Source organism: Bacillus rossius, chromosome 1 (assembly GCF_032445375.1).
Source record: "Bacillus rossius redtenbacheri isolate Brsri chromosome 1, Brsri_v3, whole genome shotgun sequence".
Taxonomy (NCBI): domain Eukaryota; kingdom Metazoa; phylum Arthropoda; class Insecta; order Phasmatodea; family Bacillidae; genus Bacillus; species Bacillus rossius.
The window spans coordinates 95221694-95350238 of NC_086330.1; the positions used below are offsets into that span (position 1 = coordinate 95221694).

General features: G+C 36.8%; 1 protein-coding gene across 2 annotated transcripts; it reads right to left on the minus strand.

The window, feature by feature from the left end:
* Positions 1-12597: 12597 nt before the first annotated feature.
* On the minus strand, positions 12598-98831 carry LOC134540278 (G-protein-signaling modulator 2). Of its 2 annotated transcripts, none has more exons than XM_063382947.1 (13): positions 98616-98831; positions 85576-85808; positions 83885-84020; positions 80322-80464; positions 77007-77130; positions 71699-71814; positions 65598-65764; positions 59896-59993; positions 48210-48344; positions 43519-43632; positions 24096-24321; positions 18421-18629; positions 12598-16268 (listed from the first exon to the last, which is right to left on the minus strand). In XM_063382947.1, the coding sequence occupies exons 1-13, from the start codon at positions 98658-98660 to the stop codon at positions 16050-16052; spliced, it is 1965 nt and encodes a 654-aa protein (XP_063239017.1). In that variant the 5' UTR covers positions 98661-98831; the 3' UTR covers positions 12598-16049. The 2 variants fall into 2 exon arrangements, with proteins under 2 accessions (XP_063239017.1, XP_063239009.1); XM_063382939.1 differs by having other exon boundaries at positions 48171-48344.
* Positions 98832-128545: the final 29714 nt, after the last annotated feature.

The following is a 128545-nucleotide window of genomic DNA, read 5'->3' on the forward strand; positions in this document are numbered from 1 at the left end:
TGTGGTGCTCGAAATTTACAGTGTTTTTCACACGTGTCTTTTCTTTTCCAGTCGACTTGCACATTACAGAACTTGCACATCATGATGCCTTTTTCTTTACTGAACACGTAAAATCCTTTGTCGTCATATTCTTTAGCTCTTTTGAAAACACTCACAACTTTCGGCATTTTATACGTTTATCCACAGTGACCACGGTAATATGTAATAGACCAACATGCCACAAAAACTTTAACGGAAAACAATCATAGAATGTGGAAGAGATGCATATTTATTGCATCCACTCGGAAATAAAGAACTTAAACTTGACAGAAACACACTCGTGAAAATAAAATCATAGAACATTTTGACACTCGTAACTACCAACGCCATCTGTGATTTGTCCACCAGTAGCTAAAGTGATGATGTTTATTGTCACTCTCTACTCTTTGGGTGCTAGAGAAAAACAAAAGCAAAGATGGCGTCTCACATATCTAGGGTCAACGGGAAAAAGCACCTAAGTCAAAATTATAGATTTTTTTTTTTTTTTTTTTTTTTTTTTTTTTTTTTTTTTTTTTACACATTCATGGTGTACACAGTCAATCCTAGGTTCTGGCAAAAGCACATAAGTCAACTCTGTTTAACTTCTTGTTTGATTCATATGAACGGAATCACCCACAATAATTTTTCCGAGAGAGTAGCTGGGCAGAATAACCTAAGTCAAGTTAGTTAGTTTTGCCAAAATGAAGTCTAAATCATTCTGATTGGGAATAACAACTTAAGTCACATTTTGTGACATGTTATTTTTCCCCAATTTATTCTTCAATTTTCATTTGAAGATTATCATGTCCACAACAAACTATCTTTATCACAATAATGTTTTAATATATGACAATGAAGGGGGAACAGCTACCTGTTTAAAGGAATGGTTTTTTATCGATAGTGTTTATTACTTATGTGTTATGTAGCCTTATTTGACTATCATAGGGCATAGATGACGTAAAAGTTATTTGATATATGCTCTTATTTGTCTTGTTCATATTGTTTCCATAGCGCCAAATACCTAAAAATTGAGATCTAATATATATATATATTTTTTACTTTCAACCATTTAACATGTAACATTTATAATAAAATTCACTTTTTTAATTTGTGTAGTTAATTTATTTACTATAACTTATCATCGAAAATTCATATTTTTTTAACCTCATGAGAATTCAATGATTGTAGCTCTAAAGATGGCCAAAGTAGGTACTGTAATTATTTTTAATGTGGTTGGCTGCCCTGCAAAACAAAAACAGTGAAATGGCAGTATAATAAGAAAGTGTATGTTGATGGAAGAATAAACATTCTATAACGAGCAGTAGGGGCAAACTGCTTGTGCAATTAGCACTTAGTCGAACAGAAAATAATAGGGAATATGAACAACGTTCAGGTAAGTGGAACAATATGGAAACTATCATGTATGTCATTAGAATGATAAAACATTAAAAATAGTTCTTTAGCCTATGCACCTTTGTTGATATGTTTTAGAATCCCAAGAACACTCTGTGGCCATCCACAAAACCATTTCTTCTCAAGATGTTGTAAAAGTGTGTGCTGGTAAGTAAACACTATAAACTTAGTTCATCTCACTTAACAATATTCCAATGTGTAGATAGTATATTGTACAGGTACTTCTTATACGGACAGGCCTTGTTATTGGAATAAGTCTGTGAGGTTATACAAATTAATTAAAAACAAATATAGTCATGTGTGCTGTGTCATTCTGCTAGCTGCAGTTTATTAGTAAGATAAAAAAAGAGATGCCCATATGAAGCCACTGACTGCATGGCAATAACAGTAGCGCGCTAGTGTAGTAAGCAGATCAGGGTTTGGTTCCCATCACAACCTCAAATTTTTTTTTACTTTCTTGCTATTCATTTTAGAACAGTTATTCTACTTGAAGCTATGCATGGATTGATTTATAAAAGAAACTGGGACATTAAATTTAGGTTTTTGGAGAAAATATTTTAACATGCCTTTTATACTTATTACATTATTTTCACCTACAACTGTTTTCAAGATTTTCTATTTAGTAATTATTGTAATACAATTATAGCAGTTTTTTTTTTTTATGAAATTTGAGGCTGTGAAGTCTGCGTTTTTGTTGTTCTATATTTATTTAAGTTAATTTAAATAATGTTGTACGCTTCCTATGCTGTGTATCCATTACATCCATAAACTTGTAAATGTGGGGTTGCAGAGCTTAACTTTTTCTTTGCTTGGCTAAGGTCACAGATGGTTTTGTTAGTTATTATCATAAAATCACAACCAATTTTTATTTTAAAGCTGTTTTTTCTCTCCATATTTGTTATAATATTGAATCCTCCCCCCCCCCCCCCCCCTCAAATTTAAAAGAACTTCTTCTTATGAAACGGCAGGAGAATTACCAGGTATTAAAAAAAGGAATTTTTAAAACTGAATTTTTTAAAAATATGCCAAGGATACGTTTCATCAACCTAGTTAATTAAGGTAAAATAAGCACTTTCAAACTGAACTTTCGGAAAATATCCCTGTCTATTAAATGAATTAATCTTTACTAAATTATAGCATATTACTTCCAGTTAAGTTAGCAGTGAATTAGGGCAAGTTGATTGAGTATGTGTATATGTCTTTTATATATAATTTATTGTGTTTGTGTCAATACAATTTGCAAAATGTCAACACCAATTTCTTTTGTGTTTTCATTTTGAAAATAAATATATTACATTTAGTATGTTTCAGGGGATAATTCTGAGACCGGTGTTACATCTACTGTTCACACCTGCCTAGGCGTATACATGTCAAGAAGCATGGGAGGAGGAAGCATTGAAGAGCCAAGTACGTCATTCGGTTTATCACCTAATAAAAACCGATGTAACTTTTCTACAGGCAGCAGTGACGAACCAGCAGACTTATCCAGTGACAACAGTGATAGAGATCCTACATATTGTTTTCCAAGAAAAGAAGAGTCTGATAGTTTCGATGAATTACATAAAGATTGTGTCAAGAAATGTATGCATCTGGATAAGAACCAAAACCCAGTGAAAAGACCTAAACAATCACCACTCAAGTCAAGAAAGAAGAAAAGTGTCAGAAAAGAAAATATAAATTTAGGTGAAGAATATAGTACAGACAAAGGGAAAGTTATCAAAGCACGACAGATGAAGTCTTTGCCATCTTGCAGATCAAAATGCAAGGATAAAATAACTAATGCCAAGAGGAAGGAAATATTTACAGAATATTGGCAGATGGTAGCTACAATAAACGTGCTGCGTTCGTAGCTAGCATGATTGATGTAGAAGACAAAGCCACATCCCGACCAAGATTTACAGATCCTGATGAACAAAAATTCAGACTGAAGACATGCAAGGAAGTAGGTATTACCTTGTTGTAGATGGAATGAGAATAGCAGTATGTAGGGGATGCTTTCTCAAAACTCTCAATGAATCTGAAAATATCATCAAAGGCATAGCTTTGAAGAAAAGAGCATCAACTGGAGGCTTACAAACAAGAGATATGCGTGTTAAAATCCTCCTGCGAATAAGTATCCAGCTGAAAAGACCGAAGAAGTTGTTTCTCACGCAAAATCATTTCCTGCCTACGAGAGCCACTACACAAGGAAAGAATCATCGAAGCTGTATCTTCCACCTAACTTGACCTTACAAAATACCATGTACAAAGAAACTTCAGATGATCCTGTTGGCATCAAGTATTACAGCAACGTATTTCATAATATGAAGTTATCTTTTAAGAAACCAAAAGTCTATACTTTCCATGTTTGTGACAAGTTGAAAATGAAGATTACCATTGCTGGAACACAGGATGATAAAGATAAAGTCTGTCAAGCAAGGGATGAGCACCATGATGCTGCAGAAGCAGCTTATTCAGAAAAATGGAAAGACAAGGAACATGCAAAGTAAAATGCAAATACAAAATGTTTTTCATTTGATTTGCAGCAGTGCTTACCGACACTTGCTCTGGAAACCTCTGTAGAATTTTACAAGAGGCAGTTATGGACTTATATTTTAAGAATAATTCATGACAACGCAACTGGAGAGGCAACACACTACATGTGGCATGAAGCTATTTCTGGTCGTGGTGCTAATCAGATTGCATCGTGTTTGTTCAAACACATGAAAAGTTTGCCACCTACGATTACACACATAATTTTTTATTCAGATACCTGCGGTGGCCAAAACAAGAATTCTCATGTGGCTGCCATGTTTTCAGCATTTCTTGCTGGCGAAACAAAAGTTGAAGTAATCGACCACAAGTTTCTGGTTCTGGGACATAGTCACATGGAAGTGGATGTAGATCATGCTATCATCGAAAAAAAAGAAGAAAGTTAGTGTACAAATATATCATCCTCATGACTGGTATTAACTGGTTTGAGCCTGTAGTAATAAATCCAGTGTGGTTGAAATGGGACAGGGTGACTTTTTGGACTTCTCTGCACTTCTGAAAGGTCCTTTGGTGTTGAGACACAAAGATGCTACAAAAAAAACCCTTCAAATGGCATGAAGCAAATTGGCTACACTACTCAGTGCAAGAATTTGGGATAGTACAATCCAAGACCTCACTGAACAGAGAAGAAGTATTTCAGTCCTTACAGCTGCGAAGAGAGGCATACATGACATGAAATTGAAATCGTTGACCAACAGACCTGTGCCCATAAGTACACAGAAGAAAAGAGACTGTATGTTTTTGTTGGAACTGGTCCCTCCCATCTTTCATCAGTTCTACAGGGACTTGTCTACAGCAAATGTCTGTGATGTTGACCCAGATTTGAGTTGACATAGACCCAGATGCAATGTAAAAGGTGCACACATTGTGAAAGAAAACAGTGTAGTTTAAATTATAAGATTACATTAGAATTCAGAGCATAACAATTTAAGTCAAAATTTGTATTGGGCATTTTCACTTAAGTCATTGTTTACATGTATTTCTTTAGCAATAGATTTAATGTGAGTAAAGATGTATAAGTATTTATAAAATTAATTCATCTTACAGCGAAAATTACAGTTTTCTTAAGACTAGATGAAGTTAAACTTATTAAACACTGTCCGGTAAAATTGGAATTTTTGACATGTGCTTTTTCCCGCCGACACTAGATATAACCTCTTGGAATAATAAACGTTTTGTGCAGGTTCCAGAATGATTCAGTGATGTTTCGCGATAAAAAAGGTTAATTTCGCGCAAATATTGTGATTTCGTCATATTTCGTGAAAAACTATGGATTTTGCGCATCACAGCAAATTTTGTTAAAACGAAATGCAGTATATTAACGTCTTATCACTACCAAGTAAGGTTATTTTTTAAAATTTCGCTATTTTGTCATTAACGAAATTTGACTACCCCTACTTATCACAAACATGCTAATGGTGTAGGATCAAGCACAGCTCCTAGAACGCACTGGCATTACCAGTCCTTCCTGTATTGTCCTACAATATTTGTTATTAGTACAATCATTCAGTTAGATGACTGACAAACCTTGAGGGAAAATAACCAGTAAAAACATGGAATTTGTTATTGTTAGGAGTATGGTAACCCTGGTTTGATAACTTGGTGAGAGTTGAAATGAAAATACACATTTTTTAAAACACATATTTGTTAGGGATCATTCACCATATTTTGTATTCATCGAAACTGTAAATAATAAAAAAAAATTACATACATACAATTTGTTTAAGTAAATTATAATTAATTTAATTAAGGGTTTTCTGCTGTTAACAGTTGGAAAACTGCATACATTATAGACTGGATTTACATCAAATAAATCACACACTGGTTATTCTAGGCGTATCAGTACAAAAATATATAAAGAAAAATAATGTTAATCACTTGCAACACAAGTGTAAGAATGGCTGATTAATAATAAAATTACCACAACATATTTGTGTTATTCCATTAATAAACCATTTAAAGCACAAAATAATAGGGGAATAAATGCCATAAAATGCACAAATTTCAGTTAAACACAAAAGCGTAGAAAAATTAAAGCAGCTTCATAACATGGCAATATTTGATTCTTTAATCAGCAATAATCTAAAATTACCTGTGGCATTAATAAAAATCAATGTTAATATTTCTCATGTCAACATCAACATTATGGCAAACTTTGATACATTTCTATGTTATGATTGTTGTGTTTACCAATTTAATTTTGCTCATGGGAAAATACAACAAACAAGGAATTATTATAGAATACATAATACATATATTTATTGTCTTTCTACATCACTTCCTTACTTTGCTGGCACACCTCAAATAATTATTATTCAGGATACAGATTGTATACAGTATGTTAACCAAGCATAATTTAACAAAACTAGAAATTTAAACTTACCTATCCCATAAAACTGTGTTATTTTCACACAATTGACATGAAAAGTAATTTCAGTCTTGCTGCACTTCAGTTATAGTTGACTGTGACTCAGCTCCTAGTGTTCTGCTTGGAGCGTGTCTACACTTTGCAGACATTGCATTACACTGCCGTCAAAGTAGTTGGTTAAACCAGTGAGGTACAGTTTTTGAACTACCAAAAAAAAAAAAAAAAAGATTACAACTGCATTCCCATTGTGCATGCACACTGCAAGTATAAACAATTTCATAACCTGGGTTGTTTCCTGCTGACAACTACAAACTGGCGGCCAAGTACACTATGATATCCCTGCCAGAGTCACGTGACTCCTCCGAATAACTATTTCACACTGTCCATGACATATCTACAATGTTCTCAATAGTACAATGTTGCAAACATGAGCTTAGGAGCATTAGACTAATCTCTACGGAAGTTTAAATATGTCATGTAACAAACACATGCAGAAACATAGCTTTAACATTCTAATGTTAACTATTCTATGCAATTTCACAAAAATGAGTAATATTAAAACAATTGCAGTTTACTATATTACAGAGATAATATTGATATCATAATCCTACAGATAATTTCATAAATTTCATATGTTATAAACCTCTAGTTACTTCATCAACTATATTATAAATCTCTCTTTGGCAGGTGTAAATCCTACAATAAGAAAATAACACTAATACATATGAACATACTCAGTTGGCTTATTAATTTTCGTTAAGTATTTAACTCCAAGAAATGTGTAATATACATATATATACTATTTCAACTGTTTTCCCTGTCACACCACAATCCAGATCTCAGCAACTTGTCTCTGTCCATCAGCACAATCGCTAAAGGCAGACTGATATGAATAGTTCGACACAAAGCAGATACACAAAGATTCACCATCAAAATAGAAATGACTCTATTTACAAGCACAAGACACTGTAGCAACTTAAAAAATATCTCTTAAAAATCTTGCATGTCTGAAGTTTGATATGTACATTGCTCTCATTTCGATCATTGTGCCACTCGTGGGGGAAATGGCATATTTTTATTTCGTAATAAATAGTTTACTTGGCACATTTGAAACCTATCAAGGAAGTTCCGCTTCTTGGGGTTGGTTTGTACGGCAGCTGATACCTCAGTCTGCAGAATAGTTCGAAGCAACTTTCCTGCACTAACTTTGTCATCCCCTCAACACATCCTACATCTGCTAAACACATTCCAGCTTTTTTCTCTCAATTGATTAGTCAATTACTAATCCAACCGACCCAGACAGTAGTGGATCCTGCATACATACTCAAGAGTATCAATAGCTTTATGTTGCAGATACTAAAACACTCTGATAAAAAAATATGTATGGTGCAATATTTACCTTTAACCTAATTACTACAAATTAATAAAATCAGATACATAATAATTTAAAAACTAACATTAGTCTTGTCGCACCTAACTTGAACACAATGTAATTAGTTGTTCAACAGAGTGAAACAGCATGCGGACAGGCTTTTGTTGTCCACACTGATTACAGACCGTACAGCCACACCAGCACCTTCGCTCAGGAGTTCAGGTACACACTATTATCGCAGTTTGGAAGCCTAGTTCTGCAGCTGAGACGTCTGGAGTGTGGAACACCACACCTGGAGAAATGAAACTCAGCTCTGCTTTCATCACCATGATGTTCACATCTGTGTGTAAAGGCACCATGGCACATGCCTGGCCGAGACCTGCATGGAGTGCAAGCAAACAGCAGTCCCGCTCGCACCCAGTCTGCAGAGCAGGTACACACAGCAGCAAACATCATGCTGCGGATGTACCAGAGCCTGTTCTTGTCCTGTGTCCTCAGGCCCTTCCTGGGCACTCGTACCAGCAGGACAGTGCACGACAAGTAGCCTCATTGTCTGTCACTTCTGGGACTACCTCCACTCGCACAGCTTTCTTGATCTGAACGTTCGTTCGCCAGATGTCGCCCATTGAACACGCGTGGTTCATGATTGCCGACTGCATGGTGACCGGCCTGTTACCTGGCGCCCACGGCCACAACAGAAGTGTGGACACGCACTGCAGCAGCATGTGTGGATACCCCCAGATCTCTGCCTCTCAATACGGTCTGATAGCAGTGGTTACTGCCGCCCGTACCCAAGTCTGCATGTTTTGCAAGTACAGAGCTGCAAATGTTATACATAACAAGAGTGTGATGTATATTTCACACAATAATTCTGGTTGTATTAGCTTACATTGTTCTTGGTGTTGCAAATATAATGGCCAGGAGTGTATTAAGAGTCCAGGTGTTTTTTTTTTATTATTATTAATAATACTCTGGGTTTATGTATTGTAGCACCAGATGTTAATGATATTCTAAAAACATTTCATAAGATTAAACCAAATCTTTCTACCCAATATTTACCAATAAGTTCTTTGCACCTGCTCTTAATTTTTTGTATTTCATTAAACCACCATGTTAAAGATTCACTAAAAAAGGTACAAATTATTGAAGCTTGGCGACATCAAAGCCAAATCAAGAAGTTCTTTCAATTAGAAATCTGCAATGGTGAGTTCCGTAAAAACGTCACGTAAAATAAAGTACGTATTCATGGTTGCTACAGGACTAGAAAACCGGGAAATGTCAGGGAAATTAAAATGGTCAGGGAATTCTGGGAAATTTCAGGGAAAATTCTACGAATTCTGGAAATTTTAAAGTTGCTTATAATTCAAACAAAGGTTTGTTTTGATGTGCTCGTACCGCTACCGAACGATTCCACTAAAAGGCTGCTGCTTAAGGCACACAGCAACTGCAACTTTTTTTTAACTTGGTCTACGATTGTCCGTTGCAATAGGCTGTTACAACCACCCATCATAACTTCTGGCCAATCCAGGCACTCGTTTGTTCACTAGCGAACCCGGCCTTCATTTGTTCGTTGTTTGATCCTTTTTAATTTGCCCTTGAGACTTTGTGTTTTGTTCCGTTCCATGCAGTGAACTACAGAACGGGCATGGCGTCGTTTATCTTTTGAAGGCTATTTTCACGTGGAATAAGATGAGTAAAAAGCTTATTACGTGAATTTAAAGGCGTTTCAGGTGAAGTTAGTTTTTGATGCAATCATAAGAAAATAAAGTGCATTTTGATAAAGCAATACCAATTCTCATTTTGAAAACTACCAAGCTGATACGAAAACATGTGGGTTTTGTGTGCGGTTATGTTTTTGCATTTTTTCTATTTTTTTAATTACTTTTTCCCAACCGTTATAATCCGTGAGTTCTGTTGCGTGACACTTACATTGTGTATAGAAATATGCATAACTGAACATGTTTTTCCCCAGAAGCGTTAGTTAACATTGTAAGAATGTAAGAGTATTGCATGTTGTAATGCTGCTATTGTAATTCTCTAAGTAGGCCCGTTATATTGCTAGGTGTGAATTTGTAATAGTTTTTGTATTTGTGTAGTAATATTTTTTTAAGAATTCATAAACAATAATTTTTTAACCTAACCTGAAAATATTAAAGTACTTTTTTTTTAGCTTAGAGATGTCGAAGAAAACTACTTTTAAGGAGAATTGGCTCAAGTTTCAGCATATCAAACCCTCTGCTAAAAACATAAATTCTGCGTACTGCACTTTGTGCTACAAAAGTATTCAACTCAGCAACATGGGCCGAAGAGCTCTCACCAGCCATGTCAAAGGAAAAAAAAACATTCGCAATTCTGCCGTCAAAATAACACAATAAAAAAACCTTATTTTACCTCATGTTCAAATTTTTATATTACATTTAATCATATGCACGTTAATATTTATGGTATGTACTTCATAAGTCAGGGAATTTTTCTCTTAAATTTCTGGAAAACAGGGAAAAGTCAGGGAATTCTAAATTCTATTTCTGTAGCAACCATGGTATTGATAACTAAAGAATTAGTCGCTAGTAACTATAATGTAACTTTTACCAGCTTGCATTTCCCCTGAAGATGAAGCTGGCTGACATGATTGCATGCGTGCTGCTGCTCTCAATGCCTGAAGTTTCCGCTACCATCGCGACCTGTGTGTCAGCCACTTCGAGATACATTCAGTTATAACATACATGCGTGCATCTCCCGTTTCCCTCTGCAGGTCAACTCCGCTCCCTTGCTTCATGGGCAAAAACCTCCCTGGACAGTAAAAGTGCACAAGTGCAGGTGGACTTAATGGATTGGCAAGCAGCTGACAGAAGTAAACCCTTTTCCTGTTATTCTCAATTGAGATACAGTTGCTCTATGCTGGCTAACGTCAGCTTCCTACACAACCAACACTTAGAGCACTAGTCAGAGCACAGTTAATGCGGTCTGTTATTTTCCTCAAATTTCTACCCAAATATCACATTATACTTATTTACATATGTCACACTAACCAAGGCATTTTCAGCATTTGTCTGCAACATGAAATTCAAAAAGCTTAAATTCTTTGGCATGGCGTGCTTGATAGGGTTTCAGATCTATTACCTCCTGGGAGGTTAAGGCCTCAGGAACTTAATCCACTAATCGGGGATGGCCAGCAAGGGTTCAGAGTTGAAGTGTGTCAAATGCTTAACCTACTGGGGTGGAAATACTAAGCTAGACATACTGAAATACCACTTTGGTAAAGATGTAAAAGCTCAGTACAGTGTTTACAGCGTAACTGAACACAAATTCAAGTAAACCAGGTGGTGTTGCATCATCAATCATGTAACATTCACATAATACAGCAAATCCAACATAAAAACTTTTAAAATATTATCAATATGAAAAGCCTAATATTAAAGAAGTGACAGGTTCTCAGCGAATTAACCGGCGCCCAAAAACAGTAAATATAATCCCCCTACTGTATCACAGAAAGCATAAAAACTAATCCTTTTAAAACAACTTGGTACATATATATCCAGTGACACACATGTATTGTAACTTTACTTTAAGTTCCATATGACAAGTGAATGGTTGGTAAATCTTTGAAAATTGCAGGCAACACAACAAATGGCAGTCTCTCCTTCCTTCCCTTCACCGCCTCACATCTGCCTCACACTCTCACTACTAGCCCCCCAGATGGAATGATAACGCAAATATCAGGAAGTGGCCCACATAAACAAAATACTTTGTGTGCCTAGGATTTCCCCTCCCCCCTTGCCTTTTTTTGTCCTCTTTTCACTAGCAGACAGGGATGATCATTTCATATAAAAGTAGACCTGTAGAAAAATAACACAAGCTCAATATACTTTGAAAACTAATCAAAAAATAAACTGCCATGATTTAAAGTTGTCTTTCCTCTCTCTCATTCCTCCAGTGCTAACAGGCTGGTTTTTTCCATCACTCCCACCCCGTTCTCCAATAGGATGTTTTTTCCTTCATATGCTCTGCTGACATGCCTGGTCACGCTAGCCTTAGCACTTCCACCCCTAGTCAATTACTTTTTTCCCAGCCACAGATTTTCAAGCCAAACAACCCAATGCTCAATGACAATTTTAATTCCAGTATTTTGAGGAGTTCAGCTTTGCAAGATAAAGGGTCATTTATTAATTTCTCAAATGTTACCCAAGATTTGATGTCTGTTTTATAAATAATAATAAAAAATAAAAATAAAAAACTCAAGAAATTTCTGGGTCTCATACTTATCATACAACCAAAATATCATGTATTACTATACTCTTAACAGATCTCTGTTAACTCTGGTGTTCCATCCCTTACCTATTACAATACATTCATTACCTACTTGTAATTGTTGGTACGTTGCTACTCCAGTATAGTTTTTATTTTTTTTTTTAAATTGACATAATCTCTTGTGAACAAAATTTGCATTTTCCTCAAGCAATTTTTTATTGTTGTGCCTAAATAAAATACTGACCCGGCAAAAATAAGCTGTGTTTTGCATTACTATATATTGCTGCACCACAAGATGTCGGTAGAGTGCTGCTCCAGCATCTAGTGAACCGAGAAGCAACTGTGCTACCTAGGGGCTAGGTGATTTGTTTGTAGTCCAATTATGGTAAAAAGGGGCACCGATAAGTCATGTTAAACAAAATACACCATTTATTAGGGTATACTGTATCTTAAGTGCAACTTGAAATTGTGTGGAGGTTAACCTAAAACTGAGAACAGATTTTTAAAAACCGGAACTGAACCGAGAACCAGAAAAAAAGTAGAACCAACTCATCACTATATTAAAGCAACAAGATATTGTTTTAACGTGACAGTGTCAATAATATAAAACTAAGAAGATTCTGAAAGTAATGACAATCACAGAAAATCAGTCATTAAATCATGTTTTGCCTTATCAATAAACAATCATGAGGCAGAATGATGAAACACCTTCAAGGTAACAAAAAGTTACATAAAGTAACTACAAGGTACAATATATGTGTTTACAAACTTCACAAACAACATGCACTAAAGAGCATCCCACTCTTAGATTGCAGTATGGAAGTAAATGGGCGCATTCTCTCTCTCTCTAACACACGCCGATTGCCGTTAGCACTGTCCTTGTTTCTTCGTGCGTTGTTGCCAAATATCAAACGAAATTTAAAATTTTAATTTTTGGACCAAGCTTTTTTTCATATTGTATAGAATCAAAATACGCATCAGGCAATGCTTATTTTGAATACTTAACAATATTTTAACTGTCCGAAAAAATTAAAAAACATAACTTATACGCTGCGAACTGTTTTGAAGTATTCCGATATGTTTCACATCAAAAAAAGAAAACCTACATGTGTATTTCATTCAGATTTTTTTTATTAGTAAATTAATGCCTTAGGACGCCACCGAACAAATGTTAAGACAAAAACTGTACAGGTTTCACTTAAATAATTTTTTTAATATATTGAAATGCATTTTCTCACAAACTGACACATCAAAAGGTTGACCCGCGGAAAAATTTTTTTCTATTAAAGATAGATGGGGGACGAAAGCGAGAAAAATGTTCACAATGAATTGAATTAGTTTTTAAAAGCAGCTCCATCTCAATTGCTTCTACAGTTTCCGTGGAAATAGCTGTTAAAGATGTGTCTTATCAGTACAAGAGCGCGCGCTGCCGTCGTAAGAGGAAACAGGGTCGTGTGTTTAGATAAGTGGGGTTCTGTCCTACAAGCAATTTCAAATACATGGCTTCCTTAGTCAACAAAAAATATTATAATCGATTCTTGAACATAATATTTAAAATGTATGAAATAAATACGAAGGAATTTAATAGCGATCATGGTACAAAAATTTGAATTATTTTTCTATCCTTCTCACCAAGCATCTTATCAAACATTGTTTTAGACAAAGTTTTGGAAAATAATTATGATATTATTACAAACAATTTAAACAGATTTGATAAGGTGTCTTACTAAGGCAGTTACGTTTTTTTGTCCGGTGAAAATTTTTTTCAAACCCATGCAGTTATGGCTGGTCGTATCAAAAATGTATTTAGAAAACATTTTTCGGCATTAGGTAATCCTCATACGTTAAAACGGATTCGATATTATGGGAGTTGTTGCGATTTTTCTGTTTTTCAAAAAATCTTCCCCATTTCGAACCAATTGTTTGGATTTTTCCCATAACTTACTCGACCGAGAATTTCCATTACCGTATTTTATTTATCATTTTGGACATGACTTGTCCAAAAATACGGCATTTATCGGGCCCATGAAAATGTGATATACAGCAAAACCCCTTATTTGCACTTTTCATGGGGACAAAGTAAAAAAGTGTAAAAAGCGGGAAAGTGTAAATAAAGGGAAAAGTATAAAAAGGAGTACAGTTTACCTTATTTAGAATTTTTTTCCTTTTGTTTAATAGCACATACTACAATGCAGGTACAAACACACTAACAGCAAATTTTACTTTAGTATTTAATCAATTATTAATTTACCACATTTGACAAAAATAAAAAAAGAATGAAAGCCAAAATGTTTTTCTGATTACTTCCTAAAAAATAAATTTGAAATTTTCTTCTGCTTGCTTTTTTAGCTGTTCAAGGAGATTATTTGCCTCTCCAAATTATAAATACAGTTGCAACCGGCAGGGTTTATAACAAATACGGGCTACATACACATTGCTCACAGTAAAAAAATTTTTAAGAAAAGGCCGCAAATTGATGAATATTTACCGTCAATAGCGCGCCAAACGCGGAGAAAGGTCATTGTACTTGGTCAGCTGCTGTAACGACGCGGCGGCGCATGCGCACTCTATGCTCCGCCCAGACTCATGACGCCATCAGCCGCCAACCAATAGATGCGAGCTTAGCGGAAAAAAATATAAGCTCCACCTCCCGTGTACCAATTTTATCCAGTTCTAATACCAATTTATTGGTATACGCACCAGTTTTCTCGCTGCCGTGACATGTTCAAGTTTACGTTTATCATGATGTCTTGATACCAATAATTAATTATTTACGATCCCCAGAAATAAATGGTTAGTTTAAAAAATATGGCGTCAACTGTACAATACTTCCCAAATTATAAAAGACGTATAAAACAGTTACCAAGACACCGCTCATTTTATCTTGTGAAGTTTATGTCTCGTACCAGTATTTCGGCTAAGTTGTGACATAAATACAGTATCAGAACTTACAAGCAGCCATGTTTGTACATTCATGAGTTTACGTTTTTCCCTCGTGCATTTTAGATTGTCTCCTGCTATAATTACTCGTACTTTTACACGCCTAGGCTTAAATTATTACATGTTTAGAAATAAAAGCAACTTTTCATGTTATAAAATATGTATATTTTGCTATTTAAAATGTTCATTGCCTACTAGCTCCACGGTATTTTCTGGTTGTTTATGGTTGTTACGTGACGTAAATAGCGGGATTGATTCGATTTTTGAGACGTAATTCGCGGGAAAGTATTGTATTGGACTATATGGGAACCAAACGGGACCTGAAGAATATAGTGCAAATAACGGGAAAACGTAAATAACGGTAACGTAAATAAGGGGTTTCGCTGTATAAATGTATATAATTATATATATGGGATTTTTAGAACAGAAAAGAAAACTATAAGAAAATTTTGTCTACAATAGGTAGTTTTTATTTGAAATTTACATAAAAGTGGCATTATTACAAATTTGTGTGTGTAATAGTATAAAATATTATAAATTACGATATGATTTCTTAAAATGCTTCTTGTTCGATCCAAATTACAAAGACACGCATCTCCTGAAATTCGTAATGTGTTAGAGATTTGGCAACAGCGCGCGCCATAAGTCGTGTACTGCAATCTAAGAGTGGGACGGGCTATAGTTTCAGCAAAGTATCAGGTACATACCAAACTCAGAATACGTAGAATTAATAAAACTAAATGGTATTAAAAAACCACTTAAAACAAGGCATAGTTTCATTAAATTTCATTTTTGACTATTTACAATAAAAGTAAAGAGAGATGTTAAATTTTTAACCACAGAGCTGTATAGTGGATACTACACGAGTCAAACATTTATTTAGATATAAGCTTTTAAAAAAAATAATATAGTTCGTTCATGTTAAATTTAACAATTGTTGCTTGTAGATTCAGCAGAAGACTATTTTATACACTTAGTCCCATGCCATGCCAAAAAAGGCTCAGCTAAATTTCTTTTTAACTATCACGACTTGATAGTATTAGCCACGGACTACGAAGTTTCCCTGATAGCAAGTCCGTAGAGGATCAGTATCGTTCTGAACGCGAGAGTATTTCACCGAGTGTCGCGATCCAAGGAGCTTGGCGCGGACCACGGTAGTCACTTCTTCTTCTCCTTGCGGGCAGGGTGGTTGGTGCGGGCTTCCCCCAGGGGTGGGGCCGGCACGGTGGCACGCTGGTCTTCCATGCGGCCCGACTGCAGCCGCATGATGAGGGAGAAGAAGTCCTCGTCTGGCACCGTGGCGCCCCGTGCGGGTGTCCTGGGCTCGGGCCCCGCCTCCCCTGGCAGCGAGCTACGCTGGTCCTCCAGTCGCGACCCCTGCCAACACAACCAACCTCACCGTCACGCCCCTCAGTTTAACATACAGCTATGTAGGCTTACTCTGAAGTACACCAAACACGTGACGTAACATGGAAGACAGTTTCTGTGAATGAGGTTGTTCAGGGTGTTTTCAAATACTTGAACTAATTTCATGACTTTTCTAGAAACTTTTAGAAAAACTTTTATACAAATATAACCAAAATTAAAATTTTTTTAGTAATTGTGATAAGAAAGTTTTTAAAATTTGTAAACTTTTAAGTTAGAAAGCTAGAACCTTTACAGAGAAATTTCCACATGATTAAGTGTACAATCTCCAACTACATATTAACTTAACATGTGACAACATACAGAAGTGAGGCGTCCAAAATCAAAATGCAAGTAGCAAAAGGCTGTTAGAATATAAGTTTCATAACTTCTTGCACCACTGCTGTTTATGTATTTAGAAACTTTTACGTAACTTTTGTGACCTGTAGACATACATGATGTTGGATCCACAACTGCCATAACTGAAAGGGTAGAAAGGCCAGTTCTGTGTTCAAATGTACACTCCACACCACACGCCTGTTTGCATTCACTAATGGCTAGAGTCCCGATTATATGGTGAATCGCGATAAAACGAAATAACATCGAAAAACACATTAACGTGCCACAAAACACCGAGAAACATGTCAACACACGACAAAACAAGAAAATAGGCAACATTCAGTAGCTGTTATTATTTATTTAACATAAACTTCTGGTTTCCGTAGCATCATTATGGCTGGAATCAACTTGGCATGTTTTGAATTCCATTCTAGACCACTATAAAATGAAATACAGGTTACATGTACAATGTCCGTGCTTTGTTTTGATTCTTCACTTCATAGAGTCCATAGATACATACAATGCAAAGACGTGAAACCTAGATTAGGCGGAAAAAATCTCAGAGCATGTTCCAATAAGGATGGTATACTAGTACTTTGCGACACAAACATTACTCTAGCGTCTAGCCATCGAGTTTTCACACATTTTAAAATACATCTTTTTGAGTTGCTGTTTTTGTATTGAGTATTGTTGTATATTGCTGTTTCTTGTAAGTTATAAAATGCTGGTTTTATTTAGTTTTGTTAATAAACGATGGTTTTTATCTTTTACTAAAAATAAAACCGATAACACCGAAATCTCATATTTTTAAAACGAAATTGATCAAAAAATAACACCATAAAATCGGGACTCTACTAATGGCACCCAATAGAAGGAATGAGCTTCCAGACCATTGAAAATGTAACAAACGCTAGTGAAATTATTTCCACTTGTAACTAATACATTTTTCTGTAGCTACTCTATAAATTAAGTGTTCGTTAATGTGGCAGAATGTCCGACTTGCATTCAAAAGGTGTTGGGTTTCATCTCAGCAGTGGTTTTCTACTCCCACTTCAGGAAAATGCTGGAGCAGTACCTGAACATGTACCTTTACCATGCCCTGCCCTTTCTGGTGTTAGCCAGGGATTGGCTGTTCATCAGTACCTAAAGCTCGTATGAAAACAAAATAAAAGTTGCATTGATAACATCAAGCAAATTGGTTGCTCAATTAAAATCAGTGAAATTAATAAATATTAGGGGTGACTCAAAGTAAAAAAAATTCTAGTTGAGCCAAATTACAGCATTGAATGCTGTTAATACCAAAAAAATCCATTACTCTTTAATAAGCAGCTGAATTACATATTCATATTTAATTCCTCCATAAATTTGTTAGATATTTTAAAAATAAAGATATTTTAAAAAGGGTTAGTAAAAATTTATTTGGAATATTAATAAAAAAACTTAAGCAACATCTAAAAAGTAACAAAAAATGCATTGTATAATAGACAGGAGTCTTGACAATTCGGACTTGATGGGACAAGGCCCTGGCCAAATCACCAAAAATTTGGATTAAACAATATTTTCCCTATTTAAAATGCATGTAGTAATACAAGTTTTAGATGGGTAGAAGTATACAAAGCTATGTTTTTCTTGCTTTCATAAATTCTGTTTTTAGGATGTGTACACCAACTTCTTTTGTATGCAAAAAAAAAAGAGCAAATCTTGCTTTTTTTTTCCCAACCAGTCCAGTTGAACAGTGTGTCCGGACGAGCGGGACTATAGTGCATGATGACGGACGAAACAGTACCTGACACCTCATGAGCATCTCGAGGAAGGTGTCGTCGGGCGTGGTGTTGCCGTCGCTGAAGCCCCCCACGGACAGCCTCTGCAGCACCTGCGACTGGGCCGGGGGGTGGAGCCCCGGGAGGTGGGGCAGAGCCACCCGCTGCTCGTCCATTCTCTTGCTCTGCATGCCCGCTATGAGGTCGAGCAGGTCGTCCTGCTGCATGCCTGCGTCTGCCGGCAACACTCGTCTTTGCACGACCTTCCCACTCGCTCCCTACTATACCTCTAGATATTAACAATCAAGGGGTCTTCAAGAGTTTTAATGACTTCAGTTGTATACGAATATTAACAAATTTCCTTTTTACCCTAGAGATCAGAATAAACTATTATATTATTACCATATCTACCCGAAAATAATGCAAATCTCAATATAACATTATCCCAAACTTTTTGATGAGTTTATGAAAAATACTTTGCGGGAGTGGAAATCACAATTCAAATACACAGAAATTAAAACAATAAAAATAATAATTTACTAGCAGATTTATACCACATTTTTAGTTTTTCTTGAGCCACTTTTGGCCCGTAGAGTGATTTACATGGTCTTTTTTGACACAGCAAGCAGTAATTAGAGAAAAAATTAAGTTTTATGGCTGAAGTTGACAACCCATCAGTCAGAAAGCAAACAATGCTGCGCTATGGTGATGGGGACTGAGGGTTGTGAGGAGAGGAGAGGTTAGAAGCAGAAGGAAGAAGAAGGAACCCAGCGACAAACTCCATTTGAACTCTCTCCCCTCTCCCCATCCTTACCTGTCTCATCTGTCATGCCTGCTGATAACCTCCTCTCCTCGTCAAGATTTAGGAAGTTTTAAACAAGGGTAGACTAAAGTGGCATAAGTGACGCAGTTTACAGGCAGTGTGTGTAGTTTTTCAACTAAGCTGTTCCCATCACTTTTAAAACACATTCTTTCAGTGGAAAAATACAAGTTTGTGTTTATAATATACCTCCACTTTCAGTTTCGGTCAAAATCATCTCATTATTTCCAGGGTAAAAAATATTATACATATTATATTAAAAAATTAAACTTATGAAAATCCTCTTCTTCGCAATAGACAAAAAAAAGCAGGCAAAAAGAGTATACGTATAAACTACCTAGTAAGGATTTTTAAAAACTTGCATTTTGAATGTGCGAAACATTGCTTACTGCCAGAGTCCAAAATAAAAGAAAAAAAAAAATCCATGCAACACATTATATAAGACAGCATAGTAAAATTTAAGAACGTATTAAGTAATACAAATTAAAATACGGACTCTTTAAGGCTATTAAGGAGATGTACGAACTAATTCTCCTGAGGCAGAGATATGGTTCTAGTGGCCACAGTAGAAATGGCACGGCGCATCCCAGACGAGTGAAGCGGCAGCAACTGAACGTAGTCAGAGAAAGGAACTGGGGGAGGGGGGGAATGTGAGCGCCTTGAGTATACCCACCAACTCACAGCAACATCTGCCACATTTCCTACAGCCAGTAATGAGTCTGGTGCGATGCAAAGTGATCTGACCATTCACTCACCATGTCCCTCTTCCCACCCAAGATTACACTGGAACCACTTGGGTTCGAGCTCAGTGCTCATTAATTAATATGAGTCATGCTATGGGTTGGGAATACTATATTTAACCTATATCTCATTTTTAAACAGTAAAAAGATGAGCCATGAACTGAATTACAAAATTCCTGGAATATATTTCATCTAAGTATTTTGACCAGTGCTTACTAACATATTTTCTTGTATTTTAATCATTTCTGCAAGAACTGTGCCTACTTGACCAATGCAATAACACCAATTAGATAACTTAGCTTACGTTATAATGCTTAGTACTAAACATAAACATCATTCAGAAATTCTAAGAAGATATGTATTTGAATACGATTTACTGCAGCAAAAGCATATCCAGTTAAACACAGAAGAGAAACAAGCACAACTTAAAAAAAAATTTGGATGGCTTAGAATTTAAAAAAAAAAAAATCATTCTGCAGATCTTATGACTTGCTAAAATAGTTGTTAACGCTTGCAACAATAATATTAAATTATAAATGTCCAAAAAAATTATAGCCAGGATTCTCAAGGAGTCCCTGGCTTTGGTTTACTCAAGAGTATAAATTCAGTCATGGGCGTGGTTCTCCCTTGAAATTAAGAAGCCCCTCACTGAGGAGGCCCGCTTACGCTTGCAAAATCGTGACCGTGAAACAGGTTTGATAAACATAAATGTCAAAACAATGTTTTATGGAAAATTTTCTTAATATATTAAAGTTTTCTACATATCGCATGCATATTGGCAAAAATATGGGCAGTATGCAGCATACAAGCACCCTATCCAGAGATGACTTGTGTCTGTTAAAGCCCATTCACAAAACTTACAGGCCAAGCGGCCCCCTGCGAATTTCTGTGGCTCCCCTTGCAAATCCTACAGGTTTGCATCCTTGAACTCGGTCACAAATGAGCACGAGTCAAGTCAATCGTTGGGACTTAACTAATGACAATTTCCGTCCCACACGAGCACTGCTTGTCTGCAATTAAGGTCACCAAGTATCCTTTTGGGGTATACATTAATGCAGCTGAAGTATGCACCAACTAGTATCTTCTTACACATTTAGTAATGTATATTAAAAATAATTTTTCATGCTTATATGAGCTTAATATTACAACTTCTTGCGCAAAATGTACCAAATACAAATCCAAACTCTCCCTGCACACCTTTTGAAATACAAAACAATAAAGCACTTACTAAGGCGTGAGGACATGCTTGACAAAGACAGCACAGCTTTACCATGGCAGCCATCCACTGAAAACCAGTGCACTCCCGCCTCAAGTCTATTACATGCTCTCGCCTGTCGGGCCACGGCGCAGGCACGACCGTTATTTACAACACTGTACACAACTACCGTCTGCGCACGCGACACCAATTTACCGTGGTATCATGAATCTGTTCAGCCGGAGCTTGATAGCGTGCGTAAAGCTGGCAGATCAAATATTTATGCAGTCGATCACTTTCTCTCAGGGAGCCACATTCAACATGCTGAAGCATGCTTGGCATACTTCACTGAGACTGGTTTGTAGGGATGGGTTGAGTACACATTTTTATCGATTCCGATACCAGTACCGATTCCTAAATTTCGATTCTCGATTCCGAGTCATTCCAGTTTTCGATTCCTGGTAATTCTGGTCACATAATTAAAACTACTTAAGAATTGAATGCATTACATAATGATAATAACATGTATAAAGGATAATTATAAACTTAGGATGAAATGTTGAGGGTTGTTTTTTTTTTTTTTTTTAATTACCAGTGAAGAAGCATCTTCACATAAAGTTTGTTTGTTAGTAAGTACTAGGCTGTGCACAAAGAAGTTCAACATTTAGACAGGGTTATTTAACAGGCGATAACGCTGATAACATAACATCTTTGTTCAAAATGGGTTCAAAGGTAGCACTATTTTTTTCTGTGGTACCTTTTGACTTAGTTGGTGACAGTGCTGTAAACAAAAGTTTGTTTTTCTTCAAAGACTTATTTTTTCTGGTAGTAATGTGTGCCGGGATTTCAAATGCTTCATTAAATTGGTTGTAGATTTATAAGTACCGCTCCGTGAAATTTGCGCACTACCATGATTACAAATTGCATATTTGTCATTTTCACTATTGATGCGAAAATGTTCCCAAACTTTAGACATGTTGATACAATATCAGACCATTCGCATTGTAATTTGAAACGACAGTCGGCGAACATTTTTTTACTAACAAACTAGCAAAACACTTGAAAATAGTTTTAGCAAAACAATATTTGTGCCAAATAAATAGCATAAATACGAAACGATTCACAGTAACCTCAATAGCACGACGGTGAATTACGCCGTAATTCACCGTTGTGCTATTGAGGTTACTGTGAATCGTTTCGTATTTATGCTATTTATTTGGCACAAATATTGTTTTGCTAAAACTATTTTCAAGTGTTTTTCTAGTAATTATTACGGTTTTCCTTTGCAAGAAATAAACACGAGCCTCTGTTGGCGGTATGGCCAGAGAATTCTTTATTATCGATTGTTGCTTTCATTATACAATTTGTCCCGTACGCAACGAATCGATACGTTTCGACTTGACTTTATATTTTATGGCCACCAGAGATTTTGTGGAGGCCATCATCCTTGAATGGCTCACAACTAAAATGGTGACGACACGTGATGTGATCTCGTTTCATAACCGTCACTTTCTTCACAGAAAGCAATGGACTTTTCTTAACTGCAAATAAAATTAATAACCCTTTTTACAATTTATTTACGTCTAATACATGAGTGAGGAATAATGTTCTTCGATCGTGGAGTTTTAATTAAAGGTTAAACATGCCCGGTAACATTGTTTTTATTTATTCGTATAAAATTAATATTTAATAATAATGAGCATTATTAGGAATTTTATGCGCATACGGCAGGTAAGATATATTAAAATAAGTAAGTAAAGTTCAGACGAAAATATATTACTACTGTATTTTCTTAACTTCACCGATTCCTAACCTACCTTGCCCTTTTTTAGTACCCGATACTGAGTACCCAAATTTTTTAATAATCGGTGGTATCGAGGAATCGGAGAATCGAATCGACCCATCCCTACTGGTTTGCAAATTGCACTGCTATGAAACTGGAAGGCAAATGTATGTAAATAGCATTAACATTAATACAAGGTTTACAGAACATGACAAATAAAGTAAACATTAGGTTATGGTTAACTGAGTCTTGCAGTATTGCAGTAGGTATATACGAGAGCTGTAGATTGTTAAGGGTTTCTTTATAATCTTAGCCATTTTTTTAATAGTATTACTAAAGGTTATAAATTTTTTGCCTGTTGCAAGGATTCTAAAATTTCTGTAAAAAAAAAAAAAAAATTACGGTTGGGGAAAGAACTGGAGCTAAAATTTATTCAGCTTATTCAAAAAATTTTCGGCAAAAATAATGAACTAGAAATTTTATTAGTTGTCTGCAGTAGTCACAGTGGCAACGCAAAGGCTTACCTTAACCAACATTAACTGCGTATCTCATATGGCACACCCATAAGACCAACCCCTCATCCATGTCGCAGGGGACGGGCAAAGCAATGGCGTGAGGATAGCCAGTAGGAGTGAAGTACAGCATGGACCCTGTGTGCCTCAGAAAACTACGGTAGATGTGAAGGCCTTACAGAAACCCTGGGAAAGTCCTTAACAGCAACTGAGGCAGAAATGGAGACCTTTGGTACGGCAAAGATGGCGAAGGAGGCAAACCTTTCTCTTGGAGGGTAAATAATTGCCTTGTGGTGAAGAGGGATCTTCAAAGGCTAAGGAAGCCTATCCTTAACAGTAAACAGCAGGCTTGGAGGTCTTAGGTGACATTCCCACCACCAGTCTTGGGTGCTGTAAGCTAATAAATCTCTAATAACCTATTAAAGAAACATGAACAAATAGAAAATGGACCAGATGGAGATGCTTTGTTGATGCCATACGTTCCACGAGGAACAACAGGAATTAAGTCAGGTCAGTCAGTCTTTGGCACTGTTATCTTCAAGTTATTATTGGAAAATGCACACATCTCAAATTCCAGTGTCCCATTCTCACAATATTTCTAATCTCCATTCCAGGATGGTCGGGAGTTGAGGACCTTGCAATGCACTCACCACTATTCCTAGTGGACGCCTTGTGCACGGCGAGGCTGTTGTTGAGCACCGCCGTGTCGCCGCCACCACCGCTGTTGCTGTTATTGTTGTGGTTGCTCCTCTGCGGCACCAACGTGTTTTCCTTGTTCTCCACGACTGCCAGCGAGCAGCGCTGGTCGTCCATCCGCTTCGACTGGAACCGCGACAGCAGGTCGAAGAAGGAGTCCTCGTCGTCCAGGTGCTGGCTCTGTGCATCAGTCATGCACACGTTCAAGTATGGTGAAGGTGAGTCAGGCTGCACGGTTCTACGCACACATGCTACTTGGAACGGACCGGCAGTGCCAAATAGGATGCAGAGTCCTAGGAATTAAATAGTGCTGACTCTGCACAATCCCTGTTAAAAACACCAATCATCATAAAAATGCTGCTGGTGCATAGCTACAGGGTCATCATATTTTGAACAGGCCTAGCACTTAAAGCAAGGAGATTTTTCAACTTCCCTGGCTGCACCCCACTGACATATTCCCTTCCCCTACTTATCGCGTTCCTTCTCACATTCTTCATCCACGCACTATCTCGCAAGATGTATGAAACACACTATACAAGGGATCAAGATAACGATTTTATGATGCATCAATTTGGTGACTTTTTATACTTGAAAAATATTCTGCATCTTACAATCGACGCAATCCTCCATTCGGTGAACCTACAAAACTACAATACGAACCTTTTTTGTGACTTTTAAATTGAAGTGCATCTAAAAATGTTTTCATTAAAACCAAGATACATAGTTTTGCAGGCATGAGGGAAATTATTCATCCCATGAATAGCACTGTCGGTAAAACAAATGTAAATTAAAGCATTATAAAATCAAGCTTTGATTTTTGCAATTGTGGTAGAAAAAATTTTATCAAAAAATTATTTCTTACTAAATTATAATTAAGAAATTTTTAAAACTAAGTATTTCATATTTATAAGAACTGTACACAGTCTTTATTTTACATACAAATCAAATTGAGTATCCTTTACAATTCCTGTAGTCCAAAACTGAAACATTACGTACAGAATTTAAATAATTTAATTTTTAAACTTTTGTACTAACCGACGCGTGAAGTTCTAAAACAGAGCAGATGTCGTGTGAGTTCAGCGTTCGGCCGGTAGAGATCAGGCACAATTTTCCACGATGAGTTTTGAGTTAACCGCTAGATGCCTCGACTATAGCAGAGAAGTTCTGGCGGGAATAATGCAGTTATGAAACGTTTGACTGACAAAACTTGTATCAGAGAATGTATGCTGGTGTTTATTCAAGATGAAGCTCAGCAGGAAATTTAAGGAAGTTAATCGACGAAAAATTGAGTAAGTATTTTTATGTAATCGTACAACATTGTAATTGCAATTATTTTTTTCTCTCTGTAAAAGTAACTTGAGCCTATAATTATCATCAGACATATACCTAGACTTTTGAAGAATTCCGTAGATCTAGCGGTTCAAAGTAAAGAGTTTGATTTATACTTGGCGGAAAAATTTCTTTTTAGATTTAATTTAAAAACGTCATTGTGTATTAGCGGTTATAATAATTTACATTATTATATAAAATGACAGACCTTTATTTCATTAATTAAGAATAGAGCTCATTTCTGAAACTTATTAAATTTTTTTGCGATTTTCCGTTACATAAATTTTTGAAATTTGATAAAATAATAACGTATAATGAATAAAATATAGCCAACGCAAAATGCATGTGTTAAGTATTTTATATCATTAACAAGAATTGTGAGAATGCTAAAACAAATTAAGATTAAAGTACTAACTTAAAAGATTCCATTGCCATTTTAATTGTTTGTTCTTAACTGTCACAATGGTACAGGGATTATTACATTATAAGTTATATATTTTGTTAGCTGGAAAAAGATTCCAAAGTTATTACCTACTACCTTTATAGATTCTGAGCAACAAATTCTGTTGTAAACTAGTTTGAAAACTAACATAAATATTGGAAATATGGCTGACAATAAGCACATTTCCGGCAGTTTTTGTTATTTTACGGGTAAACCATGCAGTTTAGCGAAAACATGTATATGAATTAAATTAAAGGAAATAAAATTTCAAACAATTTTAGTTCTATTCTTTTTCCCCGTATCTCTCATAGTTTTTATGTTATTTAAATTTAAAAATTGGATTTAATTTTGAATTTTGCAGAAATTACGGAAATATTCGCCGTGTCCCACTTTTTCTTAGGGGAAATTAGTTAATATATGAAGTTATTCTGATGGTTGATTAAAAAAACTTATTTCGTGTAAGTTCACGATATTCAAATAATGAATGAAGAGTACATTACGTCTGGATTGGTTTGAAGTTATTTGCTTGTCACAACCAGCAGTTATATATTGTGTTAGTAAATATAATTCATTTTCTTGTGTTCCAGGTTAACTAATGATGGAAGAGTGCATTTTATGCTCTGAGGTCATCTGTGCTGTTGGAGATGCTGTTCAGTTATCTTCGAAAGGAATACAAGGAATTATAAATGCAAGCAATCAGCGGAGCGATAGAATATCTAAATTAAAATTGCCTACTCCTGAATATCCTGTGCGAGTTCATGCTTCGTGTCGTAAAGTGTACACAAATCCTTCTTGTTATTAAGAAAGACCTTAAAACGGCATCTGAAGAAAAGGAAGGAATCGACCAAGCATGTCGCCGACGCTCTGGTACACCATCTTTTAATTTTAAGGACAAGTGTTTATTTTGTGGTAGTTGTGTTCGACCTATCAATTTAAAAACTAAGTCAGTTGTGTTGGTTCGAACACTTCAATTTCGTGGTACAATTATAAACACATGTGCATCAAGGAATGATTCTTGGGCAGATGAAGTTAAAACACGTCTTCTGTCAGTTATCGACTTACCCGCTGCAGATGCTCAGTACCACAAAGTTTGCAGTACTAGTTTTCGGATTGGACAATGTATCCCCCAGTTCCGGAAGACCAGCTAATTATGCGTAACATGAAGCTTTCACAAAAGTTGCCAAGTGGCTAGAAACAAATGACGATGAATGTCTCTCCATTAAATTTCTGTGCAAAAAAAATGGATGAATTTATACCAGATGGACAAGAACTATATTCCCAGAAATGGATGCAGCAAAAGCTGTTAGATAATTTGGGAGACAACATCATATTGTAACGGCCTAAAATACTGTAGGATACCAGTGAAAGCTTTTTTGTTTTTTGATAAAGAATAACTAGCCCGACGATCAGGACCAATGGGACACGATGAGGAAATGACAAACACAGCAGGAAACATTGAAGGACAGGTGAAGCGAGAGTTGTGGAAGCACAACACGGCCACGGAAACAAACAGGTTAGATTGCCACGCGCGCTCAGCTGGCGCGACCTTGGTCACAGCGCGGCGAAACTCGGTCATAAGCACAGGGAAGGAGGGGGAGTGTGTAATGACATCAGAAGCGGCGCCGAAGCGGAACTGTTTATGTTATTAACAAAACACGCAAACAGGGTCAGGAGGGGCCTCTTATACCGGAAGATTTTATTCGAGAAGTGAGAGTCACAGAGTCAGTGGGAAGCCACGCTACTCCGCAGCCAGGACGACGATTGGTGAGTGACCAGCCACGATGCGACGACGGTTCAATACTAGACAGCAGCACAACGGCTTTAGGCTCATGTAGCTTGTAATAGATCGTATCTCTCTCTCTCACTTCAAAAACTAAAAATACTCACTTTAACAATCACTCGGTCGACATTATTAATAATTTAAAGTAAACCATCACGTAACTTGGGATAAATTAGTCTGCAACAGTTGGTAATAAGGGAAAGGCACATACGAATCACAAGACAAATGAGGTTAAGAATAAGCTCTAGGAAATGGCCGACAGCATGGTTTATTTATTAACGACAGTATCCCTGATAGGAACGACTATGGTTCAGTAATTATGTGTTATTAATAGGTTATAAATCGTACTTGTAAAGACCCAGACAGTAGAGAATTGATATATGTGTTGAATAAACTGTTAGTTGAAACTGCTGAAATAAACCTGTTCTTGTGGAAACGTTGACCCTTAACCTCTTTATTTGAAATATTTTGCAAATAGGGACTCGTCACCCTACCTTAAGGACTGTTTAAGGAAAAACACTAGTGGTGGAACCGCCCCCAGAACCTGATACTCATGACAGGGCCGTTACGATATCAGGAACACAGACGATCCCAGTAGATTCACTTCCATTCCCTTTCCCCATCATCCTTCACGATTCATTTCATTATCAACTTTTCATGTACATATTCCCTTCATTTCCATCTTTACGGTCGACACCGATAAGAGTAAGTCGACGGCCGTAACAATATTTATACAAAGAAAGGGATTGGAAACGTTGGTTACAATGGGCTGTACAGCAGCAACAATAATAAGAAATTACCATCGTCAACAGAGTGTTTAAGACATTGAGCAAGAAAAGTATCGGCTTATAGAAGCAGCAGCCAAAATAATAAAGACTGATATAATGCTGTTACCAAAACTTTTGGATATTTATCCTTCTCCCAGTGATATAGCCTCTACTGAAAGGAATGAAGAATTTATACCTCCTAGTCTTAGGAAGTTTCTGGATGTCGTCATAAGTAAAAGAATTGAAAGTAACGATGATGCACTGAAAAAAACTGCTATTGGACAAGCAATAGTTCAGGTTAGCAGACCCAGAAGTTTGATTAGCCCTATACTTCTTGCTATTGGGGTGCAGCTACATTGAGAGTTTGCATCAAGGGAGCTTGTAGATGAGCTCTACAAATTTGGCTTCTCTCTCATATGATGAAGTGCAAAGGTTCGTGAAATCATCCATATTGAATGAAGACAAAACTGTAGACGTATCTCCAGGAGATTTCAGTCAGTGGGTTGGAGATAATGTTGATCACAATATTGCCACAATTGATGGTCACAATACATTTCATGGGATGGGCATCATTATGTGTTCAACAAGATCAAGTAAAGACATATTTTTGGGCCACAATAAACCTATCAAAAGATGTAATGCTTTTAGGAGAGCATCTGAAGTAGTAGCGAATGCTCATATTCCTTACAGTTACTTTTCAAAGGATGCATCAGCTCTGAGAAAAATAGTATTTAAGCCAGTAGAATGCCACCCTCTTAGTGTCACTGGGGATCATGCAGGAACAGTTTCTACTAGCTTTTTAGCACAAAGATTAAATGTTGATGTTCCAGTAGTAACTTTTGACCAGTGCATTTACATGAAAGCAATCAAAGTGATAAATTCTAAGCCTGATGAATTTCCTTGCTTAGTAGTTCGTTTAGGTGGTTTTCATACATTAATGTCGTTCCTGGGATCGATTGGGGATGTGATGGCTTGTTCAGGCATTGAAGAAGTTCTTCAAGAGGTATATGCTGATAACAGTATACCCCATTTAATGTCAGGAAAAGCATTCTCACATTCTTTACGAGGTCACTACTTAATACATGCATCGCTTGTAGCATTACTTATAGCAGATGTTTTGGAATTCAACACACACACAGAAGTTGAGTGTATTGCAGGCAATGATGGCATGGATATCACAGATGAGAGTCAGCAGAAGTTAAGTGATTTAATCAAGCTGTTTGATGGACTCTTTCAGAAAGCTACGTCAACCACTGACGCGCTTAAAAGTCCTATTCTGAATTAAATTATGGAAAAACTGGAAAAACGAAAAATTGAACTAAGTAAAGAAAGTCAAACAGCAAAACTGTGGATTTTTGACATAGCAAAGGCATTTATTTGGTCTGAAAGGACAGGGAATTTTCAGATGCATCTAAATCTTGCAAACGTTTGCTGATTGGAATCTTGCAGAAGCAAAATTAGTGGCAGTTGTGCGTGACAATGGACGGAACATTGTGAAAGCACTTGAAGAATCATAGTTTGAACACATACCATGTTTGGCCCACACGCTTCAGCTAGTTGTGAATAAGGGTATCTTGAGTTCACCATCAGTATCTCATTTGACTGCAAACTGTAGACGTGTAGTTGGTCATTAGAAACATTCAGTAGTAGCATGCAAACTTTTGAAAAAGGCCCAACAGACTTTGAATATCCCTCAACACAGAATGATTCAAGATGAGCCTGCTCGCTGGAAATCCACCCTACACATGATGGAGCATCTTGTGGAGCAGAAGCAAGCTGTGATATTGGTAGACACTGAACATCAGCTGCCTGTTCAATTCACAGCACATCAATGGGAGTTAATGCAACATGTAGTGGGTCTTCTCAAGATTTTGATAAAGCTACATTCACTCTAAGCAGAAGTGATGTGACTTTATCAGAAGTGTTGCCCATTGTCACAAGTACATGGCGTGAGCTTGAAAAACCTTCAAACATTACCGTTGTTCAAAATTTGAAGAGTGAACTACTTACTCATTTGAAAATGAAGTGTGAAAGCTACGAGACAGAACCTTTATATTGCCTAGCTACTTTTTGGATCCAATATATATATATATATATATATATATATATATATATATATATATATATATATATATATATATATATATATATATAATCTCGTCCTTAAGGAGATACTGCGGAGTGATCATGGTTAACTTATCTTAAAAACTCTAAAGAAACATATAACTCTTACTCTAGGCTTACATACAATGGACAAAACACTCTTAACTTTAACTTAAATTACCACTTAAACTATTTGGTTGCACCCTGACTCTACACAATCAGTGGGTCGCATACTTATAACATTTAACATTCCCGCCGACAAAAGAACAATGTCCTCACAGGTGATGAGGCAGATGAAGGGGGAGGAGTTGGTAGCCTCGTGCGGGCACGCACGCTGATAAGGTTACCGCTGTCAACAGACGCAGCACGTCATTTAGGCCGTCGGGCGAGGTGAAAGTGGGGAGGGGTGTCTGTGACCTTGTGTGGAGGATGTCTGATAACATGTCGCGCGGTAAGGACAGCTGGGAACTGCTGGGCGACGTCTTGCGCGAAACTTAGATTAATATTACTTATAAGGATTTAAAATTAAAGTTACTTATATTCGCGCTAAAAAAATATAAAGATTCCCGCTCAAATATTTATATTAAAAAATCAAATATCTAAAAATTTACTTTACTTTATGTTATTTTTACTGGGACTGTTTAGAGACAAAATCACACACTAATAAAATAGAAACCACCAGCTCTGCTACCATTTTTGTGCTGGGGATCTTTAAGGTTTCAAAAGGATATGAGAAATGAACAGAAACAAGGTGTGATTCCGTCTGAATATAATTACTCCATACTTAGGATACTTATAACAGATATAATTTCAACACATAGATATGTACAACACTTAAACTGAAAATTATTGATCTGAATAAATTTGACTAGCAAGATTAGGTTCAGATTATCCTAATGTTGTACCAGCTTTTAAATAACCTACCAAATACAGATAGCCAGACATGAATGGATTTGGGTCCAGTTTCGATACTACACCGTCATTACTGAATTGTCAAGGTTTGCAACTACCGGTAACTACTAGCTCAATTTGTGGTAGGGCAGGTTCTTCGGCCATTCAGGACTGCTGCGTAGATCGGTGTATGGTCGCAGGAACTTGTAGAAAGGGACGCTGCAATAGAGTTCTAATCCACTACGACTGCCGTAGGCTACGACTCATTGACTGGATCGGCGACACCAAAATGGTCCTGAAAAACCTGGTACAAGGAAAGTTCTCACCACGAGATGGCAGGAATCAGATGTAGAAGTCGCGATGCTGGAAGCACTCGCGAAACGCCTCGTATGTCGTGTTAAGGCGTATACCCTGTATTCTGAGGTAGATGAACTCAGAATTCTCCTATCTGAATACTCCGTTTACACTGTAGTATCTAACTATCGTAGCGGACACATCTTCTTGTTTCCTTTGCGGGCACAAGGTTTTTGACAACACATCGCAAGGGAAACGTCTTCTCTCGAACATGGCATCTTAGAATCCTCCTCTATTCCTTCCTTTTCAACCTCAACTTCCCAGGAATTGTTGTAGCAACCAGCGAGCTCGCAACTAGCAGGAAGAAATACTCAGCAGTTGTAGTAAAATCCAATGTACGGTAATTAAACCTGTGTTTAACTAATGTAAAGCTTGCAGAAAAAGGAATAGGCGTCCAAAGAATAATTAAATGAAGACAATAAATTATTAAACTGCTGCAATTTCCAAAGACTAAACATACTGGCTGGCCTTAGCTATCCATATTAGTGTGATTGCTGGTACAACTTATAATACAAATGCATATTTAAATATAATAATTAATTTACAATAAACATGAGATAATGAAATCAACCTGTAAACGGTTGACTGTTTACAAGTGCTCCATTTTTCTTTGGATGGATTACCGTGTTACTTCGAGGGGCGGGTGTACTGTACTCTGTTGGACAGGAACTTGGTTGGCAAAATTGGCATTTGGCAAGTGGCATATTGCGCGCAAGGTCATGCGAGTCACATGCATCTTTCTAAAACAGCGCTGCTGCCACGATTGTTTTGGGTGCGTGTAGTTTATTTATTTATTTATTTTCATCCATTTGACCATACAGACATTTGTACAAATGGTATAGGACTCGTCAACAAATATAAGTTAATACACAAACAGTATTAGTTAAATATACCATAAATACAGACATGGGAAACAAAAATAATAAAAAACAAAACTGGTACAGGTATATATACAGCCTCTAAAGATAAAAGTTAAAAATTTGACAGTTGCCATTGTAAACAGTCAACCGTTTACAGGTTGATTTCATTATCTTATGTTTATTGTAAATTCATTATTATATTTAAATATGCATTTGTATTATAAGTTGTACCAGCAATCACACTAATATGGATAGCTAAGGCTAGCCAGTATGTTTAGTCTTTGGAAATTGCAGCAGTTTAATAATTTATTGTCTTCATTTAATTATTCTTTGGACGCCTATTCCTTTTTCTGCAAGCTTTACATTAGTTAAACACAGGTTTAATTACCGTACATTGGATTTTACTACAACTGCTGAGTATTTCTTCCTGCTAGTTGCGAGCTCGCTGGTTGCTACAACAATTCCTGGGAAGTTGAGGTTGAAAAGGAAGGAATAGAGGAGGATTCTAAGACGCCATGTTCGAGAGAAGACGTTTCCCTTGCGATGTGTTGCCTAAAACCTGGTGCCCGCAAAGGAAACAAGAAGATCGTGTCCGCTACGATAGTTAGATACTACAGTGTAAACGGAGTATTCAGATAGGAGAATTCTGAGTTCATCTACCTCAGAATACAGGGTATACGCCTTAACACGACATACGAGGCGTTTCGCGAGTGCTTCCAGCATCGCGACTTCTACATCTGATTCCTGCCATCTCGTGGTGAGAACTTTCCTTGTACCAGGTTTTTCAGGACCATTTTGGTGTCGCCGATCCAGTCAATTAGTCGTAGTGGATTAGAACTCTATTGCAGCGTCCCTTTCTACAAGTTCCTGCGACCATACACCGATCTACCCAGCAGTCCTGAATGGCCGAAGAACCTGCCCTACCACAAATTGAGCTAGTAGTTACCGGTAGTTGCAAACCATGATAATTCAGTAATGACGGTGTAGTATCGAAACTGGACCCAAATCCATTCATGTCTGGCTATCTGTATTTGGTAGGTTATTTAAAAGCTGGTACAACGTTAGGATAATCTGAACCTAATCTTGCTAGTCAAATTTATTCAGATCAATAATTTTCAGTTTAAGTGTTGTACATATCTATGTGTTGAAATTATATCAATTATAATATTACAATACACAGGGTGTCTACCAGATCTAGTAAATTAAATTCCCTGATTTTTCCAGGTTTTCCAGGTCTAAAACTGAATTTTTCCAGGTTTTCTTTAACACAATTACGACATTCCAAGAAACTGAAAAAAAACTGCATTATATTACATTGACGGGTTTCAAAGTATTTCAACTTACTTAAATTAGTAAAAAAAATTACCTTCTTCCAAACGTGGCCAAAGTGACTCAATTGATGGCAAATAAAACATGCTGCTACAAATATTTCACACACTTCCTTTTGCAAAAAACATTAGTAAAAGGAAGCTCCCATCAATTTCGTAGTGACTCAACTTTTGCGTCTATTGCACTTACTTCAGAACAAGCCAAATCCAACATTCGAGCCTTCTTCAACTTCAATGCCTTGATCACCTCTTCAACTCTTATTTTTTCTGCCTTCTTGTCTGTAGCTTCCTTTTCTTTTTGTTTTGTTTGCAGGGCTTCCTTAATCCTACAACTAGCATTTCTTACATACTGTAACATGGACTTGGTGATATCAACATGCTCTACACCTCCAGAACGTTGAACAAAGTCATACATCTGTCTTTGTGCGATCAGTATTTCTTCCTGCAAGTTTTCAGTCAGCAGATTAGAATTCACTGAAAATCCTATTTCCAATGATGCATTTCCATGGGAAAGTACCAACAGCATCCTCACAAACTTTAGAAGGCCTGTTTTGGAAGCTACTGTATGTGCCTTAAGAATGAGCATCCACAAGTGATCAAGGCGCCAGTCTTCTCGAGAAAAATACGAGAACAGTGCTGCAGAATCTTGCGAGGAACATACCAACTGATATGATCACTCAATGTTATCAGCTTCTTGTCCCGATAATCACCTGTTTTGTAGACAACATTCTAAACTGTACTTCACACGCTGTTTCCTCACACCCGAATTTAAAGCCACAGACGGACATAAGCAGGAAATTCCCTTGGTAAGATTGTACTTCAGGGACTTTTGTCCTGAAGTTTTTTTACCATAACCTTTAGACAAGTCCTATCATTTTTCTGTAACAGGACAGACTTTTCTGGTACTTTCTCTTTCTTGATGGCATGGCATACTGCATAACCCAACTTGATATTGTTAGCAGTCAATAGATTTTCCTGGTTATCTACATCCAATCGAGATACATTGCGTTTCTCCCGAAAGCTCTTCAGTACTTCCGGTTTCAAAAACTTTACTGCCAAAGCTAATAAAATGTCTACCAGTGAATCATAGAGAAAAGGTGCCATGGGTGCTTCACTTTGTAACATTGTGAGAAACAATTCCAGCTCTGATACCAAAAAGTGGAAGAATGTCAATTTTACTTTTAGAAGATTATCTTCAAGAGCACTTTTCACTACACTGAAAGACACAGATGAAATAGAAACTTCACTAAGAAATTTCTTTAGGTGGGGTAACGTTTTCATGGCACGCTCAGCAACTGCAGTATTCCATCTGATTGCACAAAATTTCTTGGGAAAAAGCTCTGATCCAGTTATTCTAATGTAATCTGCCCTCCTTGCAGGTACGTGCTTAAACAAATAGTAACTGTGCCTCAAAAAACTAACAACGTCCCATTGTGTAGCAGAAATTCCAGGTTTCGAAAGCACCATGGACCGTATGAAGCCCACAGCTACCAATTTCTAGCAACGATGGTGAATCTTCACCAAAAGTGTCTGTGGTATGTACATATTTTCAAAGCTAACAAAAATGTCCAGTTTACGTTGAGGGCATCCATGCATAGATACTTAAAATTAAATGCACCTGTCGGTATAATCCGAACGTGGGAAGCAATGCTGCAGCACGTCACGTCAGCAGGATAACAGACCAGCTTGAACCAGTTTGTATCACGTGATTTGATGCCACTTCCGAATCTGATGGTAAATAAAAGAAAATGGACGTGGGAACTGTTCGTTATTTGCCATTCAAAAATAAAAATGGGAGGGGATACACATGATGCCACGTCAATGCAAGCTGATCAATAAACAAAAAACGTATTGCCAACTACAACCTACCAAACCAAAATTCCCTGATTTTTAAAAAAAATCCCTGATTTTTCCCTGATTATTCCCTGATTACAAAATTCCCTGATATTTCCAGGTTCTCCAGGTTTTCCAGGGTCAGTAGACACCCTGAATACAATTAATACCATTTGATATTGCTTTAATTATGAAATGTTATCAGTTTTGATATTAATCGTACACGAGTACAGCCAGCCACCATACTTTGCCAGCCATTTAACATACATTACCCTTAACATACACTACACCGTACTATCATCTGTAATTACTCAAATATAAGTAACTGTGACGTGTTAACTGTGTCAAACGCAGTTGTAATAGTCATAGACAGAGACACACGTTCGCGCCACACACTAATCAAAATACCGCTAATCAAATACGTTTTTAACATAAAAGAGTGCATGTTAAACAAAATAAATGGTTTTCTCGCCTTTGAAATATGTATGTTTACTGTACCATACTCCAAATTTATCCCGTTTAAAAATTGGTTGTCTGTAAAGTCTGTTTAAGGACGATAGTTTAACGTGACGTCATAACAAAACATTGATGAAATGATTGCATACTTTTATGAATAAAATTGAATAATTTTTATTTTAATAATAAAGGAATAATAACTTTTCACTTCACTTTATAAACAGTCGAGTGGACGAGAGATAGATGCGGTGCAAGCGTACAATGAGCGTAACGGGACACAGTGTAAAGGAACAATGTGCGTAACGGGACACTTTTTTGTGCGTGCAGCCGGCGTTCATCGATTTATTAGACGTCACGTCAAAAAGTTTATTTTTTCTGGAAACGTAATGCGCTGTCAACTTCAACTAGCGCAACCTGGCATTCATGAGATTAACTGACCTCGAAAGCTTCTGACCTTTCTCGCCAGATGGAAGTAGTAGCATAAACATGGCTGTATAAACATGCTCCACGGATATATTAGTGTAATTTTATTGCTTGTAAAACTTTTAACTAGACATAAGAAAACAGGCATCAAAAAATTGAATAACTATTACGAAAAAGTGAAAACTAATGGTTTGATTTATTCGTTCTTTTATTAAAATTATACAAGTGCTGAGATTAATTATGTTGCATTGTGTTTGATACAAGAGTGCCTTGATGTAAGTTTTTGGACATACGCCATTGCTAAGAACTTTTTCTGTTGAAGAAAAACTAATAAATAAAATAAATAAAAATACACAAGAAAGACAAAAAAAAACACAAAATTAAGCAAACAATTGCTGTTGTCAACAAGAATATAAACACCACAAAATATTCCGAAACAGAAATATGGTCAACAAACAAAGAAAAAAAAGAAGAAAAAAAAAACAAAGAAAAAAGTACTAAGTGAACAAAAAACACACAAATGATGACAACACAAAAATATTGAAACCAAAATAATTCAGCACAACAGTTGAAACGAGACAAAAACACGACAAAACGAAAAGACAAAAAAATACAATAGTTTTACCAAAACAGAAACAAGCGACGTTTCGGGAACTGCTATCTGCTCCCGTCCTCAGGCAGAGACGCACATGGTACGGAAACACAGGTGCGACTCAAAGATAAAGATAAAGATAACAAGAGTGCCGTTGCTATTATGTGCGTGTGTAAATTAAAAAATTTTGTGGATGAAAAAGAACGCTACTTCAAAAAGAGCCCTAATTAATTGACGCTAGTCGAGCAGCGTTACTTCGAGGGGTGGATGTAGCCGGCGCAATTAACTTTGTCATACGCGCTTAAAGTTTATACACACATGATAATGGTCGCTTGTATACAAAAATAATACGACACGGCATATAATATGATTTTTGACTCATGACCACTGAAATCAGCATAAAATTCTTGCATTATACGTCTGCAAATACAATATATTTTGCAGGTATGTTGTCTACTTTCTTCCGATGTTCAAGAAACGAAAACAATTTTTTAATAAAAAGATTTATCATAAATAACTTCTGCACACACAAAGATGCATTATTATTATTACTTACCATCCGGACGAACTTTAACAATATCCACACTATACAACACGCAAAAATAAACTGGATGAAAATTTAAGCATGAGCGGGAACGACCATTAATGAACGACCACAGTAACAAAAGAAACTGGGCGAGTCCACACGCCTTACGCAAGTGATTATCACGATTACGCGGCAACTTGTGTTGGTTGTTCCCATCGTTTACATTCAGCACTCTGCAGTAAAGCACCAGTATATTGTAGAGAAGCAATAATCACACGATTCACGATTGTGTTGCAGTAAAATCTTCGCTTTTTAATATTAATACATAAATGTTGTTGACGGGCGGGGAAAAGTCAAAAGTTCCGGGACATCGGGTTAATTTCCCGCACAATCCCCGTATTTTTCCCGGGCAGTATAATTCCTGTACAATTCCCGTTTTTCCCGTTTTTCCCGGTTGGTAGACACCCTGTTATCAATGTAACTTGCTAAAGTTACCTGTTTGCTGGCTGGTTTCGGTAGGCATGAAGCAGTGTTTACACTCACAGAGCCAGAGCTACATGGTCCAACATCAACAATTTCATGTTCATGGGCATAGTCTAATTTTGATTTTCAGCTGCATTTGAAACTTCTGTTGTATTTGGTACAGCAAGCTTGAGTCGTTTACTGTTTGCTTCGGCAATTTCAAATTTGTGCTAGCTGTCGAAGTGTTTCTTCAAATTGCTAGTGTTAAACAAACGTTGCCCTCGTGAATATGATTTCTTACAAAAAATACACACAGCTCTTGTTTTGTCATTGCTGTCTATAAAAAAGTAATTCCAAACATCTGATATCTTACTGCAACAACTTTTAGCACGTTTTTAAACACTTGACAAAAAGACCACATATTTTCAAACTGCAAACAACTTTAAAGACTTGAGTATAAAAATCAATATAAAAAATAGAAGCGAAATACAAACTATCTTCAAGAGAGTTAGCCCTTTATTTTCCAGTACACTGTTTTTTACCGCGAACAAATGTAAATAAAGATAGCGCTCTCTTAAATAAAATTGCCGCAAACAATGATAGTTTGCGGTGGTGGCGTCAATTTACGTCACTATACGACCGCGGCAATTGGAAACATTCATAATATCGATACAAACCTCTGGTACTTACCATACACGAGAGACGAGACATGTACTTACTCTATGATGTTGACTGTTATTACTAGGTGTGTTATTGTTACTATTGCGACGGATTGCGAGTGGAGTCATTAATGTGAATTTTAAGTGCTCCATATTTCTACAAATTTTTTTTTCAAATATCCTGTGAATTCAATGTCAGAAGTGTTACGTACGAAAAACGTAACTTCTTGAACACGAAACAAAAACAACTTAACCTTACTTTACCATTTGTTTACTATTGGCAAGTTGCAGTAACGACTTATATAATTATATTTTATTCTGATATAAGACTATTGGTTATCATAATTACTGCTAATAAGCTGATCTAGTAGTTGTATTTTGTACGATGGTGACTCAAAACTTAATTTAATAGAAATGAACAAGCAATTCGGTATCGAAAAAATGTATCGAACTTACAGTTTTGATACTCAATACTTTGCGATACTGTCAAGTATCGAAGGTATCGAGGTATCGAAAATCCCATCACTACTTCTATACTACACAAACACACTGCAACACTGCAAAATACAAATAGAAGCCAACCATTTCAATAAGCTGCAAACATACTGTAGCCGAAATAACGTGAACACTGTTTGCTAAACATAGTTAAAAATTGTAACGATTTACCGCGGGTTCGTAAAGGATAGCCCAATTAAAGATTTTATTACACTACACAGTTTTATTTATTGCCACTACTTATGTCACTTACAAAAATCTTCTAAAATGGCAAATAATTAATTACACTTAAAGAAAGATCTATTCTCCAGTCACTCGTTCCACACACCTCGCTGGGCCGCACCTCTGGCGCAACTCTCGCCGCAGCACCCCTCGTGGGTCTCCGCCGCGGGACTCCGTCTCCACACTCTGCCGCCGCCGACACACTTCCCCTTCGCCGAGGATCCGCTCGACTCCTCGCTCGCAACTTCGCTCAGGACTCCGCCACGCCCGCGACTCTATCACCCGGAAACTCTGCCGCGGGAGAGCTACCGACTGAACACTCCGAACTGACTTCTCTGCCCTGACGTCCTCGGGCATATATACAGGCCCCGGCGCAATTCCAGAACTCACGAGAGCGGCCAGGGCCAGTCGCGTCATCGTGAGCTGACCCGACGGCAGAAATCTCTCGAAAACACGTGTCGGCGGCTCGTGTAACTCAGCAGCTGGCAGGTTTCGGATGTCAAACTAACAGTGCCGCAGGAGGGAACGGAGGGCTGGAGGGAGATAAAGCGGCGACCCAGGTGCGCACGGCACATCTTATTTTACGGCAGCCACCAGCCAGCTCTGCACCTGCGCATGTCGTGGCCTTGCTCACATTCGTAAAACAGCCGCAACGGAAAAACGACATACCGTATTTACTCGCAAATAGGTCGCCATCGCAGATAGGTCGCACCCATAATTTGTGGTCTTGAATTTGGTATTTAAGATTCCCCCCATATAGGTTGCACCGGTAATTTAATGGCGCGAACGGCCGGCGCGCCGTGCACGAAACAGTTAACGGGTACTGTAAAACTCCGCTACTACGAGAGCTGATAATGGCGTGATAAATTGTTGTAACAACAAGTACTCGTAATAACCGAATATAGAAAATTGAAGTCAAGTTAGATTACTGACTTGTTAAAATGTCTTAATTGTAGACTATAACTCGAAAACAGTGCTTTGTATTGAAAAAATGCACAGAATAAAAGCCGTAGTAAATTTAATTACGAATAAAAAAGGCCTGTTATAATTTTTTATATCTACAGCGGTTTTCGTTTAAAAAGTCCGATTGGTCTGACGCGTGAGGAAGTTCCCGACACAGATAAGATAGTGGCTGGGGAAACCATTGCTTCTCCCCTTCCCTTTTTCTACTTGTTTGCCATCCAGGTGCAACATCGCCCTTTGTTTACCTTTTTTTTGTGTTTACTGCGTGAACATTTTCAACAGTTTTTTTTCCGTTCTTCGAAGATACCATTTAAATATTTCGTACTTAAGGAAGGGCCAACAAGGAAGCACTCGTAATTACCAGTTTAATTTAGGTAGTATAATTTATGTAGGCACTCTGTAGGTGCATTACAAAACTCGTAACTACGAATGTCTCGCAACAACCAGCACTCGCAGCAATGAGTTGTTACCGTACAATAAATGGAACAGCGGTAAACAAAATGGAACACCCTGCTTTCATGGGGCGTGTGGTCCAGGTTTCACCATAAAGGCGCTTATCATTGGTCCGACCTTGAATGGAATGTCCTGATTGGCCGTGTGGGAGGAAGGAATTTGAGCGTCCTGAAGATGCTGTGATGCCATTGTTTTATCTTGTTCAATTGTGTTAAGTTAGTAGAGTGATAACCAGAGTCTTTTTTTTTTTTTAAGTGATTTGCATTATGGAAAAGCGTAATTCGTATTCGGCGGCGTACAAGTTGCGAGTGATTGTTTTTGCAGAAGAGAATGGGAATCGGGCCGCGGAACGGGCATTTTCTGTTAGTGAGAAACTTATTCATGGCTGGAGGAAACAAAAGGATGACTTGAAAAACACTAATTCTATGAGGCGTGCGTTTAGAGGACCGAAACGTGGCAAGTTTCCTGAAGTTGACGTGCAAGTGACTGAGTACATTCGCGAATCACGGAACAATGCCTGCAGCGTTTCGTTAGAAATGATAATGTGCAAGGGGAGAGAGATAGCACGTGCACGGGGCATACCGCACTGCAATTTCAAAGCCAGTCGTGGGTGGGCAACCAGATTCATGCGACGTGAGAATTTTTCTCTTCGAAGGAGAACATCACTCTGCCAAAAATTGCAGAAGGACTTTGAAAACAAAGTGTTAGAATTCCACCACTTCGTTCTGCGGATCCGGCAAACAAATGACTACCTCCTCTCACAGATTGCAAATGCCGATCAAACGCCAGTTTTTTTCGACATGCCACAGAACACAACAGTCAACAAGAGGGGGCAGTCAAGTGTGACTATCCGCACTACAGGAAATGAAAGTATGCGTTGTACAGTAATGCTGGCAGTGACGGCCGACGGGCGAAAGTTGCCGCCTTATGTAATTTTTAAGCGCAAGACTCTGCCTAAGGGAGAGAAGTTTCCTCCGGGCATTCATGTCTGTGCTCAGGAGAAAGGTTGGATGGACGCTGAGCTCGTAAAGGATTGGCTTGAAACTGTGTGGGAGCGCCGGCCAGGGGGTCTTCTAAAACAAAAGGCCCTGTTGGTGTGGGATAGCTTCCGCGCGCATTTGGTTGAGGGCGTTAAAGGTGAAACTGCAAGAGTCAAGGACAGACATTAAAGTTATCCCGGGTGGCCTGACGTCAATGCTACAACCACTTGACGTCTGTGTGAACAAGCCTTTCAAGGGGCAGCTCCGTCGCCTGTATGGGGAGTGGATGGCCAGCGGAACGCAAGAGTTGATTAAAGGCGGGAAACTGAAAAGACCTTCGTTGCCCATGGTGTGTGAATGGATCACGCGGAGTTGGGCTCTCATCATGCCTGATATAATTGTGAGGAGTTTCAAGAAAACTGGAATCTCCTGCGCGATAGACGGTACTGAAGACGAAGCGATCTGGGAACAAGACAGCAACTCCAACGACGATGTTGATGACCCAGCTGAGTCTAGTGCGTCTGAATCTGACTCAGATAACGAGTAGATAAACACTTGGTGAGTGTTCAGAATATTATTTTGACTGTGATACTGTGATAATCCTGTAAATAATGACATATTTTTGATTGATTTTGTGCATATTTTTGATTGATTTTGTGCAATGTTTCCTTTAATTTTTTTTGTGTGTTTGATTTCTTGTTATGAAAATTCGCTTCGTTAATTAACTATGTGTACATTGTAAATAAATTTGCCTATGCCTATATAAACTTCTTTTTCGCATTTTAAAGCAAAATATTGCAAAAAAAAATTCCCCAAAAATTTTTCTTCACATATAGATCGCACTTCATTTTTTCCCCATCAAATCTGGTAAAATTGCCGCGACCTATATGCGAGTAAATACGGTATTAAGAAGTTACTAACGATGTTATGGCCCGTGTAATTCATCGAAACAACCAAGCTTTACATACACACCCGCCATTTAAAAAAAAAACTGTAAACACTAAACAACATTCCATTCTACTCGCGACTGCGCAGTTGAGAGGCCCCGAAAGGCGCATACAAGTGCGCATTGATAAGGCCCCGCATGGCGCATACATACCATGCCGCAAAATCCCGGCGCTACAAGTGCACGTTGGTAAACACGAAACACGAAAGTAAGTAAGCTAAGGTTTGTGAGGTACAGGACCAAATATCCATTATTTTTTATTTATGGGTATTATATTTTCTATACAAATCCTGTTGTTCCATGTATGTAGAGACCCTGCAATTTAAAAATAAATATATTCAGATCAGCAAAAACAACCTCCCGGTTTTAAGGGAAATTTCCCTGAGATTTCCAGGTGATAGTGAAATTCCTGATATTTCCCGGTTTTCCCGGTGAGTGGCCACCATGCAATAACATCAGGACTGATGGTCTTACTTCCCACAAGATAACATGAACAACAGCCAAGGGCATTACCTCGTTCTCATCAGACACATTGGAGTTGGATGGCGCAGAGATGTTCTGCGGCAGGACAGGCATGCTGCTGGCAATGTCGTTGGTGGTCGCTTGCTGCTTGCCGCCTGGCGTCAGCTGCAAGCCACAACCGATTACATACCCACTATTTCACTTCAGACTAGCCACACGAGCAGTGTCATCGCAGGTCTGTGTTGCCCACTGCAGGCAAACCGGTCAGCTGTCACTTGAGTTTACTAATAAATGAAGTGCACAGACCTGAAAGCCTACATTGTTCTTGCCTGAGGAGACAGGATCAGAATGGATGTGATGATACCAGTGACACATCACCATTCAAGTGCCTATATATATTTTTTCAATAAAACAATAATACTTTCCTTTTTAGAGTGTTTGAATTTTTAAATTTATTTAGTCATTTTTAATTTTTAATGGTGAAAGAAAAGGTATTTTTGTAATGGATATCAAGGAATAGTCAATTTCAAAATGTTGAGAAATTTTTTTGCGATGGTTAAGTCCCAATTTTCTCAAATCTGAATCTCGAATCTGAATTCCAAAGAGTACCCCATATAACTCCTTGAATCCGAATCAACGTCTCAAGGGTCCAAGATAAAATAATGTTCAAGTAATGAAAAATATGACTAGTGTTTAAACATTAAGTAATATTATTTAAATACTAGTAACATGTTAAAAGTACATCTTAGGGAATGGTAACAAGATAGGTATGAAAAAAAAAAATTGGCCTAGTAAACTTCAGAAGTTGTGTATTGCATTTTTAATTTATTTCCTAAAATATTAATTTAAATATTTCTCCTCAAACATTTAATTCTTTCTTTGAATACTAGGTATTTTAAGTTGTTTGAGGATTTGATTAGCACAACCGTAATTTTTTTTTTATAGTACTGTGTTATAAATACTTGTTACAAAAATATATCTTAGTGGTATATTTATGAATTATGATAATAGAACATAAAGTTCTGTTGAAAACACATTTCACAGCTATGTAATAAACAAACAGCCAATAGGTTTGCACAATAAATGTGGGAAGGCAGTTCCATCATTACCATCTTGCAGCAGAAGCATAGAGCTCCAACAGCAATACCAGAATGGTATAGATGTGTAAACATTAAATTTTTTTATCAATATCAAACAAATTCAGAACATTATTAATTCTTGATTTTGAAAAGAAATTATAACAGTTAAAATAAATGGCACAAAATTTTTTTTAGTTTAATGTTTGTAATGTTTTAAGTGATTAACCACTTGGGCCATATATGTAACATCATTATGCAATAAAAATTATAAAATAACCATGCATAATTTGTAATACTGATCACTGATCATTCATAAAAGCAAATGAAAGCCTTCTTTTGTTTTTTTTAACCAACTTTTTTTCAAGCAAAACATATACAACACACAAATTTTTGCCATTTAAGTTTAAAATGGTTAAGCAGTTAGCTTAGTTACTGATTTTTAGTTGTCCGCACCAACTTCACACCAAGCAGGAATAAGCTAAGTAAACAGGAATAAAACAAACAGGAAATATGCAAAAGCATCACAGTAATTTTGTGAAATTAACTACTCATAGTTCAGAAAGAATTAGGAATAAAAATAAACATATAGAGGACAAGCAAACACATGCAAGTACATTTAACTAAATTTTAGCACTATAGCAACACAGGAGTAATTAAGGAAATACATAGTGGAATAAAGAAGTTAGGATGGGCAGACCAGGATTCAAAAGACAAACTAAGAAGGGCTTCCTACAGCGATACCTTGATACTTACAGTGGAATCTCATTTTATTGTCCCAAAGATTTGGAACAAAGTACTTTATACCTGAACGGTTTAAAGAGTGATTATCAGCACGAAGGCTGGTTCGCTTCTACCAAGCACTGGAATCAGTTAGCTTTACCCAGGTGGCAACGCGACAGCCCAATGCCACCCAGCAGCTCCAGAAACACCAAGAGCCATCAAAGCACCGAGAAGGCGCACTAAGCCAGTCAAAACACTGAGTAACACAGAAATTCAAGTTTATACATACAAGTTAAATCATGTAATTAAGTATCATTTAACTAAAACTTAATTAAAATTATATAAAAATAAAAAGAATTCTTTTAATGTTCAAGGAGTTATTTCCGGACAAAAAAAAGGACCAAAATGAATTGATCAGAAAAGTTAATTTGCTTTATTAAGCATCTGTTATTGAATAAATTTTAAACCATAAATGCTTACTAATTTATTTCTAATTGTTCTGAATAGCTGTTTTAGAACAATTTACTAAAACTGAGTTTACAGTAAAATGCAGCATATAAATTTTACCCCTATTTTGTTTCAGAATGAATTAAAAAACAACTTTTATAAAAATAAAAATAATAACACTGAAATACTTGTTTTGAACCAAAATTTGACTAAAAATAAAACCATGAAATCTTGTCTCCAGTGAAGGTGTGTACTAAAAGCATTAATCTACATTCACTGTCAGGCTGATCAGTTTGTACTTGGTTGAAGAAGAATGAACTGTTAACAAACGTCAATCAACTTTAAGGGATCTGAACATACATACAGTAGATTCTTTTTACTGTGCCCAGCAGATATCTTGGCGTCTGAGCTCCCTAGTCTTGTCTGAGGGAAAAGGGAGGGCGAAGAGAAAGCGATACCCTATTGTCAAGGTCAGCAGCCAGGTTTGTACTAGCAGAACAGAAAACATTAGGCGCGTGATTTCCTACACTACGTAAGTCTGTATCCACGCCCGTGGGGACCCCAGGGCGGTAAGGCCTTTTGGCTAAGAGCGCTGGGTTACCAAACCAAAAGTGAGAAATCCTATGAATTGTACTTGTACTACATAAGTATAACATTGTGTAAATTGCAGTGGTTGTGCTCGAATATTTGTACTCATCTGTCAGGAAAAGTAACAAACTATTATCTAAACCTGCAATGTTTTACTTTGTCCCATCAAATATACTTAGCCTACAGTGTCTGCTAATTATTATGCTAACCAAAATTTATTGAAATAATGTTAACTCAGTAACTAGCGAAAACCAGACATGATTTATTTTGGAAAACTAGATCACTTAGTATGTAAAATAAATTTAAAACTATGCTTCTCAATTCAATGTGTTCTCAAAGTTATTTTTAAAAAACTTCTTACAAGAAAAAGCAAACGACTAAAACATTACGTAATTGTAGCTCTCCGCGCGAAAGCTATCTCACAGTTGATAACGCAGGAGCCAGTCTGGCCCTTAGCTTACGTGCCATTTAGCACTGGATTTACATTTAACTAAATATGGAGCTTGTTATGTTATATTATTTTGCTGCTTTAACTTCATGTCAGTCGTTTAGGAAACACCTGACTACCAACGTTAATGGCTTTTAAAAAATGCTTGTGTATGTGTGGCTATATATTTTAATGCACTTTAATCGATTATTAATTATAAATGTAAATACAATTTGCATTGTACTTCCACTTTAGAATGCATATTATAACCTTCAAAACCTCATATATATCATATGATTTGTTTAATGTAAGTGTGAAGTTCTCTTTCCATGATAATTGATTGTATTAGGTGACGAAAAACAAAATTAAGTTAAAATTAATTACTATTATTACTATTCAATTGTCAGCATTCATAGTGTACAAACAATGCAGAAAATATAACTTACAATGTTAAACTTTCCATTTAAGCCACTTTTGCGCTTTTTTGGAGTAATAGCAACTTATACCATAGAATAAACGGTTTTTATTATTTCCCGCTCTCCGCTATGTATCACTTTACCGCGCCTCTGCGAGCTGCCACCTTCGCCTTCCATTTTCGGGTATACACTGAAGGGCGATATTTTCCTAACAGCCACTACACGGCTCTCGGCTACGTGTCGCCTGCTTACCCCCTCTTCTTTCTCCGGTCCCGCTGTCCCCGCACCCCCGCGCTGAGACACGCCAAGATAACTGCTGGGCACAGTAATCTGATTGTTTAGTTCAGAAACACTGTAACCTGGCACTGATAGAGCTGCTTGTGTTCAGATTTTTTCGGGTTGTTTCGGGCATTTGTTGGCTTTGACCGCGATGTCAGAGATGTGTATTTTGTCTTGCAATAGAGCAGCTATTACATCTTGTGCAGAATATGATTAAACTGTGTTTATTTTTATTTGATTTTCCTTTTAAAAGTACAGATAATAATAATCACGCAGCCCCGGTTCCGTTGTGCCAGATTGAAGAACCTTTGCTTTACTCTAAAAAGAGGTACAGTAGAATCTCTATAAACTAAGGCTCAGAATCATCTCAACCGTCCTAAAACACTATTGCTGGCAAAGACAGTCGAAACATCAACTTGCGGGCCTAGAAAATATCTAACAATTGTGAGAAGCTTAAAGAAAATCAACCTCAAGAAATGACATTTACTGGTTGGGCAAATCATGAAGTGACGTGAAAGTCTACACCGAAGAAACGCTGGGAAAACATTTCCCCCTAAAACTGACACCGCTGGGCCAACTGAAAACCACGCCTAATTGCTTTTTGTATTCGTGTCATCAGAGACTGGGCTTATCCGAGGTTGTCTCGGCTGACTGAGACTGTACTGTGGTTCACAATGAGGTTCCACTGCGCCCGGCCGACACCAGAGTTAGGGGGCGGTGGCGGACCTCTCACGTCCGACTGCACACCTTGAGGAGGGCGAGCTGTTCCATGCTAAGTCTTCTCACCCTGTATCGGTGGAGTCCCGGGGACGGCTGGGCGCCAGCCGCGCCGTGAGCCTCCGGGTCGGGTGGCAGCCCCAGCACCTTGCGCAGGTCCAGCACGTTCATCTGGGCCGTCGCCTGACCCATGGTGTCGCCCAGCTGCGTAACCACATCCCGCTGTCACTTCCACAGTCGGAACATTCACTTCAGTTTCAGTACGAAAGCCTCTCGATGAAAGTCAATGAAAAGATAATTTTTTGAATTTAATGAATGTTCATAATACTATATGGTAGAGCTGGGCGGGATCCCGATTTTTCGGGAAAGATTTTTTCCCTAAATTATTCAGGAAAGTAATGTTTCCAGAAAATGTATATTGATAATTTTTCCGAAAAAATCACTGCTTAACCTATCTTTAGGTGTCTTCGTAACGGAACATATCAGTTTTCTGTGATTACAGTAGAACCTCATTTTTACTTACCTGAGATATACGAATTTGCGTAATTAACATATTTTTTTACTGGCACCATCATTTTCCCTATAGTTTTAATGCATTGTTTGGACTTTTAAATATTGTGTGTAATTTAGTGTATAGTGTTTGGAAACATTTGAATTTTGAACTTTCCGTGCTGCTTGCTAGCAGCGCCAAGTTTTTCAAAGTTGGCTGCCTGCCAAGGTGGGTAGCCCTGCAGCTTTCGGCAACGAAGCAACAGTTGTTGTTGAACCATCATGGCGGTAAGTTGTGCTTTCGTGCACGCTTGCTGCCAATCGAGTTGTTTGCGAGTGAATCGTTATTAATTGTTTTGTTTTATATGGATTTTACAGTCTCGTACGTCTCTAGACAAAACATGCATTATTTTCCCGTTTCATGCGAAGCATTTCCCACAATTAACGTTGCATTATCGCTCCATTTTATAGCAAACAGTGAGACAAGTTTAGACGGAACAATAAAAGTAAAGCGAATCGTGTAAACTTTATTTAGTTTACGTTACTACATGTGTTTGTGGCCACTGCAATTTCTCAGCTTCGTTTGCCATTGTAAACATTTTTTTGTGCCACTTGACAAGGTGTACCATACGGCCATGAGTAAAACGTTTGGTGATGTGAACGTATCAAATTCTTGTAAATATGGCATCTTCATGCATGTTCAACGATGTTCATTTTAACAAATAAATATTGCAGAAAGACTTTGGCGACACTGATACCGTATTTACTCGCGTAAAGGCCCCAACCGCGTATAAGCCCCCCCTCCTTGTTTTGTAAACATTTTTGAGAAAAAATTTTAAAACGTGTTTTTCTGGGTTTATCTGAGGGCAGGGCAGCTTGGCATGCATCATACAACAAGCCATGTATTGTGAGCGGTGGGAGGTGATTTTGTAAGCGGCAGTGATACAGAGACTGGTATTATAGTTTGTCCGTTCTCAGTAGGACCGTCGTTAGGCATGCCAGACGTAAGCAGTTAGTCCTATCTCAAACGACATAAAGATAAAGAAAGCTGAACTCGCGCGCGCTGCCGTGTTGATGTGGAGTGTTGTCGGAGAAGAAGAGGGGAAGTGAAGGAGGAAGGGAAGTGGGTCAAGGATTCTAACTTTCCTTTGTCTGGTTGGCTGGCTATCTGGCAGGAGGGAGGCTTAAGCCACGCCTCTGCCTCTCTCCCCTCCAGCCAAAGCGCTGCCTCCCCCGCCTTCCTCATTCGAACAAAGACGCACGACTTGAAAAGAAAAATCTATTTTTTCCTCCAAATTCGCGTATAGGTCCCCTCCCCTTTTTTGGAGTCGAAAATTTGGGAAAAAAGGGGGGCCTTTACACGAGTAAATACGGTATATTACATCAAAATGTATTTAAACGTTCATAAATTTGGTGTTTAGGACAAATGAAGGCAAAAGCAAAGATAGGCGTTGAGCGAAACTGTGGCGAAATGTTACTTCTAAATATTTACATACCGTAAAGTTTGTCACCGATACTGTTCCACACACACAGCCGAGCGCCAGAAATTCAGGTTCCTTTCTCTACAGAACAAGATATTCGATGTATTTTACTCCGGTTTTAAATGCATTGTGATAATATCTGTGTTGGCGAGTATTTTAGTGTGAAGTTGCTTACATAAGGTATGTGTTTACGTACGTGAATTTCATAATGGAAAGTCGTCACACCAAATTAAAAACTCCAATCTGGTCTTTTTACCAAAAATTGCCAGATAATGTGTCTGCACAGTGTAAACAATGCAAAAGGTATTAAAAACCAATTTTGGTAGCACATCTGGGCTGCTTGGACATCTGATGCAACATCCAAATTTGAAAAAAGAACTTGAACAGATGGAAGCAACACGGAAAGGCGGAAATATTGGGGAAAAAACATTAGAACCAACAAAGAAGCAACTTCGCTTAGACGAAGCTTACAAATGGCCTTCAACACATGAAAGAGCCATTTCGCTGACAAATTGTATTGGGGAATGGATAGCTGATGCTATGTTGCCATACAGTACAGTGGAAAATATAAATATCACAAAGTCCTTAAAATAGCTCAACCACTTTATTCAGTGCCATCTCGTAACACTTTTTCAAGAAGAGTAATACCTGAACTGTACAACAAAACAAAGGCAAAAATGTCCGAACATATAGCCAATGCAGTAAGTTTATCCAAAATTGCTTCTTTATCATTCACTTGTGATTTGTGGACATCTGCTAGCAACGAAGCATTCATGTCGCTGACATGTCATTTTATTGAAGATTTCGACAAGAAGAAGTACTGTTTAGGGTGTTACAGCTTTCCTGGTGGACACACTGGTGAAGCAATTAGTGAGAAATTAGTAGAGTGCTTAAATGAATGGGACTTAGAAAATGCAGGGGACAAAGTGGACATGTACATTCTGAGTGATAATGGACGAAACCTAAGTTGGGACTTTCACTATGCAAACTTAAGTTTACGCAGCTGCAGTGCTTTGCATATACACTGCAGTTTGTATTGCAAGATGCTGTTAAAGTAACATGTGAGATCAAAAAAGTACTGAAAAAGTCACGTTCGATTGTTGGACGATACACAGTGCGCGAGCAACTGAACAGTTGCATCGAATTCAAGAAGAACTAGATCTGCCGGTACTAAACTTGATTCAAGACTGTCAGACAAGATGGAATGCACAGTTTTTAATGCTGAAGAGATTGTTTGACAACAAGATACCTCTTTCTCGTCACTTATCAACACTGAACATGGACAATCTGCAGTTGAGTGAATGGAACCTTATTGACTCTTAAATTAATATATTGCAACCATTGTATGATGCTACCACCCAACTTTGTGGTGAATGTTCACCATCAGCATTTCTGGTCATTTTTTCTCTAAAAAAATGTCTGAAGGCCTACATCAACACCAATGCAAAACAGGGATGGGAGTTTGCAAATGAGGTACTTCTGGCTCTCCAAGCACGATTTCCATGCTACGATCGAAAAGAGCCATACTATACTGCAATGTTAGTAGACCCGAGGTTTAAGGCTGTTGTAATTCCAACGGAAGAAAAACTTTTGGCACGTAACCACCTGGATAAAAAAGTAAAAGAAATCACACAGGCAAAGGCACAACCAGGTATTGTTTAATTTATTTGTAGGCCTAGTTATTTTATTTATACAAAAGCCACTATAGCATTGTGTAAGTATGTGGTGTTTCTCTTTCTTTCAGTAACAGCTGCAGGTACCAGTGAGTTGGCACAGAGTTCTACTTTTCTCTGGAGTGTTTTTGATAAACTAGCTGAGAGCGAATCAAGTAATCAGATCATGTCATCAGAAACTGATTGCTATTTCAATATGCCTGTCGTACAAAGAAGTGATGATCCCGTAAAGTGGTGGAGAGAAAAAGGAAAAGATGCGTTCCCTAACGTGTGTAAAGTTGCAATGCAGTATTTAGGCATCCCTGCAACAGAAACTGCAAGTGAACTTGTGTTTTCTTCTGCTGGGAACATTGTATCCCCCAAGCGTATGGAAATAAAAAAAATTTGCTTGGATACATATTGCACTTTTAAATAATTCCCGTTCCCGTCCCGTTTCCCGAGGGAAATCATAGCTTCCTGCCCAAATTTTTCCCGAACCAAAATTACCTATCCCGGACAGCCCTACTATATGGATATTTTAGAAAAAAAATTGTAATTTTTCAACTTTTAAATTTAATATTAAAATTAGCGTTGGGCCAATTCCTAAAATATGCCAATTCCGATACCATTTTCGATTCTTAAATTTAAGGTTCAATTCCTCAAATCCTATTTCGATTCTTAAAAATATTTTAATGACAACGTTCAACGGAATAATTTACTCTTAAAAAAGGAATTTAATGATTTTAAAAATGTAATCGCATTACATTTATTTTCCTGTATGCAAAATCACATTATACAAAGGTTACATAATTTAGAAAAGCATGTTGATTACCTACTCTCAGTTACTGCTGCCCTGAATTTCTAGCACAAATTTGGCGTTCTAAACATTTAGATAAAACATATGCTTAAAAACTGCTAACAATCAAAGATTTCATAAGTTGTAAATTGGAAATCATGTTTTAACTTACAAATTTTACAAACCTTATATTATCGCATCGATGTATTTATTATAAAATAAAAAGCATGTACTGTTACATTATGTATTTTATTTTCAAACTTAACTAATACTTAACCAAAATAAATTAGGTATGTCAAAATTTAGAAATAAACGTCCATATTTCTTTATACATATTTTCTTTCGTTGTGTAGAAAATGTATTTTGCAAGCTTACGACAACAATGAAAGAATCAGTTACGGTCGATTCCAAAACCACTGTTTTCTGAATCCTTCGATTCAACTAGAATCGAAGGAACCGACCTATTCTGAAACCGGAATCGCTCCATCACTAATTAAAATGTTTAGTATCAAATTCTTCCAGTACATGTAGAATGACTTTCAATATAAGATGTCCTTGATTATACGACAACTTCTATTGTACTGCAACCTTTAATTTAAGACATTGAAATATAATAATCTCTATTGTAAGATATATCACATAAAACTAAAAGTAAAACTTAACGACAGGCCTGTGTGAATATAAGTTTGTTTGTTTTTTTTTAGTTCGAATCGAATACAAACATAAAATTATTCTCAAATACAAATATTGAATTCAAATAGTAAGAATTATAATCCCACTAAAATATTTTATTTTTCACAGATAACAAATATACATTGAAAGAAAAAGTAAATGTGAAGTGTAGGGTCTTCTGGAAAATTAGATAAATACAGTTGACTCCTGATCATCTGGGTGTGGATTATCCGATATGCGGATTAACCGTGCCATATTTCACTTTCATAAATCATTAAAAAAAAATTGACTTTTTATTTCCTTATGCGCACAATGGCAACGGCATTTGTGTAGCATTAAAAACAATGCAATGAATTAGTAATGCAACAAATTAATAATTTGATGAATCAACGAACAATAACTTGCTTTTCCTCAATAACTATTAGCTTTCTTCATTGCATAATTATTCCGACGATGCCCAAGTGTTCAGCAAACGTTTATATTCTGCCATCCTGCATGTCAACAACAGCTCTGGAGAGAAAAGCCTGATGCTATCAGGGCTAGTTTACCTTGAGCTACTAGGACGTGCTAGTGGCAAATCATGGGAGACACACATTTAGTAAGCAACAGTGTCAGGTATAAGTTTATATTTTTTTAAACTTGAACTGAAATTATATCTCCTATATCAAAGCATTATTTTGTAACTCAGAAATGTTGGTGGTGACAACAAAGGAAAAAAAAAGTTATGCCCAAGCACTATTACGCCTATTATGTAGGGATGGGACGAATCCACATTTTGGTCGAATCCGAATCCTTGTTCGAATCCTCAGTGTTTGTCATTGAATCTCGAATCCCAGTCCCACACTAAACTTCACCACATGTTATTAAAAAAAATCACACATTTATTTTAAAAAATTACATAGGCCTATGTATTAAAAAAATCACATGTGTATTAATAAAAATTATAAAATAAGTGCATAGTGTATACACCTGATATAAAATAGAGACAAATAACCTCAAAAACCACACATGTAAGTTTGCATCTGTCTAATTCTCTGTTAAATTAATCCTTCCTTTTTAAGTGTACACTAACCTTCATTTAAAAAAATATAATATTATAAAGATGACGAACATTCAGCATAAAGCCACATAACATATTTTTGTGGTAGACATAACCTAACATTTTTAATAAATAAAACTTTTTAATAGGACATTACAAAAAAAGTCGAATGTGAATTAAGTTACCTATCATCTACATTACAAAACCCGCTGACTGCAGTTGCTGTTTTCTTGGAAGAATGCTGCTCGTCAGAAGAAACTTTAGACATTTTTTGGGGTGGTTCTGGGTCATCTGGTCATCGTCATTATCTTTTCTCCATTTGGAAAACTTAAACGACGTAAGCCTGCTCATCGCAAATCACCTCAAGAACAATAACATTGTAAACGTAACATAAGAAGTGTGGTTATATAAATTTGCGTCGGAAAAAAGAAAACACGAGAAATGATGATGGCTGCCGCGACTACGCTAGTCAACTTAGTACCGTACTGAAAAATTTACTGGACCAGTACTTTTAATACACAAGATTAAATTAATATTTTCAGTACCTGACTGTTATAACCAAAAAGGCCAAAGAAAATAAATACATCCCAGTAATTTAAAATACTTAATTTACGTAATCATTTCCTACCACATTTGTCTTGTGTTAACTTGATCACGTTAGTTTTGCCGAAATACGAAAGTTCTCGTACATGCGCTTAAGTTTAACGTATGGGGTATGCAATCTTTGGTGATTTTACAACACTTCTCATACACGCACTAAAGTTAAAGGTATAATATACAATACCTTTGGCATTTGTACGATAGTTTATATTACGTAGTACGAGAAATGCATACAAAATTCTCTAAAGTAAACAAAAAACAAAGCGCGCCTATATGAAAAATGCTATGCGAGTTATGCGACAATTAATAATTTTATTTTTATTTTGTCTGCGCTTTAAACTGTTGAGGCAACGATTATGCGATAAAAGTCGGAATATTACAAGTAATGGAATTTTGTTGTGCTGTTTTGTGAATGGTCTCAAATGGGGGTAAGAAAATTAGAAAAACGTAATTTTTTCAAACGAACGTTCGGTTTTTCGAATATATTTTAAGAGGTTTTGAACCAAACGAACTTAAGGGTTCGGTTCAGTTCGAAATTTTCGAACTTCGCCCAGCACTACAATTTTCAATTACTACCTCGAATCCCACCTTGGATCCTACGAATCCTCGAATCCATAGGATTCGGTATATTAGACTAATCCAAGATTCGAAAATCCCATCCCTACTATTATGTAAACAATGCAGTACGTGAATTTTTAAATTCAATTTTATGTTGTTTAGTCTTTAAATGTTATTCAACATTTATTTATATGTACTTCAAATGTATTTAGATAAGAATTAGTACTGTAAAATAATTTTAACGGGAGCAGTGTCTTGATTAAAATAGTAGTCGGTAATCACACTTACTTATTTCGAAAACAAATAATTTGATTAAAAAAACTCTCTCCTGAAAAAAATGTATGTGACTAGTGCTCTGTTTTATTGGAATGAATTAGGGCATTACTCTGATACTTTGAGGAACGGGTATTGCAGTGTTTGTCTAGATAGTCAACATTACTTTAACCATGTTTTTCAGTTATCCACGGACACGGATAATTGGGAATCGACTGTATTACTAAAGTGAAAGGATGGTTAAGTTAAGTCAGCTACAATTACTATAAGTAAAATTTTGTTAAAATATTAAAAACTTCAAAAAGAAAATATAAATAATTATTTTTCATCTTGATCAAAATAGGATCTGTAAAAAATTGTAATAAACAGTGCAAAGGAAATATGTAAGGCAATTCAGAATGTGTGAAGAAACTTCAAGAGGGTGGGTTTAAAAAAAAATGTACAGTGAGCAGTTTTAATCAATAGTTAAATATAATGTAGACCTAAAAAAATTTAAAACTTATTTCTTTATATTTTTCACGAAGTAAAAATGAACCATTAATTATATTAATATTCATTAAAATTTATGGAATATATTTCTTGGCTTATTTTTAACTAAACTGTGGGAAAACAGTAGCTGCCTAGAATGTTCCTCTCTTTTTCTGTCTAGTGTATGTATATATGCTTGGTATAAGGCAAACCTTTTTTCCACCTCTTAGTGTGATCTTTTTTTGGGTGCCACATGTGACAAGATAATTGCCTGAGTTCTGAGTTGTCACTAGTCACTATGCTAGGAGTGTGAGTGTAGGCCTGTATCAGGTCGTCACTCACTGTGTATTATCCACCAGAAAAACGTAGGTTGTAAGGCTTTAGGAGTTTTTGCGGAGTATGCGACCAGATGTTTTCCACAAGACCTATACAACATTTTTTTTATCTTCACTGCTACGTTCTGAATGAAACTAATCACAGAGCTGGCATGCAGTGTTTATACCCTCTGATCTGAAAACTGTCAACTTTTAACACCCGCGTAGTGTTTTGATTTTTACTGACATGTATTTATCCTTATAAGTATGCTGTCAGTTCTAATCTATTTTTAATGACCTGCCAGACTTTCTTCTCTCTAAAATTTTTCATCTGATAACATGAGTGTTAGTAATGGTTTTGATTTACTGTTAACTCTGGCTTTACTGTTAGTCAATCCAGTTATACTATATTAATATTAGTCTACTCAAAATTTACGTGGCCAGATGAAGAAGAAGAAAGAAGAAAAAAAAAAAAACCACCAACCCTTTCCAAACAAAGAACCCTAAAAACATTACAAAAATCCTCTTGAAATTTTGTCCTAGTCCAATGAGAAAATAATCTCTGATCCCAAAGTTTTTCCACACTTTCAAGATCCCACACAGCCCTATTCATAAACGACTGAATATTTGTTTCTTCGAAATGTTAGTATTTCAAATCAAGTACGAATAATAAACTACCTGTTTTCATATTAGAAAATTTGAATATTCGCACATGCCTACTTAACAATTAACTGGTTACAATTCACCATTTAAAACAGCTTCAAAATTACATAGTTTCACTGTAGTCAAACCCACATGACATAAAATATAATTTTTGTTTGAGTCTCTTAAAAAAAGTCATAATTTTTAATTGTTAACAAAAAAAAAGGACTTTTAGCAAAAATAAAAAATTGCATTTAATTTTTAATGAAATTAATATTTTAATATCAAAATGGATGTAGGGTTTTTCCCATTCACTTGAAAATTTTAAAATAATTTTATTTTTGTTTCATTATTAAATTAACAGGACTCACACAAACCTGCACGCATATCCACCCTGTCATTACCAGCACAACTCATCTAGTGTGTCAGACAAACATTACAACAAACTTAAGTTCTGAATCTTACATCACAGTTACACACACAGTTACAAGTGACATGTAGAGAACTGCAATTTTCTCATTCAAGGACAAAAATGTTTTTAAAAAAAAATACTACAAATATGCATATTAATGATAAGAAAATATATTTTTAACATTTTAAATCCTTTTAAATATTCTTTTTTTAATAGAATGCATGCAGCCTCTTTAAAAAATCAAAATCAAATACACTAAATATTATATAGGTAAACAAAAATAAGTCAAAATAAAAAAAATTAAAAAAACCTCGATTGGAACAACAGTCGTTTGAATTATTAATATTATGTAATTTAACGATCGTCCACCGATTTTCAGCACAATCGGTACGGTTATTTAAAAGTAATGTTGAATATTCAAATATGTTTTTAACGAACAATGGTGTTTTACAGTTACACATACCGTATATACTAATGTATAGCGCGCCCTTTTTTCCCCTCAAGGAAAGGAAAAAAATCAAGGATGCGAGCTATACACAGGGAAAAAAAAGTTAGTGGGGGGGGGGGAAGGCAGGGAGGAGGAGTGGTAGTCGTTAACTGCCGTGATTGTTGACGTTTCTGGCCAGCCCCCACACATACGCACAAGCAACGCCTCTCTTTCACACGCACACACACACAGGCAGACACCAGCGCGGGCAAGCTGGCACATCATGGTCTCTTGTTTATTTTTAGACCTCCCCCCTCTACGGAAAGCCAGCCAGCGCAGCAGCTAGTAAAAAAAGAGAGAGAGAGAGAATGTTGTCACAAGTCCCCAGCCCACTTCCTTCGCTTTCTCGTCCCAGCAGCTACCTGTAAGTCATCCAGTCCTCCGCGCCAGCTTAGCAACGGGAGTGGTGGTGTTTAGTCCTGTCAACTGTCAAGTTACTTGATGGTCATAGTCCCGTTTCTGCCTGCCTCCCTCCCTCCCTTCTCCACGTACCAGTTGTGACGATACAGCGCTTCATTATCTTCCGTCTACACAGCAGAGTTTAGCTTGCTCGGTCGTTACAGATGGTACAGTATGCCACAAAGGTTTCGCTTTCAGGTGGAAGAGTATTTAAGTTAAGTATTTTCCTGACACATTACCACACATAAATTTAAATAATGATTTGTTTCATAAGTAATTACTTAACAGGTACCACAAAAGGATAGTAAAATTTATTTATAGGGAAATTTTTTTTTTCTTTGGAATTTGTTGCAAAAATCGTGGTGCGCGCTATACACGAGGGCGCGCTTTACATGAGTAAATACAGTAATAATTCAAATTACACCCGTGATCTTTTGCACAATGTTTTAAAAAATATTGTAACACATTATAAATAAGTTTGGTGTATTTGGGATGCGTATTTGTTATAAAATCGTATTATAAAAACGAAATAATATTATTCCCCTACCATGCTGCCATCTATGGTGACGGACGCGAACCGAATGAATCGCGATATCTATCCGCTATCGCGGGAACCAGGCACTCGTTAATACATATTTTCCTTTGTTTATCGCGAGGGGCGTTATTATTAATGAATTATAAATAAAATTTTGTGGCCGGGGCCACAATTGCATATCATTTTGAGCACTGGAAGACATAAAAACAAAAATATTCTCGACGGATTTTAAACTCTGGTTTTCATTGCTTATTACAACAACAATTTCGGCAATAAAGGTAAATTATTTTTGCATTTTAAAAATCTGATTACTAGTATAATTTAAAGTATTTATTCATTTATTATTTTAAAAAGTAGCATCTGTCGGCGAGTGCAGTAATAATAGGTTATGTTACAATTGACTAAAGAATTATGGTGATTCATATAATTATGATAGATATTTGATTACAGTTTATTTATATGAAAACTTGTTCATAATTATATTTAAACTTTATAGCTAAATGACAGTTTTTAAAATTAATTACAAGTCATCTAGACGTGAACTGTTTCGTCGACTGTTTATAAAGTGAAGAGAAAAGTTAATGTGGTTTTCATTGCTTATTACAACAACAATTTCGGCAATAAAGGTTAATTATTCTTGCATTTTAAAAATCTGATTACTAGTATCATTTCAAGTATTTAATCTTTTATTATTAAAATAAAAATAATTCAATTTTATTCATAAAAGTATGCAATCATTTCATCAATGTTTTGTTATGACGTCACGTTAAACTATCGTCAGTAAACCAACTTTACAGACAACGTATTTTTTTTTTTGTTCTCCTAAAGACCACCAATACTATAAACTAATGGGCTTCTAATTCCACACTCTCTGCTCTCGGAATATCCATAAAAGGAAATTAACTTACATACACGTTTGAAAATGCTTCTGACAATACCTCTTTGGATATTTCCAGGTGCTTCATGGCGAAGTAAAGTGCTTTCTCGTGGTTGCCCATGGCAGAGTGTGCGTTCCCCAGGCTCCAGCACGCTCGCCCTGGAAACAGACATGGCGCAGATCACCGTCACTGTTCCTCCACTGCATCTCTACATGTCACAACTCACGTCTGCCGGGCGTAATGAAATCAACAGGGTTGTAACTGCATCTAAATAAATCTCAACCTCACACTAAACATGATTCCATTATGGCCTTTAAAAAAATTGGGGGAAAAATTTTTTCTTCATCTTAGAAAACACATTGACACTGCATGAAAAACTAGGACAGTACAAAATTAAATTTTAATATTTGGACCTTATTTCAGGTAATTATGACTGTTCGAAAACTACGCATTTCTGAAGGCTGCAAACTCAGCATGTCCCAACATGGCTGCTATGGTGATGTTATCCGCTGGTACAAGACAATCAGTGATTAGCTGGCGGCTCGAAGCAACATATTTGCCTGTGTGTTCGGCAATGTGCCTGATAATGAATGAAGTTTTAGTACCCATGTATGCATGTTCGACCATGGTAAGTTTTGCCAATCCTCTACTACATGGCAGCATGCTCACGCATCATTAAGTTTGCCTAGATACAAGATAGGGAAAATTCTTGATGAAATAAAAACTGATCATGTTTCTTAATTTTGAGAATACTTAAACCACACTTGTAAAGAATTAGTTGGACTAATGAAAGTATGCATACTTTTCTTGTATTGCATACCAACTAAATACTGATGCACACACGCAAACAAACACGTGCAAACAAAAACACACACAAACAAAAACACACATACACACAAAAATATATTCTTGTCTTTAAATTACATTATGAACTTGACAACTACAAACATGCTATGTCCAATCATGAACTTTAGTTTGTACACCGTTTTTAAGTCTATAAATGTCTCAAAACACATTTCCTCACTCTCGCCATCGTTACAACAGTTTATAGCAAACTCTTGATTGTTAAAAATGTTAAGATACAATTTCAAGATGTTCCCTTTTTCACAAATACAGTTCCACCTAAAAACCAAAAGACATAGATTTAGATATTGACATAGTTTGCTATCAACCGATAAAAATAAATAATGGAAAAGATACGTGCCTACATTTCATTGTTTGTGCCCCTTACATTTTTTTAAAATTCCAATCTTCAAAAAGTTCTATTTTTCTCATCTGGAACATTGTCAAAACCAAAGATACAAAACTGTAGAATACAGTATAACCCCCATTTAACGAAGTGCTTTGGTTACCGAAAATGTTTACTCTAAATCGATGTTTCGTTAAATCCGATTTACCGATTTTCAATGACCCCCGCACTCATAATCGCGTCCCTACGTTTCCATATCGTAGACAGGGTCGACGCCGATATCTTGTCCTGCCGTGCTATCTCAGACTTTGTCAACTTCCCATCTTAAACGTTTTTGATCTCGCTCGTACGGCCCTAAAATACAGTCGCAACCTGCAGCGTTTATAACAAATACGAGCTACATACACATTGCATCACAGTAAAAAATTTAAAAAAAAATGGCCGCAAATTGATGGAAATTTACCGTCCATAGAGCACCGTACGCGGAGAAAGGTAATTACGTAATTGTACTCGGTCAGCTGTTGTTACGGCGCGGCGTAGCCGCCGGCTGGCTCTCTCTGTTCGCTGAGCTGCGCATGCGCAGTATAACTCACTCAACGCTCCGCCCAGACTCGTGACCTTCCATCAGCAGCCAGCCAATAGATGCGAGCTTAGCGGAAAAAAATAAAAGCTCCACTGCCCGTGTCCCAGTTTTGTCCAGTTCTAATACCAGTAACATAAATGAATCGTCAAGAAAATGTAACAAAGCCGATATCCAAAAACAGTAAATAAAGTCATGTACCAATAAAAAAGCTCAGCAGGTTGTCAACAGGCAGTGTAGTCAATTCCAATCGCAATCTGTAGTCAAAATCCAAGAAGAAAAGCAAAAAATCGAAGTCAGAACAGCACTTATAAAAATGTATTCCAAAAACAAAACACAACGCGCAAAGCTCTTACTGAGAATAATGATAATGGCGTATTGGTGTGGCGTGGTCACAAGTTGAAAAAACCTGGAGGATGGGAAAGGGAATATTTGAAAACGTGTAATTATTAGCTAGCACTGTTACTATGCGGGCGTGATTGGAAGATAACGTGGTGAGTCAAGCCAGTGTAAGGGAGGGGGAGGGGGATGCGGACAAAGAAACCCTTCATGGCGTCATGTGTCGCGGACAGTCTATCTATCCAGGCGCGCGCAATGGCATGCACCTACGCAATTGAGTTACAGCGCCCGGAGTTTTTAAGCAATTTGAACTTTTTTTTTTTTTTTTCGTGTTTGGACAGATGATGCAAAGGCACATATTAATATATAGTACCTCGATTCTATTACTGACACTACAGAGTGCATTTTTTAATAAGTTTCCGTTACAATTTACTTTCATTTTTTGGAAATCTATATTATTATTTTAATAAATTGGTGTTTTTTGATGGTTCCTGAAAACCTTTACGTTAAATCGCTGTTTTCGTTAAATCCGTGTTCGCAAAATCGGGGTTCTACTGTAATAGATGGATGTTGTTGGATGGTGGTTTCTCCTGCCTACAGCACCCATCAACTTACATTTTGAATTAAATGTACCTACAGTAAAATCACATTGTTATGACCCCATTTATTACAACCACTTCTCTCTATTTTTGAAGAACCAAGAAAAATTTGTGTTAAAAATTAAATACTTGAAGGAAATCTGCCGAAAATTAATAGGAAACACATTGCGTTGCATTTCTCTCGACGAGCACTGTACTGAATGTGGCACAGTAGACAGTGTGTCCCCGTGTCTGTTCCTCCAAAAAAGAGTTCCATGGCACCAGCCTGTTTGCCCGCCGGCGGGTCGCTTGCTCTTGGACACGCTACCCTCACTGTTTACTTCTGTTATAACTAGACATCTGAAAATTTAATGGGTCGTGATAAACTCAAAAAATAGCTCAATTTGTAATGATTTAAGTTTGTTTTTTGTGTTTGTATGTGTGTGTGTGTGTGTGTGTGTGTAAGTGATGGTGCATTCATGCCTGTGTGTAAAACCACTAAATGATATGTTTCCAGGTATCGGATATAGAGCTGGGCCGATGCCGATCCCCGATCGTAATAATCGGCCGATTTTGTTAATTTTGCCTATCATTATGATCGGCAAAACGTAGCCGATTATTTGAGCCGATCATTGGTCTCCTACTGCAAACTTATAACATTGAATAATTACCTATATCTAACAAATTTCCATGTTTGTTTACGGTACTTTTCGGGAAGAAAATTCAATTATTCATCGAAAAATAATAGGATTTAATAATTTAAAACTAACCGCACACGAAAAAAATATACCAATAAAGTAAACAAATAGCGTATGTTTTATAAACATTGAACAGTTACATACCTAAGTATCAATTCCCACGTATATTTACGGTACTTTCGGTAAAATAATTTTCCATTATACTATTTGCAAAGGTATTTATCATTTACGAACCGAAAACTATGTATTTGTTTACCATTTACGGTTAATATTACCGCAATGGCGAATGGCGACTGTTGTTTAGGTTGGTTATGTGACGCCAGAGATTAGAGTGACGCGCGTCGCGCGACGAAAATCGTACAGATTAAGAGCGCTAGTAGTCTTGTGGTTAGTCTACCTCTTCGGGAATTCATCTATTTAGTTTTTTCTCGCTAAATATGGCCTATTGAAAGTTTTGTTTAGCGAAATTAATATTCTTACCCTGTTTAGCGGGAAATAGAGCTTCTTTTTCTTTTGTATAAAAACCTGGTTGATGAAGAGTTTTGTTCCCCATTTAGTGGTACAGTAGAACCTTGTTAATCCGTGACGCGCTAATTCGGGAATCGGATAATCCGGGACGATTTAAAAGTGCAGAAAAAAAAGAGAATCTAAAATTGTCAGATCTTAAAATTTACGTCACGCGGGCCGGTGGCCGGCAAACACTGCAAGCCATCGCGTGGGCCGTCAAACTCTGCTACGCTGTTTGTACCGACCCTTTGTGTCGCCCCCCTTTCAGCTGTCACATTTGTCACTCTTTAAACTTGAGGGGATGTCCTGACTTCTGCTTCCCGTCTCCCGTTTGTTTGAATGATGTTTCACGTGCTGCTGAGTTACTTTCCGCCCGCCAACGCACAGCAGGCGCCTGGCGAGTGACGTGTCTGGCTGGCATTCGGCTGGTCGAATGAAGGGAGGGGGGTGGGGGGCTACCCAATATTTATGTGTGCAAGGTCAGCACGATCTTATCTTTCTCTCTTCGGCTGTTGTAAATGACCGTGAACTAATGGCTAGGCAGTGCCGTATTTTTTTAAGCCGAGACACTAATTCGAAGACGACCCTTACCGTGAACGGATTATCCAGGTTTATTATTAGTATTATTTTTTTTACAGAATTTCAATTATCCGGGCATCGGCGGGTCCCAATTAACATGAATAATGGGGAGTTTACTATTTTTATCCATATGCTGCCAAGGCGCAGTAAGCCTCGGGAGATGTTACATCACATGACCATGGCCTTAACCCAGCTGCACGCTGGTGTCTAAGAAGCTTGACAAGACCTTCCGGGCTTATAATCACTAGTCCGTGAAATTCGGTAATCCGTGATTATCTTGGTCCCGACCATTACGAATTAACGAGGTTCTACTGTATTTCGCATTCACAAATTAACTTACAATCGGGAATTATTGAAAGTTTGTTGGCGGCACTGGGGGGAATAAAATTATCATCGCTGACGTCTACTGGCACACACGGATCACAGAATGACGGAGTTGTGATTAGGTTGAAGATTTGGTTTGACCTTATTACATTTTAACGCAGTTAATTGTGTGTACGTGTGTGTGGTGATTTATAAGTAATCATGTCAATGAAAAGTAGTTTTGTCTGGGAATATTTCACCGTTTATAGTGATCCGTCAAAAGCAACGTGTAATCAGAGGTACATGAAAGGCTCTAATCGGCTAAGAAGATCGGCAAGATCGGCAGCAGATGATCGGCATCGGCATGATCGGCAAAATAGGTGATCGGCCCAGCTCTAATCGGATATGTAAAATATTAATCATCAAAACCTGTACCAGAATTGGGTTTTTCCATCATTGGATCATCAATCTGGGTAGGGACAAGATTATCTGGTGAATTGTTATAAAGTCGAAATAACACGATATAACAACGAAACGAAAGTTAATACACCATAAAGCACTGAAAAGCAACAAAAAATCAGGAAATTAATCAGCAAATTTAATTAAAACTCAACCCAATGTAATTTTTTTATATAGGAATTCAAAAAAAGTAAATTATTTTTTATATTGCAACTGTTATTAGTAACTAATTTCTACATTACGACATTTGTACTCACTGATTTATTTGTAATATTACCCGTATTTTGGCATGCTTTTTACAAATTATTATACTGTATAAGTGCATCATGTAACAGTCAAAATGAAAAAAAAAAATGTTTTGGCGAAGTATCATTGAACATGTAGGTGTTTTATTTGTTGGAAATGGTGCTATCTTAATGAATGAACAGAGACCTAAAAAAAATTAAGGCAACAGAACTGAAATCTCTTGTTTTAAAAACGAAACCATAAAATCTTGCTGTCTCTCGCCATGGGGTAAGAGGGAGACACACCCTCGCCCACGCGGTCCATCAGCTGCTGGGCGATGATGAGGTGACGCAGGTGGTACTCCACCGAGGTGGTGTAGTCTCTCAGCAGGGTGTAGGTATTGCCGAGGCTGTAGCAGGCCTGGGCCTCCACGGCCCGGTCGCCCAGCTCCTGGGCCAGCACCAGTGTCCGCCTGCACACACCCACACCGTGCTCCGCCCTCACTACCATCCCCCGTCACAAAAACTAAATTGTTTACAAATGCAGGGTTGCTACAAGCTTCAAATTCCTAATTCCCTGATGTTTACAGCTTTCCCAGATCTGAATCGATAAGTTTCCCCTGACGTTCCATGCACAAATTATCCTGCAGCATACTTGGGATTGCTTTTTTTGGAGGGAAAGATGTACTATGTGCTTTCAAATGCGTCACCTTAGAAAAATTAACACCGTTTTAGATGGTAACACGTGTTTGTATACAATTGCTATATTTTCGCCTTAAGCTATACAGCTTAAAAATAACAGGGTTTCAGGAAAAGAAAAGTTAACATAATTTCATGATTAGTGAATATTTGAGCAGTTTTCAAGGTGCCTACACATTAAAAGAAATGGTATTTTAAGTTTAATTTTGCTGTAACAAGAAAAAATTTCAGAAATATTTTGTAATTTCTGAATTTACCAGGTATTTTCTGACCATTTTAATTTTCCTAATTTCTCCCTATTTTCCCTGCATTCTATACCAGTAGCAACCCTGAAATGTCAATGGCACATAACATTTTAAGAAAATTTTCTGTTTTTAAAAATACAGACCTAACAGCCATTCACATATAAAGGTAAAATGTGTCACCATAGTCATTAACTAGTTTGTGCACAAACATGCATTGTGGTGTAAGAAAACACTTCATTCGACAAAAATCGCATGCCACAATCAAGCGACATTTAATGCATTGGAAACAAGTTGAATTATGCAGTTAAACAGTTAATGATATTTGTAATGGTGAGCCAATTGAATCAATGACCTTTAAATTTAGTTTTTTTAAAGATTTGAGATTTTAAGTGGATTACTCTGTGCAGTCACGCTACGTCACTTGAGCGTCAGCCATCCTGCCTCTCTCCCTCCTCCCACTTCCCCTCTTTTCTTTAGGGCAGTGTTTGTTTCCCCTTCTGCAATGTGCGCAGGCGTGCTTGGTGCCGCTGATGCCTATATAAAGGTTGGAATTGCATTGCCATGGCCTGTTCTCCTTACTTTCATGCGGGTGATAACATAATTAATGTAGTTAGTTAGGGGTGAATCCATGTAAAAGTGAGCCTGAGGATAGAAAAATAAAAAGATAAAATAGATAAAATATTAAATATTACATTCTTATCTTATCATTTATGATTCATGTTATGTGCCTAAACAAATAATTTTACTTTTAAATTAAATTTGATTGTAATTTTTAATGCTTGTATGTTTGCATTCATTGTTTAAGTAGTGTCACACCTTTTTAGGGTGTTTAGGCAACAGTGATATTTGCTACAATGTTTACATCATTCAGCTGAACTATTTACAAATTGAACCAACAAGTCTACTCTCATTGAAACTGGCAAAAACTTTTGATAGAGGTAAGTGGTATCTATAATATTATTGGCATAATAGTTTAATGTTGTCTTGTCACACCCGTGACAGAAAAAGGCACAAAAGTAAATTTTCTCTCATCTCAGTAGAAGTAGTTAAATCTGCTCTTCTAAAAGTGAGGTTATGTAGTTGAGAATTATACCTATCCTAAAAGATCCAATTTTTTAAAACTTATATATTTTTTTAAAAATTTGCTTCTTTTTATGTCACACCCGTGACTACTTTATGACACCACTACATAAAAACATTGATTCAGCTTTCTTAACACAAGAAATTGCATACATTTTGTAAGACAATTTTGTAGGAAGCCTTTAAAATGTTAAGACTTGCTGTTTATACAGTAATTTGTCTTTCAATGATTTGGGAATTAAGTAAATGTTGATTGTCACACCCATGACAGAAAAGATATATACAAATAATTTTTTGTCTTATTTGAGCAGGATGTTGTAAAAATTGCACATGTCAGATGGAGGTTATGCACTTGACTGTTATATCATAAAATAACAACATATAACTTAATTAGGAGTACGTCTGTAGATCACCAAAATGTCGCTGTTTGTTTTTCAGATAAAATGAGTTCACCAGATTGAATGAGAAAGCTCCGTGAGAAGCTTAAGAAGGACATAGAAAGGAGAGAAATACACTTGCAAAAGGAACGGGAAAAGGACAAGAAAAGGAGAGTGCGAAAAAACTGATGTCCAAGCAGAAGTTAAAATTAAAGTGTTTACAGGATGCAGAAAGGCAAAAACGATGTAGGCAAAGCAAAAAGGAAAAAAGTGGAATAAATGTCAAACCAAACCAAGGCTCATATCGCTGCCCACAATCTCTCGGCAAGGCAGTAAATCGAATAAAAAAAAGTATTACCACACAGCCCAGGGAAAAAAATGGCCGATATAAGAAAGTTAGTACATGACACACCGGAAGTTGCAAAACATTTACTAGAAGAGAAAAGTGAGCAAAAGAGATCCACTTCTTGGGATGAAATGTGTCAACGTACTGTCAAACAGTTTTATTGTCGTGACGATGTGAGCCGCCAGGCACCAGGCATCAAAGATGCCATATCAATCAAAGATTCTAAAATGGATGTGCGTTATTCTGTACAGAAGAGACACATGATAATGACTGTTAAGGAAGCATTTATCTTGTTCCGAATAGTGTCCTGAAATAAAAATAAAGCGATCAAAGTTCCATGAACTTCGCCCCAAACATGTTCTTTTGTCTTCGCAAATGCCTCACAGAGTTTGCATTTGCAGATATCACTCTAACATCAGTTATCTTGTTGAATCCATCAATAAGAAAGTTAAAACCTTTCCAGGTAATATAAATGAACTGATAAAAAACTCATGTTGTAATTTATTGAATGAGCAATGTGCAACTGGTTTATGTGAGGTCTGTGCTAATGGAATCTTTCTTCCCCATGACTGTGATGTTAATTCAACCATTATTTGGAAAAAATGGAGTGAATTAGACAATCGACCAAAGCTTGTAGACATCAAAGGTCCTTTACAGAATGCTGTTAAGGAGTTGAATGCACAACTGCCGACATTTAAGGTACATGCTTACGTTAAGAAGGTTCAGGCTAAGTCATTTGAGAAATGCAAGTTAAATGCTCAAGACAACCACGTTGTTATACAAGTTGACTTTGCTGAGAATTACCTTGCTACCTCACAAGATGAAATCCAAAGTGCACATTGGGCTCATTCACAAGTAACCTTATTTACCTGCTGTGCCTGGATAAAGAATGAGACACGTTCAATCGTAATTGTCAGTGATGAATTGACCCATGACAAATGCTCTGTGTGGGTATATCTAAGGGAAATTTTTGCTCTGTTAAAGAAACAGTTTCCACAAATAAAAAAAGTAACTATTTTTTCTGATGGGTGTGCAGCTCAGTTTAAAAATAAATATACACTCTCCAATCTTTGCTTCATGAAACCTGATTTTGACATGGAGGGTGAGTGGGTATTCTTTGCCACATCCCATGGGAAGGGGGCTGTTGATGGAATTGGTGGCTGTGTGAAGAGACTGGTTTGGAATGCAGTAAAGGCAAGAAAATGTATAGTGAACTCTGTAGATTTTTTTGAATGTATGAAAACTGTTGTCAAAACTGTAAACACTGTTTATATGACGTCACAGACAATTGCAGAGAAGTCATCCAAGATGTGGAAACAAGATGGAACTCCAAGTTTCTAATGCTAAAAAGACTTCTAGTTTTGAAAGAAGCAATTGCAGCAGAACTTGCATCAGACCCTAACTGTAGCATCGACAGTTTATCAGCTAGTGAATGGAAGCTCATTGGTGGGGTGGTTGAAGTGTTGGAACCAATTGCTCAGGCAACTGAAGAAACAAGTTCCGAACGCTATCCAACATTGGGCCTGGTAATACCACCTTGCAGGGAATGAATTATGTGTTACGAAACCATATACAACACAAGCCTGGAAGTGTCTTTGCACAAAATTTGTGCAAAGCTCTGAAGTCAAGATTTCCCTTGGTAGAGCAAGACAAACTGTACCTTATGGCTACTGCTGTCGATCCAAGATTTAAGCTGGAAGCGATGCCTGAGGAAAGTAAAGTACTAGCCAAACAATTTCTACAAGAAGAGTTAAGAAAACTGAGAAATAAGGTAAAAACATTGTCTGAACAAGATTCGCAGGTAATGACACACGACGAGAATGTTACCAGCACACAAACAAAAACGTGCACAAAGTCCGTATGGGGATGGTTGGAATCCATTCCAATCAAGAAATAAGAAGTGACTGCCGACACTGAAGTAGAAGATCACGTTGAAAAGTTTATAATCATACCTAGGATTCCCAGATCAGCAAACCCTCTACAGTGGTGGAAAGAAAATTCTCAACTATTTCCTTTACTCTCTGAAGTAGCGCAGCATTTTTTGGCTATACCAACTACACAAGTCAGCAGTGAATGAGTATTTTCAACAGGAGGAAATGTCGTCAGCAGCAGACGAGAAGTATTACTTTCCAGCCATGTTGAAGAATTGATTTTCCATTCTTGAGAATTTGAAGAAGAAGAAGAAGAAAAAAAGGGTAGTGCACTCTAGTGAACTGAAGCATGTGAACTGTATTAATAAATCTGAACCTATAGTCCATGAAAGATATTTTTCTTGAATTCAAAATGTGTTCTTGAAGAGTTTTCAAAATAATCTTAGTTTCTCATTGAAGTAGAAAGTAATTGTTTTCTATTAAGAGTTTTTGTTAATGTGAAGACAATGGAAATGCTCTATTGTCTATTTATAATGTTTGTTAATTTTAAATATTTTTAAACCTTTAGAACTGCTCTTTTAGACTGTATTAAGATAATCAACAATCTCATTACTACTGATTTTGGAGTGGTGAATAACATTATATAAAAAAATTTGAGAAAATTGTTAAACCATTATTTTTTAACATTGTTAGTTTGTTTAGTTTATTTTTAAAATACATTAAAAAATTTCTTAATCTACATTAAAGAATAACATATGGTTGGTTACTGTAGTACTAGTATAACATTTCTTTCCTATAAAGTCTTGTGAAAAACAAATACATAAATGATTTAGCAGTTAAAACTGTCCCAAAAATTTTACATCATAATTTGTTAATTTATAGTATTTTTCAGTGTGGTAACATATAAAAAATATATATATTACAACTATTCGACTTCGAAACTATTCACATTCTATTCAAAAAATTTACTATTTGATTCAAAAATATTCGACCATCAAAATCCACTATTCGCACATCCCTAATAAATTATGTTTTGTAAAATGTTACAGCATATTCTGGGTAGTAAAACTGTAACACTTTAGAAGGTTTCAAAAGAAAGAAAGACATCGGCGCAAAACACTGTCGCAGGCAAGTTATTTTTCACTCCTCTAGTTAGTGTGTTGTTGGAAAAACCCATCACTTGGGGGGTATGACTGCACAGCAATAGACTTGATATTTTACTGGGGGCTACCTCGTCAGCTAATCAGAGCGAGCCTCGAGGTGGTGTGATGTGTCTTCCCAGACTTTCAGAAACATTTTTTCAGTATTTTTCCCTATATACAAATTATTTTATCATAAAACCGCAGCATACAAATACACTACTCGGTGGAGTTATTACAGAACAGTATTTATAAAATAAATACAATAACACCAAAATCTTCCATTTTATAAACAAAACTGGACTAAAAATAAAACCATAAAATCTTGTCTGTAAGTTTGGGATAATGTTGACCGTAAAAAGAACTTGAATTTACAATGCTCTTAAAGATACTATGCTCTCAAATGTTTGGGCACCTTATTTGTAAGACAACTTTGAATGTGAAATGATCCCCATTGCATTAAGTACAATGCAAACCAGTCTTAAAGCCCAAATAACACTAGTAGGATGGATGTTGTTGGGTAGTGTTTCCCCCCCAAGCTACAACCAAGCCATAGTAATGGTCAGGTAGATAATGGTCAGGCATCCTCACCATTATACAAAATGATGGTTTGCTATAAAAGTCATAATAACACTCCTGCTGCTACTCACTTGTAATGTTCTGCTGCAGACTCAAACTCTCCCAAGAAGATGTGTGAGTTACCAAGGTTGCTGTTGGCACGGCGCTCCGCTGCTTTGTCCCCAAATTCACGGGCAATTTTCAACCTCTGCAAGTACACACAGAAGTGTAACCATCTTACCCATTACCATTCCAAGTAACTAACTATTCCACTCACAATATTTTTGTATATTGGAACGTTTTAGAGTTATGCCAACATTTTTGAATCCCAGTTTCCTTTTCGAAAAATGAAGGAATTTCCACAATGGCAGGGAAACTAAATCACAAGATATACTCCTACGAGACCAATTCACTTTTGTTTACAATAACCGTAAAATTAATTTTTATTCAACACCAACACATTCCTCTTAAACCTAAAATTATTTTGTCAAAACCTAAAAGTTTAAACTTAGTACTCCTTTCACTGTTATAAAGAATATACGGCTTTGAAGGAAAATACATATTTACTGTATTGGTCTGAAAATAGGCCGACCTTTTTTGCCAGTTTTGTCAACCTTGAAATCTAGTCAGCCTATAATGGGGCACTAGCCAAAATAGTATAACTAAACACATACATTTCAAGGAGAATCACTTATGGCATAAAAATGTTATCACATATACAATTCATTGACCTAAAATTACGTTGTACTTACGTAAATTAGTAATTTTTCCAACTTAGAAATTTAGTAAACACACTTAACCCCAATAACGTATCATATTTTAAGTTAAGTACACAGATGTGGTCACTTGTAGCACACAGCTTTTAAAAGCTCGGTCTGGTTATTTTTGAACTGTATTTAACAGGCTGCGGTAATTTTATTTGCTTGTAAAATGTGGTATTTATAGTAAACAATTAGTAAAAACAGCAATTTTGCCGTAAGGTTATTTACCGTGGTATGCTTTATTTACTCTTCTACCACAGGAGAATCAAAATTGTAGGTTAATGACACCAGTGTTGGCAACTTGTAGTTGCGACACGAATAAACAAATACCGGTACATACCAACAGTAACAAGAACAATAAAACCTATTTGCAATATTGGCTGTTTTATGGTTGATTCATACACGTTTTACATGAAACCATTTTGGTTTTTTTTAAATGTAGCCATTGCCGTATAAAATGTTGGCACCACTACAAAAGAATGTGAAGATAAACGGAAACACTGCTTATATATATTTATATATTTTGGTAACTAAGAATAACACATTTTGTCAGTTCAATAAATACTAACTTAGTTAAAGTGTTACTGTGGTAATATGCTGCTGATAATCATTTTAGTTAGTTAAAATTTATTTTTCTCTGATTTTGAGTGTGCTGTAGAAGGGGTCGGCCTATTTTCGGACCAATACGGTAGCTTAAAATGGATTGCAAATTTTAATTTACAGAACACATAATTGCTTTCTCTGAAATTTCTATATTCAACCCAAAATTACCAGGGTTTTCCTGAAAACTTTCAAATTCCCTGACTTCTGGTTTTCCACATTTTTAAGACTGTAATGTTATTGCAGTAAAATTGGCTACATATATTAAACAAGCCACAATGCTACTACTGACTAATGACAATACAGCAAAACCCCTTATTTGCACTTTTCATGGGGACAAAGTAAAAAAGTGTAAAAAGCGGGAAAGTGTAAATAAAGGAAAAAGTAAGAAATACGTTAAAGTTAATTAAAATACAGTCTCATTCTGCAGCGTTCAGAACAAATACGGGCTACATTACACATACGCATTGCACCACAGTAAAAAAAATTAAAAAAAGGGCCGCAAATTGATGGAAATTTACCGTCAATAGCGTGCCGTGCGTGGAGAAAGGTCATTGAACTCGATCAGCTGTTGTTACGGCGCGGCGTAGCCGCCGGCTGGCTCTCTGTTCTCTGAGTTGCGCATGCGCAGTATAACTCACTCAACGCTCCGCCCAGACTCGTGACCTTCCATCAGCAGCCACCCAATAGATGTGAGATTAGCGGAAAAAATATAAGCTCCACCTCCCGTGTACCAGTTTTGTCCAGTTCTAATACCAATTTATAGTTATACGCACCAGTTTTCTCGCTGCCGTGACTATTACCAAGTTTATGTTCATCTTGATGTCTTGATACCAATAATTAATTATTTACGATCCCCAGAAATAAATTGTTAGTTTAAAAAATATGCGTCAACTGTACAATACTTCCGAAATTATAAAATATGTATAAAACAGTTACCAAGACTCCGCTCATTTTATCTTGTGAAGTTTGTCTCGTACCAGTATTTCGGCTAAGTTGTGACATAAATACAGTATCAGAACTTAACAATCAGCCACGTTTATACATTCGTGAGTTTAAGTTTTTCCCTCGCACATTTTAAATTGTCTCCTGCTATAATTACTCGGACTTTTACACGCATACGCTTAAACTATTACATATTTAGAAATAAAAGCAACTTTTCATGTTATAAAATATGTATATTTTGTGATTTAAAATGTTCATTGCCGACTATAAACGTTACGTTTTTCACGATGTTTATAGGCCTACTAGCTAATCTTATCTACTCTTAAAGTACCCACGGTATTTTCTGGTTGTTTATGGTTGTTACGTGACGTAAATAGCGGGATGGATTCGATTTTTGAGACGTAATTCGCGTGAAAGTATTGTATTGGACTAAATGGGAACTAAACGGGACCTGAAGAATACAGTGCAAATAACTGGAAAACTTAAATAACGGCAATATAAATAAGGGGTTTCGCTGTATTAACAATTTCTTAAACTATACATCAGTGTTTACATTACAACTTTTCAATGTGCAGTCTTCCCCAATCAGTCTAAAATACATGGCATAGATAAGTTTATAAATAAGCACAAGGCTATATGGACTCAGTTAAACATCAGGAACCAACTACAAAAAATGCTTTTCTTGCTATACAGGTACAGTAAAAGTCCGTTATAACGTAAATTTATAACGGCGCCAAAAGTTTATGTTACTATAGCTTTGTTTTGATTAGAAGAGACGAGCTCGACAAGTTCAGTGTTCGTCAACTCCCCGTAACTACACCGTACGCAACGCTTACGATGCAAGTGTGAGACGAGTTATGCTCAATTACGGACTACAGCCGACGTGATTCTAAATAAGTAATGCTCGCAGCGGGGCCCTGTCGCAGTGGGTTAACGACACTTGCTTTCGTCGCAGCGAGGCAAACTATGCTCGCTGTGAGGCCCCACCTTGTGCGGTGTTGCCAAGAGGGCCACATCTTGCGCGTTGTTTCATTTGCCGGACACGTGGAATTGTGCGAAGCTGTTTCTCATTTATTAAGGAAAAATTGTAGATGTTTTCTCATTGTTTTAGAGCAAAATTGCTGGTGTGTAATCTATCGCTATAGCGAAAATGAGCCCAGGCTGCATTCGTTATTTCTGAAATTTTTATCCTACGCAGCATATGCAAAACTGACGGTGCCGATGGCAATTATCGTTATAGCGGACTTTACGTTATAGACCGTATTCGCTACAACGGACTTTCACTGTATTTTCATAAAACATTGCAAATAAAATTGTATACTAACCAGCACATCTGCATAGTTTATTATGATTATTTTCTATATTTATTACTTTTCAAAGTAATTGACAAGTGCAATTGGCACATTCAGACCATGGTCATGCTGGTTAGAGATTTTGTCAACTTATTGAACGTCAATAAAGTTTCAATGGAAATACATAAGGAAAACAGTGCCATGTTATTAAAAACAAGTTGTAATAAGCTGATGTTTAGAAAGAAAAAATACAGATGAGCATTACCGTTAGAAAAAGTCAGTGATGCACCGATTATGCAGCCGGTTAATCGACAACTGCGATTATTGACCCAATGCAGATTAATCGTAATCGGCGATTACCAGGTTAGGTTATAACCGATTGCCGATTATTGTAAAATTTGTTGCTGAAACCCATAAAACTTGAAAGAAAAGAAAATACATTTAAAGTTTAAAACTTAATAAGTTCTTGAATTGAAACTACGAACGGCTGAAATCTCTTAACGAATATGACCGTGGAAGGTAGGGAATTTCAACATCTCGGAGTGTACATAGATACACTCGCCTAATAATATTTGCTTGTTTCGTGAATTGTGCTCGTACATACATAACTGCCCCGTATTACTATTTACAGTATTTACCCCTTTCAATTAATTTACTCACTGTACAATTTATCCTGTTAAGTTAACATCGTGAATGGTATTATTGTCACAATATTTACCATGGCCACAGCCAAATCACACACGTGATTTCTTCGCACAAAATATTTAGTTAAGAAAATAAATGCATTTTTAAAGCTGTCACAATTCACAATATGGCATATGTTAATTATATTAGTAAATGTAAGTCTGAAAAAAAAAATTGGACATGGTATCGTAGAAACGATGCGCCTAACTAATTTTCACTGCGTACCGTATGTCGGCCATGTTTGTTATGTATGATGTGAGGTTGGAACGGACAACATGCACAAATACACAATAGCGCCATCGGTTCACATTCCACTGCCGCTACATAATTCCCTTTCTCAAAGGATTGAGAAAAGTAGGCTCATGTGATGCTAATTAGTAATTAATAAACTGAAATGGTGATTATTTGGCATTTTTTTAAATTTAGTTTTTACTTTTTAGTCATTAACGGGAGTTACAAAAATAAAAAACCAAATTGCAACCATAATGTTTGCACGAGTGATGATCAGAATTGAAGTTGGCAACACTGCAATAGTAAGTCATGAATATTGAATACTGCAGTTTTTTTTTCCGTAGACAATGGCCATTAACGTAAACGCATTGTAGTTTAGCTTTGTATTTTGATTGTTGATCAACATAATGACGTCTTCAAGATCAAAAACTACATATCCTAGTGCAGTAATACATAAAAATCTGATTACAGTATTTCAATAAAAAGGCGTTCAAGTAGGAATATTTAGTAAAAGACTTTGTTTTTTATTTCAACTTTACACAAAAACTGATAATCGTAATCGGTAATTGCAATTATTAGTGTAATAATCGGTAAACGGTTATCGTAATCGGCAAAGTATAATCTGTGCATCACTAGAAAAAGTCTCTGATATAACATTGCATTCAGGACTCACATCTCTTCTTTAAAAATCATTATGGAAATTTAACCCACAAGAAAACTGGAAGAACTGTAATAAAATTGAGTGAACTAAAAATGCAGGAACTTTTTTTTTTTAGCCACAATCCCACATTTCTAAAAATGGCAGTTGGTTTCTCATTCCATGATTACGTCCATATAAATATTGTAATGATTGAAGAAATGAATGTGCGCTAATGAGCCAGACTGACCTCCTCGTGGTAGCGTATGGCCTGCTGGAAGTTGCCCAGTAGGTAGTACGTGTTGCCGAGGTTCCCGCACGCGCGGCCCTGCGCGGCTGTCTCCCCGAGCTCCTGCATGAGCAGCAGGTTCTCCCTGGCAAGCAACACAGCCCCGGCCATCAATCGCGACCACACTGCCGGGTCTGGCCCACTCGCAAAATATTCCACATTCGTGAATCATTTGGTGTTTGATATTTGATTCAACATTTAAAATTGTTTGTGTCTCATACACACACACACACACACACACACACACACACACACATTTGGAGAGATATTATTTGTTACCAATAGATATCATTACACCATGTGGGACTCATCCTAAAAAAATTAATGAAAAAAATGTAACATGTAGGAGATTAAAATAAGAGAAATTTAGAATTTCTTTCTGTAAAATTATTGTTTTCATATTTAACAAATCAGTTATTTTGATTTAAAATTATAAATAATACTCTATTCTACGTGAATAATAAGTTAGTATATAAACAAATTTATTTCCAAACTTTGAATTTTCTGTAGGTCAGTTGTTTTTTCTATTTTTCCTAAATTTTACACCTCTTTGTTATAGTTCCATGTATAGTCCTCTCTTTTTATTTTAATGTATTTTGGGTCAATTTTTTTGGCCTCTTGTTTGGAGTGTGAAATATTTTTTTTAATATGTTAATATTTGATTAGAAAAATATTCAATATTTGTGATATTCAATTAAAATTGTAAAAAAAAAAAAAATTCTATTCGCCTATACTTTAGACCGTACTTTCCAGTCTGGAAGGTGCGAATGCAAACTTACAGCCAAACATCACAATTTTACCATTTCAGTGAAAATCAACGAAATTTTTGAAAACTTTATATTAGTATGATTTTGAGGAAGAGATAGGAACTAAAAGATCCTACATTAGTTTCCACCATTTTTAAGCCATACATTTTTTTTTACCACATAATGTGGAAATTTAGATTCGTTAAGAGAGAAATCACACACTAAAGATTGACAATTTTTAAGTTGCAGTCATTCCTGAATATTTATTTACTACTAAATGCCAATGACTTCACAGGGAAAACCTTTTGTAGCAGTCAGTCACTACTATCTTCAAGCATTCCATTAAACTATAAACCATGCCAGAAGAAGCCAAATTATTAAAATAAACTATAGAAATGTATTACAGTCTGAAATCTGTTAAAACCGAGGTGGTGTATTTCAGTTTCTATCCCTTCCACAAATGCTTAATATTGAGTTTATGATTGAAATTTCTTTTTCAACAAGAATTAGGTACGTCTAGAAAGTAAGCACACACATCCTGACCCTGTGATGTCAGGACCATGCTTGTGTTAAGGTGCAAGCCATGGCACAAGGTGCATGTTATGCTAAAAGGCACGAGGCAACAGGTAGAGATGTTTTCCAGAAATGTATTTTTGGGAAATTTTTCTGGTGATTAAATTTTCTGGTGAGTAAATTTTCTGCAAAACTTGGAAATTTTACACAACTAGTTTTACTACTTAAAAAGAAACACACAAATAAATTTTCGCAATGTTTTTATTAAAAAAAAAAAACTAGTATAAATCATACATTTTGTCTTTATCTATGACTCGATGATTCACTTAGCATTTGAGAGTTGGGTAGGACCCATGCTAACCACTTATCAATTGATAGAAACAAAAATTTGGTTGTTTAATCATTACCTATCAATCTGCAGAAAATATATTATTATATCACATGTATCAACCTACCTTAAATTATGCAAATTGATTTTGGTAATAAAAAAAGGTAAATGTTCAAAAATATATATTTATAATCTTCCAAAATATTGCAACTCGCATCTCAAGCGACAAGACCTCCGAGATCACAGTGGGTTCCTAACCTCCTTGCGCCGACTATTGTTTGTATAAACCATGGTTGCTACAGAAATAGAATCTTAGAATTCCCTGACTTTTCCCTGTTTTCCAGAAATTTAAGAGAAAAATTCCCTGACTTTCTTATGAAGCACATACCATAAATATTAACGTGCATATGATTAAATGTAATGTAAAAATTTCAACATGAGGTAAAATAAAGTTTTTTTATTGTGTTATTTTGACGGCAGAATTGCGAATGTGTTTTTTTCCTTCGACATGGCTGGTGAGAGCTCTTCGGCCCATATTGCTGAGTTGAATACTTTTGTAGCACAAAGTGCAGTACGCAGAATTTACGATTTTAGCAGAGGGTTTGATATGCTGAAACTGTGACTCCTTGAGCCAATTCTCCTTAAAAGTAGTTTTCTTCGACATCTCTAAGCTAAAAAAAAAAAAAGTACATAGCCTACCTATTAATATTTTCAGGTTAGGTTAAAAAATTATTGTTTATGAATTCTTAAAAAAATATAACTACACAAATACAAAAACTATTAAAAATTCACACCTAGCAATATAACGGGCCTACTTAGATAATTACAATAGCAACATTACAACATGCAATACTCTCACATTCTTACAATGTTAATTAACAATTCTGGGGGAAAACATGTTCAGTTATGCATATTTTTTATACACAATGTAAGTGTCATGCAATAGAACTCACGGATTATAACCGTTGAAAAAAAAGTAATTAAAAAAAAATAGTTAGAAAAAGTGCAAAAACATAACCGCACACAAAAGCCACGTGTTTTCGTATCAGCTTGGTAGTTTTCAAAATGAGAATTGGTATTGCTCCTATATCAAAATGCACTTTATTTTCTTATGATCACATCAAAAAGTAACTTCACCTGAAACAACGCCTTTAAATTCACGTAATAAGCTTTGTACTCATCTTATTCCACGTGAAAATAGCCTTCAAAAGATAAACGACGCCATGCCCCTTCTGTAGTTCACTGCATGGAACGGAACAAAACACAAAGTCTCAAAAGCAAATTAAAAAGGATCAAAACACGAACAAATGAAGGTCGGGTTCTCTAGTGAACAAACGAGTGTCTGGATTGGCCAGAAGTTATGGTGGGTGGTTGTAACCGCCTATTGCAACGGACAATCGTAGACCAAGTAAAAAAAAAGTTGCAGTTGCTGTGTGCCTTAAGCAGCAGCCTTTTAGCGGAGTCGTTTGGAAGCGGTATGAGCGCATCAAAACAAAGCTTTGTTTGAATTATAAGCAACTTTAAAATTTCCAGAATTCGTAGAATTTTCCCTGACATTTCCCGGAATTCCCTGACCATTTTAATTTCCCTGACATTTCCCGGTTTTCTAGTCCTGTAGCAACCATGATAAACCCAAGCTGGGAGCAACCGTACAGCAATTACCCATGATGACTGGACGAGGTAACTCACTCGTAGTATTTGACCGCCTCCTGCAGACAGGACCGCACATCCTCCGGGAACTCCCCGGGGTCCTGCTTGCCCACGCGGCCGATGTGCTTCCCCTTCGCATGGTACACGTTCCCCAGGTTGTACAGCGCCCTGCCTTCGCTCAGCTGCACCGGAGAGAACAACAAACAAGTGAGAGAGAGGCTCTTCACATGAGGCCAGACACGGGTTGGACTGGCTACTGTGGCGTCTGATGTCACAGGTAGTCCATGTTCTGTCTCGCACGAGCCGACTGCAGATATCAGGTTCTGCCTGTTCCTCTGTACATCCTCAGTCCTTGTCCATCATCTCCCAAACAACAAGAAGACACACTACACAAGAAATAACTGTTTAACAAGGTATAGTACACAGAAAAGCATTACGTGATCGACCCTTTAAGACTGCTATTGACAAATTAACATCAGAGGATAGATACAAACTATCAGCTTTACGTCACCAAAATGTGATGACTTAGTGGTTGCACCCATCGAGGGCCATCTACTAACCTGATTAATTACAACTCAAAATTAACCAAAACATTTTTTTAATACCTAATAAAATATTATATGAATACATATTTTTTTATTATTCTACCACTTTCTTTTTATTGGAAGTGATAAGGTGGCAAAAAATAATTTTTGCAAAATCATTGAGTTCAAAAAACCAAAATGGCAGGAAGCTTAAAATTACATTATTTCTTCCAACTGTTTCTCTCCCCCCCCCCCCCCCCCCTTACATTTTATTTCTTTAAATATTTATTTACTGAGATTCTATTTTAATTCACATCAGTATTCCCTCGTGCCGTGAGTGGCTGTGCTGACACCTCCGCAGCTTGAAGGCAGCGGGCAGAACTGGGCTGGTGGCTTCGGCGAGACAACTCCACGGGTGAGCGCTAATTAGTTCCAGAGCCAGGGTGACAGGAGGTCGGGGTCACGAGAGAGTAATGGGGTCAAGCGCTCATCACGTACAGCCAGCCGCATCGCGCACTCCCAGGCTCACTTCTCTAGGTTACAGACTAGCACACTCCTCACAATGACCACTCCAACCACCCCTCTGTTTTCAACCAAAGTTTTTTTTGCTCACAATAAACACGATGTTCTATAGTATAACGTAAAATAACACCTAGTACACTAATCACAATTTTCCAAAGTTTACAAAAATTCCTTGGTTGTTAAATACGTATTTAATCTGAGAAAAAAATTCTTTCTGTAGTGAAAGATTTCAAGTTACAGTATTTTCCTGAACCTCTGAATACGCATCCTCATAGATACATTCAAAAAATTTCCAGATGGCTTGCTGAGACTAAAATTGGGAGCCAATAAATCATACTGACTTAAAGTTAATATAACTGACGAATTAATATTTTGCTATTTTTATTAAACATACATACACACAAGTTGCATATTAAAAACAAATTTAAATAAAATGCTAAGTAACAACAAAATGGGTTTCACTGTTTTTAGGGGGGGAGGAGGGGTGTTGTGTTCGGTTAGAAATTATATTGCTTTATTTAAACAAAAATTCTAACTGTATGAAAGTTGAACTTGATATTTTTTTCCTTCCAAATGGATATTGAAACTTAACATAAAAAAATTTATCTAGAGACCTAAAGAATTAAAGAAAAATATATTTAATAATATTAAGGAAAAGGCTACGATAAAATAAAATTATATCAATTTTTTTTATGGAAATAATATACTAAATCCACCCCTCGAAAGTAATGCTCTAATTTTTCTAGGAAGACAAGAGCGCTAATCAAAAACATTTTTCCTAGAGTACATGTTAATTAATTTAACTTGTTTTACAATTAGGTATGTGCGCCAGCTGAATACCATTTGAATGAAGATACTGCTCCTGTTAAAATTAGTTTACAGTAAAAATATATGTATAAATACATTTTAATTACATTTAAATAAAAACTGAATAAAATTTCAAGATTAAACAACTTAAATTAAATAAATTCATGTCTTATATTGTTTTTACATATCAGAGATTGGGCACCATAGCATTCCTAAGTAGGTGCTTACAACATTCTGAGTTACAAAAAATTATATTAATATAGGAGATATATTTCAGTTCTAATAAAAATTTAAAAAAGCATAAACTTAATGTTTCCTATTATTAGAGAGATTATTTAATCTGTTAACATAATTCCTGACACAGTTGTTTACTAATTTAATGTCTGCTATGATTTGTCACTAGTGCATCCTAGTAGGCGCAAGGTAAACTATCCCTCAAAGCTTCTGGCTTTTCTTTCCAGAGCTGCTGCTGACATGCGGGATAGCATAAAATAAACATTGGTTGAACACACGGGCGTCGTCGGAAATAAATATGCAATGAAGGAAGCGAATTGCTATTAGGGAAAGAGCAAAATACTGTGTGTCAATTCATCACATTATTAATTTGTTTCATTGTATTCAATGCTACACAAGTGACATTGCCATTGTGTGTGCACAGAAATAAAAATTCACAAAAAAGGAAACAGGGCTACTTCGAATCTATGACCGCACTACTTAAAATCATAATGTAATTTATTGGCGTCATTACTTCAAATCATGGCAAAATTTAGTGGTGTTGTTACTTCAAAAAAGAGCTAATTGAACAGCGTTAATTCGAGGGGCGGGTTTAATCTAAATGTTGTGTTATTACAGTTATATATTATTTTATTGTTTATATATTGGAAGGATAAATCTTAGCTTAGTTTTTACACTTTCCTTAGACCAATATGTTTTAATACAACAGTACTATTTTATTCCTATGGAAAAATATGTTTACATTTGGTAATTTTTAAAAGAAGAGTTCTAGGTAGACCATTAGATTCTTTGAAGCAAACATTCAAGATATTTTAATTACACAATAAATGTGATAAGAAATAAATTGTTTTTGACAGTGTCTTGTATCTAGATATGTTCAAATATACACAGAGTATAATATCACATCAAACTGTACTTCACTACTAAGCGATTCTCACTTTGAAGTGAGACTTTTCCAAAAGCCTATAAAAAGTTCTACATTCAATAAAAGTTCAGCAATGTTGGAAGAGTGTTCATGCTCTTAGTAACAAAAAAAAACTCTAAGAAGGTAATTTAAGGCATTATCAAAAACACATAATTTTAAGTAAAACATAATAATCTCAAATGTAAAAGGTTGCAGTCTCTTTGAAGATAAAAAAAAATCACACATCAAAATGTTTTAGCAACTGATATACACCTTTTTATAAAAATAAGTTCCACAACAGTGAACGAAGAAAATACCTACGTACTTATTTGAATCTCTATTGGTAGTAATTAAATTTTACATATTGTTAATTTTAGAGTTTCACATAACTGATGTTTGTTTCTGGCAACAGTCTTTCCTAATGTAAAGTAAACCTTGAAGATATGGCACTTTGCGAAACTCTCTCTAGATATGCAGCAATGCCTGTTTCCAAATGGGCCTTCTTTTGTTTTGTGTCTCGTACTTTGGCAACAAGCTACAGTTTTTCTCTCTACGTCAATGGTTAATCTTAAGGACAGTGATAGAGGATGAAGGGCTGTGGTGGCTCTCACCTTGTCCTTGAGCTCACGCGCCAGCTCCAAGTGGCGTTTGCAGCAGATCATGGCCTCGTCGAACTTGCCCATCACCTTCAGCGTGTTGCCCAGGTTGCCGCTCGACTTGGCCTCGCCCAGCTTGTCACCCATCGTCCTGCAAGCCGCGCTCTTGTGTCACGGTCGTGCTCGCCACACACAGGACCCTGGCCTGCCTGACTTCATGACTTTACTCTCAAGTCACTCCAGGCAAGTGCGGGGATGGATGCTGGCTGATCCCTTGCCCAGTTTCCTTGAACCGAGCTACTGAGTTTATCCGTTCTGTAATGACTACAGACAAGATTTAATTTTTTTATTTTAGGCCTTTTTTAGTGTTTAAACAAGAGATTTTGGTGTAGTAGTTTTTTTTTTTTTATGAACTCTGTTTATTCATAAAGATAGCACAGTTTTAAACAAATACAACACTCATTTCACCAAAACAGAGTGATTTTGACTGATAAATGATCCACTTTTACAATATAATGAGCATGGGAAAAATATAAATAAATCAGAAAGTATATGTGCGTTTGAAAAATGTACCCATATCATAATGTAAAAATTAGTTTCTAACAACAGTTGCAATATCAAAAAAGGCTGAATTTTTTCCAACCTATTTAGTAGATACATTTTGGTAATAACTTAATGCTAAATAATTTACATTCATTGAATTTACTATGTTAAAAGGTTAGGTGTTTGTAATCTCAGTTGAGTTTTGTTTGAATATGCTGACTAATTTTGTGATTTTTTTGTTGCATTTCAGTGCTTTATGGTATATTAACTTGCATTTCAATGTTATATGGTGTAATGACACACTTTTCAGTGTTATCTTGGCTTTATCGCAGTTCATCATATAATCTTGTCCCTAATAATAACCTCACTGTCAACGACAAGCTAACCAAAATTAAAAAAAAAAAAAAAAAAAAAAACAACAACAAAATACAACCATTCAAAACTTTATGTTGATAATAAAATAATAATAAAAGACAATAAATATATCTTGCATAATCAATTCAAACTATCGCTGTTCCTCAACATAATCTTCACCTATATTTAAGCAATTATGCCCTCATTTTATCACTGCCCCCATACCAGCTGCAAACAATTATTTGTGTTACTGTTCCAGCCACATTAGAAAACATTGCTATTCTATAATACGATTACCGAGCTAAATGACTCATGCGATCGAATTCTACCTAGTCAATATGAAACGAATATCATAAGGCTGTATGATGCTGCTATCTATTAACATTCTTGCACAGTACGTATGAATACTTTAAGATAAATCATGACTTAATGACTTTCCCTCATATGCAAAATAGCACTTTTTATGCTGCCAAATTGAAGCGGAAACTCACGCAACATGATAATTTTTTGTCATTCCAAAAATTTAAGGGCTATTTTTAATAAATTAAACACTATAGTTCTCTTGCATTTGTTCTATTACAAATAGTTTGAACAGATATTTACTACGTGTTCTATAAAATGTAAAAAGTCGCGCAATTGTTTGTAATTGTTACTACTTGCATGGCTTTTTTTACATAAATTATATCAAACTTAGTGAATATCTGATCAAAATGCTTGTGGCAGAAAAACAAAAGCATGAGACGTATGGTTTTCAAATTTACAGAAACAGCCCTTAACTAAGCTATGACGAGGAAGTGCAGCAGGCGCACCTGGCCAGGGTGAGATCCAGCTTGTGGTACTGCAGGGCCTGGGCGTAGTCGCCCAGGTAGAAGTAGGCGTTCCCCAGCTGGCTGTAGATGGCGCTGAGCGTGCGGAGGTCGTCCGTGCCCGCCTGGATGGCTGCCTGGAAGAAGGCGACGCCCGCGCGGCAGTCCCCGGCCTTGCAGAGCCGCTCCCCTTCCAGCGCCAGCTCCAGGCACATGCTGGCCCCGTCCCCCGCCCCCTGCGCCACACGCATTCAGACACTCTCTCCACCTATTTATTTAGGATGTCCATACAAATATGGCTTTCCCCTGGTTTTACATGAACAAAATTACAAATTTCCCTGAATAGTATTTTCAAATAGTTCACCTGTTTTGCAATTTCCTGAAAGAGATAAAGAAAATCCAGCTTCAACCATCCCCAGAACAGGCCTAGTTCACACAGAATCTTGCATATGCCAATTTATAGTATGAATTATCATGCCCTGAAGCACCATGCGAAAAAAAAAAAAATGCTTTCACAGTTTGGGTGATGGCAGACTGGAGCAAAACATTTTCCCCTCAACTTACTATTACTGGAAAATTTCCATGGCTTTTCCAATATTTCAATTCAAGCAAATTCCCTGACTTTCCCTGACAAACTCCAACTTCCCTGACTTTATCCTGATTATCTCTGAATTTCCAGAATACGAACACACTGTTATTACTATTCATTTAACCTCTTAGATCACATTCAGGACCTATCCGTCTTCTCTTCCCCTAGGTCTTACGGTAAAGGCTCTTTAACCCAGCGCATTCTGGATCACAGCCATGCCTGATTAGCAATTCTGCAGGATTATCCAGTGTCAATAGTTTTAATGGGAATACAGAAGAAAAATTAACTTAAGGTCAATGATATTAGAAGAAAAAAAACGTTGTCAATAAACAGTCTATGGCATATACTGTATGCACATTGTTGTAATATTGTGTGAACAAGATACAAAAACCAGCTAGAAAAATGGGAATACGCTGGAAAAATTTTGAACTTGAGATGCTCAATCGGCGCCCAATCACAGAATAAGCTGAATAGAAGAATGCTGGATGAAAGAGTGCATTGCTTTGTTTACAGGTCAATTATTTTACAAAGATATCTATAAATACACTGTGAAAAAAATTTCAAGACTGTTTTAAGACCTTTTAATGAAATTTTATTATAACCTATCAGCTAAATTATTGTATTTTTAATAGTTTCCATTATTTAATTAGGGTTGAACCATTACATATTTAGATGTAACTTGTTACAATTATAATTACTGTTGTAAAAAGTAATAACCTGAAAAGGGAATAACCTGAAAAATTACTGTGCTTCAAAAGTAATACATTACAGCTCCAATTACTTTTAAGATTAATTTTTACGAGACAATTCCATATTTAAAAAGTTTCACAAAATAATGTAGGAATATTTAATTTGTTTTTTAAATTTATTATATCTTTATTATAAAATGATTAGAAAACTGCTAGAACTAAACTATCTTTCAGCAGCCGTGCTGTATTTGTAAACATGCTTTTTACTATAGGTTGGGAATAGAACACAGACATACTACAATCTTTGTTTACAAGATAAGTGGATAGCTCAGAATCTGCAGACGATATCTAGTTTTCACTTTTTCAAAATGTTACTGCTGGATGAATGTTCGTACGGAGTTTAAATTTTAGGTGAAGAACACTGGTATTCAATACAATATGCGCTAAATTGGATACATTGCTTCTAGAGATTATATTTTTGTAGGTGAGATTTGTGGTTACACACAAGTAAAGTTTTCACAAAAATCATTGTGTCACAATCCAGATTTGTAAATATAATGAATATAAATTATAATGCATTACTATAACTAAAATTATTTTAGTGAAAATTATGTAAAGTATTACCTGTAAAATTACTGGTTTACAAATTAAACAGACTACCTATCAGATTACTGTAACAAGAAATTGCTACAAGGAATGCATTACCGCCCAGACCTGTACTTAATACAGTAAACGATGTTCATCCCGCAGATTTTGGCTTGCAACAATGTTGGATTAGCAATTTTAGAGAATTATCAAAGTCAATATACTTTTACCAGGAATGCCAAGGAAAATTTAATATACAGTAAAATGGTTTTTAAAACAAGTAGTAATATGATACTCTATAGACAGACAAAATACAGATGAGCATAACTGTTTAAAAAGGCTCCAATATCATGTGTTCACAATTAAATTCTATTTTTTAAAAAATAATTATGGGAATATAACCACTGTGCTGAAGGAAAAACAGACTATGAGCAAATAAAAAAAGCAGGCAGCGCAGTAATGTGACCTGGTTGCAGAGGTCTACAGTTGGAATACAACCAAAAATATCTGAACAAGCGACTTGATGGGCGCTGGATCACGGAACGTGCTGAACCATGGAGTACCGGAGTACAGACCCTCCACTGTGTCATATTCTGCTCATAAAACGAGACCTATGTCTCCATAGAAGTACAAATGAGTACGTGCAGAGTCTCAACTGAACACATATTTACAACTGTCACTGCGATGTTGGTGTACCTGTTGGACTTGTTCTGCTTTGAAAAAAAATAATGATGCCCTAAATGTCACAAAAACAAATGAAAATACATTTTTGCACACAACAACTTCGCAACATGAATAACTGTGATTTCTATTGTTTTCTGACACACTGAAGATTTTACTGCAGCGTAAATAAATATTTCATAAGAACTGTGCCTGAGGAAAGTATTATTCCAACATAAAAGTACAACCAGTAAAGAATAAACAAAAATGACTGGTTAGTTTCCAAATTTAATTCATTTATATTGATGACAGGCACAGTCTATGTGAATATGTTCCGTGTCATACATGTTTCATGGCCTCTTAACCACTTTTAACTTATAAGTAAAAATTGGCATGATTTTACACATTTTCAGATCACTATATAAGATCAAGGTTTAATACGAATGTAATCAGATAGAAAAAATCTTTCTCTAAAGTAACCTTCTGCACCTTCCTCTTTGCATGCCTGCTAAACATACAAAATGGTAATGAGCTCATGCTGTGAACTCCCGGTTCCACATCAATCATACGATACTGGTTTCAGACAGTAACACTTACTTCGCTTGCCTGAGATACATGCCAAAATGTTGTCGTGCTCAAATTAATTATATCAGTATCTTTCTGTTAACTGTTTGCCACACAGCCGAACAACGTGCAAGCAGGTGTAGCAATGTCCAGCGACCAGTTTGAATACATCTGATAGGTAGCAAGACAAACATGGAGTATCTGTGTGCACAGATGACAGGCAGCCTGTCACTGATAGCAGTTACAAATGCAAAAAATGTGAACCTAAAATTTTGTTATTCTAGTAGATAATATGGATGTAGCTAGCTGTTGGGAAATAAGTGGACTTTGACTTTCGCTCTTCCTTCGTTGTGACTGCCACATAATGCTTCTTGACGAAGTAGTGAAATATAAAACAATAACTTCACCAACTGTGTGATTAAGTTTATTAAAATTAAAAATAATGTATTTCCCTACATGAGGAAAACAGGGCAATACCAACAAGCACATCATTTTATATTAAAAAAAAAAAAGAGAGAGAGAGAGAGAGAGAGAAAGGTAGTGACTTCCTTAACCAATGCACAGGCAGCATCATAAAGATAGAGATATAGGTACATAGGAATCTACATATAAAAACAACTGAGCAGAACTTAGCTCTATCCGCCAGCTCTATCCAGCCGACCGGGACAGTGAGCTAGGAACAACAACTGCCTAAGTCATTCCACGCAAATACAGCAATTTCCAACCAAATTTTAATATTTTTACAAGAGAATGAGCATTCATAACATTAAAGCAGGTACATGGTGACCTACATACATATGTTTACTATCAAATGAACCATCGTACAGCTTGTCCCAGGAGCCCTGAAGTTCTCCCATGTGTAGTTTTCATGGAGTATATCACAAAAAAAATTTTTTTTTCGGACACTTTGGCCGTTGGTACTGATAGAGGTGATAGATAGGTACCTTCCTACCATTTTAGACTATCAAATAAAAAATAATTTAGCGAGCAAACTATTGTACAGGTTGTCCCAGGTCCTCTCAAACCCTCCAATGTATGGTTTTCATAGAGTATATTGATATAGTCTATACCTGTAGGTAGGTACCTATCTATCAGCTCTATCAGTACCAACGGCCAAGTGTCCGAAAAAAAATAATGTTTGTGATATACTCCATGAAAACCACACATTGGAGGACTTCAGGGCTCCTGTGACAACCTGTACGATAGTTTTCTAGGTAATTTATTTTTATTTGATAGTCTATACCTATATGAAGGTACCTATCTATCAGCTCTATCGGTACCAACGGCCAAAATGTCTGGAAAAAAAATAATGTTTGTGATATACTCCATGAAAAACACACATTGGAGGAATTCAGGGCTCCTGGGACAAGCTGTACAATGGTTAACACTCTAAATTTAATTTTTTTTATAGTAAACATATGTATGTAGGTCACCATGTAACTGCTCTAACGTTATAATGCTCTTTCTCTTGTAAAAATATTAAAACTTGGTTGGAAATTTTGAATTTGCGTGGAATGACTTAGGTTGTTGTTGTCGTCCCAAGCTCACTGTCCCGGTCAGCCGGATAGAGCCGGCGGATAGTCAGTTGTGCTCAGTTAAAAACAGCTTTGTACTGAGATTTAATGTATTCACTATATGAGCCTTTTGACAGGTACAGTAACAAAATTAACAATTTTGTTAACAAAATCTTCAGAGACATCCATTCTACTGAGGGTGCAAGAGGCATGACACCCCAAGGGGTACGCCAAGCAATCAGGTTCCCTTTGTTGCACACCACGTGGCACGAGACACTTTATTTTGTTCTCTTCCATAATATTATACAATTCTACATTTTGTTTTTTTACAATTCTGTGTCACTCTTGTCTTCAAGGCACAAGCAGAGTGAGCCAAGTGGGCACATCTTTTTACCTGTTTATGCTGTTTTAGCTAGACTACATTAGCAATCGTAGTTTAAAATGTTTACAACGAACGAGAGAATGAAGCAGATATGTGACAGTGAATAACACATCAGGGTATTAAACAAAATTTACTATTTGACAATAAATAACCAGTGTTGCCAACTTCCAAATAAAAAAAAATGTAATGCATCATAAGGAAATAACTACAAAATGAATATTCAAAGATAATAAAAATATTTTCCATATTTTTAAACAACTTAACCGGGGCTGGTTGTAACAGGGGCAGGTTGTAACATGACAGTTAGTTCCACAACCAGTCACCAGAGAGTCTTCTCCATTGAGTCACGGGAGCGCCTGTAGTTGCTCTCAGTGTGAATCGCAACATATCGCCGGTCAGACACGCTCGTTAGAAACAAGAAGAGAAAGACTGTTTTTCGACATGTTGAGTAAATATTTCCCGTTTAAAATTCATAATTATTGTAGTTTGTGTTTACATTGTTTAAAAACTCTCTTTAGAGTACATACATATTCTAAACACTGGCTTTGCATATATGTTATTGCCATTTAAATTATATAATTACTACTTTGTCAAAATGTATGAATTCTCTAGTAGTGTCATTTGGGGCAGGTTGTAACAACTCAAATAAGTTGTTACAACCAACCCCGTTGAATGTTACAGCCTGCCCCACCCTTAAGCTTTTGACAGTTAAAAAAAAAAAACCTACTGCACTTGTTGCCCTACACTCTACAGATACTATTTCGAGCAGGATTTATTACCTCTTGCTCGTTATCACCTTGACAGCTACACGTGTCAATTTTGCTTGCCACTGAAACTGAAAGTTGGAGCGATGACATCAGCCGAATGAGGACAGTTGGTTACCTTAACTGTGGCAGTGAATGCTGCAGGCAATTCTATTCCTCCCATGTTCATCTTTCCTAGAGTCAGGTATTACGATCACTTCATCAGAGATGGTCCAACAGGGTGTATAGGTGCTGCAAATAAGTCTGGATGGACAACCGAAGCCGAGTTTTTGATTTTTCTTAAGCATTTTGTCGCTTGTGTTCGTCCCAGCTTAAAGACACCAGTCCTCCTACTTTTAGACAATTATCAGTCACATATATCTCCCGTCTTGTCTAGATTTTGCAAAACAAAATGGCATAGTTATGTTATCGTTCCCACCTCATTGCACTCATAGGCTTCAGCCACTTGATCAAAGTGTCTTTTCACCACTAAAGCTCAAGCAATGGATGCATGGTTAAGAAACAACAAAACCCCAGAGGCAACAGTTAAGCCGATGACAATCTATGATATTCCATCAATCTTAAAAATAGCTTTCCCGCTAGCTACAACTCCGATAAACATCCAACAAGGATTTGAGAAATGTGGAATTTTTCCTTACAATAGACATATTTAATGATACAGATTTTACTCCTTCCTTTGTGACAGACAGACCAAATCCAGATGTAGCACCAAGTTGTTCACATGATATGGCAAGGGAATCTCCTGATTATCAAACTCAAGCATGTCCTAATAATTCACTCGATCCAGAATTGTTTGCCCCGGAAGCAGTCCAGCCACTTCCAAAATCCGCACTGAGGAAAACAAATGATGACAGAAAAACAAGGAAAAGTGCCATTTTGACAGACACTACGGAAAGAAGTGCGCTGGAGTAAGAATATGAGAAACGAAGAAATCGGGTCTTCCTGAAAGGAAAGAATAAATTACCACAAATGTGCAGACGTGTTAAAGCTAAGCCAAAACTTCCTCCAAAACAATGAAATTCATTGCAAAGTGACAGCAGCTCATCAGAGGACGATAGTGAATGTTTTTGTTTAGTGTGTTTAGAACCATTTTCTTCAAGCAAGCCTGGTGAGGAGTGGGTTCGTTGTTTGGACTGCCAATTGTGGTCACACTTTTCTTGTGCGAAAAAATCGAAAAAGTATGTTCGTCACAACTGTCAATCAGATGGAATATTCGAGTAAGCATTAGGTACCTACTATGCATTCGTAAGACTTTTTCGTTCTGCCAAATATGTGAAAACAAGTACATGTTTAATATTTCCTGTATGGTTCACAATAAATTGTAAATAATTCCTGGATTTCAATTTTTAAACAATTTTAAATACTGTTACAACCAACCCCAGGGTCTGTTACAACCAGCCCCAGAGCGGGGCTGGTTGTAACACTTTTCTCTTAAGCGGTTTTCCCCTTGTGTAGCAAAAAATAGCAGAAGGATTGTTTCCAAAATACCTGAGATGGAAGAAGAAGGGCTCTTTCATAATTTGCCCAGTAAATATTTTTCTTAGGTATTATACATGAACACAAAAAAAATTAAATTCAAAAACTGTTACAACCAGCCCCGGTCTCCCCTACTAGTGTTTCACACCTTTTTGGATAATGGCTTCTTAACCTAAAGTTTCTGAGATCTACAAAACACTATATAATTGGTATATGCAATTTTATTACATACTGTTATTATAATATTTTTTCTTAAGAAAACTCAAATATTTATTTTTAAAAAAAATTATTCTACCACCTGGATATAAAGAATATCTTTTATTTGTCAAATCTCACGGTGCACGTACAGAAGCATCATGACACAGAACTGTGGTTGGGATGCCTTGCTCTTGACATTATGAACTTTATGAACTAAGATTAATGAGTGAATCTTAGGGGTCAAAAAGTTAAAACAATGCTAAATATTCCTCCATCACTTACGAGCAATGTGGTGTTTAAAATAAGGAACAATGTGGGAGAACATGTATGCCCAATCTGAATACCATTTAACAGGTGAAAAATATTGTTGTGTTGAAAAATATGTTTGGTGGTTAAATGTTAAAAGTATGAGCTTTTTTTTTTTTGGGGGGGGGGGGAGGGGGGAAGAGATTCCATAAATAGTATTTTTCAGTGCTACTAATATGCCTGATTATCCTGCAAAAGGACGATTTTAAATCATCACTTAATTCTAAGAAGTTCAATAGTGTGCAATGCAATGAAATACATGGAAATGAATGAGTAAAAATTATAAAAAGTTAAAATATATAAATTACAAAAACTTAAATTACGGCAAGACTTGTTGAGTTATTTTTAATAATGGCCAACAATATTTACTGGTTTTTAATTTACGAAACCACACAATTTCCTTCATTTTCAAAGTACTTTGCACAACCATTACATTTTTTAAGAATACTTTATGAATTAAAAAAAAAAAGCACCTTTGCCAAAAATTAAATATTTTAACAATAATAGATCATATTTTAAATGAAGCTAACCAAACTATTGTGAAAAAACAAGTCATCTTGAAAAAACAAATAAAAAAATGCTTCACATTTTTTTTTTGCCTTTTTGAAAAAAACTACATTCCTAACAAAAAAAAATTGACTGCAATGTAAAAAAACATAAAATTAATTACTTTTTATGTCACTCTATACAGTTTTGAATTCTAGTTTATGTTATGATTCCCAAATCTATTTTGGTATATTTTGTGATACCCACATATATTTATCCTTGTGAAAAAAGTTTTGTTTTTGATTATATCATTTTTGTTCCGGGGGCTAAAACTCTCTTTTACCACGGCTTGTCAGTTAAGAATGTATTGTTATTTATGGAACTGTACATCACTAAAATACCTAACATACAATGATTGTCTAGCATAAAAAGTAGTACTAAAAATACCATTTTCAGAATTCCATATTTTTTCACCGTAAAGCTGCTCCATTCAACAACTAACCAAATGTGTTTTTTTTATGTGGATGGCAAGATTAACACATCAAAAAAATTAAAAATTTAATATATATATATATATATATATATATATATATATATATATATATATATATATATCTTTTCAATGTGACATTTATTAAAATCATTCAACAAAAATCCCATTGCGATATTTCAAGTAGTTTACCAGCGTAATTTCCTAGAGAAGCAACAATTTACATTGAAATTTTTTTGTAATATGTACTTACCGAGAAAACACAGTTAAGTAATTTTAATGATGCTAACCTAACTTACTGGCCAAGCCAATTTAAAGTAATTTTAAAGTAGATAACCTAACCAACAGTTCAAATGATTAACTACTTGAAATATCTGTAAATATCTTACGTCCCAGCTTTTCCGCAAAGTAAAAATAACATTATGTAAATACTATTTTGCAACACTAGAGGTGTTCCTGTATTTACCTTAAAAACAGCGTTAATAAATTCCAACTAGTTTCTGAGAAATCACAGTTTTTATCTCACATTTCAATATTTGTGCATTGTCACTGCCGCAGCCATTGTTTACCCGTGTCGGTTTGTGTGCTTGTTTTATGAACTTTATACAAATATTGTGGATGGTTGGTAGAGTTAATATAGAGTCATTCCATATCAAATCAACCAAAGAAAAATTAATTTAGAAACTTCATGTTTCAGATTTATATGATTTTTTGTATTTTGATAATAAGAACTTAATACATTATAAATCCATTTTTTTTTAAATTTATATCTTGAGTAGTTTTTTTGTATTAAATTTTTGAAAAATGCCAAACTAGCCAATTTTAGCAATGTTTTGGATCACTCAAATACTTGTAGGTTTCCAACTAATGGTGCTAGAAGGCTGTTTGACAGCTCATTTTAAAGGTCATTGAATGGGCTTCAATTTGATATGTAACATGACCAACTTCGGGAAAAAAAATAATTTTTATTTGTTTTCAAAATTTTTAATATTGAATTTCTAAAAAACACCATTTTTTTTTTTTTTTTTTTTAAAAAGTATGTTATTCCTACATATATTTATTAGATTTGTGCCAAATTTCAAGATGGAGAATCAATGGGATCATGAGTAAATAAAAATGAGAAGTTTAGTAGATGCTTAAGGGGTCATGGTAGATAAATAAATGCTTTAAGCGTCAGTTGGACGTTATAAGTTTTTGGAAGACAACATTGAAAAACTGCAAAACAACAATCCTACATAATGTTATTTGTCAACTTTATTAGCAGACGTCCCAAAAAGACAATTCTCGAGCGTTGTTTCTTCCGCAGCAATTAAATGTTCGAAATTACCAAGGCAGAAGTTATGTCTTCAAGTAACCTTCAGTTTTTAATTAATTCATTTAGCCCTGGTTTAGATACCATGCTGCCTTAAGAAATAGTTGCAGCAAGGAAGAGTAGCATAATTTTACATCAAATTTTGACTTAGTAAAGTATTCAAATTTTATTGTTATAGACTAAAATTTTTTTACAAATTATGAAAGATGGATAACAAATCTTACCTTACATTCATTCAATGTTCTTTGATTAAACATTTGATCAATATGATAATACAAAGCGCGTGATCTTGCTGAACAGATGTAGCCTAAGTTCAAAGCACATGATCTTGCTAAAAGGATGTAGCTTAAGTTATAACTGACAAAACATATAATTGCTCATGAAAAACTCTGTTTAGTATATATTTAATTATTTACAGTTTTCACTTAGGTTGTGGCATACTTCGTTCAAGCAGGTGTGATGTCTACAATCTCTTCTTTAGTGAGTGTAAAAGTTCTCCCAGTTGCTGTACAAGGTTCAGCCTTTTTAAGAAGATCTTCAGTTCTAATGTCTAGTATATCGGCTCTTGGTGTTGGATAAAAAAAGGAAGCAGCAGGTTCTTTGGGATGTAAAAAACTGACTTTAACTTCATTATTCTCATTATTTTTTGCCAATATACATGCAAGCCACCAAAAGTTATCGTATTTCACAGTAACATGTTTTGTCAGTTATAACTTAGGCTACATCTGTTCAGCAAGATCACGAGCTTTCAAGGGCGCAACAACAAGGGGGGGGGGGCATGGGTATTTTGCCCCCCCTCTAAAACCTTGAAGTGGGGGCAAACGGGGGCAAAGAAAGTGCTGTGTAATCAATTTTTAGATGATAAAACTGCTTAAATAGTACCATTTTCCACCTTGAAATACATAGGTGGGATCGATGATTCTTTATAAAAATATTGCCCCCCCCTTTGGAAATTTAGTTGTTGCGCCCCTGCGTGCTTTGTATTATCATATTGATCAAATGTTTAATCAAAGAACACTGGATAAATGTAAGGTAAGATTTGTTATCCGTATTTATAATTTGTAAAAAAAATTTTAGTCTATAACAATATAATTTGAATACTTTACTAAGTCAAAATTTGATGTAAAATTATGCTACTCTTCCTTGCTGCAACTATTTCTTAAGGCAGCATGGTATCTAAACCAGAGCTAAATGAATTAATTAAAAACTGAAGGTTACTTGAAGACAAAACTTCTGCCTTGGTAATTTCGAACATTTAATTGCTGCGGAAGAAACAACGCTCGAGAATTGTCTTTTTGGGACGTCTGCTAATAAAGTTGACAAATAACATTATGTAGGATTGTTGTTTTGCAGTTTTTCAATGTTGTCTTCCAAAAACCTATAACGTCCAACTGACGCTTAAAGCATTTATTTATCTACCATGACCCCTTAAGTATCTGCTAAACTTATCATTTTTATTTACTTATGATCCCATTGATTCTCCATCTTGAAATTTCGCACAAATCTAACCAATATATGTAGGGATAACATACTTTTTTTTAAAAAAAATCTAAAATGGTGTTTTTTAGAAATTCAATATTAAACATTTTGAAAACAAATAAATATTATTTTTTTTCCCGAAGTTGGTCATGTTACATATCAAATTGAAGCCCATTCAATGACCTTTAAAATGAGCTGTCAAACTGCTTTCTAGCACCATTAGTTGGAAACCTACAAGTATTTGAGTGATCCAAAACATTGCTAAAATTGGCTATTTTTGCAATTTTCAAAAATTTATACAAAAAAAAACTACTCAAAATTTTTTTTTAAAAAAAATAGTTTTATAATGTATTTAGTTGATATTACCAATATACAAAAAAACGTGAAAATCTAAGGTGTAGAGGTTAAAGCCTCTGGTTGATTTCATATGGAATGACCCTATAGCTATATTTAAAAAAATTATAAAATATTTCTTATGGTTGCTTAGAAATTACCATTTTAAGATGTAGCTATCCTGACCTAACCAACCGCTCACATGATTATAAAGAATTTTTTATGTAGCTAATAGAGTCAACCAACCATCCACAATATTTTAAAGAATATTTAACACCGCTAACCTTGAGTAACTTTTTTTGCAGTTTTTCTTATGTGACTATACTAACGCAACCAACCGGCCAAAATATTTTTAAGTATTTTTTACATAGCCAACGTAACCTATGAATCACGGTAATTATCGGAAAGAAAACATGGTTCTTACAGACTATACACGTCCCTTAATAATATAATAACAAGAAGTTTCACTTCCATCGCGCATGGACTCCACGCTGTTTTAACAGCAGCTACTCTAGAAAATCACCTTAATCCGCAGTTTAGTGTTTCAACAGTTAGTAAGGTTAACTAAATGCAAAATACTATAAAAAAAAAGGGTGAATTTTTGGGTAGGTTATTTTAGTGACATCAAAAATACTAGGCCTACTCAGTTTTGTGCTACATTCAAAAAACATTAGCTTAAAAAACCTTTTATGATCAATTTTATTGCTCCAATGTGCCATTTATATAAAAAAAATTGCTCATTTTCGTATTATCTTATTTTACGGATGTGCCTCTCTCGGAATTAATTACAATGAGCACGCACGTGTCCAAAAGCTCACAACATAATTTTGTTATCCTTAGGTGTAATCATACTGCATTTGTATACTTTGTTTTCGATCGTGCAAGTTCATTAATAGCATATCTAATATTATATAATGGACATTGTTTTTATTATGATCACAACCAGCCCTGATGAAAAGTGAAAGGCTATCCGAAGTTATAACATAACCCTTATTATTTGTGAAAAGTATTTCCGAATTGACTACACATGACACTACCAAGTTATCAACTAAACAACAGCCTTATTTCAAAGGTTTCTATAATTAAAATCCGGAATTTGCTCAAAATTTCATTAAAATCAGATGCCACTCCCGTCACTTCCGAAAATGAGAATTGTTTTTTACCTTAACAAACTACTGATTTAAACACTCATTATTTTAGTCTTATGATCACTTACTTGGTTGTCACACGCCAAATTTTCAGCACTTGCACTTACAGACATCGTGCGCAGTTTTTAGGACTTGTACAAGTATTTAATTCAAAAATTAAACATTTCCTTCCTGTCAACTAAAAGCCCACCTCTCCCACGAACTCGTAATCATGTAAACAATACGCATGCATTAACCAAAGACTACGGTAACAAAAACGTACACCTTTACTTTGGTATTCAAATGGTTTTTTTTGTAAGTTCTGAGTAGTCAATTTCAAATTTTCCTCGAGACACTTGCGGTCACTGCACTCGTATCCCAACCGTGACTGATGAAGGCCATATCACACTGTCAAATATTTTTCTCCTTAATATATTTGACAATAGAATTGGAAGGGCAGAACTGGACGGAACTTGGATTCCAATTTCCATTTTGATTGTTTTTTGCATCCAAAAAAAATATGCGAAATAAAGTATGGAAACTCAAGTCATTTAACTTGTCAAACAACATGGCTGCGCTATTGACGTTTTCGTGATATCATGAACCTCCAACTTTATATGACACAAAATACTGGAAGGTGTTGAAGCAAAAATTTAATAGTGTGACAGGACATTGAAAGCATTGCAGGTGACAGCAAATATTTGGAGTGAAATTTCAAGTATCTCACTAGTCAGTTTGGTTATGATATTATTTTAAAAATTAATAATGTTTTTTTATAGCAGGAGGTAGCATATCCCTCCGGCCAGGCGCTGGGGAGACAGGCAGTCACAGTCGGGAGCTGACAGAGGCCGGCAGCCTCCAAGCCACGTGGAACAGCACCTTCGCGCGCAAACGAGCATGTAGTGGAGAAATCCGCCATGTCGGTTTAGCACTGCACATCACGTGCACAGTCAACACAACGACATCTACGCCTTAAGTAAAGTGTCGGAGTTTCATGTATGTACTTTAGTATTAGCTTCAGAAACTTTGTTCAACACGGAAACGTCCGCCACGGTAGTATAGTGCCGCACATCACGTGCACAGTCAGCACGAAATTGTCTTTGTCTTAAGTAAAGTGTTAGGGTTTCATGTTTGTACTTTAATATTAGCTGTGGGGACTTCGTTCCACACAAAAACGTACGCCATGTCACTCGTCGGGAAGAGACCTTCACTAGCAATGTAATCAGTGCTGCCACTGGAAGAGGCCGCGTTAGTGCAGAGATGTCTATCTGATAACAGAAACGATCAGGGGTACGATAGTACCATGTACTTCGTGCTAGTGCTAAAAAACCACCACAAGTTTTATCCATGCATTCTTCTCTTTCATTTAATACAGCATTATGGGTAGCTTGAACAACCCTGGGAGTCCTTCAGTCAACACACCTCTGTCTCCAGGCCCATGGCCGAACCGAAACCTGGGACCTACTTATTTTCCTTATGGACTCACAACCAGCACAGGGAGGAAGACGGAGCGGTGCCAATAAAACGTTTTGAAAATTTGGTTACATACCTTTAGCATAGAAAATATTTTGCAACAAAATGAATGTAGAGTTAATTGAAGACTAGAAATTTAAAAAAAAAAAAGCCATAAGTGCCTGTTTTGTAAAATATATTTTCAGCTAAAAATTGTGTATGTTCCAAGGCCAATAACATGAAATAAGGCTGGAAGTACCCTGAGGAGTGGTTAGTTAGTTGTAGCAACCAACAGGATGTGCTTGCTGTATCTCCTGGCAATATTTCCTTAAAAAAAATGTGTAAGAGCCATTCCTGTTATAATCTGATCAGAGGTTGTGCCTTCAGTTTTGTTTACTTACACTGTTGGACATTAGGGCGGGTCTATATTGACTTCTTATTATTATGTATTTTAAGCGGAAACATGGGGAAGGAAGTGTGGTGGAAATGAGAAAGAAAACGAGAGCAACAGGGCAAGAATATGTAATGGTAAAAATGAAAAAAAAAAAAAAAATAGCGACAAGCAGCCTCCATCACAATCGGTAAGTTTGTTTTTATCGCTGTATCGAACGAATCCAGTTGGCAAGGTTCGTGTATGCTTGTGTCTTTTCGGCTGTCTTAAGTAGGTGTTTCTTCAGGCCGTAAGTACGTCAAACAAGTTCTTGCTTGAGCACACAGTCTTTAATGAAACTCATTGTGTTCACGGACTATGAAACATGGATATCGAAATCGCCGCCTTGAGAAACAAGATTGCCGTCGCCCGGGTTCTCATGTTCGAGATCCGGCGTAGTTCCTAGCGGGAAGGCTGGTTTTTTATGGAAAACGTGTCCGGGAGGGTGCCAGGCTAACTCTGGCTAACCACAAGGTGTGTCGGTGGGTACGAATGCACCTGCATGGCCCACTAGGAACAGCGGCGGTGGTCGTGGTTAGGATAACATTTCATACATTTTCATTTCATACTGCCGTCACCCGATCTCTGTGAAGGGCCCGGGGGGTACCTGACGGGCGCTACGGGCGTCGCGATGCTCTTGTTGTCCGGAGGGGCGTCATGCTAGCGGGCTGCTAGGCCGTTGATGTTGGGTCATGTGTACTCTGCCCCCGCGTGCCCCGCCAGATACACAGCTTGAATCTACCCTGAATAGCTCTCCCTTGACTGTGAAGGCCGCTCGGCCGTGTGGAGGACGGGAGACTATGGAAAATTAGTGTACACGAGTTGGTGAGAATTACCTTTAATTTAGTCCCGCTACAAAACACTCTCACCAACACTTGGCGACGTCTAGCGGTTACACAATTAACACACAAAAAAAAAAACACAACACTACGCGACACTAATGGTTACCGCGGCAGTCTCGCTGGGCGTGGGTCGATGCTCGCTGGAGATGACCAGTGCCGAAAGTTAACGGGTGCAGGGGGGGGCTCTATGAGCGGGCTCCTAAATTCGGCGAAACACTTACGTGTGTGCAGCCGGCAGGCATATGCACGGCGTCCTTAAGTAAAAACACTTTCGCTGGAGTCGGCCAGTACCGTACGTTCTGTGATACGATACGTAGCGCTGTATCACACTGAAGACGGTCGGGATAATCCCCGGTTCCGCAAAATACGCGCCGAGTCGACGTGGGCAGCGGTGAATTAACAAAAGGTTTTAAATTTGAAGATGTAGTACAAAATAAAATAATCAATGAAACAAACTTGAATGCTGCCCACGGACACACGTCTGTTCCCGGCGCGGAGTGGTTGGAGACTGCCGAACATGGCCGCCTCGCAAGGAAGAGAAACTTTCTCTTCTTTGTGAGTCGGCACCAAAAACTTATAATCATTGAATTGGTTACATGATGAGTAAAAAACATGCTCCAGGTGCTTGATTAAAATGTAGCACCTGGTAATTGGGTGCTTAAGGCTTAACAATGGTTTCAATATATTTAATTATTCAAATTTTGACATCAAGTTGGCGACTGTAAACAGTGTTGTTAAGTAACGAATTACAAGTAATCGGATTACTTGTAACGATTACTTTTCAAGTAATTTATACTTGTAACGAAAAACATTTTAAAAATGTAATTCGTACTTGTAATCGGAATACATAACATTAATTGTAATCGATACATTAAGGTAATCGATACTTTATATTTACTTGCCGTTACTTTTATTCTCGGAACGTATAATGAATACAATTAAGAACAAGAAGATCATACACTTTTGTATTAGTAAAGTTTATAATTTTACGCTTGTAGTGCTACGATCGTATGCACAACATCTATGATCAAAAATGAAGAGCCAAAGTGACTTGCAGTGTCTCCAACATTACCCTATCCTAAAAACTGCATTTTTAAAATTTAACACATCGCTGTTTTTGCCATCAAGAGAGGGAATCTATCTGATGAGAACTTTAAAATGCAATTGTTTTGTAAGGTCAATTACAAAATTTAAAGAGTGTTACTTTTATTACAGGTAGCTACTTGTATGAAGTCTTGTGATGTTACTCAAACAAGTTTGTCCTCAAATATTATTCATTTAATTAAAGATAATAAATTTAATCATTACATGAAATCATTTTTTAACAAAACATATATGTATGTATGTTTATTAATGTAACAAAGTGTAAGAAAATTGAATCGTAGGTTAGTTTTAAAATGGTAGCGGAAAGTAATTGTAATTGCAATTGTAATTTTACTGATTACTTCTATGTAAAGTAATTTTTACTTGTAATTAGTTACATTATCACCACAATAATTGTAATTGAGCCCAATTACTTTTTCCGAGTACTTTTAACAACACTGACTGTAAATTTACTAACATATTGTCCCACTGCGAATTGTTTTAGAGGGATTTCTCCTAGTCTGACTTGATCATAGTCACGGGCATTTTAATTAAGGCCAGTGGCTGCAGTGACTGTTAATGAGGTTTGTTGTCTGCTCCGTACGTGGTGTACTCGCCCGGAGTAGCTACGACGCACTTATTACATGTCGGGTAATTAGTAATTTCGTACTAATGGCTTTTCGTTTAATTGAATTATGGGTTCGAGCCTCCGGGGTTCCGTACCTTTAAGGTTCATTACGTCTATTGGGGTCACCCTCGAGGCGCTCGCCTGACTCATTCCGGCTGGGCAAAGGGGCGCGCTCCGAAAACGGGATACGGTACTGGCGGTGCGGTGCACGGGCTTAAGGCTGTTCCATGGGGAAAAATATTTTTAAAATTTAAAATTTGGAATTTGTTTTTCTTATTAAAAGTATTATTTAAAAATAATAAATGCATGATTTTTTTTAGAATATTTTTTTATCAAGTTATTAATGTTTTTTTTCACTTATCACTTATTCGAAGTAATTGCGATAGTTATTTGTATTTCATGTATAAAAAAATTTGAGTGTGTTTAGAAAGCTACTACTTTTGAAAATATAACTTTCATTCAGTCGTAGTGAATCACCTTATCACAAAAAATATATATATATACACTTTTCAGCAAAAAAAAGTAATTTTTACACATGAGCACCAAAAATTAATTAATTCACGTTAGCATTTCATTATAACATATCAAAAACCCATTTTTCTTCTTCTATAAATAAAATTTTGGATGTAAACAGTACGTTCAACGGTTCTTCTGTAATATTCGAATTAGTAATCCAAGCAGCCTGCCTCGCGCGAGAGCTTGTTCGCGGCATTTGCTGCGAGCCGCGCGTCTGTCCACGGGCCCAGCGCGTGGCGCGCCTGGCGGCGACACTGGCAACTACGTGCACCTCGCAGGCGATTGCCGCGCAAATCTCAGTTGAGCGATTTGTTCAGTTTCGTGTGTGAATACATTTGCTAGTTTTAAGTTACTGTTACTTTCTGAATTTATTAGTACATTTTATCTAAAGGGCCCCACACACGATCAGTCCAGCTCGCAGTTCGGACTGAACAGTCTGAACTGTCAGTTCGGACTGAACTGAAGCCTTCCCCACACACGATCAGTCCAGGCCTTCAGTTCGGACTGTCAGTCCGAACTGACAGTTTGGACTGATGTGAAGGTAACCTACACACGATCAGTCCTGTGGTTGTTATTGTATCGTTTAGACATAGAATATGGAAGAAACTTTGGATGTTGCAGTTGTAGTTGCACTTAAAGCTAGAAAAAAAAGAAAAAATAGCAAAACGAAAAGGAAGTGTTGGGTGAAGGATTGGTTATCAAAGCGAGGTCAGTATTCCCATGTAAATATACTGCAAGAGTTGAAATTTCATCCAAAGGACTGGCAAAACTATTTGCGAATGAATGAAGAAATATATCTTGAACTTTTGCATATGGTGTCTCCATTCATTCAAAAGACAAATACGAATATGAGAGATGCCATATCGCCTCATGAACGACTAACTGCTACGTTAAGATTCCTAGCAACAGGCAGATCTCTTGAAGACTTGAAGTTCTCTACTGTAATATCCCCTCAAGCCTTGGGAGGAATTATTGAGGAGACCTGCATTGCTATCTTCAAAGTTCTGAAGAAGGAATATTGCAAGGTAAATTATACATTGACCATGGTAACATCAGAAATCAAACCTCCGCACAGGATCGTGGATAAACTAAACACGTTTAGAAAACCAATGAAAAATGCTAAAGTGCGTGATTACACAGCAGTTGTTTAGAGTGTGTCGACTGTCATCAAACTAATGAGTTGTGGATAGTATTTTACTGAGCAAGTGTACATCTGTTATCTAATAGCAGTCACCATTAATTATAAAACAATTAAATATTTACATGTTGAAAATTTTAGTTTTTGCGAAGGTAACAGCTGAAATTCCGCTTCGCACGCTTGTTTACAGGTGGAACGAGAACTGGCCTCGATCGAAGCATTTTAGACTGCGTAAAACCGCGCGATAGACTTTAATTTATTCATGATCCCGTAATTAGGATTTGATTTCTGATGTGACCACAGCCTTTGTGGCTGTATACCAGTATTTATAATTATTTTTGCACAGTGATTCGTTATGCTAGAGTCCATATAAGGAAGCCAACAACTAACTAACACATTCGTTACCATTGTAAATGCCTTTTTATAATTTATGTGACTTCGTTTTGACCAATTATTTTCAGAAACACTAGGATATGCTGTTTTGTTATTTATTTTTATTTTTACCCAGACTCGACAGCAACATGCACGAAAGCAAATGCACACTCTAGTTCATAATAAAAATTTTAGTGTAGTAATGTACTGTAGATTAGTTATTTAAATACCACTATACTTTCATCCTTGTACAGATTAAAATGTAAGTAAGTAATTAGTCAATGTGTATCTATATTTGTATAGTGTGTTGTAATTAGTTATAAAATAGCTTAAAGAATAAACATGCAAACATTAAATAACTAAACGAGTGTTGCATTATCACATTTATTTGTTTGTTACGCTACAATGACATGGAAACACACTAACAAATATTTCACCAAAACAAAATGTAATAAATGTGATAAAAAACATACTTCAATTCCAATACATCTTCAATTTTTATGAAATGCTCATGATGGAAATGTTTCAGAGCTTTCTTGTGATTCCACAATTTCAATCTGGGGACCTTCAAGAACAAGATCAGGTGGCGTAAACTGCGAGTGAAACATCTGGAAGTTGGTGTTAGGATTCTGCAACGAAACAATTTGGCTGCCTCTGTTCAAATTTCCCATCTGATCTTCGAAAATGGCATCATTCATTATCTTCTCTGCGAAAATTCTTTGGGAAGGTTGCAGCTCACGAAGTTTCGCAGCAATATGTTTGCCAAAAATATCATGTTGATCCTCACGTTTGGCATTTTCAAGACGTTCCCCCACCAATGTTAGGATCCTGTCGGATTCGTCCTGCTTTTTCGGGCGTTTTAATCGAGGGGTTGGTCTCACTTGCTCGTCACTACTGGCAGATGTGCATTCTGGAGGTGTAATATGTTGTCGCACACCTGAGGCAGTAGGAGTTGATTCGAACGAACATGCATTTTGTGAAGGATCGTCCAAAACTTCATCCTATAAAAACAAAATATAAAGTATTTTCAATGTATATTTCATTATATAAAACCTAGTTTTCTAAAGAAGGCATACTCTGAAATATATGTACGTGAATTGTGCCTGTTTTATGTTTCCAGTTTCCTTCGTGTGAAGAAGATTGGAAAGATATCGCAAAGGGCTTCCAAAACAGATGGAACTTCCCCCATTGCATTGGGGCAATAGATGGCAAGCATGTTGCCATTGTCCCGCCACCTAGTTCTGGATCATATTTCTATAACTACAAGGGGTTTAACAGCCAAGTTCTTCTGGGGATTGCTGACTCGGATTACAAGTTGATATACTTTGCCTTTGGAACGAATGGCAGAGTTTCTGATGGGGGTGTTCTCTCCTATAGTGACTTTTACGAGAAACTGACAAGTGGGAATTTACATCTGCCAGAGCCTTCCTTAGTAGACAGTTACAATCTACCCTATGTTCTCATAGGAGATGAAGCTTTCCCTCTTAGGGAGGAATTGATGAAACCATTTTCAGCAAAGCAACTCACTCAAGAAAGGAGAGAATGCAACTACAGATTTTCACGGGGGCGAAGAATAATAGAAAATGTTTTTGGCATTATGACTGCAATGTTTGGTGTTTTCCAGAAGCCTATTCACTTAGGCTTGCATAGGATTAAGGCTGTTGTTTTTGCATGTTGTGCACTGCACAACTATTTACGTACCAAATCATCATCTACCTACACCCCTCCTGAATGTTTTGATACCGAGTCTGAAGAAACTGGCACCATCATCCTTGGATTACAACGAAACCAATGTGAAAAACTTCATGTCAACAAGACTGGAGCTGCAAGTACTGCTGCTACACAAATAAGAAATTTATTTCTTGACTACTTAAATGGTAGTGGTCGAGTCCCATGGCAGGAAAAATTTGCGTCTTGAAATTTCTATGTGCATGGGACTGGCCCAGCAAATAAGGTTATAATATGATTTTTAAATTTGTGATGTATTTTAATAGGGATTTATTGTAATTGTAATTGTGTGTGCTATGTACTTACATTTTCTGATGACATTATCAATAGTTTATTATTTTCTGATTCATTTCATGAATGATTTGTAAAATATACTAACCAAGGGTTCAAGAGCAAAATTATTGACAGCAGATTGTTTTTTGTAAATAAACTTAATACAGATATATTATATTTATGTGCCACCCACGTAACACCACTGTTCACTAGGATAGCAATAACATGATTGTAGGTAGACTGTTTATGAAATTAAATAGCTATCTCCATCTTGCAGTAACAGACTTTGATATAACGTTCATTAAGGACTACATCGCTCGTGAAAAGTACAGGGCTTTCATTGATTATTTTGCAAACCTACACTAGGAAAATGTAAAATGATACTTCCGGACATGGGCGTAGATCCCGAGGCCCCCCCCCCCCCCCCCTCATCAAGGAATCAAATAGACCCTCTCTGAGGGGGCTCGCTTGCACTTGCAAAATGGTAACTGTGAAATGGGAATGATAAAAGTTAATCCCGTGGAGCCCCCTGGGATTCATACAGATTTTCGCCCATGATTCCGCAACCATAATTTACAAACTATGCGGTAAAAGTAAATTACAAAATACACAAGTTTGCTTACCTCACAGTCACTGTCGTTTAAGTTTGAGGATGCGTCCAATGGGATTTCTTGGTCGGTCAAAAAGATCAAATGATCATAGTACCATAACTTTGGTACAAAAACATCGTCACTTCCTGAACCACTTCTTTTGGATTGTACTACTTTTTTATGTGTTTTGCGAAATGCGCTCCTCAAACAGTTTATTTTTTTCTTTACTGTGTCTTTGTTTGCATCGGGCTCAATGGTTTTTACCTGCTCAACTAAGATTTCATAGGCAGAGTTCTTTTTTGTGTTGTTGTGGTAAGAATTACTTTTAACGTTCCACAAACATTCATGCTCCCGCCATAATTCTATAAAATTCACTAGGAAATCTTTCGACCAGGAAGCCATGTCAACACAGTGCACACTATTTCACACCAGCACAAATACAAAGCAAGGAATGTAAATAGTGGCAACACCATGATGATATAACAACTGATTACCACTTCATTACAAAAAAAAAAAAAAAAAAAAAAAAAAAAAAAAACTGGCATTTTTTCTTTAAGTATTTAATAATATATATAGAAACATTAATTATTTATTTGTAATACAAATGCGTGCATTGTACCGACATTTTCAAAGGCATGTACAATTTCAATTAATAAAAATACAGTTTGTAACCCATAACCTCACTTTTATTATATATATGAAAACAGCTTGCAAAATTGAGGTACATACTACCTACATTGCATTTCTCTAGCCATGTGTTGTGAAATTTATTATGCATGCAATTAGCCATGTGTATATTTAACTCTCTTCTCACAACTTTTTGGAGTAATATTCTTACATCAACCACTATGGCCATGGCCCCGGTCATATTAAAAAATCAAACCTTAGAATGGGATCGACAATTAAAGTCTATCACCCGGTTTCACAAATCTTATTCACGCACTTTTCAATAATTTTTTATTTTTAACTTTGTTTACTATATCCTAAATTCCATGGATTGATGGACTGATTGTTTGGACTGACAGTTCGGACTGACAGTTCGGACTGCGACCAGTTGTTCCCACACACGGCAGTTTGGACTGAGAACTCTTGAGCCCACAGTCCGATTTGATGGAAAGTCATCAGTTCGTCAGTCCATCAGTTCCGACTGATCAGTCCACCGTCCTTGCGCACACACGGCAGTTCCGACTGTTCAGTTCCGACTGATCAGTCCGAACTGTCAGTTCCGACTGATCGTGTGTGGGGGCCTTAAGGCTGGAATCACAGTAACTAAACAAGAGTTTTGATTTTATGATTACTGAAGTCTCGTATTGTTTTTTTTTTGTTTCACGAACCACTGTGCCATCACAATAATAATATTGATTAATCTTTTTAAGTGTTGTATTTAAGAAAATATTTTTAACAGAAAACAGTGATATAATAGTAATTTTCGGTTACTATGTTTTATAACTTCAAAAATTGTAATATCTCTTTGAGAAATATTTAATATTTATGAATGTTATAAAGGTACCAACAGCTGTAAAATTATTCTTCTCATTTATAATTTAAGTAACAATACTTAAATGGATTATAATTCGTTGTCTTTATTGTCAAAATCAATACTGTTGTAATGTAAAATTATGTATGATGTATTGAGTTGAACACATTCTCTAGTTTTGAACATTTTTATGCGAGGAGAACTTTCCCAGCCTTCGTTGTAGATGCACGGTACTTTATTTGAGATGCACAATAAATTATGTGGATTGTGTTTGAGTATTCAAAACTTTTGATACATACACTAACTAAATGGCTCTCACCCTTGTGTATTTAACTATCAGTTATCCTATCTTGATTAAGTTTGCTGTTATTATTATTTTTTTATTATAAAAATAAATTAAAGTAAGTTCTCTGTCTGAATTCTTGTCAGCTCTAGAAACTTTTTGAGTGAATTGACGATAATCATTACGTTTAGAAAGCCACTTGAATAAAATGACAGTATTACTAAAACAGTTGTATTATTTACCTAGACCACTGTAGTATTGCTCGCTCTGAATCGTTATCCATGTTAAAAAATTATTTTCGGTGTACAAAGAGGGAAATTATTTAATTTACCACTTACATTTCATAAAATTCATTAATATGAATTTGCGAAACATAACAAAAACTTATAAAAATCGTGTCAAAATCTTAAATAACATAAATTTCCGGCGGTACCTATTATTTAATAGTTTTTATTTGTTAGTAAAATAGTTTTTTTCATTCTGTTGATTACTTTTGTGAGAAAAGATAAAATCGGAAGATTTCCATAGTTTTAACAACGTGTTTATATAAATGCTAGCTGTTACCTGCCCGCTTCGCTGGGCATTTTGTTTTAAAATATAATAAGAATAAGTAATAAATAAATCAATAAATGGTTATGGTTTTAATAAAACAAACGAATGTTTCATTTTATTTGTTACAAATGACAGCCGATTAAATAACATTACAATAACCTATCAATTTTTAAACCAATTTATATGAATTAAATGACAGATTACGAAACTAATAAATCATAGAAAACCATGATATCACACTTGCTTGGGGTGGGGAAGGGGGGGGGGGGAAAGAACCAAATGAATATGGCTACCAATGAAATACGAAAATAATGATTTAAATTTATTTTTTATTATAACCATAAGGTTTGCCGATATCATATAGAGCCTATTATTTGCACAATTAAATGTTCCTACGATACACTAATTTTCATCAAGATCGGTCAAGCCGTATTTGTGTTTTAGAAGAACATACAGACAGACCGACAAAAATATTTAAATTAGGGTCAGTGAGTTATGAAACGAATATACATTACAAAATTTGACAAAAATAAATAAATGTACAGACAGAACCTACAGATTTATAATGTAATATAGATAAACCTATATATCGGACTACGGACTTTCCATACTTCAACGGCAAAATCTGTACATTTAAAGAAATGTTCCTTATTTCATAGTCATTTGTCAGCATATTTACGGAGATTTATAAATAAATTTTTACTGGTACTTTCCATATTTTTACGGAATTTGTTTTAAACAGTGTACCTAAATCCTAGACTATTCGCATTAGAAGCTTTATTAAAAAAAAATTCTATATTTCTGTGACGGTATTGAAATTATAAAAACCTATATATTACAGTTCCAAGTTACAGACACCGAATAAATGTTGCATTTCACATATTTAACAGATTCCGCGATCATGCGAAACATACGAGTAGATAGAATAGTAATTTTTAAATAGTCACGCTTCTTTTCACAGGCAAAAATATTATCCTTAAAGAATTACTATAACATTAATTATTTATACAACAATATAAAATTCTTTAGTTTTAATTAATAACGGCATCCAAGCTCAGTCCATCAACTTAATTAAGTTGAAGAATTTACTATGTATGTATATAAAATATTGACAAATGCATTTACATTTAAATTCGAACTGGAATATACATGACATTAACTATGTCATATTTGTTTTGTTGTAAAAATTTTTTGTTGTTGTTTTATCTCTTGTATGTGTACTTAATCAGTAGTAGTGTCTGTAGTTTTCATTGTGTTTATGCTGCTTCTTTTCATTATTTTTTTGGTGTTATCTGCATGGTGAGTGTCACTTTTCATTTGTCTCACGCTGTTAGGTTTTAAAAAAATCAAAAATAATTAAACAATACTTAATCCGTGTTGCTCCTGCTTCTTTTGTGTTATGAATTTCGAGGTACTGTACTGATAAATATTTACTAAACAATACAAAATGTATGTTAAAATTTCGCCAATGAATGTTTTTATTTTTATTTTGTACTGTACTAAGATTCTTGTAAATGAGACATATAAAAAATAAAACGTTTTCATAATCAATTGAATTGGCGAAATACTTCTTTCCCATTTACTTGCAGTAAATACAACGCACATGTAGGCCTATTGTCGACGCACGTGAAATTAAACTAGCAGTACATAGTGCCATTGTGTTGTTTGTTGAAATGGAGCCGGTAGCTGATAAACTGTTAAAAGCATTAGGGTATCTCTTGGGACTGTTTCGGGATATTGTCTTGTTGATGGATCAACCACTGCAGCATTGTTTTGCTGTCGATGTCATACGTGAATGGATACCTTGTCGCTTCTTTGTAAATACATACAACATATTCATTAGCTACTGATTGCTGGCTCATGCATCGAACTTCTATATTATACGGTAAGTAAAGAGTGCAGGGACACCTTTCTAAAGTTCACTGGTCGTTGAAGTCAATAAGATTGATATACTGTTCCGTAAAATTAACATGAAAATACTAACTATACCGTGAGATATTTGAGTATTCCAGAATATAATATTTGTTAGTAAACTTTCAATTGCAGAGCACTGAATTAGCTATTTTCGTTAGTTCGCCTCTGAAAAAAAAAAAAAAAAAACACTTTTTTTTTTAAATTTATAGTTTCTTTGGTTGGTAGTCTTACTATCCTTGCCAATTCATGCAAATATTATATTTATGAATGTGTTGTAACTAAAATTTTAAATATTTCCTTTTGTTAAAATAATTTAAATCTACATAAATTAAATCAACTATGCCTACCGTTTCCATAGTGCTACTGTGTTATATTGCTATGACTGTAACGTCATTCTGTCTGAAAGGTTTAAATATAATAATTTATATTTGTATGTAGGTATATTTAAAAATATAGATTTAACAATGGTATGTAGAAGTATATAACACAAGTACGAAAGTATATACGGTAGTAACGTTAGTTTTTTAGTTATGTAGATTTAATTTATTTTTAAATGAAACTATAAAAATTTCGTTAACCGTAAAAAAAATTCTTATTATTTTTATAGAACTATGAGCATAAATCTAATTTTGGTATTAAATTGAGCGCAATTGTTAAAAAAAATACAAGAATTTAGTGTGTAGTATATAAAAATATAAGTTAACTTGTAACAACCAATAGGTACCAAGAAGTAAAACAAAAATTATACATATTTTACGTAAATTGTTTTAAATACATAAAAAACCATAATAATTGATTTTAATTATGTGTTAAATTTCAATATACATACTTAAAAATAACGTACTCTTTTTCTACAAGTACATATCGCATAAAACAGTTATAATGCATTAGAGTTTTTCCCTAGAGATAAGAAAACAAAGAAAATAAAGGTCTACTCATTTACAAACATCATTACTAGCATAATTCCACGCCTGACGTTAAAATCGTGTAGACCTTTACAAGAAATTGTATTTGTTTAGAACAATTAAAAGTTGTTTTTATTTGTTTGATTTCATAAGTGATATTGCCTGTAGGCCTATTATTCAGTTAAGTTATTGCTTAGCTTAATTAAAAAATATACTGTAAAATTTTAAATCACGCATCATAAACGGTAACATGTATATTTTTCTTATTTATTTACTCATAAGGTACACTCAGTACAACGAAATAATAAATATTAACGGAATGGTGGTATTTTTGTGTGCAAAACCTTGAAATGTTGCTGCTATTGAGTCGGAAAGTTAAAAGCCCTCGCAAAGATAAATTAGTTGTAAAATACTGACTACTTAATTGTTTATTATTTTTAGTTTTAGTTCGTTATAAAATTAACAGAACGAACGTATTAGAAAAGATATTTCTCACGTGGCATGGGTTTAGAGAATGAGCTAGAATTTCTTAGCTGCCATAAAAAATGTTAGTAACTATAGGTACTGTTCAATGTCACAACTTGTAAAATTATTTAAAAATATCGTAGGACAATTATGCAGGGAATATAAAATATATTTTTTTTACCAACATAATTTTCAACCATATAGATTTGGGCTATGGAGAAAGTGTTCAATATGACTATATACGCTGCAGATCATGGCGTATAGATATTTTGATGGTCTCAGTAGCCAGCTGTCAGGGAAAAGATTCACAAAAAGACTATGGATAGCAATAATTACATAATGACTTTTTCTTTATTTTAAATTCTTTATACCGACATTATGTACGAAATAAATATAGGTATACTAAGAGAATTTTATGGGAATACCGCAGCTAACTTTTTTTATAGTATTTCCCCGTGAGTGAGGATCAGAAAATGTACTCACATGTGTGATATTATCGTTAGTGGCTGTGTTAGTGTTGACATATATGCATAAAAGTGATGAATACACAAAATATTTTTTTCTACTCATAGTCATGTATTTTGTATCACATATTTTCATAGTTATTTAATTTTTGTTGATTGTGTAATTGTTTAAGTAGATTCAATTTATTTTTCGAAAAAAATTTAATATCTTTTGTATTTACCTTGCCAGTTATCCCCAGAATAAATTGGAAAAAACTCGGTAGCTTACAGCTTACTTTCCTCGTGTGTGCACGGTTGTCCGTGTGCTTTAGTATGTCTCTTTTTACTTGGCGACGTTGAGGCAAAACTTGTATTTTCTTACACTTAACCAATAAAAATGCGTGATACATTTACACTTGCAGAAACACATATTGAAATAAAACATAGGTAAGGAAATTATCAAAAATAATACTATTTATTAACACTTTTTTGGGCAAAACAAGAACTTCATGAACAATTGTTTACTTGTAAAACGCAGTTAACTTATATCGATTCAAATATTTTCCATGTGCCACACTATCTCGGTGTCGTCGCTACGACTTCAAAATCTATATTGTTTGCAAACCGTCGCTGGATGAGCGGCGAGATGCAAATTATGCGGGAACCGTTGGAGGGGGGGGGGGGGGGAGTAGACACGTGAAGAAGACTCACTGAGACTCGACAGCGTTTACTACGTCTCTCAATTACCAAACAGCAAACCAAGCGGTATTTGTCCGGAAACCCGGACTGCCGTGGAGAGATGTCTGCGTGCTATTGTACAACCATGTGACTGGCACATCAATGATATCTCCAATTTCTTTATTACATTAAATAACGATAATATGCATTTTCGTGTTAAATTGTGCACGTCCTTTGAATAGCTTCATTGCATAAAACAAGTAACATTATAAACCCATAATCAAAAAATAAATAAAAAAGTCACAAAAAGTTTAAAGTATCAGCATCACACTGCTCACATAGGCTAGATGTGACGAGACCTCCAGGATTATAGTGGGCTCCGAACTACTTGATAGACTCGGTGCTACTAATGTCAGTCTTGCTGGAGATGAGTCACGAACCAACGCCGGTTCGGCCTCCTCACCGGAATTTCTTTGAGTCTTCTGCTTGGTTCTATAACATGAGGAAGATAACGGCAAAACTGTTTTGGTTTTATAAAGATTTATCAACAAATGCTGAATCGATTCACAGCTATTTTGTGGTTGCAGGTTTCATGATGTGTGTAAAGTGAATGGTGCATTGAGTTTTCTGATGAGTAAAATTAAGAAAGCGTCAATAAAATTAGCTGATGCAGAAACAGTTCAATTTTGATCCGTGGTATTTAAGTCTTGAATAAGTTACCTCTTCAGATAAAATAAAACGGTTTAATCTATCAAGCCCCTTCGTACAAATAAGCCAGTTTTTATTTTTTTAAACAGCAGCGTGTTTTCTTTTGGCTAATAAAATGCAATATCATATACCAACAAATTCGAGAGATAAAATTTTGTTTTCGCATTCATTCTGCAATCTAGGCGTGTATTGATTTCCTTTAACTTTGAATGCAGACAAAAAGCTAATAAATAATTTAGGCCTATAAAAGCATATGCTTATAATATCGGACAGAATGTGATTATAGTGCCTGCATGTGGATGAAGGAGCAAGAGAATCTAGGAAGTATACGAAATTGCATCCAGATTATTCGCTGTGGAAGTACGCCACTGCCTGCGTAGCTTGAACACGGGTAACGCTGCGCTCCCTGCCGACACTTGAGCCGGGCGGCGGGCACCAGCAAGGCGATTGAGGCGACCCTGAGTCATATACAGCGCTGTCAGGGTGCTCGGCCATCAGTTTTCATGCTATTTTGAGTGATATATCAGTTCAAAGTCATTCTGAAGTAGGCACGAAATTCGGACCACTGGAGCACCCTTAACGGCCATGGTCGGTACGACGTCAATACTATTTACACATCATAATACATTTTCATTATAGAATATTTACATTTCAAAATCTTTGCATTTTATATTATTTACATGTAATATAATCAATATTTCATTGTGTTTTTGCATCTTGCTTTTATAAACAGATAAGAATGTAGAAAGAGTTGCTTGTTTAGGTACTTTCTTACAACTTCTTTTATTTTTCATTTGGGCTGCGGTTAACTCGCGCAGCTGTGGAGTCTTATCTTCCCTCCTCATCTTTCACTGCTTATGTGTTCTAACCCGTAGCGGGCTCGCTGGGTTATGTGATCATGTTTCACTTCACCCTAGTTTCTCTTATCAGTAACTTAGGTCTTGTCAATGCTCGAGGCTCCTGGCTTCAGCGTGAATAACATTTTTTTCCAATCAGCTGTTTGAAAACACGCTGTTTTCAGGATAGCTTTTGATGCTAGAAATCGTATGTTCAATTATTTTTCTTTATGTAGCATTTTCTCAATTTTAAAACCTGTATAACTCCTGTTTAATGAGTTTGCTTGTGGACACTTGATTGCCGGAGTATATACACTTCTCGCGACAAATGGCTTAGATCCTGTGTTTTTCAGGTCTTCAATCTTCGCTACTCTTCACATTCATCGAATACAATACAGACGACTATACAACTGCGAGTGACTAGTGTCGTGGAATTAAGTAATTTTCTTGTATAGGGTATTTTCATAATAAATCTTCAAAAAAGTCGTTTGCAAATCTCGTGTTTTCATTTTATAAAATATCAGTGTATTGACATACAATGTCAGAATAAATAAAATCATTTAGCTAAATCTGATTGGATTTGTATGCGAAATGAGTGCATACTTTTCTAATCTGCATCCTGGGGAGAATGCAATCCTACAGATCATTGTTGTCCCTAATCAATCCCAGAAATGGTAATAAAATATTAAATTAATAATTAAAATTTCTTCTTATCTTTAAGTATAATTTCAACACATTAAATATTTATTTTCAAATAACATAAAATCTTAGTAATTTCTTCATAACACAGTGAAATGCTTCGCAATTGGATTAACCAGCAACATCAATAAATCAAGGTAACCTTTACAATTCTTGCTTGTAGTTGCAAAGTGCTACGTGCTTTTAGAGATGCTTTGCATGCCAGTGCTGACACATGTTTACACAGCAGAATGGGTTCATACCACATAGGTTCATCGACACTATATAAGCTCAGCTTTTCTTCTCAGTTTCTCAGTAGTAAGTATACACAGCTTCATATAAATAGGCAAGTCTAGTTTCCATGTACGGGTATTAGTGATATTGAGTTCATACTCATACGAAGAATCATGCAAGCCAACTGACACATAAATACATTATACAAATTATACACTAGTAGCTTCACAGGCTACAATAACTTCTGTATAGGTGGCATATCACTTCAACAAGCGGGAATCACACTTCCGCCTAACAACATTTTAATATACAGTGGCTGCATTACGCCTCACATGGCGTATTAAATCACATAATCACAGTGTCATACACTTAACCTTCTGTATAGTCAGATCCTTGGTCTGACCTTCACACTTAGACTGCGATCAGCTGTTCATGGTACTATTGCTTGTACCATCACGAGGCATCTTTAGCTTAGGTCGGTCTTGGTTATATTGTGGTAGGGCTCTTGTATGCCCTTAGCTGTGTTATGTTATATCGGCCTACTGGTCGGCCTGTTGCTGGCTCTGATAGAGTGTAGCAATTCTCTTGCACTATGTCTGTGATGACATATGGTCCTTCAAATAGCAAAAATAACTTTTTTGTTACATTTTCCTAGGCCTTGCTTACTGGAGTTGTCTTCTTCAGTACCTGGTCTCCAATTTTTAATTTCGAAATTTTTGATGCTGGTTTTTGTCCTTCGTCGAATATCAGCTTCTGCTGTTAACTTCTACTTCACTAACTCTTCTACCTCCTCTCCTGTAGGTAGTCTTATATCATCCGGGACTTTGTCACATTGGGGTAAATAGTTCGGGTTGATCGCCACCGATCTATCCAGACTCATGGCTTCTCCAATTGAACCATGTACAGTATGGTTGATAATACATTCAACATATGGAAATTTATCTCGCCATGATTGCTGCGAGCTGTAGCATAATGTGCGTAGTAGGCTGTCTATTGACCTCATGAGTCCACAGGATTGCTCTGTGGGTGTCGCACACTTATCGTAGTAGGTATAGCACCTAATTTTCGTACACCTTTCTGCCATAAACCACTTGTAAACTTGGTACATTGGTCTGATAGTACCACTTCAGGAATACCAATTTCTTCAGCGAATAGTTTCAGCTTATTCATTACTGCTTTTGCAGTAGGGTTCACAATTGCATATAATCTAGTAAATTTAGTAAATACATCTTGCATTACAAATACATATTTCACACCTCCCTTCGACAGTGGTAGGGGACCAAATAAATCAACTGACAATAATTCCAATGGTGCTGTTGGAATAATAGGTTGTAACACACCATGCAGGTGCTGTTCAGGTGGCTTCACCTTCTGGCATAGGTCACAGGCACTTGTGACCTTGCTCACATAACGGGACATATTAGGCCAGTACACTTGCCTTCTCAAGGCCTCAATGAACTTATTGCTTCCTACATGTCCTAAGGCTACATGTATTTCCCAGGTGATTGGCTGTCTCAGGTCAGCTGGGATCACTGGTTTCCAGTGGTCTTCATATAGGCCTCTCCTCCTTGACTGGGCAAATAATATATTGTCTTCTGACAGACAAAAATGCTGGTGAATTTTATTATCAGCTGACTGTTTCTGCAGCTGGTTGATGGTGCTCCTGCAGTACTCATCTTCTTGCTGTTTACTTTTGCCGTCGCCCGGGTTCTCGTGTTCGAGATCCGGAGTAGTTCCTAGCGGGAAGGCTGGTTTTTTTTTTTTTTTTTTTTTTACAGAAAACGTGTCCGGGAGGGCGCCAGGCTAACTCGGTGGTTAACCATGAGGTGGGTCATTGGGTACGAATGCCCCTGCGTGGCCCACTAGGAACGGCGGCGATGGTCGTGGTGTTAGGGGTCCTTGATTACTGATACACTACTGGCCCTACACAGCATAGCACGCTGATCCCTAACTGGATTGGGGAAATTCACAAATAACATACACTAGTCTGGTTGGCACTGTAGTATACACGTCGCGCACGGAGTGTGCAGAGTGGACGTTTAATTGAAATTGGCAGTTACACTTGCAGTTACAGTTACACTATTTTTCCCTACACAAATTACATACACTATGATGACACTGGATGCTCTGACGCGCCGTCATTAATATTAAGCCCTCACGCCAGTCGAGGTTGAGGGGGAGAGTTCGATTGGAGTCGGCCAATCCCGTAAATTGCGAACGGCGACGCTCGGGCCCACCTGTGTGGACCGCGGCTCGCTATGAAATTCGTTAAAAGTCTTTAACTCGATGTGGCCGGTGCCTGTGCACCTCGGCAATTAACCAAATGTCTGTGACTGCGGGAGTCGGCCCACGCTGTATGCTGCACTGCCCCGCGTAATGCGTTGTGCGGGGAGTTTACGTTTAAGCGGCTGGGATAGGCCCTACCGAGCGCACACGGGGAGTTAATTACAAAAAGGTTTTGAAGAATGACTATAATTACGAGGAATCACCAATCAGTGCAGACAATGGTTGAAGGCTTCCCGTCGGACGCACATCCGTCCCGGTCCGTGAGTCACTCGGTACTGGTGTCTGGCCCTGGCGCGAGGGGAGGGCTCAGCATCCTCTCGCGCCAAAGTTTATAAAGTTCCGTTATTCGGAAATATTATATTGATAAGAGATTGTAAGTGGTTCTAAATTCACACATTAAATAATAACAAATAACCTAATACATAGATACGTTTTGGAAATTGAATTTAACAAGTTTACATTAATTAAGTTTGAATAATGTGAGTCACACTGGAGACTGTTCGTCGCTTGATGACTGCTCCAGTGGCGAATGATACAAAACAATTTGGGGCTGTTATAATTCACACACTACTTTATTTAAATTAGGCTGAAGGCCGCAAGGGGAGCACTCACAAATGTATTAATAAAAATCCATACGTGAGTGACCCGGGCACTCCTACGTCGCACTTCCTTTGCACTGAGTTTTTAATTAAAAGTGGTGTTATCATTAATTTACGTTTAATTTACAATGTACCGGAATCGTGGTGTCTGGTTGATTAAGGCATGGGCTTTAATTCTACCTTTGCTCCGCGGTGCTCGCCTGACTCGGGTGGGCCATGGCTAGGGGTGCATTCCGTTAGTGGGGTTGGATACTGGCGGTTGCAGGTCGGGCTTTAGGGTGGCCTTCGGTCGGACGACATCACTCTGTAAATCCTTCAGGATATCTCGGAGCTTAGGGTTGTTTCTAAAGATTTCTGTCGATACAGGTGCAACTAAAAATTCCTTCTGATGAGTAGATGTTAATGTTGAACTCTCTTGCAGTTCATGCAGGCGACTGAGGTAATCTGCAGCAGTGTTTGCAGATCCTTTGATATGCTGTATCTGTATATCATATTCCTGCAGTAAGAGAAACCATCTAGTAAGGCGGCTCCCAAATAGCTTGCCTGCCTTAAGGCATGTTAATGCTTGGTGGTCAGTTAACAGTTTTACAGTTTCTCCAAGTAACAGATCTCTGTACTTCTTGAGTGCCCATATTATGGCAAGAGCCTCTCGATCTGTAACTGTATAATTCTTCTCTGCTTGGCTGAGGGTGCGACTAGCCATAGCAACAGTTTTCTCAATTCCATCTTCTTCCTGTGCTAGCTTGCATCCTAGGGCTGTGTCTGAGGCATCTGTGTACAGTACAAATTCTTTTCCCTGGGTTGGATGGTAAATAACCTGCTCTGTCAGGAACAAGTTCTTCAGACTGATGAAGGTTTGTTCATGCTCTTCATTCCAAACCCACATTTGACCTTTCTTCAGTAAGGTAAACAGAAGAAATGCACACTGTGCTACTTGATTAGAGTATATCCTGTAAAAACCAATGATGCCTAAGAAAGCTCTCAGCTGTTTCACATTCCTAGGTGTAGGAAAATCCTGAATGTTCTGTAACTTGTCTGCGGCTGTCTTGATGCCTTCAGGTGTGAGGATGTGTCCCAGGAAGGGTAGTTCCTCTCTGCAGAAAACTGATTTCCTGATCTTGACTGTCATACCTGCCTCTTGCAGTCTATGCAGTACTGTGGCAATATGCTGCATGTGTTTTTCAAAACTTGATGATGTAATCAAAATGTCATCAACATATGCCCTTGCAAATCCCTGACACTCGGGTCCTAAGGTTGCATCTAAACATCTCGTAAAGTCAGACACTGCATTACACAGTCCAAATAGCATGACTGTAAACACTACTGTTGGTTGCGGAACAGGAATGATATGTATTGGCAGGAACTTGGCTCTAGTGGTATTTGCCAATATCCTGATGACAGGTCCATAGTAGTGAGGTATTTCACACCTTGATATAACCTCAATATCTCTGCCGCTTGTACAGAACTTTCCCTGTCTTTTACTGTAATTTTGTTCAGCTCCCTAGCATCGAGACACAGTCTCACTGTACCGTCTCGCTTGCTTACACACACTATGGGGTTAGCATAGGGGCTAGCTTCTCTCCTAATTACTTGCCAATCTATCATGAGTTGTAAGTAAGCTGTAGCTTCTTGTACATACTTCACCGGAATTGGATAACATTTGCGGTGGTACGGTGCCTCTTCATTAATTCTGATATTGGTTTGATAGAATTTATTTTTGCCTGGCTTGTCTGAAAATACTGGCTGGAAATTTGCCAGTACACTGAACAGCTGTTGCAGCTGGTTGGGTGACACACTCTTCACCTCTTGTATAAGGACTGCCGAATATCTTCAAGTGATGCCTGGAGTTGCTCACTTGTCTAGTTGTTACATATGTGCCTGTGCATAGGTTCATTATATAAAATTCCAACGAAATTGTTCCTTAAATTCCACTTGCCAGTGAGTGATACTGGAGTTTCACAGTTAATCGAGTGGATAGCACACAATTGGAAATCTATCACTACACCAAACTGTGATAGAAAATCAGTCCCAATTATTAATGGTTTCGCTAGGCCGTTCACTACCAGTGCAGTCATGTCCTTAGGTTTACCTAGGCCGTGTACTGTAATCAGCACGTGTCTATTGACTACAGGGCTGGCCCTTGATGTCACTCCTATTATCTTGAGTGCTGGCACTGGAATCTTAGGTAATTTTATACCTTGCTGTTCGAGGTAGCTCACTAGCTCCTCGCTGACACATGTGATTTCAGTGCCATGTCTATTAATGCATCTACATTGCAATCACAAATCTTCAATGTCAGATGTGGACAAACTGTACATATTTGATGAACTGTGTTTTCATCATTTTCATTACAAAAAAATCTCTTTCACGTTCTCGAAGCATAACAGTGCATATAAACTTATCATAACTGATGCAACTGTATATTGGAGTTGTATAATATACCCCTGAGCCTGAATAGTGGGTTTCTGTTCGGGGCGATCGCACAGAAACCAGTTCTAGTTTAACGTGCCTGGACTGGCACGCCCACCTTGAACATGTTGTGGTGCTCCTTCGTGGTGGTTCCACTGTCTTGGTATACTGCATTGGACACAGCAGCCTTGAATTCGGCTGCTACCGGATTCACTCCTTCCCTCTGGTAGTATGCACCTGGCTGTGCAGTTGATGGCGCCGTGAATGGTGGCGGAAACGTTGCGTTCTGGTATCTTCTTGTATTTGAGAACTGGCTATTATAGCCATTGCCACCATGATTCTCATGTGTCTTGGGGGGCATAATGTTGCGGCATTCGGTTGTCTTCGTATCGGCCATTGTATCGAGGCTCATCAGTTTTCCTGTGTTTCCTCGAATACTCTCTCTCTCTCATCATCTGATGAGGATCTTGGGTGGCGATCACGTGACTCCCTGGGGGGCCGTATTTCAGGTGAATACGAACGGCGGCGTGTGTCCCTGCGGTCGTCCTGCTTCTTCCTGTTGTGGACCTCCTCGTCGCTGTAATAGTTGCGTGCATTAGACCACCATGTCCTCTTCTTATGGTATGGGCCCTTGTGCTGGATTGCAGTGTACCTGCCGTACGTGCTCTGCTCTCAACCCCTTGGTTACCAGCTCATTGTATTTACCGCTGCCTGTCTGTTGTCTCTTGGCTTGTTGTTCCTGTTTGGCCAATAGGCATTCATGGGTGCCTGATGGTTGTGTTGAGGCGCCTTCTCGCTGTCCTCTTTGGTAGCCGGTGCCCTGTCTAGCTTCTCCAGCTTGTAATTCAGGAGAGGTTCCCTGAACTCCATTATGTCCCTGTATGGCAGGCCTGACAGCTGTTTCTGATATTTAAGGGGCAGCTGTGTGAGGATTGCCGCTATGAACTCTTCATCAGTCATGGGCAGGTCGAGGTATCTGGTCTTTTCAAACATGGCCGACAAGTGGGCTTCCAAGGTTGTGCCTCTCCTTGGGTCTTACCTTTCAGTATGGAGCTGTGCACGCAGGTTGCTTTGTATACACAGACTCCAGTACTGCTGGCGAAACATAGCCTGAAAATGGGCGTAGCTCTGTGCGGTTGCACTAAGCATCTCCCACCAGTAAAATGCCTGTCCTTTGAGTGCACTGTTCAAGCACTTCAATACCTCAGTCTCACTGAGGTTAAACGTTGCCGCATACTCCTCAAATCTCTTTAAGAATCTTATCGGATTCTCCGTCACTCGTCCTGAAAACGTAGGCATTGCCTCCGCCCAATGCTTGGCCGGATGGTGCATCAATGTGGCGGGCTCAAGACTAAATGTGTTTACAAACCAATGCACTGCAGGCCTGTTTGTGTTGAGGGTAACATGTGCGTGTCCCTGGGGCTGATGTTCAGGGTAAAATTCAGCGCCACCCTATTGTTTACTAGTAGGGGTGCTGGAGACAGTAGGTTCTTGGCTCACACTTGACTGAGCCTGACCTTGGCAGTCAGCTGCCTCAGCTGTAGGGTTTGGGTTGACGGTCAAGTTTTCTAACCTATCTCGCAGGGTTGCAGTGGCTATCCCAATGTCCTCTAGCCTGTTTTCTAGGTGTTGGATGTGTCCTCGCACCTCCTCCCTTGTGTTGGCCTGTCCCCTGTTTTCATTTGCAATCATGTTTCTCAGCGATGTCACATGGGACTCCAACCCATCCACTCGGCTGTTATACTGAGACACCTGATCAGCAATCTGCTGTATTTCCTCATGCTGTTGAGTCAGCCTAACCTCGATGTTATGTTCAAGATTCCTGATACTGGAGCTAGTCTGGTCCAATTTCTCAGTCAGGGCAGTGTTGTTTTGCTCAATCTTTGCATTTGTCTGGTCCATTTTCGCATTATTTTGTATCAATATCTGCATCAGGGTTTCCAATGTTACTGACTGTGCAGTAGTGATATCTTGTTGTGATACGGTGTGGAATATGTGACGTTCATGTCCGCCTGCTCCATGGTCATAGGAGACATGGGCTGCCCTAACCTCTCATTACTAGAAACTAGACCCTCAATATTTCTCTCTACACATGTTCCTACAGGTGAATTCCCTGTGGACGATGTTGTTAGTGACTCACTGCCTGAGCCTTGTGCAGTGGCATAATCATCACATACACTATCTGACCTACTTCTGAGCGAATAAGTGTTCTGCTCGTTTGACATGTTTGTGGACTTGAATATAGGTGACACATATAATTATTATAAAAATAGTGCAATTGTACACAATACTAATATTGAAAAAATCTCTAGGTACACACAACTTCACTATTGAGGTCTTAATACATAACCTCACTTGGTACCTAACCTCAATCGGGCCCCACTGTTGGGCTCCAGCTTACTAAGTACGAACACACTGCGTACAAATGGCCCTACTTTGTGGAGGTCATTTAAATTATGTAGAGCTACTTCCTCTACTCTTTGTGGTAGGAAATGGCCCCACGTATGTGTGCCAGCTTAATATGTGCAGGATATTTCCCCACTGCTCACTAGACTACGTGCAATGTAAGTGTATGTATGTATATATATGTATATATATGGCCCCACTTTGAGTTATACAATTGATTATATGAGTTAACCTCTGTGTAAAAATCCAATACTTAGAGAAAAATCAGTTGACATGTGTTGTTACTACTAGGCCACAGTTAGGTATTTGCATGAAAGTCATAGGTATGGATATACTTGTAATAGGGAAATTATAAATAACATATAACAACACACTAACAATTTTAATTATTTATTAATGGAAATATCTCAGGTTTATTCTTAATACTAAAACTTATTTATTACTTTCAAATTTCCTAACCATTGGTTGGCACTGCAGAACACATACAAATATCAAATGACTGGAGTGACGATGCGCACATTATTTTACTAAGCAAATGTCTTTTAGTTCGGGTTCAAAGGTATTTTACACAGGTTCAGTTCATAAATTAGGATTCTTAAAAGTTTTTACTTCGGCTAGATAAAATTGACTTAGGTCGGTAGAGCTCTTAGGCTCTCGCTCATCAGACCACTGGGTGATGATAGTTGTGTGTAAAAATAAATATATCAAATTATATTCTCGTAGTTAACATTACTTTAATCCAGTTTATTAATGTTTATTTTATATTTAGGCCGCGATGTGACGATGTGTAGGTGAGAGACGTGATGACTGACATAGAAATGGAGTAACTGACTCTTATATTTCTTACTCACGTATTATTTCACTCCTAATTACTTTATCTTTTTAGATAAAGCACTAAAAATGCTTGTTTTCTTCCTAACAATGCAATTATATCATCCCTTTGTGCGAATGCCTATCTTTTCCTAGTTATTTTGCATGATAATTTTACGTCGACGTCTTGTAGGAGTTCTCTCTTAAGCAGGCCATTACATTCTCCCTCAACCTTCTTAAATTAAGTCAGTTTAGCAATGTCTGACGGATTTTAAATAACGACTTATGATTGGCCGAAAGCTAAAAACAGTTACATTATTTAACATCAAACACATAAAATCCGCGCGCAACAATAGCGCGGAACACAAAATCTCTCATTCATTTTAAATAAACAATTACTAAAATAACATTTTTCATTAAGTAATAACGGCGTCAAATTAACCGTTTACCGTTAAAAGTCAATAACTCCTTAGAGGGGTCTTTGCAATTGTACAATTACAACGTTCATTTCAGTCCATAGATCATCAATTACATAGATATACACTTTAAAATAAATATACAGTTATCAAATAATAAAATTATTTACATAGAGCAAAAAAATATCAATTAACATAAATGATTACTTAATCTGAGCGGAAAACCTTTAAATATTACTGTACAGTAGAATTCAAAGGATTCAGGTGCAATCTGTCCATCGACTTAAAAATAACCAGAGCTGGAAACTGAAATAACTTAAACAAAGGGAAAGAAAACCCCAAATGTAAATCGTCTATGTGGTTTAATATATATTTTAACAAGACATTTATTATGGCATTGTTAATGGGAAAATTAAATCTACTATATGTGGCGCATCACTTAATATCGAGTAGTACTACAATATATTTAGATAATAAAAATAGCTTTATATGCACATAATGTATAGGTACTTGGTGAAGCACTCATATAAGTAAAACATTTGTTTTTAATTATCTTTAATTTTATTCTCTGTGTAATTTTATCTTTATTTTATTTGCAATTTTTGTTCTCTATGAATGTTTCACTCAATCTTATATGTTAATTTTATTACTCTCTATAAGTATGTTTCTTGATTAAAATAATTATTAATGTTTTATTTGATATTGTCCAATGAAAATCGGAGTTACTTTTGCCGTCACCTTAATTCTGTAGAGGGCCCGGTAAGTACCTGACGGGTGCTACAGGCGTCGCGGTGCTGCTGTTGTTCGGGTGGGGGGGGGGGGGGCAGGCTAGTGAGACACTAGGCCGTTGATGGTGGGTCGTGGGTACTCTGCCCCCGCGTGCCCCGCCAGGTACGCGGCTTGAAGTCTACCCTGAAATCCCCTGAGGCCGCTCGGCCATGTGGAGGACAGGGTGGCGCGAAATAATTGTAAGCGACACCGGTTATGTTGATTTACGTTTAATTAACGAACTTCTCCAGTGGTACGCATGGATACACGGTTCTCCCTATGCGTACTCTACGTGGTGGCAGAACCGCTACAAACACTACGCGAATGCGCTATGAGGCGTCTGAGCCGTTGTACAGTTACATGAACATACGTTACTTACAGAACAAAACACGACACTAATATCACACAATGAATTCGCCGATGCAGTCTTGCGGGGAGCGGTTACGAGTGTTCTGGAGATGGCCAGTACCGTAAGTCTTTGGGTGGCTCAGTGAGCGTGACCTTAGATTACACTTACTTGTGGATGCAGCCGCGGCGGTTTATCGAAAGGGTGTTGGCTGTAGTCGGCCAGTGCCATACGTGGCGTGGTCCGCGACGCGGTGCGGAACCACTAATGAAGGCGGTCGGGATAAGCCCGGGCCCTCAAAATACACGCCGAGTTTACGTGAGCAGCAATGAAAATAAAAGAAAAGGTTTAGGTTTTAAAAATGACTGCAGAATGACCGGTCGGTGAAACAAAGTGAAGGGCTGCTCACGGACACACGTCTTGACCCGGCGCAGAGTGGTTGGAGACTGCCGAACATGGCCGCCTCGCAAGGAGGAGAAACTTTCTCTTCTTTGTGAGTCGGCGCCAAAAAACTTATATTAATTTAATTTACTCTATTATCAGTTAAAACATGTTCTAGGTGCCCAATTAAAATGTAGCACCTGGTAATTGGGTGCTTAAGGCTAAACAATTGTTTTAGAGTAGTTAATTATTTGAATTGTGGCATCAATATGGCGACGGTATTATTATTAACATATTGTCCCACTGCGAATTGTTTTAGAGGGATTTATCCTAGTCTGACTTGATCATAGTCACGGGCACTTTAATTAAGGCCAGTGGTCACGGTGAATGTTAATAAGGTTTGTTGTCTGCTCCGTGCGTGCGGTACTCGCCCGGAGTGGCTACGACGCACTTCTTACATACGGGTAATTAGTAATTTCGTACTAATGTATTTTCCCTTAATCGAATTATGGGTTCGAGCCCCCGGGGTTCCGTGCCCTTAAGTTTCATTACGTCTATTGGGGTCACGCCCGAGGCGCTCGCCTGACTCATTCCCGCTGGCCTGGGGGTGCGCTCCGAAAATGGGATCGGGTACTAACGGTGCGGAGCACAGGCTTAGAGGCCATGGTCGGTACGACGTCAAAGTCATGTGACAAAAAAAAATATACCTACTCAAGAAAGTTTAGGGAAATGTTGAGGCGAGGTCCATACCTCAAAATAACTAACATTAATATTAATTTCTTAAATTTCACGTGTCCCGGCAACAGTGTCCAGTGCTGGAGTGGCTTGAAGTGGGGTGAACACCCTCCTGGGGTGTGATGTACTCAGTCGTCACTGTCGAACAGCTCCTGTAGACAGGCAGTCTACCAGGTAGAGCAGGGCTGCGGCCTTCCCTCTTGCTGGGCAACAAGGAGGAGGAGGTAGGGAAAGGCTCTAGAGCATAATCCTCGAAAGGCTGCTCCAGGGGGAGGGTCCTAGAGCATAATCCTCAAGATGCTGCTCCAGGGGAAGAGGGATGCTAGAGTGTAATCCCAAGGGCCGCTCCAGCGAAGGACTCCAGACTCCAGAGTGTGATCCCGAAGGCTGCTCTGAAGGAAGTAAGGGAGAGGAGTGTCAGAAGGCACTAAACCAAATTCCAAATTCCTGCTTTATTTTCCAGATTTCTTTGGTGTAATAAAATGTATTCCAGGATAGTTTCGTTTTCATGAATATTTATTTGGCACGCTTATACATTGGTATGTCCCCCGATGTTAACGAAAGTAATTATATAGCCTACATGTTAATGCTGCCACACGCGATTGGCCTTCTGGACGATTTCGGTTCGTTGGTTTAAT

Excerpts from the sequence above, each read along its gene's own strand:
- LOC134540278 (XM_063382939.1), bottom strand. The coding sequence starts at position 98,660 with ATGTCTGTAAGTGCAAGTGCTGAAAATTTGGCGTGTGACAACCAA. Across the intron at positions 85,809-98,615 it reads ATTTGGCGTGTGACAACCAA|GGGGCGGGGGACGGGGCCAG; the intron begins GTAAGTGATCAT and ends CGTGTGGCGCAG. Across the intron at positions 84,021-85,575 it reads CTGGATCTCACCCTGGCCAG|GACGATGGGTGACAAGCTGG; the intron begins GTGCGCCTGCTG and ends CGCGGCTTGCAG.